Source organism: Phaenicophaeus curvirostris, chromosome 3 (assembly GCF_032191515.1).
Source record: "Phaenicophaeus curvirostris isolate KB17595 chromosome 3, BPBGC_Pcur_1.0, whole genome shotgun sequence".
Classification (NCBI taxonomy): domain Eukaryota; kingdom Metazoa; phylum Chordata; class Aves; order Cuculiformes; family Cuculidae; genus Phaenicophaeus; species Phaenicophaeus curvirostris.
Window position 1 is genome coordinate 89,138,003 of NC_091394.1, and position 121,896 is coordinate 89,259,898.

The 121,896-nt window shown below is 40.9% G+C and overlaps 1 protein-coding gene across 4 annotated transcripts; it reads right to left on the bottom strand.

Annotated features, from left to right (window-relative positions):
- Positions 1 to 42,858: 42,858 nt before the first annotated feature.
- Positions 42,859 to 117,995, bottom strand: CYRIB (CYFIP related Rac1 interactor B). Of its 4 annotated transcripts, XM_069854665.1 has the most exons (14): positions 117,795 to 117,995; positions 83,730 to 83,808; positions 71,872 to 71,908; positions 60,926 to 61,008; positions 59,831 to 59,913; positions 53,830 to 53,951; positions 52,114 to 52,219; positions 50,920 to 51,056; positions 50,199 to 50,276; positions 49,997 to 50,113; positions 48,817 to 48,896; positions 47,640 to 47,766; positions 46,760 to 46,830; positions 42,859 to 43,491 (listed from the first exon to the last, which is right to left on the bottom strand). In XM_069854665.1, the coding sequence occupies exons 5-14, from the start codon at positions 59,901 to 59,903 to the stop codon at positions 43,428 to 43,430; spliced, it is 975 nt and encodes a 324-aa protein (XP_069710766.1). In that variant the 5' UTR covers positions 59,904 to 59,913; positions 60,926 to 61,008; positions 71,872 to 71,908; positions 83,730 to 83,808; positions 117,795 to 117,995; the 3' UTR covers positions 42,859 to 43,427. The 4 variants fall into 4 exon arrangements, with proteins under 4 accessions (XP_069710766.1, XP_069710764.1, XP_069710768.1 ...); XM_069854663.1 differs by lacking the exon at positions 60,926 to 61,008; XM_069854667.1 differs by lacking the exon at positions 59,831 to 59,913.
- Positions 117,996 to 121,896: the final 3,901 nt, after the last annotated feature.

Genomic DNA, 121,896 nt, shown 5'->3' on the forward strand with positions numbered 1-121,896 from the left:
CAGATGCTGACCCATAAACTATCCCATTACCATTGTGAGGCTTATATGGGCATAAATTTAAAGTAGTTCTAAATGAAGTCTTGAGGAATGTAGTCATCTGACTAAATAACTCCTTGATGGGTTCTGTTATTTACAGATGAACCACAACATACTATTAGAAGCATTTTTATTTTAGAACTGCAAATAACTAGTCTTTATCTAACTAATGATCACTGAAAGTACACACTACACAATCTAAATTAAGAAGAAGCAGACACAAAATACGATTATTATTCAAGGCAGGATTTCAACTGGCAATCTCACCTGAATAATTAATAGCACGGTCTCTGTCCCTCAAGTTTTCAATGCACAGTTATATATAGAGAGTACAAATATCAACTTCCATCCCTGTTTGGCAAAATCAATAACTCCATCAAGCAATACACTAAAGGAAATTGAGGACCTCTGCGAAAAATGATGAAACATTGAGTGTGGTGGGTTGACCTCAGCTAGTTGCCTGGTCCCCACCAAACTGCTCTATCACTCCCTTCCTCAGCAGTACGGGGGAGGAGGAATGAAAATAAGACTGTAAACAACCTCATGGGTCAAGATAAGAGCAGCCTAATAAAGAAAAAGCAAAGGCCATGCACGGAAGCAAAGAAAAACAAAAGATTTATTCTCTACTTCCCATCAGTGGGCAATGTCCAGCCACCCTGGGAAGTATGGCTTCAGTATGCACAGTGGTTGTTCTATAAGACAATTGTCATGATCAAATGCCCCTTTTCTTCCTCCTTTTATCTCTCACAAAGCAGCTCACAAATTGTACCACAGATCAAACTCTCAAGTCCTTGCAACCTGTGGTCAGCCTTGGCAGGTAAAGAAGTGCTACATCTTTCAGCTCACCTGTAACTTTCTCCTACAGTGAAATTTTTGGCAGCATTTTGAGAAGTCAGCAAAAGTATTCTGCTTCTTGGCTCTGACATAAAACACAATCAGACTATGCCAGGGAAAGCCCAGGAAAAATAGCTGAGAGGAACCATGACCCAGTGGAGCATGTCTATAAATCCAAATCTATCATCCATGCCGTTTCCCTTGATTTTCATTTTTTCACTTACAGGGGAAAGATTTGTGAGAGAGAAAAGTGACTGGAAGTTTTCCTATAAAATGTGCTTTTGCCACACTTAGGAAAAATAAAAAGACAAAACAGTGTCTGGAGCACAGAGAGTTCAGGTGTGAGAGGAAGAAACTGTCCAACATAAAGAAATCTTTGTTTTAAAGTAATCCTTTCAGCAGAAGATAAACACTAGTATGGCACTGTGTTCTATTTATTATTTGTACAACAACAGGACATAGAGGTTTCCAAGAACAAGGTCCTTTGTGTTAGGTTCCTTACACAGGAGATACTGCCTGTCAGAAGCCCTTTCTAAATGGACATGACAAATATAGGGAGAAATCAAGCAGCATAAATTTCTGCATGAGGAACTGAAGAGAAATTAAAAGCCATGCCCAAAGACATTGCAGAAATCACTAGCAAGGCACTGATATGACCCCAACTCCTTGGTCACAGTCACTAATAGATGACTACAGTAATCACCTGACCTAGCACATTAATCACGTTAACCCTCCCTGACTACAACTTACTCTCCCACTCAGACCTTTAATGCAAGTAAAAATAGAAGGTAAACAAACAAAAGTACATTCCAGGGCACTTAAAAAAATCAGTTTGTGTTGTGTTGTTTTGGGCATTTTTATTATTAACATTGTAAAAATTTATTAAGGAAAGCTGCCACTTAGTTCTAACAAAATCCACATGTTCTCAGATACCTTCATAATTTCTGCTTTTAAGGTCCCTGATTTCCTTTGACTATGTGCTCTTTAGGTGCTCAACAAATATTCCTACTTACTTGTGTTACTCCAGACACTTCTGTCCCTCACCTAAAACTGGAGGGATCTGTCCACCTTTCTCAGTTGACTAGTGCCAGTGCAGTGACTGAACTGGGTGATCTGAAGAAAGCAAGCAGAATTACACCCTTGAAATACACTTTTCAAAAGGCAGTAAGAGATCACAGTGGGGACAGTTAAGTATTGGAACAGGCTGCTCAGAGAGGTTGTGCTCTCTCCATCCTTGGAGGTTTTGAAAAAATCTAAAGGGATAAAGCTCTGAGTAACATGCTTCAGTCTCATAGCTGACCATTCTTTAAGTAGGAGGTTGGACAAGAACCTTCCTGAGGTCCTTTCCAATCTGGATTTATCCCACAATTTTATGATCTTACTGTGTGAGACAGATTATTAGTCCTACAGAAATTGGTTTCTTATTATAAAGTTGCACCAAATTCTGCAATTTTATTCAGTTTAAGCTACATCTCACTAGTAGAGACAAACAAAAGTGACTCTTCTGTCTAGATGAACTCTCTATTACATACTGAAAAGTCATTTGCATTACTGAGACCTATAGTGGTGTTGACATCAGGTGTATAACTCTCATCAGGAAATTTGATAGTGTTGTTGTAAAGGAGTTGTTGAAACATGATGTCCTGGCCAATCCTGGACCTTGCTGTCTACCTGCTGTATTATTTCACACCATCCAGAGTAGCCACCTGAGGCATTTCAAAGGCCTAAAGGCTGTGCACATAGGCATGCATGCAGTTCTCAGACAAAATTTGCTTGTTTTGCTGCACAAACTTGATGAACTATAAAACACATGGGCAGTAGAATATCAGCTGTATCTTACAGGGCTAGGTAAGGGAATAGGCCACAAGTCCATAGCAGAAGACAACACTGCTGTCTTGCCTTACATGTATGAATTCACTCAGGTCAGGCAGTCGTTGCCCTATCTATATGGTTTATAAAACACCTACTACAAAGGGTCTTGAATTTTTACTAGACTTGTTCATTAATATTCAACAAATCCCAAGAACACTTAGTAGTTCCTAATCAGCAAAATTATTTTTCTTGCTTATTACTGGACATTTATGAATTACATTTGATCAGATGCTGAAGTGCTCAATGACTTTTTTGCCTCACTCTTCAGTGGCAAATACTCTAGCCACACCACCTGAGATGCAGAGACTGGGAGAATGAATATTGTCTCCTGCCCACTGCAGGAGACAATATACTTCAAGACCATCTAAGGAATGGCTTCACTAAGGGCAAATCAAGCCTGTCAAATGTGAGAATTCTACAATGGTGTTATCGCATTGGTGGATAAGCTTCCACCCAAACCACGCTATGATTCTGTGATTCTATGCTGTGTATCGTTTGACTGAAAACTTTAAATTAGTGCTGTCTTCCCAAAATGTTACACAGTAGTTGCATGGCACATTTGATTGATGAAGCGGTTGCTGAATGGTGTGCTGTGAGCTGTGCCACAAGAGTTTATTGCATAGACTCTGGTTGGGTTCTTTATTTATGCTGTAGGCTGACAACATCAAAGCTGACTCAAATCCATCCACGCAACTCTGATTTCTGTTTGCTGAAATGTGAAACTATCGTACTTTCCACTGGCACAGTGGATGCTGCTATATAATCATTCTGCAGTACATTAAAAGGGACAACATGGGCTGCCACTATGACAACCTTGACGTTATACCACTTCATAGAAGCCAGTAGCCCTATCGGGTACTAATATCACCAAGGGCTTGGTGCAGACAGCTGAGAAACAGCAGCTTGATTAGTTATCAGTGATCAGCTGAATTATGAAGGTTGTCCATATGATTGCTTATCTCCAGATATGTGGAAATATAATGTAACTTTAATGTTCTTTACCAAAGCTTAAGATAAGAGACCTCAACCTCATTATCAGGTCAAGAACATGTGCTCTAAGGGTTGTGGAGTTACAGGAGCTCACCTTCTACTTTTCGGGAGGTACAATTGCCATATGTCCATCGTATGTTTTAGCCCTATGTATGCTTGATTCAAGCGGCTCGATTTCACAGGGATCTAGCTCTACACAACTTCCAGTGTACCTATAGAAAAATACAAACACCAGCTTTGATTTTATAGGACACCAAAGGAATCTTAAAAATAAAGCTATTGCAGGAAAAACATGGGATGTCCCAAGAAAATTATGTTATGCAACTCTTAAAAGATAATGATAATCTGCAGTCAAGGATCTGCAATTTGTAACAACAATTAAAGCCACCACTCCTTCTGTTCCCCTGAGCATCAGAAAACACATCAGATACGCAGCAACAGTTATTGTAATAGGAAGCAATAATTTCCGGCAATTTCCACATCAACATATTATATTATATAATGAACACACTGATGCAGAACTGACCAACGATCAAGCCACAGAAGGATGTAGCTTTGGTGAGTAGATTTACAACTCTCAATAAAAAAAGAAAGCGGAAGGAAGCAAAAAGGTGGTAGTTCCAGTACGATGCTTCTTCAACTACAAATGCTCCAGGCGCTCTGCAAACATTGTGCAACAAAGTTATAGAAAGCTCCAGACATTTCACATCTGTATATAGTAAGGGGAGAACAGGAAGTTTTAAGGTACAGGAATGAGACCACAGGAATTCTGATTCTTGTGCCAGTCCCACCAGAAACAACCATCGTGACATTAGGAAATCTACTTTAGGCCAAAATTCAAAGGCATTTAAAAAAATGTCGTTATCCAGACAGATCTTCAAATGTTCTATAGCTAGAATTTACTGATTTTAAGGGAAGTTAGTGCCAAATCGTTTCAGGAATCTTTGGGAGAAAGTGTCTGCCTATAATCTATGGATTAAGGAGGTGCCAGAGACTTTTTTTTTTTCTTACCCCCAAAGATTCATATGAAGCTTCATATGTCAGCCTGAGGTCTTGCTAAGTTTGTGCTTAGATTTCTCTTTGTAACCTAGATTTGCTAATATTTTCTGCTTACTCACTTGTCTGTCTAGGAGCTAAGGTTTTTGGAGGGTAAATAACCTACATGTTTATTCCATGTCTAATAATCACAAAGGAATAACAATGTTATAAATAATTAGTAATAATGCAATAACAAGAAACAACATTTAAAGGGCAAGTACTTTTCAATCTCTAAAGGGGCAAATTTGATTTATCTTATGATTATTCTCCAGCTTAGGTCACCACAGTTTTCCAAAAGAGAAAGAAGGCCTAGATTCAAAGAAGAGTTAAGGTTCACATACATCCTTTTATCGCAGGTCGCAGGGAGGACCCAGGAAACTACAGGCCTGTCAGCCTGACCTCAGTGCCAGGGAAAGACATGGAACAGGTGATCTTGAGTGCTATCATGAAGCACATGCAAGAGAACCGGGTGATCAGGCCCAGTCAACATGGGTTCACAAAAGGCAGGTCTTGCCAGACTAACCTGATCGCCTTCTATGACAAAGTGACTTGGCTGCTGGATGAGGGAAAGGCTGTGGATGTATCTTCTTGGACTTCAGTAAAGCCTTTGACACAGTTTCTCACAGCATTCTGCTTCGGAAACTGTCAGCCTCTGGCCTGGACAGGCGCACACTCTCCTGGGTGGAAAACTGGTTGGATGGCCGGGCCCAGAGAGTGGTGGGAAATGGTGTGAAATCCAGCTGGAGGCCAGTGACAAGTGGGGTTCCCCAGGGCTCAGTGCTGGGTCCAGCCCTGTTCAATGTCTTTCTCAATGACCTGGATGAAGGCATCGAGTGCACCCTTAGCAAGTTTGCAGACGACACTAAGCTGGGTGGAAGTGTCGATCTGCTGGAGGGTCGGGAGGCTCTGCAAAGGGATCTGAACAGGCTGGACTGCTGGGCTGAGTCCAATGGCATGAGGTTTAACAAGGCCAAATGCCGGGTCCTGCACTTGGGGCACAACAACCCTATGCAGTGCTACAGACTGGGAGAAGTCTGTCTAGAAAGCTGCCTGGAGGAGAGGGACCTGGGGGTGTTGGTTGACAACCGACTGAACATGAGCCAGCAGTGTGCCCAGGTGGCCAAGAAGGCCAATGGCATCTTGGCTTGTATCAGAAACGGCGTGACCAGCAGGTCCAGCGAGGTTATTCTCCCTCTGTACTCGGCACTGGTGAGACCGCTCCTCGAATCCTGTGTTCAGTTCTGGGCCCCTCACCACAAGAAGGATGTTGAGGCTCTGGAGCGAGTCCAGAGAAGAGCAACAAAGCTGGTGAGGGGGCTGGAGAACAGGCCTTATGAGGAGCAGCTGAGAGAGCTGGGGTTGTTTAGCCTGGAGAAGAGGAGGCTGAGGGGAGACCTCATTGCTCTCTACAACTACCTGAAAGGAGGTTGTAGAGACGAGGGTGCTTGCCCCTTCTCCCAAGTGACAAGGGACGGGACAAGAGGGAATGGCCTCAAGCTCCACCAGGGGAGGTTTAGGCTGGACATTAGGAAAAAATTCTTCACAGAAAGGGTCGTTGGGCACTGGAACAGGCTGCCCAGGGAGGTGGTTGATTCACCTTCCCTGGAGGTGTTTAAGGGATGGGTGGAGGAGGTGCTAGGGGGCATGGTTTAGTGTTTGATAGGAATGGTTGGACTCGATGATCCGGTGGGTCTCTTCCAACCTGGTTATTCTATGATTCTATGATTATCTCTCTAGGATAGGAAGGTTTCCAGGTAAAAAGCGTATGAAGCCACAGTATTTGTAACCTCCACCTTGCATAAGGTACAGTTTACTGCAATTGATAAACACGTGCAAGAATCATGATTCTTCTAGGAAAATCAATGGAAGACTACCCACTAATTTCAGTAGAAACCGCGTGTGGCTAAAGTGAAATATCATTAGTCCTGGGGCTTTTTTTCAGCAGTGGTGTCTACCACCTGGGCATGATGAACAGAAATATCAGCATATTAGCATTTATTCTGGAATGACAGCACTAAGTTTGATAAGTGACAGACTGAACGCAACAAGTCTTTGATTCTGACAGGCAGTTTCTTTCCAGAGTCCTGAAGATTATGCAGACTAGGAAACAATTATTTTTATATTCAGTCTGCAGAGCCAGGACTCTAGGGAAATTGTTTTGTTTTACTTTGAAGTTTTTGGAACATTAAATTTTATAGACATAAATCCACATCTGCTTCCATGCTTCTAAGACATTTACAGGTGATCTGACCTCTTTTCAGCCTCATTAGACTTACCAAAGAATTGCAAGCAAACAATCAGACCTCTCTGAAGGAGAGAAAAACGTCCAATCTGTGCAAGTAGGATGCATTCTTAATTGACACGTCCATGTACCACTGTGAATTGCTTGGTCTCATTGCTGCTATGCGATTTAATGCAGCAGTCTGTACTTCCCCCTGTGTCTGCTACTAATGTGACAAGGGATTTTAAAATGTAGGCGTGGCAGAAACATAATAAAGTAAAAATACTGGGGAGAAAGCAAGGTAGTGGCAGTAGATTTATAGTAGGTTGTGGATAAAGCAGAGTTAAATCACAGTTCTTCCAAAGTCTGAAGCTGGGTTCAATGTATTGCAAAGACTCATGTGGATAAAAGTGCATGGCTAAGCAGTAGCAGAACTTGTGGATGCTTAGACCCACTGAAAATCGCAGAAAGGTTTGGGTTGGAATGGACATATAAGGGTAATCTAATCTAACTCTCCCGCCATGGACAGGGATACCTTTCACTAGATCAGATTGTTCCAAGTCGCATCCAACCTGACCTTGAACACTCCCAGGGAAATCAAACCTAACCATCTCAGAGAACTTGGAGGAAAACAAAACCCAAGATTCCTTAAAGACAAATACAGGTAGTTTGTTGCTTGAGACATGAAAGAGCCACAAGGATTTGCACAGAGCAGTAAAATCCAGGGTGCAGTAAGTGTTCTCAATTTAAACCAGTAATGTTTCTACACTCGTGTTTCACTCCCAGGCCATGCACAACTCAGGACGTGATAGCTAAGGCAGCACTGTGCCAGTTCTTGATTTCTTCTGAAATCCAAAGCATCCATCATATGGAAGGAACAAGGGGCCTGCAGGAGTGGAGACACCTGAGTGATCGAGAAGTATTAAGTAAAAAGAAGTCTTGACGGTGCCTCTCCTCTCACTGTGACTCATGGCCAAGTTGACTAAGGGAAGAATCTACTCAAGTTATTTCAACTCTCTGATAATACTTCTAATTATTCAGGAGATTTGGAGAAGGGTTACTCACATATTTTACTTTCTCTTTTTCAAAGAAAAAGATCCAAATATCACTGAAGTCAAAAGGAGTTTTCAGCCCTTGATGGGATCTGGACAGCAAGCAACAGAAAAAGTCTTTATTTCAGGGGAGACCCAGCAGGCGCTCACTGACAGTGATCAATGGGTCCTGAAACAGAGAAAAAAGAAGATAGGGAACACTGATCTCATTTGGCTTGCAGACAGCATCTCTGATTCCTTGCATACCCAGCTCAGCGTCAGAGCAATGAGTAAAGGTCACCATCGTGACCCCCATCTGGGTAATGTCCCCATATGGTGCACTGATATGCAGACCTGTACAATGAGCTGTCAGAGGAGAAAAGACCGGACACTTCACATTCAAATTGCACTGTCAAATACTTCAGAAAAGAACAGGTATTTTCAGTCTTAAATCACACTGCTCAGCACAGACTGGAAAAAGTTGATGCCTGGAAGGCTTTTGGGGGTCTTTTAGTAAAAAAACAAGGAACTCTACACTAATTCCCCCATAAAAAAAAAATCATAGCCAATACAGTAAGATTAATTGGATGAGATTATGCAGAAGCATAGCATCATTTATAAATATTACTCTTAATAACTACAGAATTACTTCAAGAATGAGATTCTTAATAGAGGTTGCTGAAATCATCCTAGAGAAATCAATAACAATACAAATATCAATATTTCAGTCATATAGCATAGTCAAGAAAACACTTCAGACACTAAAAACCCTTTTCTTGGATCCTGGAGAAGGCTCCAATGAATCCCTCAGTGGAAGCTGTTCACATGATCTTTTGATCTATTAGGCCAGGCTTGAGAGAGACCTTGGAGATTTTACAGCTTGTGTGCAACCAGTCTGAGCACCAGAGAGCAAGGATTTGCACTCCAGACTTTGTATTCCCCATTCAGTACCCTTACACCACAGAACGGACAAACCCCACGGAGCTCAACCTTGACAAACTGGACCAGCTATTGGACCCATTCACTGTACTCTTCCTCCAGTCTCTGTGTCATTTCCACCACCAGATATCCCATTACCCAAGTATCTTTAACACCTGTGAAACACTTCTGCAAAAGGGGAGTTGGGTACATGCATAATCACCCTCTGTTCTCTTTCCTTTCAAAACACTTTTACTGTTACTAGTCGCTGCCACTGAGAAAGGTGGCTGAGTTCAGATGCTGGGAGAAGAAATGCTCTGAGAGCCAGGGAGATGCTTGACACAGTCCTTCTGTACATCATCTTGGCTGGACACAGGGAGGAGCATGTAGCCCTCTGATGGCATTGTTCCTTTCCCATTACTCCAGATACAGAGACGGTCCTTACTGCAGCACCTAACAACATGCTCTGTGTTGAGTCACACTACTCTTTGTAGGATCTCCTGTCCTAGAAGGAATACTCATGGTGGACAGGCCTTTGGGATTTCACAGTGAGACTGTGCTGGCAGGGAGAGGAGCAATAGGGGATCCAGGGAACTTGGAAAACTCATATATCCCTCTGGATGTACCAAAATGACCAAAATCAATCCCCTGGGTAAGCAAGACCTGAAGACATTCGTAGTGCCCATTTCTTCTAGGGATGTTAGGCCATCTTGAAGCCCTGCCTGGCAGACACAGGCATGGCAGAAGCATTGCCTCCACATCTCCGAGGCAGAAGCAGAGCTGCGTGCCTAGTGGTACCTGCCATAATATTTCTGCTGAGGGAAAGAAACACATAGTACATTGCACCTGGGAAAGGTTAAGGATGAGCAGCAGCTACCAGCCTCCCATACACAGCTATATAAAATATCCTCTAAAATGTGGATAACTTGCATCAAATCCAGCTGCTGGCACACAAGGGAGAACAGGGTCCCCTTTTCTGCCTTTCTAAAACCAGCAGCAAAGGCTTTCTGAAAACTGGCCCATGGCACCCTCCTTGGAAGAGCAGGCTGAAGCCACTTGCCCTACATGTTCACCCTTCATTATGATTAACTTCTCCGTCACAGAGAGGGACACAAGCATCCATCTCCACTCGGCCAACTGGAATCACTGGCCAGCACACCCCATGCCATTTATCACTGGCACTTACGTGGGAGAGGATGACAGCAGGTGCCATTTGTGTCACCGCTGCTGTGTGAGTCGACTGATTAATTAAAGCCACATGGCCCGAGGCTGCCAAGAGGGCAAGGAGGAGCAGAAGGGATCGTTTGTTACCTCTTCCTTAGCACTCCTTGTCTCCTTCAAAGGCCCTTTGAGTAGAAGCACACAAATCCCATGGCACCTTTGAGGCATGGAGATGGGAAAGGAATGCTCCCAAGGGAATGGGTCTTGGGGGTCACTGTTGGTGAAGGTCCATATCCAAAGAGGAGGCATGAGGTCTCCATGGACTCACCATCTCCTGCCACATTGTTTTTAAATATGCTGCTTTAAAAGAAGTTCCAAAAGGAAACATAGTCGCAGGAAACTGAGATAATTAAACAATTGCCCTGTCATGCAAGTCCTCAGGCTATTATAGAAGAGTTGTAATGACGGACCCCAAACTGCTTCTTGCCCATTTTCAGCTAGGCTGGGTTTTGTAACTGCATGAACCTCAGTGACATGGAATGCCACCTAAGGTTTGCCAAAGGGAAAGAATTAATTCGGTCTGACTCAAAGCGGGAGGAGGCTACACATTGCACTGGAGTTCCATTTGGAATTGCTATCCATCCCTGGCACAGAGACACTGACCTACTTCCTACAGCACCATCATTGCACATTCACCCACAACCAGTTTTCCTCACTGCTCTGGGATGAAAAGCTCTTCCTAATCCTGATTAATGGCCAAAACCCTTTCCCATACTTTGAGACTGGAAAGTAGAAGATGCATTTCACTGTGGAGAGACATCAGCCAGGACCTTGCTATTTTTCAACACTAGCTTATGTCTTACTGGAGCAAAGGGCACTGGTTTCTCTATTATGTATGTGCAATCAAAGTAAAGAGAATTCCTCAAGTTTAGCACCCTAGAGGTATTGCGTATTTCCCAGACTCAAAATAGCCAGTTGGCACAGTTTAAAGGTGGCTTGCACTCAGATTTTTAGCCTGCCAAGTAAAATTATTTCAGCGAACAGCACTGCAGCACTCACCCCTTAGCAGCTGTACACACCTCCCTCCCTCGTCTTACACCATGCATAGCTGGAAGGTGTCTGAAGGAAAGGAATTCATTAATTTTGCCACCAGCCGAATGTGGAACTTTCGTTAGATTATCCAAGACGAAAATACACGTTTTCATGTTATTAAATACACTTGCTGACCTCTGATCAGTTTTTTAGGGAACTGCAACTGAGGGCTCAGTGAAGAGTTAGGAAAGGAGCAGCTGAATAGTTAAATTTCCTCTGCTTTCCAGCAGCAGTGCCAGAATCACCATGGTCAGGGTCACGATGAATGGCCAACATCTGAGCTCACTGAAGAGCATTTATCTGGGTGTATTCCCCAGTATCTGCATCTCCTAACTTTGTGAGTTTAAATGGTAGTATAGTGCCCAGCTTGATCAGTCAGGAGGGGCACCAGAGTTTATGCCTTAACCAGAATGGGCTTTAGCAATGCTCCCTGAAGCCTTGTGCAGCTTCATGTGCTAGATGTGACACACTGATCATTAATCCCAGCTCAATTAAGATCCTCATCTTTTCTAGGAGCAAATATGAGGGAGCTTGCTCCACAGAAACCTTTCCCACCCATTGACTCTTTGTCCGACTGAGGAGATGAAGATCAAACAGCCACAGGAGTTGAGGCATTGCAGATGCAGATCAAGGGAGACTCCATAATGTGCACCTAAAACCAAAAGCTTAACATCTGCATAACCTGTTGGGCATTGTAATCAAAGCACTCTAATCAAAACAGAGCATAAGGAGAGATGACTTGCTGCACCCCATCCACTCTCCCCTCTTATCCCTGAGGAGTGAAAAGGCCTGTGTTTGCCTGGGGAATAGGCAAAGGCCCCAGGGCCAGTGCATGTAGCATCAGCCTTGTATGTGGGCTGACAGATGGGCCAACAGCAGCAAAATCACAATGGGATTCAAAAAATCTGAACAGGGCAGTGGGCTTTCCAGTCAAAGGCAGGGTTAAACACACACAAACGCAGAGTGCTCTCCTCTTCTGTTACTTCCCTGAAGATACCAGCCTCCACTGCACCTTTCCATCCCACAGCCTTTGCTGCCATCTGCAGCCCCGTGACTCAGGAGATGAGATGGGGGTGAGGAGACGGGATCCTTTGAGATGGATCAGAGAGGTGGTTTAAATGCTGTGGGGTGGTGCAAAGAAGGAAGGACCTCTCTCAAAGGCCATGAATTAATGCTGCTAAGTACTCACTTCTGATCCCATGCATTCATAGGTGGAATGGTTGCTGTTGAGGAACAAGGAGAAACTGCGGCGGTGGGAACTTACACAAGACCTTGTGCAGTCAAGACCAAGTAACCCCTGTAATATTCCAGATTACTTAATGCTGCAGACAGGTGCATCATCTTCCCTTCCCTCGGTACTCAGCCGCATCTTGTCACAGCTCTGCCCCCATATAAAAACAACAACAAATATTAGCTGCTAAGAAAGGACTTTCTCAGGAGGTTTCCATGTGTCCCAGGATGTCAGCAAATATCAGAATGTCTTTAGAGTCTCCCCAGGATTAAACTGGAGGCTGGACTTCAGCTCTGCAGTAGCAGCACCTCTGCAGAGGTACCAATGTACTGGGAGATATGTGGTCCCATCTCTCTTACAATGCATAGTATAAATGAAAACATTAGAAACATAACCTTAATGTAATGCTGATTTTTAAGTAATATGTGATCCTCCTTTTAAAACCAAATTAAAACACTTTAATAGTGCACACTATAAAAGCATCCAGATGAGATTAGCAAAGCTACTTGTATGTTCGGACAGTAGATAAGACATCAGACAATTTTCTGTTTTCAGTGAAAACCATCTCATCTTTTTTAAACATTTTCCCTTTCCTTTCCCCCTCTCCTATTCTTTCTTCTTTCTGTTCCTCATTTTTATCCTTTCCCCTTCCCTTCCATTTATCTAGATGAGCAGCACCTATTTTATTTGGGAATCAAGAAAAATCAGGGGTGAAAGGAACTTACACATCTACATTGCTATGCCCTGAGATTCCCAACACACCCTCCAGCATTTAAACACGGCTTTGGCACATTTCAGCACATGTCTGCACCAACCTGGCCTCTAGACATGGAGTCAGGAAATCTCTTTACATTAAAGTCCTTGCCCACTCAAAGGGGCTTTAGATCCCAAACTCATGAACAAGAACTTATGAAAGCACTGCAAAGATGCCTGGAAAACACATTTAGCAAGCAGATTAAAAAAGGCAGACAGCTGGAGAAACTATATCCACCAGGTATATACAACTACAGCCAACCCAAATTATTGTTGGAGAAATGTAAAATCAAACAGACTTGTGTATGTTAGAGAGTGAGGAGTTTACACATCACTGATACCAACAGCACAAAATGAACCTAAGCTGCACCAATCTCATTGTCTTAAATCCCTACAATGATGAGAGCTTTACCATCTTAACAGAAGCACCAACAGCTTTTGTTTATTTCTGCCACATTTCTAGAACTAAAGTGAGAGCTATGTATCATCATGCAGTATTGGGTTAAGGAAAAGGCCAGTATTTCAAAGGAAAACGAAGTCAACATGAGAAAAGAAAGGATACCTCTGAGGGACAAAGCTCAGCAAAATGTATAAGTCTTGAACTAGGCAGAAAACTCAATACAACTTAGACCAGCAGTGCACTTGGGGATACTGGAATTTGTGCTCAAGCCTCTTCTCCAGCACACAGCAAATGGTCATAGACAGCCAAATCTCTCCTTTCTCAAGAAACTGCCTCATTATTTATGTTACTGATAGAGAATTTGCCAGAGGATCTCACATTTGTATGGTCCTTCCTGCTTGTCTAAACACTATCCCCACATGACTGTATATCCACTGTGTCATGGGAAACATCCACTGCTGTTAAAGTTCTCGATACTGACATACTGCTTTTGCAAAGAGTTCTGTTTAAAAAAAAATGCTGAAGGCAGTAGTAGTAGGGGAGCTACAGCCTCCTCTTGGAAAATCTGCCCCTGAGCCCATTGCTTTTCTAGGAATCTGCGGTGGACATGGGTAAACCAACTGATATAATCTATCTAGACTTCTGTAAAGCCTTTGACACAGTCCCTCACAACATCCTTTTCTCTAAATTGGAGAGCTATGGATTTGATGGGTGGATGGTACGGTGGATAAGAAACTGGTTGGAGGGTTGTATTCAGAGAGTAGTGATCAATAGCTCGAAGTCCAGATGGAGATCCATGACACGTGGTGTCCCTCAGGGATCCGAACTGGGACCAGTGCTGTTGAATATCTTCATCAAAAGAAGCATGGCCAGCAGGTCAAGAGAGGTGATTCTGCCCCTCTATTCCTCTCTTGGAATATGGAGTACTGTCTCCAGTTCTGGAATCCTTAACATAAGAAGGATAAGGAGCTGTTGGAACGGGACCAGAGGACGGTTACAATGATGACCTGAGGGCTGGAGCACCTCCTATGTGAGGACAGGCTGAGAGAGTTAGGCTTGTTCAGCCGGGAGAAGAGGAGGATCTGAGGAGATCTTATAACAACCTTCCAGTATCTGAGAGGGGCCTACAAGAAAGCTGGGGAGGGATTGTTCACCAGGGCTTGTAATGATAGGAGTAGGGGCACTGGATATAAACTGGAGAGGGGCAGATTTAGACTAGACATAACGAGGAATTTCTTCACTATGAGAGTGGTAAGGCACTGAACAGGTTGCCCAGGGAAGTTGTGGATGCCCCATCCCTGGAGGTGTTCAAGACCAGGTTGGATGGGTCCTGGGCAGCCTGATCTAGTGGGATGTCCCTGCCCATGGCAGGGGGGTTGGAACTAGATGATCTTTAAGGTCCCTTCCAACCCTAACTATTCTATGACTCTATGAATCTGTTCTAGAGCAGCTTTTTCTGATAGAAACAAACATTTTCATTGCCAGACTAGCATTTTTCTTGAACTATTTGCACTACTTGTTACTACTACTACATGCTGTTACTTGAATTAAAATGTTCCCTTACCTTACTTTTCAAAACCTGACTACACCTCCAGCAAATGCTTTGTATGCTCTCATTTCAGGAAAGGGCTTGTTTCACCATCATGAAGCTGAATGATCTCAACTATATCACCACTCAAGATTGCAAAAGGCTCATGCAACTGTTGGATCTTGGGAAATATCTACCATTAGCAGCCAAACCCAAGACAGAACAATTTGGATCCAAGTTCAATCTTTGTCCTGATTTGCCCTAAGCTGGGCTCTGGATTCAGGCACTTGCACATGTCTGTATTTCCTCCATTAAGAAATAAAATAGGAGGGGAATTTCTTGCCATGTCCTCCCAGGCTCTCTTGAGGGCAATCAAGAAGGCACTCACACCCATGTGATCCAACAAACTGCATCTTGTTCATTTTGGTCTATCAGGTGCCAGCAAGAGTTTCTCATCTTCTCAAAGGAGCGCCTAGTTTCTTAGTGGTATGGAGAGAGGGCAAGTGGATGTTTTCTGTGGATGCCACTACAAAGTCAGAGAGTTTCAAAGGCCATGGGGTGCTCCGAGTGCTGGTTGTGTGAATTAACTCCAGTGTCCTGCCTCAGAGCCTGACCAACACCAAAACAAACCACTGTCCCACCCCACTGAGCATTACCACCACCGAGGTTGGCTGAGGAGGCCTGTGTGAGCCAAACAAGGCTGAGGCATGACCAAGGAAGCTCGAGAATTCAAGGTAAAGGAAAATAAAGTTTAATTAGTTCTGAGTGAATTCATAGCAGCACAGAATTAAAAATATGGAACACCAGCACGTGGAGAGAACAAGATAGCCTTCAAATGACAGTCCATGCAACTGCAGGTCCTTCACTGAGGAGGATGACTGTGGGATTTGATCTGTGAATCCCTGAGTCCCTTAATCCAAGGATCTGAACCTTGAACCTTCTCTGGAGAAGGGCTGATAATACAACTGCTGTTGTATAACTGCGTATACTGCCTTACCAGTTAGGCGTCTGCTTACCAGTGTTAGATCAAGAATTAAAAACCTTTGTGCATGTCCCCTCCCAAGTTCACAGAGACAAAACGAACTGCAAAACATGAACTCAGAACTACACGTATGCCCAGCACACCTCAAATCAGGAGGCACAAGCCAGGCTTGCCTCAAGGCCAAGGCAAAATTTCTCCAGTCTGCTTTCCCAGATTCAGACCACACCAAAGCCTCTTATTCCAAACTCACTGCTTCAACAGCCACAGCTTCTCTTCCCTGGGACATACAGGGATTCCCCTATAACACCGGGTCATGCAAATGTGCAGATCTCTCTTTATTTCCTCCAAAGGGACAAATCTATGCTCACACCTCTCTTTTGCAAAATCCCAAAATGGTTCTTTGTGACATAACCCTCGTTCCTTGTGTCCCAGTCACAAGAGATCAAGATTCAGCAGTACTGTCTTGAGATAGCATGAGTGAGCTCAATAAATCCATTGTAGGCTTCTCCCAAAAATGTGCCCTCCTTCCAAGGCCTTGATCCACTATTTCAGAATATGACTAGCAACAAGTAGTCTTGAAATCCTATTTGTGTAAGCCGTGCTTACACTTAACATCCAGTCTGCATGGGGCCAGCAGCAGATGTTGATGGATCATTGTTTTCACAGTTTGTCTCCAGCACACTTTTTTTGTTTTTAAGAATGTAACAGTCACTAACAATGCAAAGTGGATGGTACTATTGGCTTGGAAAGATTATGCAATTGCATGTAGTTATCACTGTGCGATGGAAATATCCTGTGCTGACCCCAGGGGGCCAGAAAGACAATTTTTACAATGGGTCATTCATGCTAAGTTCAGACAAAGGTCAGGTCTAGGTGCTAAGAGAACAGACAAGCACCAAAAGGATGTGTCTTTGATCTGAAGTTGGCGGTCAACATGCACTCTTAGAGAACTACTTGCTTTTGTTTCCCATCTACCATGTCTATGGTTTACAGTGGGGGATTTGCACATGCACATAGCAAAAGCCCAGTGTCAGGAGTGTTTCTCCAAGGGAAGTTAATAGCATCTCTTTTGAATAGATATGCAAGTCCTACTTTTGATTGCTCCTAGATAGTTGGGAAGATAAAAAATACACGAGAAAACTATCCCATCTCCTGTTTTCATTTGAAATCATGATGAATAGTGACTTGCCAACAGAGGGTGAGTCTATAAATTCAGGAGCCAAGATGGGGGTTTAGGAAGAGGCATGCAATAAGTAGTATCACCTCCCTATCCATTCCAGTTACCTATTGAAGTAGATGAGACTTTGATAGTACTGAAAAGATCTTTAAGATCATCAAATCCAACCCTTAGCCTGGCACTGTCAAGCCACCGCTAAGCCATACCCCATATTTACATGTCTTAAATACCTCCAGGGATGGTGACTAAACCACTTTTTTGGCCAGCTTCCAACACTTGACAACATTTCTGGTGAAGAAATTTTTCCTAATATCCAGTCTAAACCTCCCTTAGTACAACCTAAGACTATTTTCGCTTATACTATGGATTGTTACTAGAAAGAAGAGTACAACACTCACCTTGTTGTACCAAGCTTGTGACTCAAGTGCTGGATTCAACACTTAGTCTTGTCGAACCCCATACAACCAGATTTGGCCCATAAATCCAGCTGTCTAGATCCCTCTGTAGATCCTTCCTACCCTCAAGCAAATCAACACTCTTGCCCAACTTGATGTCATCTGCAAACTTACTGAGGATGCACTTGATCCCCTCATCTAGATCGTTGATAAAGACATTAAACGTAACTTACCCCAACACCGAGCCCTGGTAGCACTACTTGTGACTGGCTGCCAACTGGATCGTGTCCATTTCGGAGATGGGTCTGATGCAGAGGGGAATGTGCTAGTTTTACATCAAGACAGAGGCTATCTGTTCTTAGTCCCTCTGTCTTTTAAACCACTAACCCAAAACAAGGAGAAAAAGCTCAAATCTTCCAGTTGTTCTGAATACTAAAGGTTTGGTCTTTTTTTGGTATAGCATGTTTGGCTAATCATATCAGCACCCTTCTGGAACCAAGAAATAGTCCATATATGGATCCTGAATGAAGACTTCCCCAGGACACAGAAGTGCATGTCGTAAAATCCAAGTACATTCTTAAGCAAACCCTTGAACATATGCACCAATTCTGAACAACTCTAATGCCCAACAGTTCTGCCTTCTACACAAACCAGTATGCACGGTTAGCAACATGGCACCCATACTGGTAAATGAACCCTGGTCAAGGCAGAGGCTTGAACACTGAACCATGACTACCCTCACCATAGACGTGTTGCTGGGCTCCTTTACATGGCCAGTCATCTTCTTCCCAAGTGACACCTGGGCACAGTTCAGGGAACAGTGTTTTCTCAGAACTGTTTGGATATGCCCTCTCTGCTTTGCAGACAAAAAGAAGAAAAAGTTTAGTCATGACATTTGAGACTTGGCTTTGCTTACTAGTGCAGAAGCACTCCTTGTCTCTTGATCTGGATTATTTAGAGCCTAGGTAGCACCTAGTATTTATCTCCAGCTTCTACTCATTAAAGTGAAATAAAGACTTCAGGGTCAGTGAAGAATAGAAGAGGAGGACTCACTGGTCCATTTGACTGAATGCATATTGGCATTTGACACTTGACTCCTCCAAATAGCAGATGTAAAGATAAAAGAGGAAAGATTTAGGGATATCAGAATATCTTCTTGTTGCATACAATGAAAATCTTCTGCCTAAAAAACCCTAGATTTCTTAGGTCACCAATTCGCATGATCATAATTTTTACTCAAGTAACCATTTCTCTTTACTGGAGCAACAAAATAAGCATATTTTGAACTAAAGGGGAAAAATATCTCAAATTTATGCTTGTTCTCTACTAGCTTAACTATAAAGTGCCTGAATTAAGACTTCAAGTTGGATTATCAGCAATGTTTGGTATTTATGGATCCATTCAATGTCTTTAATTCAGTAGTAAGGCTGTGTGAAAAATACTGTGATAAATCCTTTGCTGATGAAAATTTTCATCACTTCATTAATTCCACATTAAAAATGGATTGGCTGATTTTCACTAAGAAGAATGACTTGCCATATATTTTGCTGCTGGAAAGCTAGTAGGTGAATTGTAGGAAATTTTTCATGCCAGATAATAAGACTGGTGAAGTTAGAAAGGCAGAAAGCTTTCTGTACCTGTAGCAACAATCTAGTCTGATCTGTAATTTAATTAAATTATAATAGCAGAGAATCTATTTTTGTAATGCCCTCTGGGAATCAGACAAAAAATAATAATTGCAAGCGTCAAAGATGAGACTTAAAGAGGAAAAAGGGCAGTATTTTAAAGTTGGGGGGAAATCTGTCAGGCAAAAAAAATATTTACAGTCATTTTACTCATCTTTTCTAACTCACATTAGGGCAAATCAAAGCACACACTGCTCTGGCTCTGTAGAAATCTTCTCTCCCAAATTCAAAAGCAAAGGTGGAGAATATGCTGGCTTTGGCTGGGACAGAGTTAAATTTTTCCATATTAGCTTGTATGGGCTATGTTTGGATTCATGCTGGAAATAGTGTTAATAACACAGGAATGTTTTGGTTCTTGCTGAGCAGTACTTAAACAGAGCCCAAGCCTTTTCTGCTCCCCACACCACCAGCAAGTAGGCTGGGGGTATACAAGCAGTGAGGAAGGGACACAGCCAGAACACAGCTGACCCTAACTGACCAAAGGGATATTGCATATCATATGACATCATACTCAGCATATAAAACTGGGGGAAGAAGAAAAGTGGGGGTGCTTTTGGAGCGATGGTGTGTGTCTTCCCAAGTTACCCTTATGCATGATAGAGCCCTGCTTTCATGGAGGTGCCTGAACACCTGCCTGCCAATAGGAAATAGCGACTGAATTCCTTGTTTTGCTTTGCTTGTGTGTATGGCTTTTGGTTTAAACTGCTATTAAACTGTCTTTATGTCAGCCCACAAGTATTCTCACTTTTAGTCTTCTGATTCTATCCCCCAGATCCCATCAGCAGGGAATAAGCAACTGGCTGTGTGGAGCTTAGTTGCTGATTGGGGTTAAACGACAACAGTTAGAAAAGGTATTTGAGACATAGCCCCATCTACTTGTTCATTGCACAGACCTGCACAGGAGCCCCATAGATGCAGGTGGGAAGGCCAAATATCTCAAATATTTGAACTTAGATGCAGACTTTTGAAGTTGTCCCATGTCTTTCTGAGGATGTCAAGTCAGAACTCCAGTTTCTGTGCAATTGCCTGTATGAAGCATAATAAAATCAATGAAAAATCATTACTATAGTAGCATCTAGAAATTCTCACCACAAACTAGGAATGCTTTGGGCTAGTTTCCATTTCATTAAAAGGTAGGAAAAAAACCTAAAATGTATCAATTTCCTTTGGAAGAACTTATATGTACTAAGCTTTCAATTTCTGCAAAGAAAGGAGGCTTTTTCATTCCAAAACAGGTTTTCTGTACAGACTGTTACTCCCACGTTAGTTTCAACTAGTAACATTCAGTAAGGCAGTAAAATTCAACAATAATGTCCAGTGCTCTCATACATAATCCTGCCCTGGCTTCACGCCTCAAAAATGTACAAACTACAGCAAAACTACAGAAGAGAAAGGATTGTTGCTATTAAATGTGAAAGAGTCTGCTGAGGACTGAGTAATTGTTCTCAACAAGCAAGCAGATAGCTTTAGGTCCTAACACTGTAGGAAGCATTCAATATGAAGAGCTCTCATTTCTCCTTGCAAAGGAGGAGGCAAACTTGATGTCATGCACTCATGAAGCCTGATCTCTGTTTTGACCAGATTGTAAGTGATTGTATTGGAAACCACTGGCAGAAAAGTATTTATCTCCAAATCTATGAAGGTTATCATAGGCTAGATAAGAGTATACTATTTCTTTCCCACATCTGTTACAGATGTCCATGGCAAGTGTTCAGGTCTTGATGGGAAGTTCTTGCTTGCACCTTGTAAAATTTGAGATCCAACCTCTGCTGGCTTCAGTGACATGAGGTGCTACACACCCCATGCTCCTTCCAGATCTTCATCCAGAGATTTCCAGCCTGACAGTGCCTGGTTCAGACCTCCGGCATCCCACAGACAAAACAACCCCACCCAGTCATCTTTGAATCAAGCCTGTCATTTCTGGTTTGCACAAACACGTGTGCATGTACAAGCAGAGAAATGCCAGGGAGGTTAGCATGTCCCTTCACATGCACTCAACCACCAAAAAGGACTGACACAAGTTTGCGTCACTAGAGGAAATAAGCAGTGGCTTGGACCACAACAAACGCTTGCAGTCTGGCATCCCGTTAGAGATCTTGTGACTCTTGTTGTCCCCACGAGGCAAGAACTCCCTCCTTGTATTCATCTGTCCCACACTGTAACAGAGGCCTGAGGCCTTGTTCAAAGGCTTGACATCAATAACACAAGTGCAAAATAAAAGCAAGAGCTGGCTGCTCTCCAAGGATTCATCTTGCTGGTGTGTCTGCTGTGCCAGTTGGAGTTAGTTATTGGGGAAGGGCTGCAGGAACTACCACAAGTGCTGAAGGGTTTGGGAACGTCACGTACGGCGTAAACAGGAACTGCAGAGTTTTGGCAAGGCCTGCTTGATCTTTGAGGTATGGGAGAAGACATACTTCAGCAATCTTCCTCTCCATCTGCTGAGAAGGCAATGCTCGGGGACTGGTAATACAGATAGCACATGGGTAAAAGGGAGCCATTTCTAAAATATCAGCTTGAATTTAAAAATTTTTCACAGAAAGGGTCATTGGACACTGGAACAGGCTGCCCAGGGAAGTGGTCGAGTCACCATCCCTGGAGGTATTTAAAAGACAGGTGGATGAGGTGCTGAGGGGTATGGTTTAATGGTTGATAAGAATGGTTGAACTCAATGATCCTGGGGGTCTTTTCCAACCTAGTGATTCTGTGATTATGTGAATTGCCACCTTCTGAAAAATGAGTAGGCTTCTTTCCATCTATTTCCTCTCTGACCTAGACAATCTCTTCCTGGTTCCAAGGGCAAGGACAGCACCTGACGTCTGCTATTCTCATCAACCTCCACACCTGCTACAGATGCAATAACTAACGTGAAATCACACTAGGGAAAGGAGATCCTGTGACCTATAGGCTCAGTCACAGAGCTGTCTTTGGATATCAGACCCACACTCACTCCATCCTAGAAAGCTGCCTGCACCGAGGTATGCAGGCAGCTTCTTGGTACGTTGCAGATTTCACTGTGGTGGGACAACTCCCTGCCAGGCATCTAGATCTACTGCAAGTTTAGTCTGAGTCTTTTTTAATGGAGCAATTGATATAAGCAGGACAGTATATTCCCTGCATCCCCCCAAGACACATTCACGTGTTTTGCTGGAAATGCTTCTGGCATAGATAAGCAGTTTTATAATTTCCTGCTCACTGCAGCATTAACATACTCCAAGTAAATGACCAGCCCAAAGGGGCAGGCAAGACACAGCTCTTGGACAGCTTTTGCAGCCTCCCTCCATTCTGCCAAACGCATACCCTGCAGGTCCTGGCAGTGCTCGTGTGCACAGAGCATCAGCAGGAATCACAAGACAACATTAAATGGGAACACACTGACCTTCTGGATGCTTTAAAATCTGATCAGCAGCAGAGAGAAAACATGTAAGTAAAAATTATGATCTTCTTGGGAGACCTAAGATGAAAAATAGTAAAATGCACCATTTAAGTCTGACAGTTGTTGCCAAACCTGTGCATCTCTCCTTACCTCCCTGCCACTGATTTATGAATCAGATGCCTCATCCTCTGAACGGGCACACGTTTCACATTGATGCAGGTTTTCTTTCCCACACAATTCTACTGTATCAGGTGACCATTTGAACTCATTTATTCACCATACAAAGCAAGTATGCTCCCCTAGCTGGTGTTCTACAGAGCTAAAGTTAAAGACAGGACACTGAAAAACCCTCCTGGTTTGAAAGAACAGGAGGAGAGAAGAAAGAGCTTGAATAGTTTATACTTCAAATCAGTATTACTTGTTTTCTCTTCATTCACAGCATATGGTGCACATATGCTTTGAATGTAGGAAAATAGCTCACTACTTCATGCAAACCAAGCTGAGTATATTTCTAACTCTGGTGGGTCCTCAAATCAACCTGAGCTTGGAGATGCACAGCTACTCCTTACCAATGATATCAGTGATATTCTGGCTCTCACACAATATTTCACTGCATTGCAAATTCTCAGACAGCAGAAACAGAGGTGGCTCAGATCAACCAGGTGAGAGAGCCTGAAGAAAAACAGATTTCTCTCAGCCTCACTCTCTATGTGATCTCATCTGAGGGCATCTCCAATCCCCATCATCTGCCCAGCCACAGGAGGCATTACATGTGAGACACTGGCAGCTTGTGAGAAGCAAATAAGGCTGCTTTGCTCTTCCCATTAACAGCACATATTTTTGTATGAAAGCAGCAATAACTTGTTGCCGAGGAGAGGTGCAATACAGCAATATAGGTAAAGCACAGCGTCCTGGCATCTGAGCCCCTGTTGCTCCCTGCTTCATACAGAATCACAGAATCACAGAATCACAGAATAACCAGGTTGGAAGAGACCCACCGGATCATCGAGTCCAACCATTCCTATCAAACACTAAACCATATCCCTCAGCACCTCATCCACCCATGCCTTAAACACCTCCAGGGAAGGTGACTCAACCACCTCCCTGGGCAGCCTGTTCCAGTGCCCAATGACCCTTTCTGTGAAGAATTTTTTCCTAATGTCCAGCCTAAATCTCCCCTGGCGGAGCTTGAGGCCATTCCCTCTTGTCCTGTCCCCTGTCACTTGGAAGAAGAGGCCAGCACCCTCCTCTCTACAACCTCCTTTCAGGTAGTTGTAGAGAGCAATGAGGTCTCCCCTCAGCCTCCTCTTCTCCAGGCTAAACAACCCCAGCTCTCTCAGCCGCTCCTCATAAGGCCTGTTCTCCAGCCCCTTCACCAGCTTTGTTGCTCTTCTCTGGACTCGCTCCAGAGCCTCAACATCCTTCTTGTGGTGAGGGGCCCAGAACTGAACACAGGATTCAAGGAGCGGTCTCACCAGTGCCGAGTACAGAGGGAGAATAACCTCCCTGGACCTGCTGGTCACGCCGTTTCTGATACAAGCCAAGATGCCATTGGCCTTCTTGGCCACCTGGGCACACTGCTGGCTCATGTTCAGTCGGTTGTCAACCAACACCCCCAGGTCCCTCTCCTCCAGGCAGCTTTCTGGGCCCGGCCATCCAACCAGTTTTCCACCCACGAGAGTGTGCGCTTGTCCAGGCCAGAGGCTGACAGCTTCTCAAGCAGACGTCTGTGTCTGAACCCCATCTGGGCTCCGTCACTGTGGTGCTCGTGTCCACATAAAGCACTTTCACTCATCCAAGAGGCTAAAAGACACTCACAACTCTCTTCCTTCTCCACAGAGAAATAAATGAAAATCTGGAAAATTTGCAACAACTTCAGATGTACTCTTGGATATCAGTAATATTAGATGTTGGGAATGAATCTGTTTGTGGCAAGCAAAGAATCTGAGGGAGGAAGCAGCAAAAAATAATTGTTGGGTAGATGTCTTTAAGGGAATAAGTACCCAGCTAAAAGTAGTTCCATGGTCAAGAAATAAGTTTTTCCAGGAACTTTTGAGGAAATGATACATGCATGAAAAACCAGATAAAGATGGAAAACAGAAATGAAAAAAAAACCCAAAACCCCAAAACATATAGATATATTTTTTTCATATACACTTCTGAGTTAAAACCCCAAACGTAAGAAGTGTGTCCAAGTCTCCCAGTGAACTTTAGGGTTCTTTGCCATCTATGATGGCAACTAATTACATTCTTTAAGATGGTCAGTGCTCTTAACTCCCACTGAAAGCCCTCTGCAACTGCCTGAAAAGCAGGCCCACAGTTAGCAGCTATACACGATGGATGGAAAAAATCCCTACTGACTATTACTAGAATGCAGTAACATTATTTCCAAGGGATTCTGAGATGCATCCAGGATAAGGAAGACCTGACTCATTTCTTGTCTTCTGCTTTTGGCAGGAAGAATTAGGGAAAAGGTGTCAGACAAAATGCCAAGAAGCAAAAGAAAATTATAAACCTGCCCTGCAGAATCTGGACACATGAGGTCACTCGTTACACTATGGGGCAAGCGGAGAAACCATTTGAGCCCCTTCCTCACCACCTCATAGTGCCAAAATACCTCAGCTGGTAGAAATTACCATTCCCTCTTTAGCTTTAGTGGCATTGTGCCAGCTTGCAGCAGCTGAGGCTACAACACAACAGTTTTCACACCCTATGAATGTCAACAAAGTTATGCAAAAATTCAATAACATGCATTTGAAAATTAACCATTTTTTTAGCTATGTCATATTTGGAGAATTATTTTAAAACTCTGTAGAAGAATTTGAGGTCTAACATCTTTCTGGGATAACGCTGTTGATGGTGCTGCTATTTACATAAGCCTATAGAATGGGCTTTTCCATCTTTTCTTCTCCTGACCTTATGCTTAAGTTATTACAAGGGTGGGTGATAAACAAGCAAATAAACTCTTACAACCAACAAGCAAGGGATCCTCACTGCCGCACTGCTTCTGAGCTTGAGTATTATCTACAGCAATCAAAACTTTAAAGGGAAAAACATCAGCTTCAGCAAAACTACCAGCTGTAGAAGCAGTGCGTGTCCTTGCATCTGTACAGCTGCAGTATGCTGAAAGGGAAATGCCTGCAGTCACTGACACTAGCCCACGATGAGACAACTCTCCCTGAGCAGCACTGAATTAGCAAGAAACAAGTGTGTTCTGCACAGCTCGGTACTGTTACCTCCACAAATGGAAAATCCTTACCTGGAGAGACTTGTTAATCCTGTACAACTTGAGTGGAAGATGCCTTATTAGCACAATGTGGGCTGGAGGAGATACTGTCCCTATCAGGTCCCACAGCTGCTCCTTCTTCTAAAGTGGAGATGTTCTTGCTGTGATGCTTCTAGAGATGGTCTTTTTTCACTGATGCAGGTGCCTTTGTAAACAAGCAGTTGAACCCAGTAAACCTAGCTGAACCCTCCTATTAAATCACATTCTGAAATGCAGTGACAATGACCTTATGCCATTTCTTTAACCACCTGCAAGTGAATGCACTCTCCCAAATACTCACAACGAGGAACACCTCCACTGGAAACAAAGCTAGCAATAAATATAGAAAAAGTCTTTGGCCAGCGACAGGTTAGGAAATGGGTACCAGCCAAACTACACAAATTGTCCTTCTCCTGCTGTCCCCACCAGTCTAGTCTGCTTTCTGCAGCATCACAGCACCAGTGGAATTCCTGTTGTAACAACAAAATTAACTGGAGGTCTGGAGAAGTTTGGTGCAATAGACAAGATAACATTTAATTGTCCGAGAGAAATAAAACCTGGGAGTCCTGCCTTCCTATTGTCAATATAAAAGGCATTTCTGTTGTAAAGACTCTTCATTCAGAGTTCTTCAACATCCTCAAATGCCCAGAAAGCAATCCTAAAGAACCAATCAAAAACAATACACAAAATTCATCATCGGTGATACTTTCATGTGTTAGGAGCATCAGTGGTCTTTTCCTAACCTAGGAAAGGGTGGTAAGCCCCGACTTTCTGTTTGTGCATTAATCTGAAGGAAATGTCTGTATAGATACAAATACACACATGCATACCTCTCTCTCTATATATATATCTCTATATATATAAGTATATATACACACACACTTGCTATGCAGAAGGAAACCTCTTATACTTTATCTTACCAAGCATCCCCAGTGCCTTTTATTACAACACAGCGAGTTTCCCAATGCTTTACGTCCTCAGATCCTAAAGGGCACTATTAAAGAGCTGATATGTGAGCCAGCATCCATTTGTGGATGAAGAATGCTAACAGTCATCCCTGCCATTGAGGGGTGGAGGGGGCGATGGTTGGGGGCAGAAGGTCCTGAACAACCTCCGGACAACCAGAAGGTAGTTAAAACACTGCTGCAGGATGTTAATTCCATCTCTGGCCACAGTAAAAGCTCCCTGTGCCATTTTGCAGTGCTGTAAATCATAGAATTCATAGAATCACTAGGCTGGAAAAGACCTTGAGATCATCAAGCCCAACCATACTTGTCCACTACTAAATCATGTCCCTAAGCACTTCATCTACCCATCTTTTGTATACCTCCAGGGATGGTAACTCAACCACCTCCCTGGGCAGCCTCTTCCAGTGCTTGATAATCCTTTCAGTGAAGAAATTTTTCCTAATGCCTAATCTGAACTTCCATTGGCGCAACTTCAGGTCATTCGCTCTCATCCTATTCCCTCAGCCTCCTGTTCTCTAGGCTAAGTAACCCGCTCCCTCAGCTGCTCCTTATAAGACGTTCTCCAGCCCCTTCACAAGCTTCATTGCTTTTCTCTGGACACACTCCAGGACCTCAATGTCTTTCCCATAATTAGAGGCCCAAAACTGAACACAGTATTTGAGGTGGGGACTTGAAAATGTTGTCCCTCCGTAAAGCAACAGTTGCTCCTCTCTGTTTTCTTGTACTGCATTTAATGTCAGTGCCAAAATCTCACAGACACAGACACAATACTCACCAGATGTCTGGGGGAGCCACAGAATTAATAGTGAAAATGCAGAAAAAGATCTGTCTTTTTAAAACAATATTTAATTTCCTCAGAACTCCTTTCCCCCTACAAGGAAAAACTGTCAGATACATGATATTTCAGCTGGACAAAACCCATACAGCTGGGACAAAACTGCTGGGCATATGAGTTTTCCGTGCAGAACCACAACATCAAGGGGCAGCAAGATGCAGGTCTGAGGGGGCTGCTCAATCTGTGGGTTTTCATTTTGCAGTTATGCATAATTGCCTCCACTCTGGAGTCTGAATCCTCAGCCAGCAGATGCTTATTTAACTCATGGCAAGATCTTGGCAGGCAGTCTGACATTTTCAGAAGATAACTGCAGTTAATAGCATAGATCTACTTAATCACTTCAGTCAGGACAGAATGACCCAGTGTCATCTTCTGATCTGATTTATGAAAAGATGGCATCAAATAGGATAAAGTAACTGGCTGCTTCAGCATTGATGACATGATGTTCCTGCAGTGCTTGAACACAGGGTTTTGAAGAGAGGCAGAAGGAGAGCTAATGAAATTGCAGAGACAGGGAGAGGGTCACATCTTTCTCATAGACCCCAGTATTTGGAACAATTTTTTCCACCGGACAAGTTTTGAGCTTAGAAACTTGTATAATCCCTTTAAGGGAGAGTCTGGAGGCAAAAGTAAGTAAGTAAAATGGGAGATGCAGTCATTATTTCCACTACATCCTTCCTTTTAACTCTCCTTAGCTACTGTCCCCACTTTCCAGAGAGGCCACATCCCCTGTGGGGCTCAGAACATCATCACTCCACTGATAGTTAATAAACAAAGTTGGCTCCTTACTGCAGCTCCTCCATGGCCACCTTCAGTGCTGCTTCTTTAAAGTGTCAAACAGTGACTTCAAGAAGTCACTTCATTGTATTTCCATAGGCTCCTGACCTTTCTGGGGATGGATTCTCCACTATCTCCCTGCGCAACCTGTTCCAGTGTTTCACCGCCTTCAGGGTAAAAATTTCTTCCTGATACCCAGTCTAAATCTACCCTCTCTTAGTGTAAAACCATTACTCCTTGTTGTGTCGCAGCAGGTCTTGCTAAAAAATCTGTCCCCATGTTTCTTATAGGCCCCCTTTAAGTACTGTAAGGCTACTCTGTGTCTCCCACACAGCCTTCTCATCTCCAGGCTGAACAAGCCCAACTATCTCAGCTTGTCCTCACAGAAGAGGTGCTCCAGCCCTCGAATCTGTGAAATGCTGTGAAACAAACTAATGAAGGACTTTTCACTTAGCAACAGGTATTTGACAGTGTCTATGGAGAATGCTTGTGACCGGTCAGTTGTCAAACAAAATTTGTGATTAATTTTTTGTCACTGTTCTCATTTGAGAATTTTGTAATTGTAGCTTTGCACAAGACTACAGTTCTGGTGATAAACCAAGCTGAACTGCAGATGTTTACCAAAACAAGCTCTGTAGTCCCACCACCTAGTACCACTATAATATTGATTTCAGGCTATTCAGTCCCTGCTGCTTCCCAAGAAGGAAAAAAAAAAAAATGGAATATGTTAGGATATATTAGTGCCAGGTGCCTTGATCTTGCAGGCACCTTACAACTCCAGTGTCTGTGCCATGAGTATATACTATATACCTATGCTGGTTCAAGTGTGACCCTTCAGAAAAAGGCAACAATAAAAACCAGGACTGAACTGATACAAGATGAATCAAGTAAGAAATAAACATGGACACCTAAGTTCCCCCTGTACTCACAGGGAGGGAGGGAGAGGGGGAGAGAGAAACACCTTCAGAAAGATATTAATCTTGTCTATCTAACAATGTGAGGAAAGGATAAATCAAGCTGGAGATACTCCTGTGTCTTTTCACTGATGAGAGAGTTTAGATAGGACTCCTGTTTCCGCATTGTTCAAGGTAGGTCTGAATAGCCTGAAACAAAAAAGTCTTGCCAGAAACAAAGGTGTGTGGGAGAGCCCATTACCCTCTAGAACCTTTTATTCTTCATCTCTTCAACAATTAATTCCTTCCATCTTATGCCACAGGGTGCCAACACACATTATTTTGCAAAGCAGTCCCTCACATGTGGCTTAAAAAAAAAACACCAACAAACACACACCCACACACCCTGCCAAAAACCACCTACCATTATAATTCCTAGTGGATTTTTCTGAAAGAATCAACATGTTATTTCTAACTCCACTCATGAATTCAAAGACTACAATGACCAGGAGATTATCTAAATGAAGTTCTGAATAATAAGGGTTATGTCAACCGTCAACTATTAGTGAAACGAAAGACAGAGAGGAAAATGTTTTTCATCCCAGTCAAATAACACCCTAAAAATGGGAATGAACTTTTGTGTTCTTGTTGCTGAATCCTCAGGTTTTGTATCATGAAAAAGTACGTGATAAGGTCCTGCACAAGATGCAAGGCATTTCCAGGCAAATAGTACATAGTATCATTAATTTAACCTTCCATTACTCGACTCTTCTTCCAACTGAAAAAATCAATGCTAGTAAGGAGCTTTAGGAAAATACTGTGTTGATGCCTTATCTTGTACAGACTAATTTTAACCTGCTATCAAATGACTAAGTGGCTTTAAAGAACCTATAAACCCAACAATGAGACTTTTAAATGTCTCTTTCCCAAACGGTGCTCTCTGCTGATGAAGACATCTAAATGCATGAGGACGGGTTTATGTGCCACCTCAGCCTCTCTGTCAGGAATGCTGGGGATGAAGGCCAAAGTCTTATATTTCAACTACATCAGTGCCTCTGCTTGCGTGCAGGGAAGCACTAGGCAATGAACTCGACAAAGAGCAATTTTTAGTAGTCAGAGACACAAATAGGATCTGAATCAGCTGTAGCTGAAGGTAAAGACCATGGTGCTATTTGCTCATTCAGATAAATTGCCTGCTAAAGCAATAACTGAAGCCTGAAGAAACAGCGCGATCTTAAGCAGTGGTTAAGATGGGATAAAACCAACAGTCTGCAAGCCTCAGCTTCACTCTTGAGCATCTCCTCGAGCCCTGACCTGAGGTGTCTGCTTTTACCTTCAAAGCCTTTGAAGCGATAGCCCAGGAGGTCACAAGGTATCTTCACCTGGGGAGCTGTGACACTTGGCTATTCTAAATCACACAGCTTTTTCCTGCTTCTTGGCAAACTTCACGTCAAAATTTGCTACATGGCCATATTACCATGCTTTAAGTCATGCCTATTTCACCTGGGGACTACTAAGTCCAGAAGACAACAGCTAGGTGGAAAAGGATATTTCCTTTCCTGAAAAATTTCATTTTATGACTAGGCAGTTCTTCCAATTCATTTGTCTCTTCCATTCCACGTTGCACCCCAATATGTAACTGCTAATCATGTTGGTCTGACCACCAGAGTAGCAACTCTAGTATTTCTTATTTCTTCCTGCAGCTTCTAGCACTGTGAGGACTCAGTCTTTAAATCAAAGTACCTGAGGTACCTTGATTTATTCTTAAATACAAATAAACACACTGATACCATTAGGAGATATTTAGAAACATTTTTTTCTTTCTGACAATCCACCCATAAACACCATAAAGCACCTATGAGTTTTCCTATCATACGCAAGGTCTCCTCTATAGTGAGTAGATTACTTATTGAATATTGACTGAACTTTCAAAGTCAGATTAAATTTGTTTTCCTTTCTATTCAGCAGCTTTGACCATGTAGGGAGAAATGGGAAAGGATGGATTCAAGGTAAAATATTCACTCAGCCTGAGAAGAAGCTGTCTCCCTCTTGCAAGAGAGCCCTTCAGCTGCCAATTTCACAATTCCCTTCTGAACACAACAATACATTTATAGTAATGCCTGCTATTAAAATAAACGAGGAGAGGGGGGAAAGCCAGGCTGTGAAATACAGCAGAGTATTTATCCCAGCTAAAGCTCACTGTCTTATCACTGCAATAGGGGAGGGAAACCAAGCTCCACTACATCAAAACAGCTCTTAACACTGAGACCCATCCTAATAATATCACAGCAGACAGTTTATCAGCAGGATCTCATCCATCACTAACTCCAAACAGCGAGTCTGTGATGAGGTTATCATCCCACCTGAACCCTGTTTCATTTCCCTAGTCCTTGCTTTCATCCAAGTAACAGCATGCCTGGCAGAGAGACCAGTCCAGACCCCACAAGGCTAATCCCAGAGGGACTCAAGTATCTCAGAAAAGCTCCGTGCTCAAAGGGGTTGCCAGCTACAGTTTCCATCTCGCACATGAACCACCACCATATCATAACTTGACCCTACACCTTCCCTTTAACAAGGCTCCTCTCAGATATCTGTCACATAGCCACAACTTGTGGCTCACAAACAGAACAGACATGGCCATGGGCATTTTTGGTACCATGTACCAGCACAAGCACAATATTTGGCTATTGAGTTACCAGCAAATCAAACCCTGGATGCATGCACGCAGATAAATCCCACACCCTCAGGTGTGCTGGATGTGTCCAGCCCTCCCTGCATCTCCATGAAGCTGAACTCTGTGTCTTATTCTGTTTTGACCCTCTGCCACATGTAGCTAGATCACCCACCAGCACCACAACTGCCTCCCTGTTGGCATGAGTTACCTGCCTCAGACAGCACGAGTTCCACAGCGCACAGCACCCCGGCTATGCAGCACACTTCAGGAATGCCATCAACACAAAATTATCAGGTGGAAAACAATTCCAAAATGTAATGTCAAAATCTGTGGTTATGCTTGTTTGCTCCTGCTGCAATTACACAAACCAGGAAAAAACTATTTATAGGAAAATTTGTTGCTTTCCAGTAATTTCTCAAAAACTTTACCCTTCTTTATTTGGTGATGCTACAAATCACTGCTTTCACCCATCCTTAGCTCAACATATGGAAGGAAAATCTGATGAAGCTGAAAGACTAAAAAAAAAACCAAAAAAACAACTTGGCAAGACTCCAACCATGATTAGACATTTTGATGAGTAACAAGCTTGACTAGAGTTACAGCAGTAAATATTTAAAGTTATTTTTGAAATGAGTCTCAGGAAAGATGTAAACTCTCAAAATTTGAGGCATTAACTAACATTGAATTACAGAGGGAAAGGGAGGAATTGAAACTTTTCTGAAATAAGGGATAACCTAACTGCTTTTTGCAGGTTTTCTTGGAACACCCTTGGTCCACTCCATTCTGGCCATTGTCAAAATTCCAGAGCTAGAGGCTCACAAGTCTGAGTGATCTTAGCAGTTCCTACATTCCTAGAAAAACAATTGTAACTTATACTTTATTTGCTACTAATATTTGATTTTCTACACAAATTACAGTAATATATGATTATATCAAATCAGATGTTTTGTTGCAGGAAAACCATTACCATAGCTACCTTTTTGTTTTTCCCCAGGAGCTGCAATTAATAATTTGTCCATTACAAACATCTGGTTCTTATTTATTTAATATGTAGGTTACAAATATATGCATACACACAAAAATTAGATGCTGCCAACTATTTGTTAGAGTGCTTTTCTAGCATGAGACAGACAGAATAAGAAAACAGTTTCACAGAACAGGAGACTTGAGCTCTAACGCTTTTACAGTTAAACTTTGTAAAGACCATAATAATTACTGAATTACAACATGACCTATTCTATTCACTGAAACTTCCAATTATTATATACAGCCTGCTTTATTTCTCTTTCCTCCATATAGTTTTGGATCCATTTATTGTTTAATTCTCATCTTTTGGGAAAAAAAAATTACAACCCATTTTGTAATGACCAAAGCACTTGCTCACCAACATCAGCTCAAAACATACATAACCACATGTACCCAGGTTACTATGCCTGGAATGCATGGAGTGGTTTGTTGTGGAAGCAGCTTGGTTTAGGCAAGTCTTACACAAATTAGGGTCAAGACATGCTTCTTACAGCTGAGAATGTTGGTGGTGGTCCTCAGATTCACAACCTCAACACAAGGAAGTTTCACCTCCCACCCAAATGTATTCTATTTTGCTGCAGCAGGTTGCCACAGAATTAAATAGTCAACCCCAAACTTCAGTCTCCAATATCTAGTGATCTTTTGGATGTTATGGGATCAGGCCCTCAAATCGCCTGTAGAAGGGACAGGATGAGCAATGCCATAGAAAAGTGACACACAGGGCAGGAGCCAGAACAGGTGTGATTGGTCTGTGACACACAGCAGCATTTTGTACCAGAAAGAGTCACCTCCATGCTGCAGGCTGTGCCAGGTTTACCCTATTGACATAGTCTCACCAAGGGTGAATCTGTTCTTTCTGCAAGGAGGAGATGCTGAAATACCCCAGCCATCTACGTCAGATTGTGTTGATACAGGGAGCAGGTGAACCTTGATAGAAATGCCCAGTCCATGTGCCTGAACCACGGCTGAACTGGAGGAGAGCAGGAGTGAACAGGTTGCCCTGGGCAGTTTAACAAAGCATGGAAATCTTTGATAGCATCCCAAGGCAGACCCTTCAGTGTCATGACTAACAGGCGAGGGGATAGTAAATGTTGATGATGCCACCATGAAGTGGCACTATCTACAAACCAGTGGTGTCAGCCAGTTGGGGCTGTGCACATTCACTCATCAGCTGACATGCTGGGAGCATCTCTGCCTTTGGTACTGACCATGAAATGTGATTTGCAGTCATTGCAAGCACTGGACCCCTAGAACTGAACATGCCTAACGAGTTTCAGTAGTGGTTGCACGCAGACATCAAAAAAAGTAAGTGGGAGAAAGTTGCTTCCTGCAGGACATGGCAAGCTTAGCATCATCAGCCCTGGACAGTCCATTTGCCACTGCTGTTCACTGTGTGAGCCCCAGCACAAAAATTCCAGTTATTTTCATGCATTTCCCTGCACTTTCCCTCAGCAAGACCGCACCAAATGGTCAGCAGTGCGAACAGACACCAGTAGGGTAGGAAACAGCATTTGGTCTGAGTCCTGGTAGACGATGATCCCTAAAGCGTTACCAGCCTTTTCCCCTGGCCCAAATTCAAAGCCTGTGTTTGAAACCAGAGGAGTATTGATGTTGCCTGCCTACTGAGCGCTGGACATTTTTCAGCAGTGAGCTGTTGGTTAGAAGAGGTGACAGGACTGCTAAGTGGCTGAATCACTCCAGAAGAAAAGGAAGATTCTGCCTTCCGGATGCAGTTCAACTAGCATCCCCCAAAAACTTCTGCAATACAAGTTTGGCTGCTTTCCCTACTTACAGCCCACCCAGTCCTCTTCAGCGCACACATTACTGTTGTATAAGAATCAGCTTATAAAGTGTGCCCTACACCTCATCAGTGACTCGTTCACACGGATATCATCTGGGCTCCAGAGCCCAGACATTGCTTGTTTTATCAAAGCACCAGGCTGACCTGACTCAGTGCTCAAAATGCCTGCTACCCACTGCCACTCCTCCAGCATGGCCCCAAAAACCAGCGCAGTGCTCAGCTCCGGGCAGCCCTCCTCCATCTCCAACACCCTCCTGAAGAGGAAACTGAGCAGACTGACCAAATTCCGATCTCCTTACATAACCCCTCAGAGCTGCTCCCCGAGCGGCTCGGCACAGCCCTCAGCTGCTTGCTCAGACCTTAAAATGTAGTGAAGATTCAGAGAGCCAAACTTTTTTTTCTTTTTAATTTTTTTACAAGAGAAAACAAGTGTGGGATATTCCTAACCTTGGGCTAATCAGATCCCAGAAATTTCTCTGCATTGGATACACTCTCAAGCTGCATCTGTTATTATTGACATTTAAAACAAACGAACAAAACCCCCCAAAACCCAACATTTTGGGAAAATAATGCAGCCAAAGCCCCAGCCGGGAGGGGGATATGCAGCAGACTTAAGAAATCACTGCTGCAGTGCCCAAAATCAGCTCCTCCTTTACCTGCAACAGAGGTTTTATAATAAAATTTTAACATTTTTAGAAGTTGTAGTGCAGACTATTTAAGAGATATATGACATCTACACACACAGAGCACTCTTCACTGTAATAGCTGTAAATGCTGATTTTCAGACCACAAATTTCTCATGGTCTGATCTCCAGTCCCCCAGGCTCCAGAATAATTCTATCCCTGGTATGGATGGAGTGGGCTTGGTCTCCCTTCAGATCTGTCTTTTAAGGGTTTCCAGATCCAAGCCACGGAAGAGCCATCTCTGCCTCAGGTTGCTACTTGGGACTGCAGAGACCAGGCTCAGACAGGAAGAGTAAATCAGAGTCCAAAGAGTAGGAAGGGGCTGTGAGACTCCTGAGCACAGAGCAGCCGTTCAGCTGGGTGAGAGCAGCTGATGCCAACCCTGCAAGCAGCATCATATCCAAAGTCTCACTGACGAGAGACAGTTATCTCTGCTAGAGGTGAAGGGGGACAGACACTGAAGATGTTGGAGGCTTCGAGCCTCAAGGTCAGCAAAGCAACTGATTAAAAGCCTGCTGCTCTGCTCTACCTGCTGTGCTCCCAGAGCAAGAGCTTCCCACAACACAAAGACCTAGACAGCACCTTCCATAGCAAACCCACCCTTTAAAAACTAATTAAAACATTTAATTAGCTTTTGATTAACAGCAGATTTCAAAATCCTTTAGAGACTTGAAGATCTGCAGAGGCACAGCGTTGGGGTCTGGGGCCGTTTGTTTTCCCTCCTTGAGAGCAGACATGCAATTACGCCCTGGTATCAATTGCTCCTCATTTGCAAAGCCAGAGCATGAAGCAAGTTGTGTTAATGTGTCGAAACGAGGGGAAAAATAAAGAGAGCAATGGATCACTGAGTCTTTGAAGGGAAAAGTAATATTGCAGTAATTTATAGAAGAGAGAGTTTGTGGGTGGGACAGTTGCTCTCAAAGAACAGTGGCATTCAGCCAATAAATATGGATTGCTTGAGAAGAGCATCACTGCCATCTTCAGGACAGTCGGTCTGGTTCCTCTTAAACTCTCATGCAGCAGCTTTACCAGAAGCATTTTTCAGTTTATGCAATACAAAAGGAAGTGTCTTCTGCAACTACAGCCAAAGTTATATTTTTAGTTATTATTGACACTCTGCGGATGATGTTTTGGTCCAACATCTCCAAGATTGTGAATTTCAACACCTCAAACTGCCTACACGGGAATATTTCATAAGAATAATTTCCAGCACAAACTTCAGTTTAAGATGGAAAAGACCCGTTGATCAGTCCAGCCTATTTCAGTGCAGCAGCATTACCTAAAGTACACCTCTCACCCTTTATTTGGTCCAGCTTAAATGTCTCCATGGAGCCATCCTCTCCCACTTCTCTTGCAAGATGTTTATGTTAGTGTAAGAGATGCGTTAGGAAACTCCTCACAATATCAGCCAACCTTCCTTCCCTTGGCATTAAATCATTGTTCTTCTAGCCAGGACACAATAAATCAGCAGATGAATGCAGAAAGCACCTCTAGCCCAGGTCTCAAAGTGGCATTTCACTCGCAGGCACTACAAGCTATTTCAAAGACACATAGCACTGAAGGTAGATTTTATCACCTTAAAAACAACAGTAAGGATGCTAAAGATGATAAAGCCAATTACTTACAAGCTGCCAAATATCACAATTAAGACTTCCACATTACTTAAGCTCAAGTCTTTCAGCAAATGCACTCCCACACTGCTTTTAACTACACCAATGCTGATCAGGGGCCACAGCTGGCAGCCAATGTCTTTCTCCACCCTGCAATCAGGCACAACTCTCATGTGCCCCTTCACATGATGGGTGTATTTCCAGCATCACGGGATGAGCTGGATGTGCACACACACTCTCTTTCCAAGCCTGGACACCAGCCTGTCACTTCGCCAATGATCCAGCATCACTTTGACACAATGGGCACATGTGAAATCACACAATGCGGGAAGATGGGGATACGCAATAAAATAAGCAGCTCTGTTTCCTCCTTGCCTGTATCCAAGGAAAAGATGGGCCACAGATCAGACCAGACACATACTCTTGTCAAGCCAGCTCTAACTTGGGGATAATCTTAGACTCTATAGACTAAAGAGGCCACCTCTTCTCTGCCTCAGTCAGGTCATGGTTATCAGTTAAGAAACAAAGCCAGAAAGGACATACAGATGACAGCTGCTGCAGAAGCTCTCCATGCTTCTGCAGATGAGGACATCAGCAATACATCCTGGGTGGCAAGGAAGGGGAGAAAGTGCAGAGATACACATCTGGAGACTTTAGAAACAAGAGGGATTTGCCATCCCTAACGAGGAACCTCATGGCAGGAGCCAGGAAAGGACACAGCTCTCCAATATCCCATGTCATCACTGTGATCACTAGGTGTTTGTAACTCCTCATGTCATTTATTGGACACCTGTGGCCCCTGCACCAACATGTTGGCTTCTGGATAGCGCTAAAGGGTGAGCGGAGAACATAGGTCAACAAGGCAGGAGCCTGCAGGAGGTAGCAGATCATCATAGTTCACAGCAGACTGTGACACCTTCTGAATTTCTTCAATTCCTTTTACACAGAGGTCCTAGAAGCCATCTGGGACCTACCCTCAATCATTCACAATCATAGCAGTACATGGAAGATAACACACATCACTAGTGCATTTGCATGTATATCAGATGAATTCTTTTTCAAAAGGGAAATGGATAGTCTTCCACAAAGTTATAACTGCAAAACACAGCCACAACTGAGCGGGGCAGTCAAGGAAAGGCTGTGTGGCCCCAGAAGCTCCAAGATCATTGGCACACAAGGGCAACCTCAAGCAGCATGTTCATAATCACAGAATCACTAGGTCAGAAAAGACCCACTGGATCATTGAGTCCAACCATTCCTATCAATCACTAAACCATGCCATCAGCACCTCATCCACCCGTCTTTTAAACACCTCCAGGAAAGGTGACTCAACCACCACCCTGGGCAGCCTGTTCCAATGAAATAATAATAATAATAATAAGAAAATCCAGCAAGTCCATGTAACTTGCTGCCAGCCTACCATGTGTTTAAGCATTTGCTGGTGAAATAATCACAGCACCTAGAAAGCTTTATTCTACCCCTTGCCCAAGCCTTGTAACATCCCTGCAGTAACTGGATGACTTCACTTCTGCCTCATACAACTCCACAAACACCTACAATGCAGTACTGTAGCTGTGACCAAAAGGCACCTGAACATTGCTGAGATTCAAGAGACAGGGTCTGATTAGACCTGGCTAGATTTGCTTACCAGGTACAGCACCCCTCGTGTTGTAGCTGACAGAAGTGATAAGGCTCTCCAGGCACCCTTTTGTATCATCATGGTAATGGAACCAAATGATGGGTCCAACCTGAAAATGATCATTAGCAATGAAGCATGGGAAGAAAAGCACTGTCCCAGATGCAGGGCACTGGACATAATCATCCAGTTCTTATGTATCCCATGTGATAGCAATTCATTACAAAATTCATATGCAAATAGATACCATGAACTTTATACTGGGATGCCTTTATGCTTGCTTCATTGGTCCCAGATGGAGAGTTGCTGCTATCGATCAGCCAGCAGACATTACACCAGACTTGGGAAAAGGAGTGAAAAACTTGGCATAGGACAAAGGCCGAAATAAAGAGCAAGAGCAAACAGCCTGGTAAGTCAGGGCTAGTTCGCTATTTTGATCAAAGAAGCTGCTTCACAAAGAGGTGATTGCCAAAATTTTGAGAAACGAGTAATCCCATCACCACAGCCAGGAAGGGCATCCTCAAGACATAAGCAGGACTTGTTAGTATCTACGTCTGCAAAGCTGTGTAAATGTCACAGTGAGTTTCCACATAGACCCATTCTTGAAATGCCAGAACCATAAACTCACAGTAACTGCATAAACTGCTCCTTGTTAATTATTTACGTTTAGTTCACAAGTATAAGTCCTTTGAAGGACAGAAAGACAATACTAAGTTTAGAAAACCCAAGAAAAGGATTAGCATCCTTCTAATAAAGCAACAGCCTGAGGAGTGACCACATCCCACAGCAGGAGACACTTTGGCTTTGCAAGCCAGGAGAGCAGCCAGAGGACAGAATGAGATGTTTGCCTGGGAACACTTCCACCTGCTACAAGCCATTTCAGGATCTCCCTCTCCAGATCTGCTCCAGCCATAATAAAAAATAAGAAATAGGCAGTATTCCTAAGTGAATCATAGAATGGTTTAGATAGGAAGGGACCTTAAAGATCACGTAGATGATAGTCCCCCACCAGGGGCAGGGAAACTTTCTACTACATTAGGCTGCTCAAAGCCTCATCCAAACTAGTCTTGAAGACCTCCTGGAATAGAGTATCCATGACTTCTCTGGGTAACCTGTTCCAGTTGCCTGTTGCAGTGAAACTCTCATGTGGTTTATAAGCATAGGGCAGACAGGAAAAGATGCTTTTTTTTAGGGGAAACATTGCTACAGTTTCATGTGTAATTTTAAGAACCAAATCAAAATCATATAAGCAGGCTGGTACCAAAGAACAGCAGAAAAATATTCAGTGTTTGTGGAGGGGCACACACCGTTAACCCTGTGATCACGAGGAAAGCTGTGAAAAGCTGCTTTACCATCTGTCAACATAAGACACATCACAAAAGCCACTGTAGACCTATTTCCCTCAGACCCACCTGTTCCCAGAACCTGAGGCCCATAAGAAAGCAGCAACAGCATTTACACTTGGAGACAGAACACCATGAGGAGAGGATCTTCCACCCACAGCACCTGCAGGGTGGTTACATCACAGCCGAAGGAATTCGAGCAGAGCACTAATTTAAACTATCAACTGCCACTCAGGGCAGTACCCCAAGATGCCAGGCTATCACATACACCAGGGTGGTGCCAAAGGCAGCAGTTTTCCCCAAAAACATTCATAAAAGCTCTTTAGTGGCCAATACTTAGTGCTGAGCCTACCAGCTGATCTTCCATCCACTACCACAGATGACGGAAGAGTTAAAACAGAGAAGGAGAAGATTAAAGGGACATTTTGCGGGGAACGAGCACCAAAGCTTGAAGAGCAAACACACAACAGTTTCAGTTAAAAAATGCAAACAGCTGATGCCCCGCACACTGGAAGGCCTGTGTCCTCCTGGAAAGCTCACAAGTAGGGAAGCTTGTGGATTCGTGGGCCAGCCAGCTCACAGGCACGCCAGCTGTAATCTCCCTTCCCAGCTGTGTACACAGAGAAACTACAGGACACAAATGCCAGAGGGAAAAAAAAGGAAAGCTTCCATTATTCTCAGACCACAAGAACAAAGATGTTTAAAAGCGAAGATATTGGCTGGGCAGCAGAAAGGAAGAGCTGCCCAAAACAGTCGACTGGAGAGATTCTCTGCTGTTCTAGTTAGCAGCCATTGAGGCAAGACAAAGAAGCAGCAAACTGTTGTGCGGCTAGTTCTTCCACAACGGCATCCAGGTTGGATTTACCACTTCAAGTGTTTTCTTACAAGATTGGAAATAAAAACTGTCAAAACACCCTATTTGTGCTTAAACCTGATCCTCTGCAAATCAGGTTTCCTTTATGAAGCTTAACTTCTAAAATGTAACACTAACCAGGAGCATGATTTGCCCCTCCTGTGATCATTATTCTGTATTCACAGCAATGAGGCCAAGAGGAAATTAATTTTTTCCTAGTGGTAACAAATTCCTGAGGACAGTTACCTTTTGGATACCTCTGGAATGGCTGGTTGCGCTCACTTTGTAATAGTCATACAATTCTGGGAGACATTTTTTATTTCTTTTTTTTAAAAAGACAAACAAAACCAAATCAAATTTTGTCCTTTCCCAGCTGGATTTAACTGTGATGCCGCCAAAAAGACCAAAGAGCATGTCAAAGCAGGAGTATTTTATATTGCTGTAGCCAGCACAGCACACCGTTTGCTTTCTCTGTAGCTGGGACTTCTGCTAAGCATCTTCGGTGGGAAAGAAAAGATGTGTTACCCTGCTGAACAGAGAATGTACAGGTACCAACAACAAACACCTAACCCTCCTCCAAACTCTTCCTTGCATGTCACGACTTAAATTTTTGCTGATGTCTTATTTCCAAAACCAAGCAAACAAAAGAAAAAGGAGAACCTTCCCAGACAGTGCAGAGTGGATGTCCACAAGAAATCCAGAACTCTATGTTAAATTCAGAGTGAGCACATCATGTAAAATTACAAAATATTACTTGTCCGGCAAATAAAGCTGAAGGTGTTCAGACTTACCTGGATTTTTCCAATCTCGTTTCCAGAATGTAGACAACTAATTTTAGGCATAATCACAACAGCATCACACACATGAGGTGCACTAACACTTGCCCACCAATGCAAAGTGTGCCATTTCCCAGAGATGTTCTTTCTAGGAATTCTCAATTGTCTTCCCCTTCAATTCTCCCCCTCCTGAAAAAGCTTTATAATCTTCACCAACCCATCAAAGCTTATTATTTGTTCTGTTAAAATCCCAGCCAAACAGGAAACATTTAGTATGCTAAGATTATTGAGATTTTACACACGGTTCATAGAATCACCAGGTTGGAAGAGACCCACCGGATCATCGAGTCCAACCACTCCTATCAAACACTAAACCATGCCCCTTAGCACCCCGTCCACCCACCATAGGTTCAAACTATTCAGATCCATAAGGCACACACAACAGTACACAGAGAGGGAAATTTCTCTCCCCACCATTGCTATGGAAAGAGCCAGACTGGGAGTGTAGCCTGGAACATCATTTCTGATGACCGTACTGAGACATCAACGTCGGTAGCCAAGATGCAGGTTTTTCAGCAACAACCACTAGGATCTATATTGGAGAAAGTTCATGCCCTCAAATCCTATATGAGAAATAAATCTCGGGAGAGCAAACCAGCACAGAGCGGAGAAACAGAACCCTGAAACACGCTAGACTTACATTAGTGGATTAGACTGGTGGTTACTTGGTAATGACACAGCAGAGTTTTCACTATATAAAATTTATAAATTTATTATTTTGTAAAAATTCAAAGAGCACGAAGACATCTCACTCAAAATACTGGTAAATCAAACCACACTTAGAAAAATGAAAGCTGATTTTATTATCTTATCCACAGCCAATCATTTGACATGAACATGCATACGTAATTTTGCTACGCACACACCACAGTTTAACGTTAGTTATTAAAGGTTAAACATACAACATACATCCTTACAAAAATGAGTCAAAATGCAAACGTAACTTTTAAACAAAACAGTTTTTACTCATTTAAAAAAACCTTTGTGTTGGGTACCATTTTGTACAAACACAGTTAATTTAAACAAATCTGCTTTTAGTTTCCTCATGGTTGCACATGAAAATAAGCTGCAATAGAAAATGAAGTCATCAAGGGATTTTTAAATAGCAGAAGTAGGCAGTCTTGCCATGCAGAAGAAGCAATATTAAATATTAGTTTTTCAAAAAAAGAAAAAACCACAAGTTTAAAAATATTTAGTTCAAGTCACAAATCTTTCCCCAGAACAGAGAAATCCAAATGCAACGCATAATTAGCTGCCACTTAGGATGGCTATTCTGAAAAGTAGAAATACTTCCCAGAATTTATAATTTTCATTGATTTGGCACAGAAAAGAAGTCTGAGCTTACTTAAGAACAAGAAAGTGATTAAAAAAAGGGTAAACAGGAAGAGAGAAAATAAAAAGCAAGAATGAACGAGATAGTAGTTGCAATCACTAAAAAAAAAAAATCTGTGCATCTCAGTCATTGCAGAATACTGTCTGTCTACAGCAGGTGCGAATTCCAGGTAATCGTTATTGCAACATGGATTTAATTTGCTTGGAGGTAGTCTCATCATTCAAATGCTTTGTTGTGTACCTAAACACAGAAAAAAAATCAAGTTGAGAAGAACAGAGATGTTATTTCACTTTGGCTTAAGATATACGTAATTTGTTTACCATACCATAATAAAGCTCTCAGCCACTGAATTGCCTCCCACTCCATGGTTACCAAGTACAGAGCCCAAACATTTGGATCAGAAAAAGCTAAAATCAATCAGAATTATAAGCCAACAGCCTTGCACCAAGCGGAGGCAAAAATAAGTCTCAGCTGGATGTTAGCTTTCGTGCTTATAGGTCATTTTATAGTAAACTCACGTTACAATTTGCGACGGGCAATTGTCAATAAGACTAAATCCAAGGTTTCTGCCTATAGGAAACATCTTCAAATAAAACATAGCTTCGGAAACTTTTCTTCAAAACTTCCCATGACCAAACCTTTCTCAGACCCCTCAGTGACAATGGGTTTAATCACTTTTCATCCTACTTTCCTTTTTAGTTAAGTAACCGTGCAGCTAAAACTAAAGAGTATATGTGTATTTATTCCAGCTTCTCCCCCCTTCAAAATCCTCTAGGACATTAGCACATTTTTACATCACTACAAATAACTTAATCATACAAAGAAGGTAGGCAATGTTGAGGATATACAGTACTTTCTTTTAAAATAACAGATGATTAATTTCTCTGATCTTCCTTCCCTCACTGTAATCTAAAAGCAAGTAAAAACTTATTCTGTAATTAAATTTAACACATTAAATTAGCACAGTCATTGTTATCCAGAACTGCAGTGATATTTTAGAATACAGAAGAATACACAATGACTTTTTGTTTTGGAAATTAATATCAATATAAATTTAAGCTCTTTTTGGAAATTCATACTTTCCACAACAAAGTGGCCTATAGTTGTCTAAAATCCTGAAAAGTTACTGCACTTGGTACTCTGTCCACATGAAAAAGCTGAATATGATTACAATATTTATTTGAATTTCAAATTATAAACAGCTGATCTCCCTCCAAAATCCATACTGCCTTCCATTTGCTTTTCAGCCACATTATCTATCACTTGAAGAAACATAAGAACTTCTAATGCTCCTCCAGAACCAAAGACTTAAATTTGGACTTGATTTCTCATGACATCATCTTGAATCTGCTTTCACTGCAAATGAACATAGCAGCTCACCTCTGCATCTCTTCCTCACAATTCCAGAAGTGATTTAAAAAAATACTTTACCCAAATGAGTAATCAAATGTATGAAACCAGGACTATTAAAGGACGTATGCATGAAATGGCTTGGTGTGGTGAAATGTCAGCATAACAACACAGACTGAATTTACAGTACTAACCACAAAATAACACACAACCACATGAGAAATGAAACTATAGTTTCCCATGTGCTTTTACAGTGTCAAACACGATGGGGGAAAAAATGAGTGATCAGTAAAGATAGGTGTTCATTTGCAGCTGCAATCACAATATATTAGTTGGAAAATAAATGCTAAAATTCCATTTTTCTCCCTGGAAGCTTTTGTTTCTATTGATCAACTTGAAGGAAGCTGAGACGAATAACAAAATGATTCTGGCATGGAAATCATAGAATCACCAGGTTGGAAGAGACCCACCGGATCATCGAGTTCAACCATTCCTATCAAACACTAAACCATGCCCCCTAGCACCTCCTCCACCCGTGCCTTAAACACCTCCAGGGAAGGTGACTCAACCACCTCCCTGGGCAGCCTGTTCCAGTGCCCAATGACCCTTTCTGTGAAGAATTTTTTCCTAATGTCCAGCCTAAATCTCCCCTGGCGGAGCTTGAGGCCATTCCCTCTTGTCTTGTCCCCTGTCACTTGGGAGAAAAGGCCAGCACCCTCCTCTCTACAACCTCCTTTCAGGTAGTTGTAGAGAGCAATGAGGTCTCCCCTCAGCCTCCCCTTCTCCAGGCTAAACAACCCCAGCTCTCTCAGCCGCTCCTCATAAGACCTGTTCTCCAGCCCTTTCACCAGCTTTGTTGCTCTTCTCTGGACTCGCTCCAGAGCCTCAACATCCTTCTTGTGGTGAGGGGCCCAGAACTGAACACAGGATTCAAGGAGCGGTCTCACCAGTGCCAAGTACAGAGGGAGAATAACCTCCCTGGACCTGCTGGTCACACCGTTTCTGATACTAGCCAAGATGCCATTGGCCTTCTTGGCCACCTGGGCACACTGCTGGCTCATGTTCAGCTGGCTGTCAACCAACACCCCCAGGTCCCTCTCCTCCAGGCAGCTTTCTAGACAGACTTCTCCCAGTCTGTAGCACTGCATAGGGTTGTTGTGCCCCAAGTGCAGGACCCGGCACTTGGCCTTGTTAAACCTCATGCCATTGGACTCAGCCCAGCGGTCCAGCCTGTTCAGATCCCTTTGCAGAGCCTCCCTACCCTCCAGCAGATCAACACTTCCACCCAGCTTAGTGTCGTCTGCAAACTTGCTAAGGGTGCACTCGATGCCTTCATCCAGGTCATTGATAAAGACATTGAACAGGGCTGGACCCAGCACTGAGCCCTGGGGAACCCCACTTGTAACTCACATGAAGTCTCAAACTAAGCCTAGATTATTTTTTTCCTTTAGCTAATAATCTGAAAAAACTTTGCAAGTGAAGGCACTTATAATACCATGTTATTTCACTTACCACTTCTCATCTATTCTACAGCAAAAACATTGAGACACTTGCCACAAGTACTTCCCTACAAATACTTTGTGAAAGAGGGACAATTCCTAGTTATATACTAAAAACTATCTGCCTTACACATCTGAAGATACTTGCAAAATAAAAATCACCATTCTCATATTCTATGCTACTACTAATAAACACAATCATTAATCCATGGTCAAACCACACAAAGAATGAGTGTATGTCCAGTGCAAATTATCCCAGCCTTTTCTTTTTTCAGTGAGCTGGCACAAGTCACAGTGCGCATGCTGTCACTGCTCATTTGTTTCTTTGGTACTTCAGTCAGTAGATGGGATAACAGTTAACTTCTAGTTAGTTTTTAGTATGTATTATACTTTGTTATCAGTTTTAACTTCAGTACAATGTCTACTCTTACCTCTAAGTTATCCCAGAATGAATAACTGCAATTTCACATCCTAGCTTTAAAAACACAGTAGCTTCTTCATGCATCTCTGTCTCAAGAGATATCAGAGAAAAAAGCCTGCAATACCCACATTTACCTCTTACCAGTCACACTGCCTGAATACTTTGCTGCTGAAGTAAACACCCTGGACAATTTAAGAGAACTCATATAAAAATATTTCAAATAAAAGAATAACAGTACCTGAGAGCATTTAGAAGGCCTTCTACACTGTTAGGAGGCTGGTCTTTAAGAACTTTAATGCATCCTTTCATCTAGGAATTAAAAACAAGAGATACAATTTTTTACCATGCTAATACCTTCTAAGTTTACAGAAGTGTTTTATGTTCAGTTTGTCAGAGAAAAAAGTAGTTTTTAAGAATTGCAACAGAGCAAATACATTTTCTTGATATTAAAAAGGAATTAACCTTTCAGCATTATATTTTCCTATGACAGGAAGGCTTAGCTACTTAAAAAGCTGCACATCTTTAAACATGCAGCTTTGATGTCAAGCTCTGCTTTACTGAACTAAGAAAAATGAACTGTAAACAAAAGTCCTTGCTCATGATAAATCCATTAAGAATGAATATATTCTGCCAGTGAAATAATGACAAACCCTGTAGCAAATACAATGGGATGATAGTCCATTGAACAGCTGTGAAGCAGCATACAAGAGCATGTATTCCATAGACCCCACTGAACAGCAGCAGAAAGTTGCAAGTCTTGAAAGCTGGCAGATAATGAACTTAACTTTTTACCAGATTGTGAGGAACAAGCTAGATGCCGTTCTTATTTCCAGTCATTCTGATTTGGATCTTTCAAAACAACCACTGTTGACAAGTATTTCAAGACATGACCTGAATTCCATCAGAACAGATTTTTCATAACCTAATGATGACCATTTACGTGTCCCAAAGCCTAGTTTGTATTTCTCACTACTTATGAATATGGTTTGCTAGCAGGTACCACTATCAATTTAGCATAAATCCAAAGTGTATACATCTGCTATTAGAACCTGGAGAACACGAGAGAAGCCTATGAAGAATTTAAGTATTCAAAAGATCACTTGTAGCAATAAACTTACATCAATTTTTGAAGTTTTGGCAAAAGCGCCCACCGGATGCACGTGGTCATAGAGTATGATGACACCCACCATTACCCTCAGACAGAATGATACCGTTTCCTCATTTGTAAACCTGCTTCTATATTCACTGCAATTTAAAAAACAATGATTATTACCTATCAGTCACAAGACAATAAGTCCTATTGGTAATGTCTGAAATAAGATTAAAGAGAAAAATTCCACTACAAATCCTCAGAGAAAAAAAAAAACAAACAAAATAACCCCAAACCCCAAACTTTTGAGCATTTTCCTTTTTCCTTTCAACAACATGCCTATAGGTTAGACTGCTGCTTAGAAAGGTGTATATATATATATATTTTTCAGAATAAGACGACCAGAGTGATACACCAACTTTGCTTTCAATGCTTCCTACCCTTTTCTCTTCCACTCTCTAATATACGCAAACCCCACACTTCCAACTCGTGAAAAGACTTCCTTGAATGGGACAGACCACTCCTCAGCAAGGTAAGAGTATAAAGGACAGGAGGTCTTAATGCGCTCCAAAACAAATATACTTCAGTATTTGGACAGACATTTATTTAAATAAGACATACTTCATGCCTGAGTAATCTTACCAATGAGAAAATATTTAGATCCCAGAAGAAACAGATAAACCCCACAAAGTTTAGTTTGACTTCTTGTTCACACTCCCAGTGCCTCCTAGATTAACAGCAGACAACAGGCTGCCTTCATGCCTAAAAGGTGTCTCGTAATTCCCCAGACAGGGGCACTGTAATTTTGTTACAGCCATCAGCCAATCCAGTTTGTAAGGAGGTACCATCGAACACATTGCTCACAACTCATCTTTCAGGAGGCTCCAGGCAATCATGTTCAAATAGTATATTTTCCTGAATTATACATGAGAAAACCATTTATAAAGAGTGCCAAGAGGTTGTCTAGCTTTCATAGCCACTCTATTTTAAAATATTAATATGGTGAGAAAAGTAGACCACATGATTTGCATGGCAAGCAAAATGAGACAAGTGACTTTCATGTAGAGATTAAAAAACAAGTCAGTAAAAAGAAAGCACCGTATCTCCTAATTACCCCAATTATCTCTTTTTAGCCTTTCTTATCACAAGCCATGTCTCAAACACAGAGATGATTCATGCACAGTACAAGCGCTGTTTATACTCACGGGGTTTCAAGCATGACCCTGCACACACTAGCCATGGTACTTAAGCAATCTGTAGTATTCTCTATCGGTAAATTTTTATTCTGCAAAAGAAAATAAACCGTTTCCAACTCAATTAATGTGAAATATAACACTACAAAACCTAAATCAAACCAGTGACTGTTAGCATGACAATGTGGAGGAATTAAAAACATCAGCACCGCTGTGGTAAGTGAAGTATCCTTGCAATGGACCTTAGGAACACTACAATAAAGGTTAGCGACTTAAAACCCAAAGTCTACCACCTGGGTTTTGCTTCCTCACTTGCAGTTGAAGAAATACACCACTGATTACTGACCTTTGGGAAGTTTTAAAGGAATCAACTAACCTGTCCTTTAAATACAGAAATTTCTATAGCCAAATAATTGCACCTGCTGCAACAGTAAGACCTAAAGTTGCTGCAGACAAACACCTCAAAGAAATGTAAAATAAGAAGCCATTTTTCTCAAGGCATTTCAAATATAAAGCTGAACTTACAAAAAATACTGAAAAAACACTGGATCTTTATATTCATTGTGTAATGTACAATTATGTTTTATTAAGAAAGTGAGTATTGTCTACACATGAGACAAAAATCATCACACCTATCAGAAGTCAAGCACAATAGCTGTAGTTATGGATTTAATCATTAAATAGGGATGCGTTTAAAGTGTTGCAATACTTTCCCAGTTCAGGTTATTTGCCTCTTCTGCAATAATTTAAGTATACTGTATACTCAACTTTACACAGCAAAACAGAAGTGTCTTGTGAAGGAAAAAAAAAAAGCTACTTTTCAATTTTGCTTATTTCAAGCACAGATAATCACACTCCATCTCTTTCCATTTTCTTAAGTTTCTGCTCTAAACCATCACCAACATGCAGACAACACACTTCTCCCACCTCCCTGCTTAAGGGAAGTGATCACAGCCTATTGTTGTAGAGCTATCCACTGACTTTTTGCAATGCATCCACAAGGTGGCTAGCTGAACTTAATCTAACCTGTACACCATCTGAGAAAGATACTTGCTGTTTCTTGAGGCTCCAAATACCAAGTTTGATTTCTAGATGCCAGATTAAGCCTGGTAGAAGAGCTATGTTCCAAAATGACATCTGGCCCTGCAGGGCTTTGAAGTAAACTATCTAAGCCATACATTCATACTCTTACCTCTGACACAAACTTTGTTGTAGCATCACTTAAGGTTTTCAACATTGGCGTTGCTTCAGCATAAAATAAAGACATTCTGTTTGCCAACTCATTATTTACTTCATTTTCTCCCTCTGCCTACAAAACCAAAGGAAAAATAGAATGTAGGGATTCTGTACATGAAAAGATGAGTGGTGGTTCATCTCATGCAAGGGTTACCTACCGGGACATTGTTAATCCTCATACGGCTCAGAGTTCTTCTGTAGTAGCTGAAGTCATTCTGTATAGCAGGATTTGTCATCTATACAGATATGGAAGCAAAAGAGTTGCGACAAAATCAAGAAAAATACAAGGACAAGTTTTCATAAAATATAATACTGAGAACAAGAAAACAGTCAACCTTCTGAGGTAAAAAGCCCTTTGACACATTGGGAAGTGATATGCGGAACATAAAACTTGCTGGTTAAATCCACAGATTTTTCAGAACAGGATCTAATGAACAAGAAAAGGAGCAGTCTCCTATACAGAAGCTTGAAATTAGTAGGTTGAAAAACACAGCTTTGCTAGTTAAGACTCCAAAGATCAGACCAGCAAATAAGTATTGTTGCAGATTAGTTCTTTTCACAACAGCAAGAAAATAGCTGGACTCTAGGTGTGCACATATTAAAACCAGCAGTAGCATTATCCAAAAATATGCAAAATTCAGATGAAGAACCATTATTAATATGAAATGAAATGTAAAAACTGCCTACAGCCAAGATGGCATTTCATCTGCTTTCCAGTTTTATCTAACTCTTATGTCATGTGAATAAGCTGACCACAGTAGAGATTTGACTATCTACTGCATGCTCTGTTCTAGAACAGAACACAATCCAGATGTCTTCAGTAAACAGACCCGTTCACCTTTTTCTAGCTTTAGTGCTTACAAAATTACAAGTTCTTACCTTGAGCTCATCAAATCGGAGTGTGAAGTGAAGAATTTCTGCAAACTGCTTAGCAAGAGCCTGCTCTCGCTCCAGGTGTTGCGTTGGTGAATATGGAGTGCTTGTAAGGGCTCCCAACAGACCTCGCAATCCTGCCTCTTAAATAAGAGAAGAGTATTTTATAATATACAACTGCACCTGCTTCTTCTATCTCTATTGACTGATATTCTGCATGCTTGACTTAAAATATACATCTTGCAAAACACGCTGTAGTTAATAGTAATGGGGCTTGATGAACTGCGTCTATATGCCACTGTTACCATATGTACTTACAAGCTGCTATAAAGACTAGGTCTAGTCAGTAGAAAGCCACGAAAAACTTATTGAAAAGTTTTATTCAAGCCTTGTCTACAACCTTTGTGTAAAGCATATTTCAATGGCTGTGTTAACAGACTGCAGCCTTTAAGATAATGCCGAATTCAAGAGGTATATACTTATCAGCAAGAGCCATGTTTTATTTGGTTTTAAGATAAACTTATAATTCAACTTCCTACTCATCATCAAGAGAAAAACACCTCACCTCTTCAACAAAGCAGAACTTGCCTGCAAAAGCTTCCATTTTCTGAGCTCATTTTTTTCATGAGCTACAGTAATAACTGTCTAAAAGCGAAGTAACAGTTTGTGAAGAAACAAATCAAGTCTAATGGGTTTCATCAGCTTAGACACAACATGGTAAAGCTGGCTTTGTAAGAGGCATGAAGTGCAGTACTGCACCTGCATGAAGCAAGATCAGACATTTCTACAGATGAAATTAATTCTGGAACATAAAGGGGAATTAAACAGTCATTTCTTATTACTCTTGGTATCAGAAACATTAACAGAATTAATTCTCAGTGAATTAGTCCACTAATTTTCAAAATAGTCAGCTTGTTGATGCCTTCCAGAGTTAACCAAACAGGAAGAGAAAGAGGAAGAAAAGCATGCTCCCAATTCCCTCTATCCTCTCAGGTATTCACTGAAAGAAATTTGCTTTCACACGCAAGAAGATAGTATGCAGACACAAGTAAGATCCGATGCAGTGTATGGAAGGAATCCATATGGACTTTTATCTACTAGCAAGGAGTTGACCCAGACGTGATCACATCCAAATATGCTAAACATACTACTTAATGAATCCAAATAAAACACCAAGTTAACACCATTCATTCCACTTACCTAGTCTTTGAGAAAATTCATAGAATTTCTTTAGTTTGCCTACTAGTGGAACAACTGCACCCCAAGCCTTCTCTTGCAGCTTCTCATCATTGGGATGCTGTATTGCCTTAAATTAGAGAGGAAAACAAAAAAGAGGAAAAGGTATGCTTAGATTAAGAATAAATTATACACTACTGAAGAAGAAATATCTATGCAGGGCAATTGTTTGAGGAGCTAGCAATTAAAAATACTACCTACTGCGAAGTTTCCAGTTGAGAGACAAGCCTGTACTAACTCATGTCTGCTCCAAAAAGCTCTAAATACTTCTGCTGAAAATAATTATCCTGAATAGAAAACAACTTGGAGATAGTATAAAGAAATCGTTAAAAATAAAGCTGCTCAAATAAGAAAATTTACACGACAGGATTTAGTTAATTAAAATCAACAACCTTATTGGGGTACCTCCAAGCAAAAACATTCATGGATCAAACCCTCATCCTAATGTTGCTATCTTTCTGAATTTATGAAGTAAAAAATCCAAACCAGGTTCACTGTGACATTCAGGCTAAATATTACAGTAGGAACATTTAAGAATAATCAGCAACACCAAGACATGGTGTATACCAGAGCTTTAAGTTACACACACATAGACCTTGCCTTTACAGTAAGCTTCCCAAAGAAATTTAAATTCAGTCTCTCCAGGTTTTTAAGACAGAAACCAGACAACTTTACAACTGAAAAATCCTAAGAAAACAGAAATAAAAATGCTTATAACTTGCCTACTGCAACTTCACAGTCAACTCCTGGGTTCCAAAATCAGTTTCAGTCAACCCTGGGCTGTGAGTTGCAGCACACTCCTCTCTGATCCCTAGGAAGCTTCCTTCCTATGATGTCTACCTCCTCTCATTAGCGTCTCTCTTCCTTCTCCATGGGAGCTGCAGACTTCATTGCCAAGATGCACTTTCTTTCCTCTCCCTAAACACGCCCCTTCCTTGAACAACAAATAAGCTATCTCCCCTTCTAAGGGCTTTGTGTGACACAGTAACCCTCTTTAAACCTACCTTATGAATTCAACAGAGACTGAATTAAAAACTCATGGTACTCTAAAGCTGAATGGCTCCAAGTATCTCAAACTCATCTAGAGTGAGCACAGACTCCTCCTATGTATTCTTAAGAAACCCAAATATGTTACAGTAAAGGAAGGGAATAGAGAATTTATTCAACCCTTTCTTAAAAGTAAAGGGAAAATGGAGTGACACTAAAACAGAAATAAAGTTTCTTCAACATCTACTTTAATAAACAAAAGCCAATTTAAAGGGATTGAAAATTAGTTGTCTTATGCGCTAGGATTACCACACATCAGATCTCCAATCAGCATACAAAAAGATGTCAACACTACTCATTATTGCATTGTAGTTGGGCCACAATTCCCAGATTCACTACAGACTGAAGAAGGGCTTACGTGGGAACATAAATAAAAATCAGTAACAATTTCATAAAATGTTTGAGAAGCATCATTTGCTGTCACATATGTGCATTAATATTATTGAAAAAAGTGACATCTGTTTCACTGTTAAAAAGGAACATTCCAGAGCAGAAATTGAAGACAGCAGTTTTAATAGACAACATGCACTGCCACAACAGCTCCTGCAAGCAAAGTTAAAATCTAGCAGTATTTAGTCAGGGTCAGACAGTGAACAACCACGGGTTGCGCAGAATCATAACGCTCTAGCTCACCTCTCGTATTTCATGGCCAGCTCCTCTATATGACTGCAAGTCTTCCAGTATTCCTTCTGCATCCTTTAACACTACATTCACCTGATTATAAATTTCCTTTTCAGATTCTGTAGGTTGGGCATCTAAACAGCAGAACATATTTTTTATATATATATATATATTAGACAACAATATGGAATTCAATAGGTTCACCATCATCTACGGGACAAATTCATTATGCAGTAACTCATCAAGAATTTTCATTCTCTGAAGAGCTACTAAGATGTATGGGGAACTCCAAGAGAGTAATTGTATTCATTTTAGAAGTCTTTTAGCTTCATTTAGCATCCCAAAAATCCACCTGGAATCTGTCCTTCCTAACCTACTTAAAAATTGAGTTAGGAGAAGAAATTTGAACAATCTCACCTCGGGATGCAGTACAAGCCCAATGGAAGAGGTAAGCGCTCAAAAGACACACTCGTTGCAGATACAACAGGAGATGTTCATGTCTACTGCTATCTAGAAACACCGCATCATGTTATTTGCCATCTTCCCTGCCTACTCTTTTACTGGTTGGGAAAGGAGCCATACCTTTTACTTCTAAACATATTTATTTCTCAAAATATATAATTTATTACACTAACTGCAAAATCAGAGTTGAATACAAAAAGGTCTAGTGAAAAACTGTTCTCTTTTTTTACTTTTCCTTCCCCTTCTTTAAGGATATGCATGGTCTTCATTTTTTTCTATAATTCACTAAAGACTTTCTAAAAGTATATTTCATTATCATTTCAAAATGCTACACATACACATTTAAAGAAATGTAATTCAATAAGTAAGTTTTGAGAAGAATCAACAGAAGGCTTCAACCCTTTATAAGTAATCACCTAGTACAAATATCCCAGACCTGGTTTAGCTGATATGAGATCAATTCTTCTTTTAAAATTCTGATGGAAGCAATAAGATTAGTTCCTTTTACATTGATATAAAAAAAGAATTCTTTAGTCACTGAAGCTGCTACTGAAGCTCTTGAAAACAAACAAAACAAAACACAGAAAAAGCCAAACAACAACAACCAAACAACTTGTCTGTTTACATGGGCAAAATATGTTATGAAATAAATATTATGGTATTTTAAATCGAGGATTTCCAATGCCTGAAGTAAGTGTATTAACATATTCTTTTTTATAGGATTAATTAAAGCTATCTATGGACAATATATCCTGATAATTTTGTGTAGCTTAAGGAGTCTGGAAAATGTCTTCTAAAAAGTGTTTTTTCCATGATCCATATGTATAACTCCCACTAACAGCGATGTCAATACTTACATTAAAAAGACAAAAAATAACCACAGTATCCTAGTGTTACACACTAGAAACAAACTTCAGTAAATGATGTTCGTACTGGGAGAAAATAAGTTTCACATGCATTGTTTGTCTGGATTTTGCTCTTTTTTTTCCACATTCCTTCTTATTTCTATGGTTTAATGCATAGAGCAGGCATTATTAGCAAATATATAGACCTTGCAACAGTTTAACTGGGATATTTTGAAAACCATCAAGAATTAGCACAAGTGGGGAAAAAAAAAAGCTGGTCACTCTTTAAAAAAAAAAAAAAATATGTATAAGAGCACTACATTGATTAGGCATCGAGTAAAAGTGGCCAGTGCTTTTCAGACCATCACAAAGGTAACATTTAGAATTTTGGAAGCTGCTGAAGACTGCTGTAAGAAATGAAGACAAAAAAAATGAGGGAAAAGAGCAGACACAGGTAAGCACCAGCTGACTGGCAGCAGTTCATGCACAAACATGAAATGCTATAGTGAAATACAGACTAAAACGTGAAGCTCTGTAGCATTCCAGATCGTGGTGTTAAATAATGCAATCAAGACTTGCCACTTGGTTTGTCTCACACCAAGAACATCTCTTGCCTATTTATTTTTTCATGCCATTTTTCTTTACTCTCTCTAGTACAGAGAGTTAATTTTTTTAAAGTGGGGGAGAGGTCACAGCAGAAGGGTCCACAATAACGCCTCCTCTTCATTTCAAATCCCACCAACAAGCAGAACAGATGTAGTACTATGAATTTCCAAGTTTAGAAATGACAATCATTTTCCAGATACAAATTAAGCGGTCTTCACTGAAAAGCTGGCTATGGAAGTCAACATCTTCAATAACTCTGTTAGTGTGCTTCACTTAGGATGTCATCAACTAGCTATTGTGTTTCACTCCCCTAAAATGTTCCAGGAAACCAAAACCAATGGTTTATATTTAATTTGGGGTAGCATGGTATTATTTTGTTTTGTTTTGATTATAACAAATTTACAAATACATTTTTTCAAACGCAGCAGGCACTGGATTATTTCTTTTGGTACATATTTGATTTTGGTGCACCTAGTCCTCTCCAATATAAGAAAGCTGTAAACCTGATTATTACTAAGTTCCTTTCCCATCTTTAATTCTTCTGCACCAAGAAAAGAGCTCACATTTAAAAACTAAATTATTTTATGTTCATTGCACAATACATTCAGGATGTATTAGGATAGATTTAAAAGGCACAGTATAGAAAATCTTCAAGCCCTAGTGCCAGCCAGCCCTAAGCAATTGGTTTATTTGCTTCTCAGTGCTGGTTAGGGCACTGAACTCTAAAAGTATATCGTGGATGGAGAAAGAAGGAAAGGTTCCTCTTCCTAAGCACTGCTGTAATCTGGAGAGATGGAGGAGGCATTCCCACACATCAGTATGCACCTGAGGACTCAAGATACATAACTCTCCCTTGAAAATTGCTAATTATGGAACTCATTTTCCTCAATGTGGAGTGCACAGAGTAGGAAAGGGAGTTGGATTTCTGGAGTTAGTCTTGACAACTAAGTCTTGATACCTAACAAGCAATGCCAGGCATCCAAATTGCAGGATGAAGGAGGCATAGAATTTGAAGGATTTCCCCATTTCCCATCCATGAATGCAAGTTCATGCTACAACTTTATGAGAAGGTGGCTTTACCTTTATCTGGCAACATTTTCCACGAAAAGAACAAATACAGTAAGCACAGTACAGCTCACTGAGATGTTCTGAGGTTTGACACTGTTGCCAAGGGAGCCGACCTCTGGTTATTCCAAATAACTTTCCCATTCTTAATTCAATAGTAAAAAAGTAGAGACTTAAGTCCCTCAAGTAATGGGGAAGTTAATCCTTAAATTAATTTTAAATTTAATCAGAACTTTACTGCACGAGATCCAATATACATTTAGAGTTCAGAAAGCTCACACAATAACATATTAAAGACAGAAGAGTAGACTTGAAACATTATACAAATGCTATTATGTGAACTAAACACTATGGAAGTATGACAACATATTGCATGCGGGGAACACACACAGTTAGTGACTATTTTAAAAAGTATTTGGCTAGCCTACAAAACTAGTAGTGAGACAAATTTGGGGTTAAAAGTTTATACTGCACAGCAAATATTATTTAAACTGAGATTTTTCCCAGGGAAAGCACATCAAATCATCTGAAACTGGCTGGGACAAAACTCATGAGCAAGGGAGAGAAAAATCCCAGACTGCTGGAGATGAAATAATTTATTCATCTCTATCATTATTACTAGGGAGAATGCAATCTTTGTGGCTCCTCTGAAACCTAGCCAAGTTCTTTGGAGGTAATGCAGAATATGCTTGCAGTGCTAGCTTGAGATCACCATCTGCAATTCGCAATACTCTGCATTTTAGCTTCTATTCAAATCAGTACATTTGGAAAGGATTTGCACTGTGACAGTAATAACACAAATGTAAAAGTTGAGCTGTAAGTTTCCCACATTTTAGGCGGCTGGGTTATGTTAACAATATTGCCTTCGCAAAGCTGTGCATTTTCCTCTACTCATGTCAAAGTGGCATTGCAAGTACTTTAGTAGAATCAAGACAACTATCTGTTCAAACAGCCAAGGTGAATGACCACAGAAACCAAGATAACCAGTGTTAAGGCAAGGAAAAGCCAACAGCCCATCATATCATTTACTGGAAGATTTTTTTGCACTTATCCTGATAATTGGTCACACAAGTCACTGGAATCTAGATAAATGTTTGAAAAAAATTCTTAGAAACCAGCCTACAAACCTTTCTAAATTTGGAGTTTGTATCCCTATAAATCTTTATGGATATTAGCTTTTTAGCTCTTTATAGTATTGCACAAGAAATGTTTAGCTAGCCTGCTCGCTCCAAAGATACACATGGACTTATGAACAAAAGACTTTAAACTGTATATTACTGGGCCAGTCATAAAAGAATAGGCAAATTTGTTTTTAATACAGAGCTGACTTGCTCTTCCACATGAAAACACAATGTTAAGTATCACAAGATTAAGTGCCAAGTCTTGAAGAAAGATCTTGACTGTGTCAGAGCCAAGATCCCGTCAAGGCAAGCTATCTGAAACAGAGTAGAAAAAAGCATGGATACACAGTGTAGCAGCAAAAACCCAAATGCAGGACAGGGTCCAAAATGAATAAAGAACAGTCTAACAATTCAGCCATAATATAAGTCACTTAATTTAACTGCATATGTAAACATTTCATGTCAGCAACCTGCTTACTCTCATGCCAAATCCTGTTCATGCTCAAAACATGCACTTCAAAAAAAAATATATATAGCTAAAGAATCAGTATTTTTAAAAAATATCAGTGGTTCTTACTGCAATTTAATTTAGATTTATGCCTCTTGTACCTGGCTAACTTGAATTTAAATTAATCCAATTAAACAGCATTTGCAGATTAAGCTGAAGCTTCACAATTCCAACATTCTCCTATATCGCTTCTCCCTACTTCACTAAGACATACCTATTCTGATGATATGTGAGATTTGAAGTGGTTTTAAACAAGTTTTGCTTTCTGATTTTTGAACACAGCCCTTGATTATCTTTCCTTTATGATTAATTTGCACGGCTATCATTTTCCAATAAACAAATATTCAAAGGAGAGAACTGGTAAAATCAACAGCACAGAAAAAGGGTTTAGAGAGGTTATAATTTAAAACATCACTGAAACAAAACCATATTTCTCTAAGCATTCACTTTCATGTTAGAACCAATACAATCAACTGCTACTGTTTCAAACACAATTGAAAAATAATTTAGCAGAAGAGTATATAATTATTTAAATTTTCTATATCACAATAATTCATCTTTTTTTGTTATGCTACGCCATTTTATTCTACCACATTGTCAAAATGCATTTGAACATTAGTTCTCTTATTTTATGCCTGCTGATATACAGCTGGGTAAAGCAATAGCATATCCCAAAAGAAAGTAATTCAACATGCATAGCAGCAGCCAACACCACTTACCTGCCATTCTTAGGTGATTTTATATCGTGCAAGAAAATCTAAAAGCAGAAATACTAACAATATGTGAACCTTCCAGAACACTTGGCATTGATCAGACAAGTTATACATCTCTTTTCAAAAGCAATTTCATCTCTATACTCCGAGTCCTCCTTTTAAGGGGGGATGAAGTTAACTGTCAAATTTCAATGCCAAATCAAATAAGGTTCACATATACACCTTTAACGTGATGATGTTGAAGAGCTATGAATAGCTGTTGTCAGCCAATCTACATATACAGCATTATTCAGTGGCACATTGAAAGTGAAGAAAATAATCAGGTTTTATATTCAGTCCTTCTTTTAAGACGCAAGCACCTCCTTGCAATTTCAGTAAGTCTTCAAACAATTCAAATTGATTAAAGTTTTCGTAAAAAGCAGACAGAATTTTGGTTTAAAACAAGAATCATACCAGATTCCAATGGTAAAATAGAATTTGAAAGCCTTCCTAGAAATAAAGATTTTATATTTTAGAATTAGAGGTTACTTGAAATAAAGTATCACTTTCTACAAGAGTTCACTGAACAGTTATCCATAGCTCAGGCATGCAAAGCTGTCAGAAGCATGGCAAAGTGAAAACATACATTCAGTACATGACAAATGCAGTCTACTGCAGGCAAAGAGTAATAGATATATAAAATCATCTTCTCACTTTCAAAATCAAGGAAAAAATTTGGCCCCTGCTCAAGGTCTGTGCATGTCAAAACTTTTAGAAGGTTCCCCATGTTAAGGTACCTGCCAAGACAAGAATGAGAGAAAAGAAAATTTTCTTTTTATAAGCAGGAACAGCCCAAATATAGTTGATTGAAGCGGAGGGGGAAAGAAGACCAGGGAGTTCCATCAGGCACGAACTTGTCCTTCAGGCTGCCACCCTGATGAGGGGAGGGAGACCCCAACCTTGAGGACGTACAGCTGGTGATCCCAGAGATGCAATGCAGCTTTCCTGTAAGAAGTGACTACGTCACCAACACCTTCACGGTCACCCCTTTGAGAAAAGGGCAGAGCTCCAATCGAAGGCCTTGCCAGTGACTGATTCTGTCCTGATATGCTCTAGCATCAGTGTCCTGAGCAGGAGTACCCCACCAAGGGACAAGCACCATATTTGCAAGCATTGATGTGCTAGCCATGCTACAGACTTCCACTCAATGGGACAACAGAAGGAAAGAGCTTTAATTTTGTCAGAAAGCCATCATAGAAAAATGCATCGAGACATATCATTTCAGTGCACATGAAATGCTAACATAGGTTTGCCACAGACCTTTTACACAAGTTGCCTAAAACACCTGCATAACTGACAATTCCGCTTTGGACTTCTGGATGGAAAAAATGCCCATTAACTGCATCACGAATGACCAAACCATGATCAGTAATGATTTAGTATTCGCTCTTGTATAAGGTAGGATTACAGTGAATAACTGCTCAGCACAGATTACTATGGCATACTGACAGAATTTTTCATTTTATGATTACTTGATTAGCAGGCAGATGGATGGACATCACTGACCACACTGACTCAAAATGACTAAGCACAAGGAAAGAAAATTTACACAGCAACATGATGGTGGCTTGGCTACTACTGAAGGTGGGGGGAAAAAAAGAAGAAAAAAAAAAAAAGAATGGAAAAACCACATGCAACTCTCAAATTGCAGATTTGCAGCTCAGTCCCCTAGCCTTCTCTGCAGCAGGTATAAGCAACCCTACTGTTACCATTTTGAATGCACCAGCTGTGAAGGCCCAAGAGACTTACTTTCAAAATCCAAGAAAAAATGTGCTGCATTGTGGTCTATGTCCCTGGTTAGCACCTTAATGAGATTACCCATGCCAGCAAACCTAAAAATAAAAATGGCAAAATAATTTAGTTCCAATAACCATTTCTTATTTTAAGCACAGGCCTGGAGCTCACTGTAGCAGGGCTCCCATCAGGTTTTGCACACTGAATTCATCACCTTCTGGTGGGAAGTAGAAAACGTGTGCTGTAAAACACATTTCCACTCCCCTTCTTCTCATGGGGGAGTGATTGTTGAAAAACTTAGGAGTTACAGCTCTGACAAAAATAAAGATCCAACTTCTTCATCTTTATTGCATTTAAAGAATATGTTACCTACTATGACTGCAGCAACCCAAAGCAAATGAAGCTGTCACTGCTCAGGATAAAAGTGACCTCAAACGCAACTGGTGGCATCACAAGCCTAGTTTTTTTTACTAAGAACAAATTTCCAAAAGCCTCTTAGTAGTAATCATCTGTGGTCAATGAACAGTTTTTCCCGTCAAATCTTGTAAAGTGATGAGTTAAACGTAAGTTAGACTTTTCCAAACCCAGGAGAAATAATCAAGTTTCAAAAGTTCTTCTCATGCTTGCTGTCACATCCCAGCTAAAAGAAATGAAAACTGGAAGAAAAATTAAATAGTTATTACATTACTCAAGGTCAGATATATTAACAAAACAGTTTCAAATGTTACCTTAAGTTCCAGAAATGAATGCCTTCGGTAGGACTACGAAAATTGCATTTCATAACAAGGCAACCTTTTCAAGGACTCTCCCACATTTTACAGAGGCTGCAAATATACTAAGAACCCTTGCTCTGAAACACCAGGCATTTACTAGAGTAAAAAAAACCACACACACACTACCAAAAAATCAGATTTCAAATTATTTAAGAATAAACCACCAATCCTCTGACATTTGGATTCAAGCATAAGATGTAAAAAAGCAAGTTTCAAGTTATTCTAACTATACCAACCTACCAGTGTTCACCTGGAGGAAGGCAGCATCTTAGGAGTAAGAATCATTGATTTAGGGATTGAAGAAATTGAAACAATGTGAAGTCAAAACAGATTGTTTGCAAAACAAATTTTCAGAACCAGTACTGACAGACTTCTAGCATTCCATAAGAAAAATGCAACTGGTGTGTGAAGGAAAAGCAAACCAAGAACAATGTCTGATTAATTTTTCATGATCCACAAGATTCAGCAATAACTCACACAATCAACAAAAGCCAGAGAAGGAAGGGGGAATTAATCCCAGACTGTTGATAATTCTTCAGGCTTTGCTTCAATAACTACTACAGAATTATCAAACTGTTAGAAATCTAGGTTTTTAGAAAAGCAACTCTGAATGTAGTTCAACTGATCACAGTGGGCTCTGCACACAGAATTTCATCATTAGGCGCATGGTTGCTTTTTTTGGACATTCAACTTTCCACGTGAAACTCAAGAAAATGCCAAGTCCTGCTTCCTAAGTATTTGAATTTAGCTCTCTGGAAAGTCATATCAGATTTCTGAGCCTGTGAGAAACACCCATTATTCAAGGAAATTTTACATTAGGGTGTTCTGTTTAGACAATTCTATTAAAAACTAATCCACCAAAACGTGATTTTTCAAACAAGCAGCTTTTCCAGAGCTTTCTACTCCACAGCTTAGTGAACTCTTCAGGTGCTACAAGTGCACCAGTGCTGTGTAAGCAAGCAACATGAGAAAGCAGAGTATAAGCCACTTAGTTGACTTCCCAACAATGACAACATTCATAGTCTGGAAAAGGCTGAAATATAGAGACATTCCTAAACATTTTCAACAGGGGAAATAAAAAGCCCCAAGCACAAACTGCCTAATGGTGATTGAGTCTATAGAATCAGATTTATAAAACAAACTTCAATCTCAGAACAGCGTATTACATATTTCAGTTCCAACATTAATAACCAAGTAGCAAATACACAGCAGTGAATGGTGTGAACTGCCTAAAGAGAACTCTACACCTACAATTACTGCCATGCTTCAGCCACACCATCCCCTCCTCCATCAAATTATTTTCATTACCTCAAGTAAATTCTTCTATGCAGACTTCGCCTTTGTTTTGATATTAGCCAGTCTCCTGAGAGTGCACAGGGTCATGCATGTGGTTTAAATACTGGATAGCATTACTTCTGAAGGTCAGAGCAGGGGCATGCTTACAGGGTTGCAATATTTTGAAGGTAAGCTTACAGAAGAACATACAGCGACTGCAGAACAGACTGTTTAACTGAATCCTTACCTCTTCCTAAAGAGAGTAAGGGGTTAGGGACTCAATTTTGCAATACAAATACCTTCATTCAGACCTTCAACCCTCAGAAAAGTTTGCCAGTAACTAGCCAGTTATTGAGAGAGAGTTTAACAAATAGAGAAGTACGGTAAAAGTGTAGCACTACAATGAATCAATAGATACGAAAAATTCAAGCAGAAGATGCAACTGACCTAATGGTAACAGTTCAGTGAACAGCCACTGTCACAAAAGGAGAGGAATTGAACATAAGAATGACTTAATTCAACTATGACAGCAACAAGATTACAAGATGTGATATAGGAATACACTTCAATTTACATGAATACTTGTTCACAATAAAGTTCATAATAGACTGCTCGTGCATTCAGCATACAGAAAAAATCCTGATAAACTTTAGTCACATCAGTTTTCCATACAAGATATGCGATTGCATTTTCTCTCTCTGCAGCAAAACATTCATCATCTATCCAGTTTCTATGGAGTGAATGGAAATCTAGCAGAAACTGGACAAATACAAGATTTTCAAAACTTGTATTAAGATGAATTTTAACAGTTACTCAAGATCTCAAGTATTCCTTAACACTATAATATTTGTTGGTTTTTTTTCAAGAACTATGAAAAAGACCATTCCTCCAAGCTGTAATCTAAAAAGTTTTTAAGAAGCTATAAGAACAGCTTAAAACCTCAATGTAGACAAAAGTTGAGAAGATTGATCTAGTGTTTCTTGGTAGGACACTTCCTCTCTCCTTGACTTTCAAGGTAATGAATGCAAGAATCAGACAGGAATTTACTCTTCCAGCGAGGCTAAGCAACAGTCTCAAGCTCCAAAATGGCCACCTAGAAATGAGAGACTGAAATGCCACCACCGTGTAACTTCCCAGGTGCATGGAAGCAGCAGCAGGCCAACAAGCCATGGCTCACAGTAAATGGGTGTATGCTTCTACAGATCATCTTGCTTCAAAGGCAGAGCCAAGCAGCAAGAAGAGGTGACCTGTTACCCTCAGGTGGAACCCTAATTTGAAGAAAATGAAAACTGACCTTTCCGAGAAGCTGCTGTATCAGCAGAATTCATGCATCAATCTAGAGTACAGCAACCTAGCTCAGAGATGCCCAAGGCTCCTGACAGATCCAGATTTACTAGATTCTCCTTTTGTTCAAGGTGGCTTGTCATTTGCATCTGTGCTGGGCCCAATACACATGAAAAAGTGTCCACTACTGGCTCTAATATTAAAGACGATGACAACCCGCTAGTAGTGAAAGAAATAGACTACAAGACTAGGCATTATGGTTATCTTCAGGGACCTCTTCTGCTACTTGATGCCCTGTAAAAGCATCACCTACATGGAAGATTTTGATAGCTCTATTAAGACTTTTCTTAGTGACTAACCACCACAGTATCATACCCAGACAGTACTTAAGTTACCAAGTAGCCTTCTAGTTTTGGCTGCAGCAAGTAGAATTACTGTTCTAGAAAGTCAGAAGTGGTTCCAGTCAACTAGCCCCAACACTGAGCCACTATTTTCTAGTCAAGAACGTTTTTCAGCACTAACTGCATCCTTCTTGGGCACATTAGCACATCAGTCAGCCCCGCCTCAAGAAAGATTTGAGCCTGCATAAAGACCAAAGCTAGCAGCAAGCACCACTACTGACTGAGTTTCTTGCAGCCAGGCTTTATCTCAGAGCCAAACAGCTGATTCAGAACGTTGACTAGAGGTGATTTTTATGGGTGCAAACACACATTTTGACAACTGTATCAGCACAACTGGAACAAAATCCACTCTAAAGCTGTAACCCTTACCAAGAAAAATTTTGACTATTGCAATCACCAATACAAAAAGATTTACATGTCCGGCCTTAAGTACAGTTTAGGTCACTATTTGTTTGCTCCTCAGCTTCCGATTGTCATCCTCTGTCCAATTTTATTTAGTATTCTCATTCCAACATAGTGCAGTTCAGAACTTGTAAACTGTTTTTTTTCTCCCAAGGGTTTGGGAGAAACTACCTTAAAAGGTTTTATAGTAGTATCCACAATAGGTAAACTGACAGTGTAAGATTAAGCAAAAGCACACTTTAGACCACTGAAGTTCTCTCTTGGCATGAAACCAACATCATAAAACCAGAGCAGAAAAAAAAATGACTAGCTTCTGCCCAAAAACTGACTGGCCCAGTGAAGCTGCCCAGAATCCCTCCTGGCACGCTCGGGACTCCAGCATAACACTCGAGCCACGTGGAGCAGGTTATGGGAAATCAGAGCATGAGCCATAAATGTGTTTTAAACTTGACCTACTTGCAGAGGAAGACATACGGAATGCCACATTTGATTACAATGATTTGGCCCATTAGAGCCTTATGGGGTTCTATGATGTTGCGTGCACTGTCATGATCAGACAAGCGGAAAGCAAAGGCATATTTTCAAAACAAGTCTTGCACGCATGCCCTTCATGCTGAAAACATCCCTGACACATTTCTATACAGGTTTTTGGGTTTGTTTGGGTTTTTTTTGAAGCTAAGCCCACGGGAAATTTAATAGAAGTAGATGATGCAACTAAATTCAGTGGAGCACCAAAAAAATTTCCCCCTTTTGCACCTGAAAGAAAAACCATGTATTAACAAGGATTTTGCTTGCAACTGGTAAGCAGCTAGAAAATTTAACTCTTCTTAAAGACAAAATACTACAAAGACATTCAAAAGTGGCATTTTTAATTTTGCTTTGTTCTATTGGAAGAAGAGCATGCTTTCAAACCAGTTTAAAAAAGGAACAACAGTTAAATAAATAGATTAAAAATAATGCGTTTATGACCACTGTAGAATTCCTGGTTCAGGAAAACACCAGCTCACCTTCTGGAAAAGCACATACTATTCCCAAGACTACTTTTAAAGATGCTTAAGACTGAACAGGAACACCCAGAGTAAGAAAACTGTATTCTGAAAACCCCACAACCATGTTCTTGAGCCTGGAGGAAGAAGGTAAGCACAACACTACATGAAAAGCACATCCAATTAAAGAGCAAACATTTTCTTCCAGAGATTGAGTTTTAAATTTTTAATTGGTCATTTGTGTGTGGCATAAGCCTCTAATTCAGAGATATTCTGGTAAAATAGTAAGTGAAAGATACTTACAGCATTAAAAGTCTAATATTATAACAACACAATGTTACCACATAAACAGAAACCTAGCTGAATGTCTCCCTGTATCATTTTTCCAGAATGATGGTCCTACCAGCCTGGAAATTGTTTCAAGGCTTACTGAACAATTTCTGCCCGTGGTATCCAGCCAGGAACAGGGAGGAGAGGGGAAAAAAAAATTAAAAAAAGAGAAAAAAAGGCAGCGATTGGTGGCTGCTCACATCAGCTGAATCAAAGGCAGCCCTTAGCAACACACGGCATCACAGAGCCAACAGCCTATTGGATCAAGTGCCAGCTTCTCTCCCAGTAAAGCAGTTAAGCTTCACATTCAGCGTGTATATAAAACTGTTCTGAATCTTAGAAGCTACAGAGTGCTGCAGAGATGGAAACAGGCTTGTAAACTACCTTGCAGGAATCACTCTTCTCAAAGTCACAACATTTTCGTTGGATTCAAATGTGCTTCTCCTAGTCTACTGCATATTTATTTCTCTTTCAAATATTGCTGCAGAAGCATAGATGCCCTCTGACACATTCCAATTCCTACTACTGATAATTAGTGGTGTTTAAAGCAATAAAAACCTGTGACTAAACAAAATCCCAAAGTAATAAAATGCACTGTTGAGGCAAGAAATAACTACTGAGGCAATAGCGAAAAAATAGTAGTTGTCACTCAGTCTGGAAGAGAGACCAACACATGGAAACTATCACCTTTAAATTTAGGAAGGAGAAGCCTGGTGCTATTAGCTTAACACATGTTAGATTTTAGATAAACTGGTCTCATTTTCAGGACATACCATAGCTATCATCACAGTTCAGATACTGACATTGAACTGCTGAGACAAACACACGTATGAAGTGCCACACCAGTCATCAGTTGCACGTGACTCACAATTTCATTTGTTGCTGGATAATTTGTCCTAGCAAACATAAGATTTCATCAGGTTTTATATACACTTTTATGACCTACTTCATAGTCCGCATAACCTATGCAGAGATCCATGCACAGCTTTCCACTCCTGACACCTAGTGGTTATTCTTCCACAAACAATTAACTGCAAATCAATCAGAAGAGGAAGGATAAAGATATGCACACACTTCCACACCCACCCACCCCAATATATACACCACTGAATTCCTGGGGCTTAAATCTTCAAAATCTTATCTGAACAGTAGAAAAACAATTCATGCAGCCAAATAGGAAATGTTTTTTTAATAGGAAAGTAAATGTTCAGGCTGCTTAAAAATCTGTTTTAAAGCTACCTCTGATGTCAGTCCTTTTTCCTAAACTGACTTTGATATAATGAATCGTTTTAGTTGAAATTGAAGTTACTTTATTGATGATGTGTGATCTCAAAAAAGACTCCTTTCTGAACAAAACCAAATTCAAAATCTGTCATATCAGGAAAATGGAGGACTGCCAGGGAAAACAGTCTAGTGAAAAGGCTTGCATTCCTCAAAACCAAAATTGTAAAGTACGGTCAGGTCAGTGTTTATTCAGTCCATTTTTCCACTTAGAGGAAATGAAGGGAAAGGCACTGAAGAATCCACAGTTCCTTTAGAAGAGGCAGTCTGAAAGCCCTGTTAATTGGGGAATATTTCAGTGGCACAGCTGACACTGAATAACTTGTTTGACAGGAGCTACAATAAAATAACTAAGCATGCCCACACAAGTCTGGAATAAAACCCAATTTGTCTGGAAGGATTACTCATTTTTAAAACAGAAGTTGTATTGAAAAGGGGAGAGACTACACTTTCAAAATCTGCTCTGATTTACCCTTCAGCAAGTGACTGCACAATTCTTCATGAGTGAATCTGGGGCTAATAAATAATTAGAAATGCTTTCCTCTTTCAAAATTATACAAGCTCAACAAGCTTTCTAACTTAATTCTGTATAACACTCCTTTTAATTCAACTACATTGCAACCATGAAATAAAAAAAACAAACTTTTTTTGGTTCAAGGACATTTACATTCTAAGGCAATTTACACATTGCTGTCTTAATCGTCTGAAATGTTAAAAGCCCGTCGCAGTGCTGCAACTCTTCCAACAGAGGTCACTACCTTACAATGTGATCTTCCAGAGAAAAGGAAGCTTGTAACAAATGTGCCTTACAGCTCAGAACCAGCAATTTCCTTCCAGCCCAAATACTGCATGTAGTCCATGACTGCGACATTCTCATGGAAACAGTGGCTGATCCTTAAGTCTGTCTTTTTCAAAGTTGAGGACATCTTTTTTTATCAGGTACATAAAGAAGCAGACAAAAGATGTGTTACACTTCCAGATTGGTCTTTTTATTATTTCACAGAAAAACTTCTTTCTCTACAAAGATGGTGTGCCTATCAAAACTGTGCCATACCACCACACTACGAAAAAGTTTTATATTTCAAAGATGTCAGCCTGTAATTTAACAACTGTCAAGCTCTCCTCTCAAAAAATCCCAACTCTATCAATAACAATAATCTGTGTAAGTTCTCTCAATGAAAAGAAAAAAAATGCACAGCCCCCCTCACCAAACATTCCATAATAATCTAACTGCTAGAAAAAAAATCCCTAACTTTACTATAGTGCTTAGTCCATTGGGCTACCATCTCTTAGCTGGTATTTCACAAGTAAAAACACACTCCACTTCAAGCCTAGCTTTATTTGGAGATATATTTTCTTTCTTAAGAGCTGAAACCCCATCTATAAGGGTCAGTGCCCAGTGACCGTTTCAGTGCCCAGTTTGGATGCGGTTGCACTGGGTTTCTGACAAACAGCTGTGGTAATACTGCCATCTACTGTACCAGGGCAAGGAGCACAATCATCTGCATCACCCTGTAATACTCAAAAAACATGTTTTCTTTTAGTTTGGCTCTGAGCTGTCACACCCTTTCAGGGCCTTGGCTTGCAAATTCTTCACTAACTACACTATAGCAAATCTAGTCACCAAGTTGATAGATAGAAGTATTCATTGGGATATCCTACCTCAAGGGACTTTTTTGGAATGTCATAGCACTTAATCACAAACCTGTGCATGTGAATCTGACACAGACCATCCATCTGCAAATTCAGTTCAGTAACACACCAGCTCTGAGCTACCCAGGAGAAACTACAGCCTTTCAAATCACATAGCTGGAAGTTAGATTTCCATATTTCAGGACAGCTTTCTGATTATTCTGTTCTAGCTATGTTAAACCTGATCATCTTTCATTTCATTTTCCATCCCTCTGAAGACACCTAAAATTTTCTTTTAATCTTACAATCAAACCAAAGGTGGCCAGCAAGCATAAGATATCGTAAGACAACTTATTTTTGTCCAGCTATTGGAAATACAGAGAAACATTTGCTGTTCTCCAGTAATTACACAGCCTGTAATCTGTTAAGATCAGCAGTAAGCATACAGAAATCCATGTAGAGTATTATTTCCTGCATCATGCAATCTGTGAACTCTACAAATCTATGTCATAGAATTTCACAAGGAGTTCACAGCAGTTCTTGGGGAATACCAGGTACATATGCAGAACAGACAGCCACTAATGAACACTGAATACATTTAATAATCACATACAGCTCAGAAAAACACTTGACCTGAAAATACTTACACACTAGAAGAACTACCAATATATGCTTCCCTGTCTGCGCTCTTCCCTAGGCATCTGCTAATGTTTGAAGGTTAAGGTTTTACTGAATAAAGCTTTTCTTCAAGTTTTAACCTTATTCAGAAAGCAACATCCATTTCAGTTTGCCCCATTCTTTGAAGTTTAACTGAAGTTTTCAATAGTCTCCAGATCTTTACCACTGCTACCTTACTGGTGCTTTTCTACTGAAAGCATGGCTTGGGCAAGGCTTCTGCCAGTCCCTTCAAACCCTTCAACACTGGGGATTCCCAGCTGGTTTGAGATGCTGTTTAACATTTAGCAGCTACTTTGTCTCAGCACAGCTGGAACAGGTGAAAGCATCAGCAGTGAGACACCTGAACTTTAGGGCTCCTGAAGCCAACACCACTACTTTGGTTTATAAACAAACATTTTCCCTTTAATATCTAAAACACTGTTGATTCACAGCTTCTTCAAAGAAAACAGAAGTTTCTTGCCACGCACTGCACAGCTGCTCACTGGACAGCCTTCCTCCTTCTGCAGCCAGTACCATTCACAGCCTCTTGAGTTTTACTAGCTTTTCTGGAACGCTTTTACCTTCCTGAGCAGAAGCAGCACTCTTCCAGTAGAGGAATAAGTGGAGTTTGTGAAAATATGAATAAAACCAAGTGCACACGTGCAGAAGGAAGTAAGATGCTTAAGCCTGGAGACTGTACTCAGGAAGCAGGACCCATGGTCTGACGCAGTTCAGCAACTCTTACTGTGTGTGTTTGCGATGGATACACTATGCTGGAAATAAAAGTTTGCACTAGTTCAAACTGCAACTTTGCTAATATACTTATCCAAGACTTCAAAAGTAAAGGCTACCAACTAAAAGCACTACTACCGCTGAATGGCACTGGATGGTTTCCTGTTAGCAAGACAGTAGACTAGAAGGACTCTTGTTCTGACTCAACATTGCCATAAGCTCTTCTAATTACAAATATGTCATATAAATCACATTAAAACTAGTGATTCCATGAATTGGGTATTTAATACATCAATCGTGCACTAAAATAAGGGACAATGACTTATATTCTTAATTTGTGAATGAAGTATTCAAATAATATTGGACATAGAACTTGGAAGTGTTTTCTGCTACTGTCAATAAAATTCATGACAAATCATTTGTCAAAAACAGCTCCCACGAATTCAAAGAGCTTTTTGATGATTAATCAGAAGCAGAAGCAAAATAAATCCTACCTTGTGTTTGGTAGCATTACCTTCTCAATTTGACAGAAGTAGTTTGCTATGCTGGCACAGCACAAGAAACACTGTGCAGTTGCTTACATGACAAGCAGCAAGTTATAAAACTAAAAGCTAAAACCTTCATGTGAGCAGATGCTACCTATTCAGTCTTACAAGCTTGTGCAGGATACTGGTTTCTGGCACGAGGCATCTGGTTCAGAAAGGGTTTGAAGTTACACAGTAACTTTTTAGTAAAGAAACTGAGAAAGAAAAACCACCAAAAACATTACCTCTTCATTCAAAACTTCCAAGAAATTTAAGCACAATCTTCAAGGGTAAGTTCTTAAATGTGGCCAAGCTACTATATTCTGTGCACACTAAAAATGTCTTTATTGAAAGAATGGGACTTCTTCACACCAGTGAACAGTTTTCAAAGCCATTACCATTCTGTGTGACGAGGTACGGTACAAGCAAAAAAATCCAAATACTTGCACGACCTTTTTTCACATCTTTATCTGCAGAGAAGGATAGATCACGTTATACATTAGGACTTCCTAGTGAACACCAGAAATTTCAGAAGCTGTAGAAGCAAATGGGGCAGGGAAAGGAGTTCTTAAGAGAAAATTGCTAACATTCAGCACAGTCCAATTTTATGCCCTTTAATACAGGATAATTATTGCTTCTTACATGTCAGAAGATTTTTCAAGCACGTTAAGTTTCAATTCTTACCTACAGCCAGTGCTGCACTCTGTTCCTGGTCTCCAGTCTGTTTTAAAAGAAAAAGAGGTTATGAAAATTCATTCTTTTGCACCAAAATTCTTCAACGTAATGCTACATGACCTTGTAAAAGCAAACATGCATCTGCTCCAGGCATTGTACTACCTTCCTAGATCTACTTCATAAACATAGTTCTGGATCTACTTCATAGACAGTTATGGATCTGTATGATACTGACATTAGAAAAACATATTTAAAAACAGAATGAAGAAATACATTTTATCTCTAGGTGTATAAATAAATAGTGAACACAAGTCTTTGGCAACAAACATGTTTCTAGGGGAAAAGGCTGCTGTGTTAGATAGCCCATATCAACATAAACCCCGTAATAAACTTAATTACTAGAGTCAAAGCTGCAATAAAATAGCAGTGGCAAATTGTTCCATTTCACTTTGCAGATACAAAAAAAAAAAAGAGACTAACAAGATTAATTCATTTACACAAACTGGCTTTTAAAAAATGCATGCCTTGCATGCTGACCTCCACAGAAGGCATTTTCAAGCCACCACTGAAAATCCTTTGCTAAACAAAGAAAACTAGCATTCTTAAAGAGCCTCAGTCTGCTATTACCATCTTAAGGCTGGTGAAATAACTGTGTTAACAGTGCAGTTTGAAAAAAGAAGATAAGGAATACTGCAGTATCTCATAAAGCTTCACGGGAAATAGTGTAATATCATCTCAGGAAGGCTCTGAAGATCTACAGCACCATAGGCAAGAAACAGAGTGGAGACCCCAGTGAAAATGACTTCACAGCCCACAGAACTGAACATAGCAAAAAGATGACTGACAAACACTTAAAACTGTAGAAATTTATTTCTCCATTCCTTCCAGTGTCGCAACTCTCTCCAAGAGGCTTCCCTTATGACTAGGATTTCTTTAAGTTTAAGTAGCATCTCATTTTTCCTTTTGCCACCCGGCTTCAGCCTCCCTTTACTCTAGCTAGTAAGCAACAGCCACTGCTTCAGAACAACTGCTTCTCAGGACAAAGATGCTTAACAACGCAATCTTCAGAAGAGCTTTTGCAACTTCCCTAAAACTCACATACTCTCACTAGGTTTATTTTATATGTTTTTTAATTTCCTCCTCATGCCCACAGACTGCTCAATTCATGCTTTGCAACAAACCGGCAGAAACAAAACACTGACTGATACTGCAAACAGGGAAACCGAAACCAAATTTAGTCCCAACACGACTTTAAAAAGCTAATTTACCCGCCCCCTTCCAAAAAAAAAAAAAAAATCAAACCAGACGAAACATTTAAGAACATTAAAAAAAATCTACTTAAAAACAGACTCGGGGAGGGGGAGGCTGGAAGGGGGTAGTCAGAAACTCCGTTTAAGATTATTTTGGGTGAGAGTCCAACTTAATTCACTGAAATATAAACAAAAAGATGTCCAAATCCATTAGAATGACCAGGCTATAGAAATAAATACGGAAGTAACAGCAGAAAGAGGAAAAAAACCAGCAAAACAAAAATACATTGTGGCACAAGGCTAGGGACTTTTTAAAAAGTGTTTCCTAACAGCATCAGTTCATTGCAAAATAAATTCCAAACTGAGAAAATTAGGAAAAAAAATAGAATTGCTTGGTTCTTTACAACAGTTTGGACAGAGTACTGCGCTGATAATCACAAGCGCCTATCACCTGCATGAAAAGCCGCTGATACTCAGGCAGCTTGTACTGAAGGCTCCACCGAGCGAATGGCCCAGTAGTGCCATTAGGCAAAAGGGAAGCGATCAGGAAAGCTGAGAACTATTGGTCACAGTTGGACTATCATCGATAACAGGCAAAGAGATGTTAGCACAAATATCCATTAATAGGATTCCTGTCTTTTAGTACCAATGAGCATGCCTCCATGAGGAACAGCTCAAATCATGCCATCAACTCAGTTTATACTGGCAAGCTGACAGATATTTGATTTTTGTTCAGTGCAACTTCATACCACACAGTATTTTAAATGTAGAGGTCATACTGCACTATGCAATATAATAAAGCACTGTTTAAATGGGTAATAAAATGACTTGCAGATCTCTAGCAGGCAGTGAGAAACTATCAGTGAACATCCACTACAAATGGCCATACATGAAATTAATACTGTGATGGATTCTTTACACAATTAATTCTTGCATTTCCGGATGCACCTTCATACAGACACAAGTGTATCTCAATGAACAATTGCCTGTTACCAGGATCAGAGAGTGCACTGACTGGGTTCCCCCAGTTAGAACAGAGGATCTGCAGGTCCAGAAAGAATATCAGTTTTCCTGCAGACCAGAAAGAATACTAAAAGGCACAAGATGAGACATGTATACCACATTAATTTTATAGGTAGTGAAAACTGACTAATATAAATCCAAGCATTTTTTTAATGGCTTGTGATTCTGAGGCAGCCAACTCTCTTTTTTAGAGAGAAGAGCCTCAGGTCAGGGAAATTACCTTTTATTCAATGGGTTAACAGCTTAGCCTTTTTTTATATCATTTTATGAAGTCAAACAGCAGAAAGATTATGCATCCCAACCTAGGAATCTACTACACACATCCCCTCTCCCCTGACCTGCAGCCTAACTTTACCACAGCAGAGAAAGACCAAAGCATACACAAACATCCCAGTCCAACTGAAATGCAGAGAGTAGTCACAACAGTTCTTGAATAAATGGGAAAACAATATCTACAGCCAGTAGAGATGGACAGTGAATCAGGTAAACAGCAGCTATTCATTTTCAGAAGAAAACAAAACCAAGCATCATTCAGACTGAAACGCCTATAGCTGACACAAGTCAAATGATACTCAAATACAAAAGAAGTACTAAGTAAACTTGGCATCACTGAGGATAAGGAAACTTGGCAAAAAAGAATTAATAACTGCTAACCACTGAATAAGCCCTATATTGTGGGTATCCACCTTGTACTGGAACTGATGCCGCTTAACTTGTAAGTATTAAAAGAGATTTCAAATGAGAAAAGCTAACCATTAACTTCCAGTATGAATCCAATGTCTTCTGCCCAACCCTGGCTGAAGTAATAAAGAAGCCTTTATGTCCAAGCACAGGCCTGTCAGCAACTGTCAGTCAAGATTTGCTACAACATCAGAGATTCTGAAGGCTTTCTAACACTCGGGTTCTTCTGCCTATTAAGAACTGAAACTACTGAGTAGCGAAAAGGAATTGATAACTTTGCAATAAGAATCTGAATTATTTTCTGTGTCCTCTGTTGATACTTCGGCTTGTCAAGGAACTTCAGAAAGAATTATTTCATAAAGCTTACAACACTTATCAAAAGGAAGCTTGCACAGGATTCATATACTCCAGGTGAGGTATTAGGCACCCAGGCTTTAATAGCCATCCTCAAAACAAAATCCACCTTGCTGCTTTCACAGAGCAAATATTTAAACTGCTTATTCCAAGTGCAAGTTTGCACCTGGATTTCCCTCCGTAAGCATCACCAACTTGATCTCTGTGCACACCAGAGGTGGACTACAGCACAGATGTTCTCAGCCCATGAATCTTACCTGATTTTTGCACACTGCTGAACAGAACAGGACCTAGCTCAAATACTACACTGCTCTGGCAATTTTTAGACTCTCTGGCTCTCTCGTTCAAGTTACAGACTAAGTTTGAGGAAACCACTCCAAAAACTGCATACTCTTAAGAGGCACACATTAAAACATAAAAAGCAAGCCCAGTTCAAAAGAAAACCACAAGTCAAATACATCCCACATCTTGTGGGTAACAAAAAGAGAATGCTAAGAAATGTTACGCAATAAAACTTGATCTTTATTTTGTAACATTAACAGGTGGCTAAGCTATAAAAAATAAATCACAGCAAAGATCACATTTCGAAGCCAGTTTCAGGACATCTCCAGATGAACCTATGGTTCAATGCTAAACGGACACAAAATCCAATGTTAACATCAGTGATTCTAAAAAGATTATTTTATATCTATATGGCAAAAAACCCCCAACAAACAAATTAGATTAAGTCTATACAAATGTGGTCTATCACTACCGCCAAGGGTTCTTATTCTTTACAATAGTGCAAATCTACTGGTTGCCTGCTATAAAAGCACCTTTTTGACTGCAGCTTAGGAAACTTCAGCTCAAATCTTTCTTCCCCATTCATTTTTATTTATCCCTCTGAAGCTAAATTATACCTTGGAAGTCCACAACGTTTCTAGGTAGCCCATCCCAGTGCTCCATCACCCTCACATTAAAGAAGTTTCTCATGTTCAGGTGCTTCCTGTGCTCCAGTTTGTGCCTGTTGTCCCTTGTTCTGCTGCTGGGCACCCTTCAAATGACTCTGGCCCCATCCTCTTGACACCTGCCCTTCAAATATTTCTACGCATTGATAAGATCCCCTCTCAGACTTCACTTCTCCCAGCTAAACAGACCCACATCTCAGCCTCTCCTCATAAGAGATGCTTTAGATAATCTCCGTGGCCTCTGCTGGACTCTCTCCAGTAGTTCCTTGTCTTTCTTGAACTGGGAAGCCCAGAACTGGACACAATATTCCAGATTGGGCCTCAGTAGGGCAGAGAAGACAGAAAGGATAACTTCCCTCAAGCTGCTTGCCACTCTTTTCTCAATGCATCCCAAGGATTCCATTGGTCTTCTTGGCTGTGAGGGCACACTGCTGGCCTAAGGCTCTTTCCCTATCCTATACAATTTCTCATTTTCCTTGCTACACGCAAACCCATATTAGGTTTATAATTTAATGACAGAAAGGGTGATCTGACACAACAGCTTTCTCAGCTTGTGGTAGAGAACTGCCAAAAGCACACGTTATGCTTTTTACCCCTTATTCACAGATTAAGAGAGATTTATGCTCATATAACTCATTCTATATAGGCCTACAGCTCTTCATACTGTTCAGGCAAACATCTAATGGCACTCAGTTCCATGTGCTAAATCAGGAGCATCATTTATTACTCTGTATAATCCAAGTGAGGTCCACAAAGCACTGTTTCAGTTTCTCTAAAGTGGAGTCAGAAAATACAGCTTCAAAAGGAACGTAGCAAAAAGCCATCAAGTTTGCTTTGAAGAAAATATTTCAGGAAGTTTAGATGCTACACTAAAGAGTAACAAAAAGAGGACAAGGTTAAATACATATAAACTTTCTAACAAAAAAACCCCAAAAACAAAGAGGGGAAAACATACACGAGAAGCTTGCTTGTATGGCATATGGAGTTACTCAGACATATACAAGACTAATACTCAGCATGAAAATTTCTATTTCATTCACTCATAGTTTTTTTTTCCACAACAAGCCATTACTTTGGTTTAGTGCAAACAGCAAAATGAACTACCATCACCCTTATTTTTGCACCCTGTCAAAGCTTAACATAGAAAAAAAAAAGCTGCAAGTGGAAGACCAAGTACAAGGCTACTGCTTTGTAACCCAATCAAAAAAATAATTTAAATATTTCCAATATTTATCACTATATTTTTCACTTCCTGAAGCAATTAAGAATATTAAATATTGGGAAACCAGAAGACAAATAAGGACAGAGATTGGAATTCTTTCAGTTGGTTAATTTCTAATTTGGAGTGAGGATTTTTTTGTGCTAGTTGGTTTTTTGGCAGTGGCGTGAGAGGCAGAACTGTGATATTTCAGTCCTGGGTATATGACCTCCTGTTTTACTGCAAGGAAACAAAAAAAAAACCTGCCAGCATTATTGAAGCATGCCCCGTGTCTAATAGTCAATTATTCAAACAACCGACCTTGCTATTTCTGGCAGCATATTATCTCCTGTGTTTCTTTTGCACCTTCATAAGTTTAAACACTGAAGTGGTTTAGTACTGGCTATATTACATGAGCATAGAGCTGAAGGGCTATATAGCAATCAGGCTTTCACTCCTCAAAGAAGTACTCACATATTACTAAGTTGGGAAGAGACACTAGATACCGTTACATTACATATTGCCGTTTGCCACCTACACCATGTTTGACTTCCCTGTGACTATGCCAGCATTGCTTCTTTTCTGCAGTTGACGCTTTCTTTGATGTTATGCTGTTAACACCCAGTTGTGAAGTGTTCCTGCACACCGGCCGAGTGATTCAACAGCTTTTTTTATCTAAGCAATACAAATGATATAATTTCGTAGGTATACGGCAAAATTTAAGACTTGAATTGAGTTCTGACTCAATATCAGCATCACAGAAGTGAAACCATACCCTGTCCCAGGAAGTTTGCAGCAATACTCATCCTCTTGCATAATAAAAAACAGTAAGACAAGGAAAGGTCAAAAGGGCTTTCCCATTCAACATTATTAGTAGTGCATTATCAGCTCTGAGCAACCCCAGCCCTATTCAGTAATACTTCAAGATAGGAGCCTTTATTTCTTATAATCTAGATTTCGATGCTCAGCGTAAACCCATTACCTCTGGACTACACTAGGTCAGATGAACAGAAAGAAACTTCTAGAAGAAGAAATAGAAATAAACCCAGGAACCACACAACAAGGTCTTAATTCCTGCATCCTAATTTAATGATAATAAGTCTCAACAGCTGCACAGTACTCCTGCTCAATAATTTCTAAAATTAATTCTACAATGAGTTACAAGGAGGCAGGCCGTGGCAGGGCAAGTCCAGACTGGACACTGGGAGAAGGTTCTTTACTGTGAGGGTTCTCACTCACTGGAACAGGCTCCCAAGGGAAGCGGACAGGCTATCAAATCTGTCAGAGTTCAAGGAGCACCAGGACAATACTCTTAGTCATATGGTTCAGTTTTAAGTAGTCCTGTGAGGAGCAGGGAGTTGGACTCAATTATTCTGATGGGTCCCTTCCAACTTGAGATATCTTATGACTCTAAATAAAACTGCTGCTTTGTGGTCAAGCAGTAAACTTACTACTTACCAGATCTGAAGAACTACATGTTAGTAGTTCAAGTCCCTACAGAGTTAAAAAAAAAAAAACAAACCAAATCAAAACAAAACAAAAAAAATCAAAAAACCCAAAACCAAACCCAAATAACCTCACAACCAACTCCCACAAACAGTAGAAATTTACTTTAACAACCATTTACAAGTCCTTCTGTAAGTCAGGAAATGAAGTAAGTAACATCTGACCTTAATCTAATGCAAGAGAACACATGAAAAGCAATACAGAAGTCAACTCGCTGGCCTCAACAAGTGCAGCTTTTCAGGTCAAGCATCCTCCTGACAAAAAAAGTTTACATATTTTGCTGGTCTGTTTAAAGGTGACTTTTCAAATAGTCAAAGCAGCCATTAAATTAATGTCTTTGATTTTAAGGCTCCTTGGACAAACTGGATTAAACAGTTCATGTTGTCCTGCGAGATTATTTACAGGTGGAGAAAAACAGCAGCTTTACCTTCATAAACAAACCAGCAGGGCTGAAGCCTCAAGCTGAACACGGTTTACTAAATAAATCATTAAACCAGATTCAAAACTTGCTTCTTTTTAAACTTATTCCAGTAACTGTTGCAGTAGGACTACTGCACGTTAAGGAAGGATATTTTGAAGGAGACTGAATTCTTACAGTAAAAAAACCTGTCGGTGATCATTTAAAGATTACTACCATCTTCAGTCAAGGTTTTAATTAATTTTCTGTCTACTGTGAGAGAAAAGATACCGCATTACATTGCGTCAACACTGGCAGATTATTTACATTCTCTGCTAATACGCACTTTTAAAGTCTAAAAACCACAGGATTGCACAAAAGCTTTCAGCCCCTCAATCTATTCCCATGCTATCGCAGCCAGCCATACTAAACAAGCCCCAAGCCAAAATACAGCAAATAAATAGGGAATAGCTCTCTTTGGCCTAAAAAACTGTCGGCTCTTCCTTGCCTTAGATACCAGCACTAATACAAAATAAGTGCATGCCGGTAGAGCATCAGTAACATGATCAGAATTTCTACCAAAATATTTTACAGCGTGTCAAAACCACAAAAGTACTTAACCTTCTTATACTAAGAACCATTTCAACAAACCTGCCATCACATGGATGACAAATCAACTCAAGAAGCTCTGCTGAATTGCAAATAGAATTTGTAGGCAAACCTACAGCAATGCATTTAGAGCAACACTACCAAAGGAGATTGCTTTCAACTTGTGGCACAAACGGGAAGCAAAAGTGGTTTCAGTTGTCAGAAAGACATTCATTTTTCTTCATGTATTTACAGTGCTGTGATGGATTATTCATCCATCCCTGATGGTTCCCATATTACCCAACTTGGTATCCGGTAGGCTCTGCAGTGAAAGCTTCCAAGTTGCTCAGAAGCATTTGTAACTTCAACACTTTCTATGGTTACGTAGGTTTCTCCAAACAAAAAAAAATCCTTCTCAAAGCACATACTAAAAGCTGCACATTTTTGACATCTACTTCCTTGTTTAATAGAGGAAACATTTAGCACTGTGCAGAACACAACAAAACTTTTATATTTCTTCCAGCACATTTGACTTTACATAAACTTCCCAGGCAAAGCCATACAGAAGTCCATAACAAGTGCAACCTGGCCTCACTCAGTATCTCTGCTGAATGAGATCCTTCACTTCTAACCTTCTGTAGACACGCAGGTATGGGGTCAACTAGAAACAAACGTCTCTGTTCTTAAATTTAACACATTAAGGGATTTGCACTGGAAGACCAAAAGCCTTACCAAAGAGATTTAAGAGATTTTCCCCACAAGGAAGCAGAACATTTAAAGACATGTCAGACAGACAAATGCTACTCTTAAGAGCTATACAAGCCACAACAAAGCATTCTCAAAATTAATAGGGAAATTACAGGTACGTATTTGCAAATGCAACACTGAAGGTGTTTTCATATCCATTAAAATTAGCACAAAATGCAAAACCTGTTAATCCACAAACACTGCAATATCAGCACTAGAACAGGGACTCCACAACTACCTGAAAGGAGGCTGTAGAGAGGAGGGTGATGGCCTCTTCTCCCAAGTGACAGGGGACAGGACAAGAGGGAATGGCCTCAAGCTCCGCCAGGGGAGATTTAGGCTGGACATTAGGAAAGAATTCTTCACAGAAAGGGTCATTGGGCACTGGAACAGGCTGGCCAGGGAGGTGGTTGAGTCACCTTCCCTGGAGGTGTTTAAGGCACGGGTGGACGAGGTGCTAAGGGGCATGGTTTAGTGTTTGATAGGAATGGTTGGACTCGATGATCTGGTTGATCGATGAACCAACCTGGTTATTCTATGATTCTATGTTAATCTATTTGCTCGAAGCATCTCCCCATCATCATTACAGGGCAGCAATTCTAAGTTGCATGGAAAGTTTTAAATCTTCAAGCATGCAGGCAAGTTCAAGCCGCATATGAGAGATAAAGCTATGAAATAAGAATGAATAATTATCAGATACTATACAGAAAAGCAAGAGATAATTATCAAGGTCTTTTCTGAATGACTGATACTCTCAAAGTCAACGTAATGAAAAAGAAAAGTTAATGCAAGAAAAAGCCAATACAAGAACAATAGGGAAAACACTAATAAGTTACACGTCCTTCAGTCTGTGCTAATGGACAGCCAAAACATCAAGACAAAAAGGAGTACACCTGGATAAAATAGGCAGGCACATTTTATACCACTATTTGCGTTAACCTGCACCACACTAATGTCCGGCCGGCTTGACATTTCTATCTTGGCACTAGTCATTGAAGACCCAGACACACTTTGCCAAGGGATGCAGGTTCACATGTTGCATTCCCTCTTCAGCATATTCCCAGAGCTGGGCACCTGGGTCAGGTCTGAAGTGTGGTTGAACTCAGCAGTCTTTCAGGTGACATCTTCCCAGACTGCAGTTAACAGTAAAAACAGTGAAATTAGGTTTGTGCAGCACTATCTTTGAGCTGAAAAGCACTCTATCCCAAAGGAAACGATGAATTAAGACAAATACTTTACCACAGATGCAGACAAAGAGCTACCTTGTAGAATTGCCCGGTTTCAATAAGGTGATCCTGTTAAACCTCTGTTTCGGAAACGGATGGGGGGGATGATGGGGTGGGAAAGGAAGGAGGTATCCAAGGAAAGGGCATCCAAGCTGAAGGAGGGAAGTAGACAGAGGATCCCTCATTGCTAGGGTAAAGAGCTTTCCAGACTTCTGTATGGGGCAAGCCATGCACTCAAATTTAGTGACAGACATACATTATTTATTCACATCATATGTCATAAGAATATATATGTCATAAGTTTTTGGGGTTTTTTTAGTATTAACCTAAAAATTACCACCATACAATTACAATATGGTTCAAAACCCGTGTTTATAATACAGTGCTTGGGTACCTCAAACTGGGACATACTACGTGCCAGTGGTTCCTTCTCCTGTAAGCTGAGGGACATACATTTTCAAATAGCATTTGAAAAGGAGTCTCACACACTTCAGTGTCAGGAATTGCTATTTTATAGAGCCAGGCAACAAAGCTCTTGAAATTATCGCTCACAAATAGCTGTACTATCCAAGTCACCTTTACATATAAAAAGACTATGTGAAGATGAACATTGTTTTCACTACATCATTTCTGTCAGATGTACATTATTGACCCCTAAAAGCCTTCAAAACTTCTTTATCATTAATCGAGGTTTGATAAAGTAGCAAAGTAACAGGACAAAGTATTCTAATATGCTCCGTGAACTCTGGTTATAAGCAACAGCTACACAACACAATCTTATAAAGTTACCCTTGATTACTTATAAAATGTAGGCAAATTAACTGGCATGTGAAGATTAATAAAACACCTGTAAATATTTGGGTCATAGAAGCTTATTGTTTCCTTACTGACCACTCCTTTCCACATTCATCCTTGGTCCCAGCTGTGTCACCCCATTCCAGGCCAAGAACCCTTTCCTGATACAAGTTTACTTCACCCTGTAGCTCGACTGCTAGTAGTAAACAGAAGGGTAGGAGTCAAGCTTTACAGAAGGTACACAGAGGAAAACTGAATGCATTTAGTTGACAAGTTTGTGGATGTTGTCCCCCATACCAAAGACTGCTATCTACCTCACTTGTTTGTATTCTCATGTATTTGAGAAGTGAGCTGTAAATTCAGTACCTATTACATGATTTAGCTATGTCAAGACATATTCAGGTGTCCTAAATTCCCATGTTTCCTTTTGATTGCTTTGTAACAGTATAGGTGACATCTTAGCTTATAGGCTGGTAAAGTGCTACTGAGCGGTCACAGCTCTTTCACTGATGAGCCTTGTACCATTTTCAACCTGGAAGTCAACCTACAGATCAATTTAAATGCCTGTGAATTATGACAGATCCTTTGGTTTTTTATCATAAATACATGATATGAATATGATCATAATTTTCATCAAAAATTATGCCAAACATCCATAGAATAATTAAAACCACATTAAGAGCATGTTCCAAAGCACCTGGATACTTAAATTAACATGCTTAGCCATGTTCAACTTCTAAACTACACTTCAACATTTCCTTTTTTCTTTCCCTGCAGGCTCTGAAGCATGAAATATGAAGAGTCAGTGTTTCCACTATCACACTTCTAATAGGCTTTCTAGAGTAAAAGACACTGACACGTATTCCTCTCAGTGGAAAAGGCAAATAGATAATGTTTTAACATCCCACTACAGAAAAAAGGATAGCCTTTTCTCTCCTGATGCAAGAACAGGAATGCAGTCACTTTGTATTACAATTTAAACACCCACATTATACACTGCTATTGAGCCTTTTGTCTGGTAAGCTAAGTTAAACAACAATGCATGAACTACCTCTTATTTTCAATAGATCAAAATACTTTGTACTCCTTGGCCTAAAATGTTATGGAAAAACAATGAAATACTCTACAAGCAAAGGCACCTAAGGAAGTGTTTACCAGTTGGTAGTATCTTCTCGCAGCCTTAACAGAGAACTCCCTTCTTCAGATTGCCGATGCAGCAGCTTGTCTTCAGAATCTGAACAGATAGAAGAATCCCATTAAATATAAACAATACACAGTACTTCAATTACATAAACCAGTGCCAGGGGTAAGACAAAGCTAATCCCACAGTGCCAAGGAACCTGCATAATTCTTTTGGAATGCAAATAAAACATGACGATTTCAAAAACACTTGAGATTTTATGGAAATGACATTACAAGCAAATGGAAAGGCATCCCTGCAAACTCTTCTGTGAGTCAGTAAAGCAATTAGCTATCTACGATCACAAGCAACAGAAATAGAGCACTGCATCTCAGCACTACTGAGTTACATTACACATAGTTACAGCACAAAATAGAGCATAGAGTTAATCTCTGCACTACTGAGCCAAGTTACACATAGCTGCGGCAGAAAAAAGTAGATCTTGCTTCAAGTTTTATTTACTGTGCAATATATATTGCACACAGGGAAAAATGTTTCACTGCTACCGTCATCGTAAGTTAAAGACAAATTTGGCCAATGGCAGCTTTCATCTTTATGAACTTACTCTAGGATTACTGATTTCCTGCTTCAAAACTAAGTTTCTGGTTTAGAAAATTAGTATTTGCCTAGTCAGACAGAATAGCATTTCCTACGGAAATGCGGCACTGAGATCTATTGCAAGCCTTCTAAGGGTCTTTGAGTTCAGCTGGAGTAGATTTATGCAGCGAACAGTCTACCCTTTTTTGTACAGTAACAGGATGATGAGCTGGCCCAAATCAGCACCTTCCTGTAGTGGTGAAAGGTTCATAAGTCTTCTTCATCTGGGGTTTTGTAGGCTGCTTCTGCCTCAGGGATTTCTGCTAATTTACATACTTGAGTGTCATCAATTAACCCGTCTCCAGTAAAACCACTGTTGTTCTACTTCAGATATTGTTCCTGGCATCAGAATCCACCCTGTCAATATGTCATATCTCAAGGTTTCTTATAAAGCGATCTTTCTGTTTCGTATTACAGTTCTCTTTCTGCTTCTACAGCAAAGTCAACCACATTCTGCAAAGCATCTGTTTTTAGCATAAACTTGTTTTAGAAATACAAAATCCCTGTCATGTCATTGCAAATCCAGCTGAAGAGGCATGAAATATTCAGCATTAATTTGTATTTAATCAGCTATCAGCAGCTTCTCTTACAGCACATAATCCTGATTAACAAGCATTTAACAAAAAATATGCTGCTTTGCAGTGAAATTTCAAATCACAAAGGCCATAGTATTTCTGGTTTGTCCCAGCTTGGGAAGAGTGGAGGGAAGAGCTATGCAGTACTGAGGCTGGGGGATAATTTTAGTCACAGTGAAAACTATCATCAAAAGATACCATCCATTCCCTCCTCCTGGTTCTGCAAAAGAAAACCTCATGACCTGAACACCACAGCTAGGAGAAGAGGAGAAGGCAAGGACTCTGCACCACCGTGCAAAATTTAGTTAAATAAAATCACGGAATCCTCTTTGCAGCTACACTGAAGCAAACAGTTGCAACACAGCATTCAAAAATAAAACCCAAAATAGAGTAAAGTTAGTCAATGATAACCTTTGCCAATTTGTGCCAAGGCAGCATCTAAGATAAGCAGGTGCCTGGAAAATTGATGCGTCTGTTTTTTCCGGCAAGTGCTGCTGTATGAAGCACTAGTTCTCTTTCTTGCAGAAAGGGAAATCTAAAAACATCCAAGATGCCTTATTTACGTTATCACAGCACAGGCTTTGTTTTCAGAGTTGTTCTACTACTCTATTTTAGTTCCTTCCATTCATGGTCCTCTTGCCAAGCAACTCAGTAAGGTTAACATTAAAGACTTCTGAATGGAAACCATAAGGTCTTATACTCAAATTGCTTGATGAGTCGCTGAGCAGAGCAGCACTGTCACTGCCTACAGCCTGGTAATAAGATTTGAAAGTTCTGCTGGCTGAGCAACCATTTGTGCAATTGCAACATGTGCAATTTCCTTCCACACTCACAACAAAAATACTTCCTTCTACCCTGCTGCACTACACTATGAAAAGCTTCTCAGTATCAAGAGAATGGATTTTTTTGAAGCATGACTGTTCATTTCATTAAATGGAGAACTCGTTACACCAGACCAACTCCTGTATCATCACACTGCCAAATTGGAATGTTTAAACCTCCTCATAACCACCTGATGTAGCACACAGGATTCTGTTTTACTGAGAGCAGCCTGCTGGAGACCCTTCCGTCCCTGCAGTCCCACACAACTCCACACTGCTCCCTCTTCGGGCTGTTCAGCATCTCTCATGACAACCCACTCCTGCAGACTTGGAGGGAAGCAAGTGCCAGCAGCCACAGCTGCACAGCAATTCTAGATGAGAAGAGTCAATCTGGCAGAACAGCAATAGGTATAGTGGGCTGGAGGGACCATGGAAACACCCTCATGCCAAGGAACACTGGAATCTGCCAGTGCTGGGCAGCAAGCAACAACTGGTGTGACAGGAGGAACTAGAAAGAGGCTGCTACACAGGTGAGCTGGACAGGAGCAAGGGGCAGCACTGGACATCAAAAGGTCCAGGGTGCTAAAGTGGTGTCACGCATGGAAAGCTGCAGAGAAGCGGTCCCTGTGGAAGACATCCCTAGCTTTCAAGGCAACAGTCCCTTATATATGTTCTAGATTAATTTGGTTCAGTTGATAAAATCTGTCAAGAGAGGTTTTTTTTCTTCTTAGATAACGGATTCCCAAACTGTAACCTACAGTATAAATAAAACAGCTGAGAAAAATAAGCTGCCATTTTAGTTTTCAGTCAATATTTGTTCAAAAATTGATTTCTTTTTTTTTACTTCAATAGAATGCTGTGGAGCAAATTAACATTATTTCTTTGACAGGCTAATGAGAATAGCGGGTAAACAACAGAACAGCAAGTCCATTCTCAGAAGACACCCTTGCTTGCCTTCCACACACTGTGCTGGTACAGCTTTTAAGGAAGATGAACACAAAGAAGGAAGAAGACAATAAACTTACTTGTTCCTGATAAATCAGGGAGACTTCATCTATTCAGTTAAGTGACCAACCCTTACTTCCTTAGTTTTGTCACTTAAGGGGAAGGTGGAATTAAACTTTGAAGTACAGCACTTGATTAAATCTTGTTCTCCATACACAATTTATGCTCAAGAAAACTATTAACCATAAAGACACAAAGAGTTTTCTGTAAATCACTGTTTTGATTTTCTGTGGCATATGTTTCAACACGCAGAATCACAGCCACTCCTTCTCAGGCCTCTAAGTTCTGCACTCAATTGAGCTACAGGGAAAAACACTTTTGAGAAATTAATTGATGGCTACATAATCAGCAGAGAATGGTAAAGTCAGTAACACAGGGATTATAGTTGTTACTGAAAGATTCAGTGTAATTCCATGTGAGAGAGTTTGCTGAAAAATACTGTGGCAAAACAGCCAGTTGTTGCCGGACACAGCAGTTTCGAGGTAGGGGCTTCAGGTTATCTTAAATAATTTTCCAGCCCTTCACCACCAGGAAAGCAAGGCTGCCATTCAAAGCCCAGGTAAGCTCTGTGTCAGAACTGGCTCTAAGTCTTCACCATCAGTTAACAGGGATAACTCAGGGCTGAGATGTAGAGGAAAACTGAAGTCAAGATATCCCTTGAAATTCCGTACAGACTCTCGACTGCCAACACAATAATCTGCACTCCACTTCTCTGCCCTGTTCCAGGCAGATACTTCCCTCCCAATGACACTACTGAGGTGATTATCTGGGGTGGCCCGAGATGCCATTTTACTTCCTCTCTGACTGGTAACTTGTGCAGCATCTTCAAAAGCAGAGAGAGAAGCTTAGATTTCACAACTTAATACTTATGAATTACATTTAAAATCATGTTCCACACAATCTTTGCTGTGCTTGACTTCACTTGGCCCAAAACACAGAAAGCACTGAAGAAACAGCAACGGGGATTTAAGGTGATGTATCCTCCCCAACAGAGATCACAACAGACTGATAGTGACAATAGCCCATCAACAGGTTAAGACATACCTGACAAGCATACAAAAGAAGTTAAAAAAATAATGAAGATCCATAGAGTTAACCAAGCGTCAGAAGACTAATGGCAGCTTATAGAGAATTCTGATGCCAGACATAAGGCAGCACACAAACTAACCACTCAAAATAATCCTTGCAGAGCTTCTGATAGACTACTCTTCATTACCATGCAGCCATGAAAACAAGAGGTAGGAAGCAACAACATCCAGTGTCCCACAAAAATGGGCAAATCTATAAATACTAGGATGCACAAAGATAGATCTATGGTAAATAAAAGTTTGAGATTTTATCTTACACTAAAATGGCGCAGACTACTTTTTCCCTCACCAATATATACTACCAAAACTTTAATTTCCAGTTGAAAAAGGAATTCTCCTCTAATTTGAGGAACTGATGGTCAGTGAGCTATTAAAAAGTACCCAGCAGTTTACTTCTACAGAATTGAAAAGGTGAGTTCTTATACCTTTATTTTCAGGACAACATTGAAGCTGAGAGTTTAAGATCAAAGTGGTACTAAAACTCCATAGTTTGAGCTTCAACTCTACATCACAGAGTTCATAACAATGCTGTAACGCCTTACAACCTTGTAACTATTTGCTTCCAGAAGACTGCCCAGCTCTGCTCCCATGTAACACCATTGAATCTGTCAGATAAGTAATTTCATGTTGAAAATAGAGTATTTTCATCATTCACCAGAACATCAGTTAGAGGACTTCAATGCGACCTTCTACACTGGTTTGAGATGGAAAGCATCAAAACACATTAATGCACTAGAAGTTAATTTTGTGTGTAAATGAAGATTGTCCAGTTTAGAGTTGCAAGGACAGAGACGGAAAAGACTCACACACAACCTTCTGTTATCCTTACAGAAAACTTTTGGCACAGGTTGTATTATCAGTCCAACACAACACATCCATTTAAGTGTAACTTACCAAACAGAACACTGCCCAGTTTTTCTTCTGTTAATTACTCCAAAGTCACAGAAGTATTTCCAACTCTGAACACTTTTTCTCCTGTCAGTGACTTATCTCAGCTTTTGAACACCAGACTTGATATTTCGAGCTCAGTGGTGTTGCATAGTTTAACAACTTCCCATGAAAATACAGGTTTTCAAAACAACTTTAAGCATTAGAGGGACTGAATCTTAGGAGCTTTTTTGAAGTATTATTAATTACAGTTGGGAACAGTGTGTGCTGCAGATCCAGGGAAGTTTGCTCACACTTCTAACTGACAGGAGATCATTTGTTACTGTCAAGCCTCCATTCACCCAGCTTTTTAGAGCTCAGGAGACTATGCCTGTATTTACTGTAAATGCAGCAGTAGGAACAATGCAGCTCTTACGTAAAAGAGAGAACCAGAACTGCTAAATACCTATTCCATTAAACCATACTGTCAACCATACATACCCCTCTGTTTCAAACACAGATGTGCAAGCGCAAGCAAAACTGTACTGACTGCAATCATTTGAATACCCTAATATAAAAGACTGACTGTTCGACAATGGGAAGTCAAGAATGTATTTGATGCAGGGTGTAAATCTTAACCAATGTTTCCTTCAGTTCCTCTTTAAAGCAGAGCAACTCCTTTGAGAGTGACTCAAGTCCTTAGAGTGACTCAACTCGAACATGAAGAGGCAAGTCTTGAATGACGTTCTCCAGATTAGTTATGGAACATGTTTCCATAGCAGGGTGAAAAGGGCAAGTACACACAGTTACACACTGACTAGATGTGACTTGGATGTTGGGATCAAGAGCACCCTGATGAAGTTCGCAGACAACACCAAGTTCGGCAAAGAGGTTGACACTCTAGAGGGAAAACCGACCCTCCAGAAAGACCTGGACAGGCTGGAAGAGTGAGATAACAGGAACCTTATGAAGTTCAACACACAATCTTTGCAAAAGCTCTGATAATTCTGGCAATCAGACATCAGAAGCAAGTTGTTGATATGTATGCTTTGAGTCGTAAACTTTTAGCCATATAGAGAAACAGGCACAACTTGGAAGATTCCTTCATTAATGAAGTACAGATGCCACGTATCTTTTGACCTCAGATCTCAGTTAAAATGCTTGCTCCTTGAATATGCTACGCCTGACCAAGGGACTGAATTACACTGCAGAAACACTGTAGAAAAGTCCTAATTTTTCTGCTCTCTAGAGGCACAAGTAAAAGAAGGTCTCTGTGCAACCAGAACCAGCAGATCAGTAGGACTGCTTTTGAAGAGTCTACTTTAATGGTCAAAGTTATGAGCAATCTACATAGTTTTCAATAAGTTAAGGCTTGTAACGAGACGAGAGAAGCTGCATAACCCTACTCCAAGAACAGTTTGAAATTTCCATTGGACTAAGAGTTATTGTAAGCAAAGAAAACCTGAAGACTTACCTACTCTATAAAAATTTTCTCACCATGTTCTGCTGTTTTTAGTCTTTCCTTGATCCACCCCTTAAAACCCTATTCATAAAGTGTCCCAGCTGCAGCTGAACGAGGCACCAGCCTGGCTCACAAGCAGATGTTGAGTTCAAGGCTCTTCAAAGGGAGATTAGAATTCGGTTTCCCTTATGGTACACTTGGTAGTTTATTATGCCAAAGAGTCTGCCATTTAAAAACTCTGAAGGGGGAGGAGGATGCTATGAAGCCACGGATCTGGATAGATGGTCAACAGATCCCTTTTTTCTTGTTTCCTAATCAGCTGGATTTAGACAAGCTTGTTATCTAAGTCCACAGAGAGGCAGGCATTACTTCCAGTTCTGAGACATGTTTACAGTATCTGACTTTCTCTATCTGATCCATAAATAGTTTAAGCTCTCAGCTTAAACAGTCTGAATGATCCTTTTAGGATCCAATATTTACTTAAAAAAAAAAAAGCTGCTGCAGAGCTTATGTTTGAGACCTTGAGTAGGAATTCTCACCATTAGAAGGTCATCTGCAGACTATGTCAGCTTTTATGTCCGCTTCTCACTCGCGAGATATTAAAGGCAACTGGACTCCTCTTTCTGCACAGGAAATCTGATGATCTCCAAGCCATTCTCACACTCCCACACCCTCCCATTTAGGTCTGTACCAAAAGAGCACAAGATCTTTTTCAAAGTGTGCCTGCAGATGCCATCATCTCCAGAGGCATTTTTCCTACACTTAATGTGCATGTTACAACCTCAGTCAAAAATAGGAACACAATTTTTCTACATACCCAGCATTTGGAGTAACAAAGGAAGCATTTGAAAGCGAGTCTTATGTTTTTCTGCTGAAATGAGCTAACAAACCAACATTCAAATAGTCACATACATGTTCTAGAGACTGCAACAAGGGAGTCACTTATCCTTTTCAAATCAAACCTTACCTTGGAACAGCAGTCAAGAAGAAGAAATAGCCCTACTTTTATTTAGGGACCTGTCACACTGCAAAGCTTTTATTGCTACTTTAAGAAAGTAGCAATAGAAAGTCTTACTTGAAGACTAACAGATCCTGAAGTATTCCTTCCCATGACAAAATACAGCCACAAAACGAAACTATATACATACATGAAACAAAGGTGCTGTACCACGTAAAATCCGCATAATCACATAAAATTCACACAGTAGAGCCATGCCTAGCATAACTCCCGTAAACACAAAGTTGCTGTACATAAGTAAAACTCCAACAGACATGCATACACAGCAGCATCCCTTCATCCACTTGCCATCAAGTCTGCAAGTGGATGCAAACACATACAGGAGTATCATCAGTACAAGCACGGCACATACTTGCAGGCAATGAGACAAAGTCCTAGGACGACTTCAAGAGTAATAGAATAACAGGCATAAATAGCACTAATAAGAGAAACCGCACTTGAAATCAAGCTACCTAGCTTCTGCAATCTGATCTAAAAAAGATTTAGATCAGAGACTCCATCTGCGAAGGGTTTTCAAATCATGTGGCGAGAGTTGTTCTACAGGTGGAACGTGCTTTAGGCTGCTCCTCCACGAGAAAACCACAGGGCCTTACCACATCGTGCAGCCAGATACGAGGTTTACCTTCAACAACATGAACGACAGACTCCCAAGCTCTTCAGAAACACATTATTCAGAAAAGCTTTACATGAATTGCACACCAAAGTCCAGAAGCAAACTCCAGCTTGGCAACAGGTATAAACGAAAGTGCGTCCACATACACCATAGATACATGCCTTCTAGGAAGAAAGTGGATCTGTCACGTGGTGCTACGGTACTTGGCTGTTTGAGGGCTATGATTCAGTGCCTATAGGGTGTACTGGATTTAGTACAGATGCACAAATTAATTGTTCACCACATACCTGTCTGGCTGCTGACGTACACAATTAAAAGCACTCAAAGAAGTTAAACTATTTGCTATAAGAGGATGGATTAAAGCCTTCCTGGCCTTGGGTTCACTCAGCACAACTGCAGAAATCTGTATCATCTCTGTTGTAAGGAGTCTCAGAATAAGTGAAGCTAGTCAACTTGCACGACAGACAGGGTTTAGTTCAAGGCTCATCATGCATAGCATGAGCTAAAACAAACATTACCTACTATGGAATTATTTGCATTGCCATTCATGAACTTCTGCAATTTATCAGGCACATCTCATGTGGCAAAGACACTGCCAAAGAACTGGATGATTTATGGCTGTTCCTACAGCAGAACCTCCTATAGCAGGAATTTTCCAACATACCAGACATTTGCCAGCAATCTCTGTATACTGGAATATGACAAAAAACAAGACAGAGGAAGCAAGAAGACTTACATAATGATAAAGCTCATTAATAAAGACACATTTGTCACTGTGGCTAAACTAGAAAATTACTTTGCTGTACGGTACCGTCATGAGCATCATAAAGTATACTAAAACCAGGCAAAGCACCTTCATAAAGAACAGCGCAAAACCCCTTAGGCTGATCAAGAGGTTTTCAGTAGCTTGTCTTTCACTAAAAATTAATCTGGCTTATAAAGACTTAATAGCAAAACAAATATTAACTTATTCAATGTCTTATCACCCAAATCTAGAAACGGATGTTGGCCTTCTGGGCCTCTTATCTCTCAGGTTTTTGTGGAAATTCAGTTATTTGAATAAAAATACAATTATCAGCAAAAACAGTACAAAAAACCCAGCAACAACTGCAATCTACCAGATCTGAAAGAAAGGTTTTCACTTGGATTTACTTTCAATGTACAACTGCAGAGAAACGAAAGGAGTTTCACAAGGAATGACTAACCTTGCTTTTATCTTAAAAACACGTTTTATTAGGAGTTATTCAATTACAGAAACTCAGTCTAATGTTGCAGTAACTACAGAAACCGTCATTTGATCCCTGCTTTTAACAACTGACTTCCTATTTGCTTTCAGGCAATAAACATTGCTGTAGCTCAATTTCTTATCTGTACCAAGGCAAAACATGCAACACTAAGCACAGCAGGACTTCAGCCAGGTATGCAGTCTTTGAATTCTGCTGCAGCAAGAGCAGGTAAGGGTAGCCTTGGATATATCTTGAAGAGGATAAGTATAGAAGAGGCTGTTTAGTGGCCCTCAAGGCAGTCAGTGAGAATACACTGGATGAAGCACACAGGCAGAGTACCTCTGAAATCTCTGTGCTACTTCAAACTATCAAGAGGAGCTGCTGAATCAGTGCAGACCAAAAATCAGATATGACATTCCTATCTGGCTAATATTTGTGTTAATCTCTCATACACCAACCTGAAAAATAATGGAAGTTACTGTTTTACTGTTGAAAACATGAACTTCTTCAGCCTTCCAAACAGCAAGGAGTTAACTACTCATTGAGATTGTCCAGTATAATTCTGGATGTAAAAAACAATAACTTCACTATGTTAAATACGGTTCTGCTGTGAAATCTTGTATTGGATATTTTGAATCAAAAAAACATCATGTAGGTGTTCCAAATTGCTGATCAGGTTATCCTTTCAGAGAGATTACATATAAACATAAGTAAAAAAAGGAAAAGATGCACACGTTAAACACAACTTGCTTCAGGAAAACTGACATCCAAGTCAACCGACTGCAACACAGGTCATTGTGGGATTACTACAGAGGAGTGTTATGAGATGTCCTGTAGTTAAAATGTACTCATTAAAAAGCAACACTGAACTTGCAGTAGGGTAAATTTCTACGATAAAAAATGAGGGTACAAGTACAATTTAAATTCTACCAGGTGTACTTAAACAGAACTTAAAGAAAAAACTGCTGCCATGCCTCAGATTCTAAGATAAATTTGTGGTCTTGATGATGCAGAGCTAGACTCAAACCACTAACAGGATCTACCAAATTATCAAGAGTCTGAAGAATAAACCACGCCTGGAAAAGTACAATCAGTTTCTTGGTTAGTTGGTCAGCCAGAGTATCCTCCAAGATCACGAAAACCACACTTATGACACAACTGATAACACATACAGACACCAAAAAGTTAGAGGAGTTCATGAGAATGTGGAAGAGGAGTGTTCTCAAAGACCCTAGGTAGGGAAACAAGGCTAGTTCAGAAAGGCGGTACCTCTCTAACTCTGGGTTCAATGTCACATTCCTAAGTGATAGCAGAGTATTAGCAGCTACATTGTCATTGTCAACTTTGAAAGCCGCAAATAAAATGTACTGTTTCCACAAGAACTGGCTTCAAAAAAACATCACTTAGAGCATACAGGATTTTCCCTAGATGGTATCACATCCTACTGGTACTGGAAAACAGCACCAAACAGAAAGGACATTGAGGAGAACTAATTCATGCTTGTTGCAAGAAATCCCATATTTTTAAGGCAGTTTCTTGAGCCTCATTCACTGCCTTTGCACACAAATGCAGCACTACAAAAGCAAGTTACAGTAGGAAATTAAACTATGCGGAAGCAATTTTTTCATTATCGTAACCCCCTGTACACACATTATCAATGTTTTGATTATCATAAAGAATTATCAAACAGTATTTTACAGACATTTAGCTTCTGCCATTGAGCACTCTGTCCATAATAGGAAAGAGCTGCTTCAGCACTCACTTATGTCAAGGATCACTGTTCCAAAAAGGTACGCTGGGGTTGTGCCAAGCCACTGAAACAGATTTATTTCAGAAAATACAGCTAAAACCTTTCTGTGAGCCAATAAAAGCTACAACCTAAATGCAGTCAGTCTCAACCTCTTTCCAACTGCAGCTCTTTCTACTTTTTGTCATAAGCCCTTACTCCACGAGGCCAAAGATAGAGAACTCCACTTCCTTTGAGACATTTGGTAAGAGCAGGCAAATGGCAAAGGGGATCATTCCCTGGCACCTAAACTCAAGGAGAACTCATGCTACCTCAGAATGACACAGAAGTTCAAAAGCACAAAAGGTGAAAAGTAGAAGTACACTTAAGTCCAGAGAGGGACAAAAAAACCCTCCAAACAGACCAACCCACTGATGGATTCACCTGACCTATTCGACCCCTCTGAAAGGTTCTGTTGATGGTAAGGTTTTCCATCCAGAGTCACAGTATTCTAGAGTACACTGGGTTGCCATGAAGCTGCTGTCTCACACACACACAAAAGAAAAGCTCTAAAATTCCTCGTTTACACTCAGCCAAGATGTCATACTATAAAATCTATGTGTATCAAAGTTCAGTTGTGTGTCCTAGTAAGTAAACAAAATGCTTAAATACGGGACACACATTTCACATCATATACCATTTCAGCTATTTCCACTGGGGGGGGGACAGGGAGGGAAGTAAAGCGAAGAACCTTGAACAACTCTACACCTCTTTACTCTAAATTTACTCTAAAATTACTCTAAATTTCACTCTGCCACATCAGTACACTTCATGAGTTGACAGTCAGAAATGTGTTCTACAAGACAACATAATAATTTCCTGTCTTAATCTGAATTTATTGCTGCATTTAATCAGAAATCAGAGCTCTCCAAAAGTTTTTAAAACCATAAAATGTTTTGAAAGCTTAAGAACTACCAACGTTTCTAATAAGCTATACCATCTGTGTCACTGTTTATGATTTTGAATCTGTCAATAGCAAATTTCAGCAGCCATCAAGCAGCATGCTTACTCACCCTCAACAGGCTCCTCTGATGGGGAAGCACTGTTATCAGAAATATTCAAACCAATAAAGCCCTCAAAAGCACTGCAACACACTTAAGTGTCACTATAATAAACACCAATCCCTGTGCAGAAGAGCAAAAACTTATTTCTGGCCTGTTTATCCTTTAAAAACACATAGTTGGATATTTTGAGGAAAAATGAGCACTTCTCAAGTGACTGACCTTTAAGACTTGGTTTCCGCTTTCAAAAATTCTAAGCAAGGCTGATTTTCCCTCTTTACAAAATAGATACTCAGAGACTAAAATAGACGCTATTTTAAGTTAAGAGAAATTAAAACCTGTCCATATGCATAGATTTTTTTTTTTTGCATTTCTGAAGGCAAAGAGCAAGCAGTTCCAGATGCTCAGTTTAGTTAGTGAAGACAAAAAACTGTCCTACAATTATTTGAGGAGAAGAGACCAGGCCAAAATAATACAAGTCTGGCATAAAACTGTATGTGAAAGCAAGTCCTCACCCAAAGTTTCATGGGCAAATTATTCAAATATGAAGTCAACTTTAAATTTACCTAAGGTGCTAGGGAGAATGAAGAATTATCTGTAGCTACCAGCCCTGTTCTTATAAATCTGAACTCAGAACTATTCAAAACATTAATTCATACAGCTGTACTTTATTAAGGTTAAGTGCAGGCAAGCTTTCAGCCTACCACTGTTACTTGACTAAAAGGGGAAGTTAAGCAAGACCTAATACCTATTCTGTCAGTCTAAAATAATGTACTTCTGGGTTTTAAAGCGTTCTTTAATTTACACTGCCTTTATATAGCCATACTCAAAAAGAAATGCAGAAAACTATTCTTTATTGGCAAAGTAGTCTTGGCAGTTTGTGCCTTTCCATGGTAGAAAGGAGATAAAAATCAAGGAATGACATTTCTGGATGCTTTCAATGTTGAGATAGCATAACAAATTGTAAAAGCTATCCTCCTGTACACATATGAACAAGCATCTACAAAGTAAAATGAGTGAATTAAATACCTCCTTGTAGGTGAGAGCAGTATTATATCCTAACCTACATACAAAATTAATATTAAATAAACTGGCACAAATGCACAGAATTCAAAGGCAGGCATCAAGGCAAGCAATCCCATGATACTTCTTAATTCACACTGACAGTACAGATTGCTTGTAACAAAGATAACAGGATTATATTTATCTCCAAGTTTTTATTTAAAGTATTTGCCTTCAAAACTTTGATGGGAGGACATCCTTTAATAGGTATTTTCAAGACAGAAAGTCGTTCCTAGCTTAAAGATCTGTTCTGTTATCAGACCTGAAAATGCCCATTTCACCTCCCCACAAAAGAAAGATCAGTTAGCCTGAAAGGCCAGTTTTTCTTTTCCTTAGGTGCTATCTAAAAGCAGGAAGGTTGCTGGAATTTTGTAAGACAGCTACAGACATAACCCCTTCAGGTTCCCCATGAGTAACCTGTCAGTGACAACAGTTTATTGAAGTTGGATTAGTAAGAATTATTGCCACTTCTCTACCAGCCGGATACTGTCAGAAGAAAAGCCTTGAGATACTTAGACTTTAAAACCTAAAATTGAAAACGAACATCATGAACTATAAACACTGACAAAGATTGCTACAAATTTATTTAAGCTTAGAGGGAGATACTAGACAGAGGCAGTAGTCAGAGGTAATATTAACCACTTGATCATCTGTCCCCATTATCTCCCAGGGAAGACAGGAGTATACAGCTTCTATTGCTGTACAACACAAAAAGGTTAGCTGCGAGAAAAAGCAGGAAATTAAAACCAACAACATTATAAAAACCGGAGGGGAGGAAGGCTGTTGTGCCAGGAACACAGTTAGAGCCATGCTAAAAATGAGAAGAGAATTGTAAGTGGTTACAATAGAGCAGCTGTAGTCATGGGTTAGGTAGCAGTCTGTCTTTTTACTGGAGTCAAACTTCCATCAACTTCTGTGTTATGACAGAGGGGTCCTGCCTGTCAGGCATTTGCAGGATTTAATCTCTGTATACATTCACAGCTTTCCTCTGATCAAGCACTAAAAACCATCTCAACTGTTGTTGGTAGGTTAGAGTCAGAACTGCAACTTTTCATCAACTTTCTTTTACTCTACAAGCTTTACCATTCATACAAACAACCGCACTTCAGAGTCATTCTGGCCCCAAGAACACACAGTCCTTAAACTCAAATGCATGATAGTCAGACGACACATCTGTATATAATAGTATTCAGCAGTTTTACTACGCAGGCTTATTAAACACAATTACTCCCAAGAATAAGCAAAGATTTCTATCCCATTTGCCTTGCTCTTTAAAGACTGCAACAGTACCAAGACTTAAGTACTCGGAAGTTCCCTAGAAAAATCAGTTCTACCACCATGACTACTGCACTTATGCAGCAAGACTGTATTATTTTCTGAATTTACAGACCAGAGATTTATTATCAGTGAGCTTTGGTTTAGCTACTTTTTTTTTTTTTTTAACAATCCACCCTATCCTTCATACAGCTGAGCCTGGTCTTAACATAGCTTCCAGCTATACATTGGGAAGAGAAATACTGTCCGCTCTCATGAGATAGTTCCAAACGCAGCCATCTAAAGTCAGATCTAACCAAATGGTGCTTAATCAACACTGAGATATAAAAGAATGAAACACTGTCAGTGTACAACAGAGATGACAGCAAAAAGAATTTGCTGGAATACGTAAATTTTTTTTCATTTCCCCAGACACCATTTACAGTAACACGCCAGTTATTTTAACAGTAGCTAGCACAATAATTCACCATACAGCTGAACAGCAATCATTTCCTGCTCATCATTATACACAGGCACAAAAAACTGCCACTCAGCAAACAAAAGCTCTTTAAGTTGCAAAAAAAGTCATTAGCAAATACTGCTTTTGCAAAGTTACTGGTTTGGTCACATACAAAATTTATGCCAGATTTACACCAACATGTAGTTTAGCATTCTGGGTGGGTTTCTTTGCAAGTATGAAGCCACTACAAAGCTAAACCCCACAACTACCTTTAAATAAAACAGCTTGTTAGAACCATCTGAGGAGGCTACTAATCATCTCCAGAAAAATTTCTTCACCAAAAGGGTTATCAGACTCTGGCACAGGCTGCCCAGGGAGGTGGTTGAGTCACCATCCCTGGATGTATTTAAAAGACAGGTAGATGAGGTGCTCAGGGATATGGTTTAGTAGTGGACAAGTACATCTGGACTTGATGATCTCAAAGGTCCTTCCCAATCAAACAATTCTATGATCTGAAGTTCGCTTTGAGACAGCAAGTCAGTAAAACAAGGTCTTAAATAACAACTGCAGTGCAGAGGAAAGTCACATTTGGAACAGACTTCTGAAAAGATCAGAAATACAAGATTGTTTTGAAAGACATGCGAACCTGAAAATGTTCTGCTCAACTTCTTGGTAGGACTTATTTGATCTTTGGGACATTCAATGTAACTGCCAGCAATAGGTATCCCTGCATTTTTCCAGGCTACTTTCACTAGCAGCACAGTGTCACAATAAAATAACAAGCATAACCAGTATCTAAGGGCAAGTGAAATTCCACCTTTCCTCAGGAGCATCTTATTGACTGCCTTTTGATGACCTTCAGATTAGGGCAAACTGTTCACGGTTTTTAGCTAGAAAAAAAGTCACTTCAATTTTACTATCTGAGCAAGTTCAACTACATGTTTGTGAAACCACTCCTCCTTCACCAATGCTTAAGGAGACTGAAAGCTGCATAAGTGATTAAAAAATTCTCAAGTCCAAAAATTAACCTGTACCACATTGCTCTAAATTGGTCATCTGATTCAGATGAACTATTAATCCTTAACAAAACGAGATGGAAACATGCAATTCAGTCCATGAATGCATAACGCAAAGCCAACACAAAACACCAGATGAGAGAAACATTGAGAAACAGGTTTCTCCAATTCATCTCCTACTGCTGAGAATCACAGAATAGCTTAGGTTGGAAAGGGCCTTCAAAGCAACTAGATCAACCTGGACTAATTGAAGGCATCCCTGTTTATTGCAGGCAGGTTGGACCTTTAAAAGCCTCTTCCAACACAAATCATTCTACAATTCTAGGTTGCTCAGAGCCCTGTCCGACCTGACCTTAAAGGTTTCCAGGGACACGGCACCTATAACCTCTCTGGGCAACCTGTTCCAGTATTTCACCACTCTCAGAGTAAAAAAATTCTTCCTTGTATATAGCTTCAATCTACCCTCTTAAGTTTAAAACCATTACCCCTTTTCCTATTACTACAGGCCCTGCTGAAAAGTCTGTCCCCATCTTTCTTGTAGCCCTCCTTTATGTACTGGAAGGCTCCTATAAAATCTATCTAAAGCCTTTTCCAGGATGAACAACCTCAACTCTCTCAACCAGTCCTCATAAGAGAGCTGTTCATCCCTCAATTTTTGTGGCCATCCTCTAGACCCACTATATAATCATATATTTCCTGTCCTGAGTGCTCCAGAGCCAACCATTGTACTCCAGGTAAGGTCTCACCAGAGGGGAGTAGAGGTGCAGTATCACCTTCCTCGACCTGATGGCCACGCTTCTTTTGATGCACCCCAGGATACAGTTGGCTCTCTGGGCGGCAAGCACACACTGTTAGCTGTATTCTGCACCAGTATCCCCTCTGAGTCATCCTCGGCACGGCTATCTCAATCCCTTCATCCCTCAGCCTGTATTGACAACAGGGGTTGCCCTGACCCAGTGCAGGACCTTGCACTTGGCATTGTTAAACGTCATGAAGTTCTCACAGGCCCACTTCTCAAGCCTGTCCAGATCCCTCTGGAAGACATCACCCCCTCAAGTGTCTCAATCACATGACTCAGCTTGGTGCTGCCTCAAAACTTGCTGAGGATGCACTCGATCCCATAGTTATAGATGAAGATATTAACAATACTTATCCCAATACATACACCAAGTGTCACCACTCCTCACTGATGTCTATTTGGACACTGAGACCGCTACTCTCTCAATGCAACCATCCAACCATCCAATCCTCACCCACCAAACAGTCTACCCATCAAATCTCTCTCTCTTCAGATTAGAGAAGGGTGTTGTGGGGGACCATAGAGGCCTCTTCTCCCCATAAGTAGCAAGTACAGGAGGACATCTTTCCTCATTGGCTCACTGGGTATTCATGACAAGAAGTTATCTTTCACAAACTTCAAGAATTTCCAACTTGCTTGTCACAGTATCCACAGCTGATGGCTGGGAAGCTGAAATCTCCCATGAGGGCAAGGACTACCCATCCAGATTTCTCCTAATTGCCTACAGTATAACTTCTTTGTGTTCACACACTGGCTGGGTGATCACTAGTAGACACCCAATGCAATATCATCTTTGCTTTCCACCCCCCCGATCCTCACCCAGATGCTCTCAACTACACCAACACTAACGGTAAGGGCTATACAATCAAATGTCTCCCTTATATACAGTGCGACACTCCACCTCACCTGCCCTGCCTATCTCTCCCTGGACAGCCTGTAGCCCTCCATCCCAATACTCCAGTCACCGGACTCACTCCATCATGTCTCACTAATGCCAGTTATACCACAGCTCCGGGAACTGATGAAGGCTTCCAGCCAAAGGCAACCGCAGCCTATGGGTGCAACCACAGCAAACCAGAGTTGCCTGTAAGGGCAGGGGTCCCCCAACTCCACTTATCCCTTTCCCTCCCCATGAGGACCCGAGGAGGCTGTTAGGGGCGGGGCACAACACAAGGAACCCCAACACGCTCTCCTAGGAAACCCCCAAACATAAGGCCAGAGCCGGCAACGCCAGAGTCCTTAGAAACCAACAGGCAGAACAACCCATGGCATCACCAGCGCAGCAGCTCCCATCACACAGCCCCCATGTCCCCTCAACACCCCAGCTCCTTCAGCCTTCTGTCCATCCTCAAGCCTCCTATACCCAAGGTAAACACTGACCCTGGCACCCAGCACCTGGGGATGCTCTTGAGAGCAAGATGACGACTGTCAGTGATCACTCCCAGTGATCACTCCCGTCTCTCTCTCTCAGACTCAGCCAACCCGTGTCGACAGCCCAGGCAGGAGCAGCCCTTCCCCGCAGCCCGGGCACCTGTGGCAGGGGTGGCATCCCCAGCACCCACAGCAGGTATGGCATCCCCATCTGCTCCAGCACCTTCAGCATCCCCAACACCCCTGTCCTCCTGGCAGGTTTTTTTTTTCAGCATGAGGGTTCAGCAGTCCTGTGCGAGCATCCCTGCCCTCACCCCTACCCAGTAAACACAATGTATAGGTTTCCCAAATACTTACAGCCACCTTTCCCATTTCACCACCTATAAATAAGTCTGCAACCCTGTCCCATTCACACAGCAGTTCACCCTGCAGGGAACGCCCAAATCACCAGCTCCCCGCATGCCTGGCCCAGAGTTGGAGGGTGCTCCTGGAGAGTCTCCCCCAGCCCAGCACAGCTTCCTCTCATTTGTGCAGGTCTGCAGATGGCTCTGCGTGGTTGCCTCTTTGATCCGCGTGTCTTCTCTATGCAATGGATGAACACCGACCTTCCTTCACCAGCCACCTCCATGCTGGGCTACGGCACTGCGTGTCTGCCAACTGCTGTCCTGTGGGGTCCTCGGGGCTGCAAGACCCCCCTGGTCAGGGCAGCCCCTGGGATCCTCTACCAGGGCCAACCTCAACACCTTCAGGGGAAAGTGAGCACCCCAGCTCCTCCAGTGCTGCCGACGGGATTTGCCAAGCACCAGGACACTGAGAGGCAATTTGCACAGTTCAGTGTCTCCAACGTGGCAGCCCCTTGGATCCTCTACCAGGGCCAACCTCAACACCTTCAGGGGAGAGTGAGCACCCCAGCTCCTCCAGTGCTGCCGACAGGATTTGCCAAGCACCAGGACACTGAGAGGCAATTTGCACAGTTCAGTGTCTCCAACGTGGCCATCCGCAATGCCCACAGCCACTGCGCTGCCCCTCACATCCAAGCCATTGGGCATTCACCTAGCAACCTTCCACTCTCTGAGGAGATGCTGCTGGATTGCCAGGACAGAGCCAGCAGCATCCCCATGCCTGGGGAGCCTGGTAGCCCCAGCAGAGCCATCTCTCACCCCGACATCAGCTCACTCTCACTACCCACGGAGCTCCTCACTCCTGACTACAGCACTCCTGAGACTACCAGCACTGTCCTGAGCCTTGAGCATTTAAATATCATCGGGATGGGACCCGAGGAGCAGTGGTGGGAGGTGGGGACAGACCTGCCTGATTTCTGAAGTCCATACAGATTCAGTGACTGCAAACGTCAGAAAAAGGCAGTGATGGTATAGTGGGTTTTTGGTTGGCTGGTTTTAACTCTCCATCCTTCATTACAGTAATGCTGTTCTTCAGAACCTTTGTGATTTTTCTTTTATCTCTTGATAATGTTTAGTGCCCCGGGTGACAGTACACTTGAGAGTGATAGCTGAACAAACTATTAATCCAATATCAAGCCAATAATACTGCAACTTTAACAAAGTCCATCTTCTGCTACCTTTTCTCCTCCCATCTCTGCTTTCCAGAAGGTCTCCCCTTCCTCACTCAACCCTATCTCTGAAACTGTAGATTTATCAAGCAGCACAACAGATGAAGAGTATACATGTAGTGCAGAAGTTCTGATCAGCCATCCATCACATGACTCAAGCACACCACAATCTTTTGCTCCAACCCCCAACACACTGGGGATTTCCACTCTCCTCAGCAGCAATGAATGCCAGGAGAACTGTTTGTACAGTTATGCAAACCTCTCCCCTGGCTTAGAGGGACCACTGGTTGTGCTTTGTGGGGTTGGTTGTTTTGTATGGTTTGGGGTTTATTTGGGGTGCTGTTGTTGTTTGCTTATTATAAAACTGTACTTCAGTACACTGTACATACTCAAGTCTAGGGCAAAAATACCACCCTCACAGTATTACTATGAAGATATTACTCCTGTGACTACAGGAAGTCCATTCAACACTAACAGTATAGCAAATGAAATAGAAGACAAAACTTTGGCTTATGCATCTTCTCTTCCTTAGCCAGCACACTACTTCTAGACAGAAAAAGTCTACCATAAGACACAAAGATTAATTATTCGTGCTTTCGACTTTGTGTCCTGAGCACAAATTCTTCTGGATTTTTCATTTTAGAAAGGCATTACCACAGGCAGGCCTAAAACCGACAAAACAATTCAAGTATTAGCAAAAATGGAGATCTAGCATTCCTGCTGTCCACACCTCACTTGTTTGCATACAGTGCCAGCAGACCAGAACCCATCATCTCCAACTCCCATCTTATACAAGGATAAACAGCATTTTCCAACCATATCCTAGGAAAGGGGGAAGGGAAGAATGGACTTCACACTCCTTTCAATTTAAATTATTTAAATTAGAGGGCAGGTTGCTTTTTTTTTTGACATACATGCAAGATGTCATTAACAACAATGTCATTTTCATAAAGCCAAGAACACACACAGAGCTACGTTTTCCCTATTTTCCATGCACAGTACAGTGGTTCTACATTTATTTAGCAACAATACTTAGCCCTCTGCAAAGGTTTGATGTAAGTTCAGACTAGAAGAACAGCCTACATTTCATGTTTCCTTCCTTCTGCAAGGTTGAGTCACATCCTTAAGTCTCCTTTTAGAAAGGTAACAAACCGTGTTAAAAGAAATAAAAAGTCTTCAGTGCAGAAGCCTTGCATTCAAGATAACATACGGCACTGACACAGAACCCAGCTCAACTCTTTGGCTCATCTTCTGTAGCGACCCAGACCACAGAACTGCACAGCTTTTTTCCCCATCAGAAACAAAATTTGGTGTTCCTTACAGCCAGAGAACTTTGCTAAAGGATTCCAGAGATAAATGAAGGCCTTTAACATTGAGGGCTGAATTCGTGCAAATAAATTCCTTTAAATTACTGCATTAAAAAAACCTGGCATACAAGAGAAAGCAGAAAGTTCAACTACCTTTAAAGACAACAGAACCCCTAAAGAGCAAGGTCAGTATAAAACTAAGGTCTGTATTTGTTTCCTTCAGCTTCTCTAGAACTTCAAATAAAATATAATAGGATAAAAGCTTAAAGTTGTGACTGCTAGAAGAAACAGTTCTTGCCTTATTTCTTCTGTTGTACCAACACAAACACGACTGGCTTAACGTGGGTGAGTTCCTTGGTTAAAACTAGTGTAAGCCCACAAGATATTTGTTTGACATGTGGCTTCCCAAGTCTGTTTTGCACAGCTTAACCAGTACACAGGCCAGGGCAAGAAAAACTTAAAATAAGTAAATTCAAGTGTTTGCTATCTACTTCTATTTATGCAGTGTACTACTACAGTTCATGCAGTCACACAGAAATGCACGGACCTCTTCAAGTCATCTCTGTTACACACTTGCATCATCTGAACAACTAGACAACTGGTATTAGAGCATCTCAGTCAACAAAGACACTGAAATAACACCCCAGATGTGCTGAAACAGTTTTTGCCAGTACAACTTTCAATTGCATACACTGCTTCTTAGACTGTGAAACAAACACTAACTCACATATCACATATTATTTAATAATGTTAGTTTAAATATATTTTTATATTAATATATTTTAAATAGTATGTTTATGTTAACTCATCTATGACTCTATGTATTACACATTATATTACGCATTACTATCCACGCCTTCCAGTGAGTCAGAAGCTGGGCAATGAGACAAATGTAATAATTATCTTACAAATACGATAAGCAGACAGAACTGATTCCCTGTCGCCAGGCAAACAGACAGACAATACATTTCCATCCTTTCTGCTCAGACAGGCAAAAGGCCCTCATATAATGTTTCAATCTCAATACAAACTAATTTTCTATAAACACAGGTTTATATAAAACTAATACATGCAAGTCAATTGTAAAAGGTGCAAGTCTCATTAAGAGTGGGACAGCTCTGTGTCTGAAGTCTTGCTAGCTATTAAAACAGTAACACAGCTTATTTAAAGCCCATATCACTTTTATTTAAAGATTAAATCAGTGCCATTTTGCAAGGTACATAGTCAATAAGTTCATGCAGGTGCAACAGCAAAACAGAATCTAATCCCTACATTTCCAGGTTGAGGATAAAGCTACTGTGTCAGCGACAAACCTGCTCAAAAGGTTTTCTTTCCATAACGAAAGCACAAAACTCGGTGGAGGCAGACCCACCTGTATAAGAAAAGATCACCTTTTTCAAACTCACTGAAGACAAACTACAAAAGCCCAGCCAGATTTTCTGAATTGCTCCCATAGAACTACAAAACGTATATCACTATGAAGTCTCAGGCAATATCAGGCAATGATTAAGAAGAGTTGCATCTTTTCAACAAGTATTATCTGCAGCCTGTGATAAACACTACTGATCCTAGTTAATGAAAAAAAACTTAGCAGATGCTGAATTTACTACTACTGCTCAAAAGATACTAGAGCAGCTTGAAACATTGACTTTGAATATCAGTTTCACGGCAGAAGTGAATTTTATCCTTTTCTTCTGGAAGCACTGTTTTGAAAAGGTTGACAGTAGTGCTCATGGCTCTGCACAAAGAATAAAGGTCTGTTTCTGCATCGTAAACTTTACTCAGACCCAAAAGGAGTATTTGTCAGAAAAACAGGCTACTATAGGCACACAGCCTGCCCCAGTTACAAGTACTGAGAAACCCTGAGAATCACAGAATAAAGAGGAAACAAGCCATCCCCAATTCCAAAGCACTGTTCAAATGAAACCTGTCTGGACTCCTGGCCCGACTGCCCCCTCGTTCAGACTGCTGAAAACCAGCCCCCTAAGGAGCACACTTCCAGGGTTCGCGAATCTGCTCAGACAGAAAGGGGGCAGGGGGCTGTCGGTTCAAAGATAAAACTCAAACAATTTACTTTTCAGGCAGTTCTAGCCTGAGCTTTGTAGAGATGATTAGAAGTATTAATGATGCCAAATGAAAGAAGCAGTAGGTTAACAAAAAGAGCTACTGTACTATGGAACTAGATGCTGCTAGTAGCAGTTACTCTAAATATTCTGTTCTTACGAGTATTCAGGGGAGAATAAAGCAGAGAAATACAGTTAGTCAAAACAAAAAAAAAGCACAAAGAATGTTACCTACGTCAGTTATTTCCTTAAGTACAAGCAAGAAGGGTTTTCTACTTAAGTGCCAAATAAAAAAAGGATTAGAAGAGACAGAGGAGTAAGACTGAAACTATCTGATCAGACGTAAAACAAAAGCATAAACCCTACCTTCCAGTTACTTCTATTACGCTGCTCACAGGCAGGACGCAGTCTTCACATTTACATTACCAGCCCAGCCTGTAACAGCAGGCTCAGCAATTTGTGAAGCAGAGCACACCCAAGAGCGGTGAGGGAGAGATGATGTTACACAGAATAACAGGTTGGTAAGAGAAAAAATACTTGCCTGAGGTGCCCTCCTTCAGTGAAGGACAGCAGATGAAGTGTAAAAATCTGTACTCCAGGACTCACTAGGACAAGAGGGAAAAAGAATATCTTAACTAAACCATCCTTAAATCAAACAAAAAACACTACGCAAAGAGTTCAAAGAATTAGTGTATTTATAATACACTAAGATGACTACTTAAACTTATCTAACAAGGCTTTCTCTCACTGTCTTCCTTTTTTTTCTTTCTCTGAAGTTACAAAGATGAGTTGTAACACCAGCTCAAATTAAGATTGAACACTGTCCTTGAAAAAAAAGCTACTCTAAAGTATAAACATAAAATAGCTGATTTTTCTTTTGATGATGTTACTAAGAAATATCTGTAACTGTTACATCTATGCTCATTTACAAACATGATAAAAAAAAACAAACCAATCCTTTTGCCGAGAACAGCATTTTACCAGGACTAAAGTAAATACATTCAGCTGGTTTTTTCTAACACTGAATCAGAATCAGGAAACAGACCAATTCTAAGCACAACAATTGTGCTTTTCATTTTAAAGAAAGCATTTGGCTTTCAATTTTTTTAACATGCAAAAATACTGAGACCAAAGACAACATGTTCTCTGAGAAAGTCAAAGCTATGTAACAGTGGAAGCTAAACATAAATTACTTGAAGTTAGTAAGCAATTTTTAGTTCTTTTTCTGAAGCTAATGCATATACATCAACAACAAAATTAAGTGGCATTGAATCATTCTGGCAGTGCTGTAAAGCCACCACACTGTGAAAATTGAACTACATTGTACTCGGTATGTTTTATTTCCTGACAACTGTCAGCAGCACATAGTGTGCCCTGATGAGTGAGTGCATGCGTGCTTGTCCCCTGGCAGAGGGGATCTGCCCTCAACAGATGGAACAAGAGCATAAGCAAAGCCTATATCACTAGCGTATACCAAAATAGAGGCTGAAAAACCACGTAAGTATTCTGGACAGCAATTAAAATATTAGTTTCCTCAAACTACATGTGGCTTCTACAACAGCTCATATTTGCTGGGATACAAACTGCCCTACTTGAGTACTGTACTGAGTTATAATATAGCTATGCATACTGACAAGGGTGCTGATACACAACGGAAGTACATTGGTAAGCATGTGTTTTTATAGATATATATACACACACATATAAAAATCTATATGCACAGAGAGTAATCATAAGATACAAACTGTATCAACTAATTCCATCCCCACCCTCTGGGGACAGATGGTTGTTTGTTTATTTAAAAAGGAAAAAGAAAAAAAGAAAACAACCCCCCAAGTTTTATCATGACTGTACTTCCTTTTCTGTTTTAGTGCTGCTACTCCCAGCTCTCTCCTGACTCACCCACACGCAGCCGTGCTTCAGCGTGTTGCACTTCTATAAAGTGTCACTACAATTCTTACTTGAACTGAAGGTACTTAAATTACATAAATCCATCCACAGAAGGTGGGCAGCACTGACAGATTACAGAACTAAACACACAAAAAGCCTACATAAGGCCAGAAAACAGCACCAGAGGCTCTCATTGTTTAAAATCTTTATGTGTCCGTTTCCACATGAAAGTTCCTCAAGTTTGAACAGTAATGTTCGTCACGTACCCAACATCACATCAGGAGCCAGCTGTGCTTCTAAGAAACCCAGAGTATTGACTGAGTTTTCAGATCAAATACACTCCTGTGACCACTCCCCTCCATAACAGGAGAGGAAAATCTCCACCTTAATACCCCAAAAGAGATTCGCTACCAACGAATGCAAAGCTTTCAACTGAAAGTAAGTTTGCACTAAATTCAACCTACAGTAAAAACATTCCTAGTCCTGCTAGCTACAAAGCTGATCAGCCAAATATTAACCGAACATAAGCCAACACAGTAGACCTGGCAAGAAAAAGCGAAAAACCACAGCTCCATCAGCAGAGGCTGCTGTTCTTTTCTTTACCCAGGAGTAAACACTTTCTTCTTTTTATAAATACTACACTGTTTTCTAACCACCACAGGCTTCATTCGTAGTATTTACGTTAAAAAAGAAGCTCCCAAGAAAAACTTCGAGTGATGAGCTAGTAGGAGGGTAGGAGGAACCAAAAAAAAAAAAAAAAACAAACAACCAAAAAACCAATCCCATCCTCAGAGAGCAGAAAAGGATAGCAAAGGCGTTTTACCCTTTCTTCTAATGACAGAAGAAACAGCAGCTTTATGTTTCTTACACTGGTTGATACTGTTCCTCTTCTAAAGAGAAACTTAAGAAGCCACAAGGCTCTACAAACCAGAAAGACCTTCCAGTAGCTAGAGAAGGACAGAACTATCTGTCAAACAGTCAGTCAGAGCAATGTGCACAACAGAGAGGCCCAACTGAAAAATAAAAATCAGCTCATTCCTCCTTCCTTCACAATAATGGAGAAAAAGGAATTCATTGCCCACTAATCTGTTAATAAAGCTGCACCACCACTTTGACTTTTCCAAAACATTTATACACTAGAAATAGGCGTCTTTTTACAACACACAGCAGTTTGGCCCTAAGGCTGTGTGAATACAGTACAACTAAGGAATGCAGGGAACACCACCACTGGCATCAACACCAACAGTTTGCGGAAGTCCCTAACAAAGTATGAGCTCTTGAGAGTCACACAATGCCACATTTTTGCTTATTTCTCTGAGCAACAAACACATTTACTCTAGAAGAAACTAGAAATAACTTTGCCTTTTTGACAACATGAAATGGCCATTCTCTGCTGCTGCTGCGATAAACAGAGGGACCTCAAGCACTGCCGTGTTCTCCAATTTCGCTGTGGTAGCTACAGGAGAGAACCAACACAAGAAACAACTGTGATATTACAATATTAAAATCGAATCACAGCAGAAGAAAAGCAGTGCCTTTGATGGGGATGTGGTTGCAATATGTAAACTAGTCTAAAAAGATGCAGGTTCCAGTCATTTCTAACCAAGCAAAACTAGCTGAACTTCTCTTCTTTGTGCCCCTCATGTGAAATAGGAAGCAAACCACTTCCTCATCTCACTAGACCATTCTGGTAACTATACAGAAAGCAGCACCAGACTATCCAAGAGAAAATTAATTCCATCTCTGAAGCACTCTAGCAAGAGCAAGCAGGTATTAAGGTATTAAGCAACAAAAATTAAACTATTGAGCACTTGTTCACTTGTAGCACCAGCCACTTCACCTTAGGATAAAGTAAAAGTCCTAATGGAAGAAATGGCACACAGTTATATATTCAAGGATGCTTTCCTTCTCCGGCTTCTTTACTTTTGAGCACTGTTTTGCAGCCTAACAGAAAAGGCCAAGTATAAAATCTTAACTAGGAGATGAGCCTGGACAACTAACCCTTGTAGCTACATGGCACGTGAACAGAATCAGAACCATTTGCTCACAATACTGGTTTCCACCACTTGGACATACAGATTAAACTGAAGTTGTGAAGACATGATGGCTACTAATGGTAGTGGACAAAACTCAGTACGTTTTATTTCACTGTAGTCCTTTCCTTACAGTTTTTCTAACTCTTACCGTCTTGAGTTCCTCATCTAAAAGACCTATCTGCCTTCCTTACAAAATCCCAACTGCTACTCTTAGTTCTCCTGTCCAGCGCTCTCCCCATTAGCTCTTCTGCCTATTTTCTTCATCCAGCAAGTCTCCATTTCCTTTGACATCCCCAAGATGCTGGGTGAGAGGCAGCACTATTCCCACGCACTTCCTTAGTACCTGATCAAAACCCTCCATGAGAGCTCTCAACCTAAGTACTTCACTAGTTTTTAAATAACTTGTCCCCAGCTCAGTCCCACATTCTAATTAATATTCTTCCCTGCTTTCAGCTCAAAGTAAGCTGCTCCTCCTCCTAGTTAACTGCCATCACTCCTCACTTCAGCTGTCCTCTCCATCCAAACCCATTTTCTTCTCCCATGCTGCCCAGCTGGATACATGTTTATTAGAGCATGAGTTTTCATAGGACTGTAACGGGGGCAATCTGAGGCCCATTCTGGACTAGGGACAGGGAGAGAAGCAAAGCAAGAGCCATAAGCCCTGCAAAAACACTCTGCTGTAAAGCTGAGACACACCACAGCTATTTGAAGAGCTGTCAAAAAAATTTAAGACTACAATTAGAACATCTGTTCCTAAGCCTCACTTTTGGCAGCTACTTAAGTAGTTTGACTGGAATTCCTTTGAAAACCTGACACAATATTATGATCAATACTATATAACATTATTTGCTCAAAGAATTAGGTCTTAATTGATAGTCTCTTACACTTCTATTTCCTAGATTTCACTGGCACTCCCACCTACACAGATTTCCCTTCCAGGACACAATTCCACCCCGTATTTATTAAGAAGCCATAGTTACAGAACAATGGAGAGTTTCTCCATAACAAGTTCAAACACTGCTAAACTCAGAAACTTCAGAAAAGGTAAGAAAACAACTTGGATTTCATTAGGCTGGTTGAAAGCTATTCCAAGATCATCCCCCAAACTTAAAGCTAGGAGACACCAAGTAGGTCCTGTTGTTCTGTTACTACTGCTAAGTAATTTGGCTCTGAACTCAGATGCAAACAGTTAAAGCATTTAAGGTACTACTTCAGTGTTTGGGAGGCTGTAACTTCTGCCAGTTGCACGTGGGAACAAATATCAAGTTATCTTCTACAAGAAGCACCCAGACGAACAAACAAAACAAAACAAAAAAAAATCTCAAAGCTATCGTTACAATTCAACTGCCTGTTCAGCTGACAAATCCACTTCTCCCCACATAAGACTGATAGACACAAGCAGGAAATATAAACTCTAAATCAATTAACTATTATCCATAAGAAATCCTGACATAACTCTGCCTTGTCTGTATGATCTGTATTTATACAAGGTCAGCAATTTTATCTTTAACATGAAGGCTCATGAAGTCTACCAGTTACATATTTCACTTCCACATTAAGAAGGAACAGTTTCAAATAACTGTATGTCTCAGCACATAAAAGGTGCAAATATAACAAGAAGAAAAGAACTGGATTTTCATGCCCAGAATGCACTTAGCCTGAGAAGCTTCACTTTCAGGAACACTAAATGGGTAGGTGGTTGTTTTCTTTTTTTAGAAGAAGAGCTATGAATATATGTCTTCTTACTCCTTACAGTTCTTTTTTTCCAAACTAGCAATGCTAGAATTCAAAAGCACTACTATTTTCTTTTTCAGCAGAAGCAAACTGATTTGTACATCAGAAGCCAAAACAAATACCTTTCTTGTCCAACACAAAAAGACAAGAATTCCCTTTCCCTATGAGGATATGACTCTGAAGACTGCCATAATAAAAAAGGAGAACCAGCCATCATCCAGTGCCACACCTGACTGGAAGCATACACAATTAGATCTAACTTTTGAAGTTAACTGGTAGAACCACTAGTCACAGAAACAGGGCTTTCCAGTCAGCTAATTTACAAGTGGGGCTCCTAGGAACTCATCTATTCCCTCATACAGTACACCAGAAAAACTTACTCACGCTAACGCTCCATTTAATTTAATCATCTAGTACTGAAGGAGAACCAGAATTGCCTCATGGCTGAATATAAGAGTCTTTTGAACTATGCCAGTCAAACAGAACGCGCTCACAGAACAGCCTCCTGCTATTGGGAACAGTTAAGCCTTGCAGTCTGAAGTAAAAAGTGCTCTGAAAAATGTATCTAGGACAGTGTTCTGCTGCATCTTCTTATTATATAAAGTGATTAGCCATACAAAACTTTTTTTTGCCTGGTGGTCACTGATTCAGGTAGAGCATTTGCAGATGGGTATCAGCCTTCCAGACAAGCGTATTAACTGCCTACAGGATCAAGCTTTAGGTTTTGGTGTGGGTGGCAGACAGAAGGCCTGTTTTGCAAGGCATGCTATTTTTGCAGCTACTGCCACACCAAACTGAATGCATTCAATCTCACAAGCTAAGCTGTCCCAGACCCAATTATACTATTTGCACATGGACCACCTGGGAATCCCAAGTGCTGTTGACATAAGCCAAAGAAGCAGCCAAACACTTAGTAAACAAAACCACAAACCATGAAGCATTTCCACTGAACAGGAGTAAAAGGATAAAAATAAACCAGCCCATATAAATATTATTAGGAAAAAAACCAAACTAGTTTCAATACTTGAAGATGGTACGTAAGTATAGAACCATAGAATGGTTTTGGTTGGAAGGGACCTTAAAGATGATCCAGTTCCAACCCCCCCACTACAGGCAAGGACACCTCCCACTAGATCATGCTCCTCAACGCCCCATCCAACCTGGCCTTGAACACTTCCACAGAGGAAGCACCCACAACTTCTCTGGGCAACCTGTTCCCGTGTCTCACCACTCTCACCAAAAAAAATATCTTCCTAATATCTAGCCTAATTTCCCCTCTTTCAGGTTAATATCATTCCCCCCCCAATCTTATCACTACACTCGCTGATAAAGAGCCCCTCACCAGCAATTTGTTTCAGAGATCTTTAGTCTCCAGTTTTTCCTAGCCCCACAACAATTTTGTATATTGGACAGCCATCCATCATTCCTCCAGAGCAATACTGAAACATTAGGTTAGTGTAAATAAGGTAAACAACAAGCTTTCCTGGTAGACACACATTAGGCAGTAATTGTGTGGTTACTAGAAACGCAAAAACTCTTTTTCTAAGTGCTGAGAAAGTAGTGTAAAAAGAATGCTCAAAAATAATAAAGTCTGGTACCAAAAGTCCTCTTACAGTTTCATGGCCGGTATTAACATTTCCAGAGTCAACCAGAAATAAATTACTAAGCACTTCACCAAGACCATGTGATTCAGTAGCAACAGTAAATGAAGACTGTGCCATAACCAGATGACAAAGGCTGTAATGACAGATGTGAGGTAAAGGCTGGCAGTGTCCTGTTTAGCGTGTGTGTATGTGGCTTACGAACTCACATCTACAACTGTCTTACAACCACCCTGAAATTCAAATTACTATATCAGGAGCAAAAGACAAAAATAATGCACCATTTCACTTGCATTTAAATATGCTGTCAGTGATCAGTTTCACCATTTCCACAGTGAAGGTATTCTCCATGCATCAGGCTTTCACGTGACAGAAGAGAAAACATGCCATTTCTAAAAAGGAGAATGCAATTAAAACCACAGGGGATAGAGGATACAGGAAAAGCTACTGTAACTAAAAATACTTTCAGCTTTACCTAGTCAACTGTAAAACTGATCATTGTATGTTCTTGGTTTCTGTTAAGCTCTGCTGTTTATATAATTGCGATGCACATAACTCCAGTGTGCACTGGAATTGCAAATGTGTAACAGCGACTATATAAGAGAGCCTGTTACTTTCAGCAAATGTTAGACAGTTTGAAAAACTCTGCCAGCTGCAGCAGCCAACTTGTTGCACTGGAGAGAACATTCCTGAATAACAGAAGGGAGGAAATTGAGGTGAATTTATAAGAAAACCTGAAATTAAAAGCAAACAAATAAGCTGCTGTCTTCATACACATGAAAAGAAAGGCAGAATTCTCTGCCCAGGGCAGTCAGAGGTTTTAAATTTTCCACAATAACTAGGAAGAAAATTTTAATGCTTTTAGGGTTATGTATCCATAGATCAATATTAAACAAAGATTTATTAAGTATGCAAAAGGACTATCTATTTATTTATAAGTGCTCTTGATACACACAAATTAAAGGATATCAAAAAGTGCATACAAATGGCCATCATTTACAGCTGGAAAATACCTTGAAATAAATCTTACTCTGCCCAACTGATGCACATATTTCAGGTGCCACAGCCAGCAAGTAGTGCCAATGCTTCCCCTTCCCTGCCACTTAATTCTTTCCAATTCAAGCAGAGCTTCTTTCTTATCCTCCAGTCCCCTTGCTCTCATCACCTCTGAAGCAGTTCTCATAGACTGGGAGGGATTCAGCGTGACCAAAATGACTGCCAGGCTGACTCTCTGCATCCTGGTACTAAGCACACAGGATTGTGGCACTGACATTCACACCTTGACTGGATTCAGCACTTACATTCACTCGGGCTGCATACCCTGCCTGTGGCACATTTGCTCAACAGCTGATAATCCATGAGATGCAATCCGACAACACTCAAAATATTTCAGCTTTGAAGATGTATTTTTAAACATTTTTAAGATTAATAACTCTCATAAAATTGATTTATAACATACTTCAGGGTAGTTAACATTACCTTAAGAGACAGGAGTCATTCTTCACAACTTAAGCCCCTCTACATCAATGACTAAAACTGTAGGTGCAATTATAAATGACCAAGTTTATAGGAAAGAAAACCTGACTGCTTAAATCACATCTGACTTCTTGCATGTAAGCTCTAATTTTGTCTGCCTCTACTGCAGGGGACATGTTAGCTCCAGCTAGCAGGGAACAACAACAAAAAAAGGGTACTGCAGGCTGTTTGCAGATCTGTATTCTATATACACAGGGAGAGGAAAAAGACCTGAATTTGTGTACCATGCTTAAGTGGCTACAGAAATCCAAAGTGGCCCCTACATATGCTTTTCAAAATGACAGTCTGTTTCTGTTACCGTATTACTCAGTAATTCAGCAGTTTGCAATACAACTGTTCCCCCCTCTTCTATCTCCACAGCATTAATTCCAGGTATCTAGTAAGCTCCATTAGAAGGCCAATGACAGACACCTTGAAGAAAGTTCCTCATATAACTATTCCTAAAATATTTTAGCCATTGCATTCAGTTAATTTCAAAATAAATTATTCTGCTAAGATATATAACTACCGAAAGATACAGAAAAAAAAAAAAAGGAGAACAGTTTACTTTCTCTCTTTATCCAGACATTAAGATTCCCTGGAAACCCAGAGAAAGGGACAGGATAGCTATGTATGCAAGAACAGAACCAGCTAACATCACCTTTCCACAGTCAGTGAGGTTCCCGCAGGAACGGTTTCCCATGAAGAGGTAGAGAATTTCAAAAGACAATCTCTTCAGTAATCCGTCACCCCAGGTGGCACCAGTTCAACTGCAAACAGTGAAGAAAATCTAGAGCACCTGATGACAAACAGAAGTTGTATAACAGATGGGATCAAATTCATTCCTTACTTTCATGCATCCGTGGCGGTTCTTGACAGGGATATTTTAAAGCAGATTCTGGGATTCCTTCTTTCTATGGTGCTACTCTCTGATAGCTTATATAGGCAAAAAGAAATCTGACCATGAGACTTGGGTAAAAAGCTATCTATTCTTCTACCAAAAGGTTCTGTCTCAGCAATGGGATACTCTGCACACCAGACAAAAAAGCATTTCTACTTCAAAGAACAGTATTATTCAATGGTTTAGGATTTTACCTTCAAACTGGCCACAAAGAACTGAAGATATGTTCTGCCAAGCAACACGCCTTGCTAAACAAAGACATTTGTCAGGTGGAACCTTCCAAGTTTGGATTCAAGTTCCAACCTTAACAGTCACCTCGGTGTCATTACTGAAAGTCTCCTGTCCAACACTCCTTTCTGCCACAGCCCGCTACAGAAATCACTCAGCAACGTAAAGCTATATTTAAAGTCCAAGCAGTCAGAGCACAAAGAAAGAAAACTGTTTGCGTCTATGGTGGGGGAAATTTGAGCACAACAGACTTCACAGATTTTAGCAACGGAAACAGTAATAAAGAAGAACACAAGAGTATTAGATCAATCTAGAAATTGTTTTACTGATACACATGCTAATCAACACTTGTATTTCCATACTACGTTATCAGAAATTCAGAATGGCAGATTTTAAGTGTTGGTAAGACTCCACTATCACAGCAGAAAGACACTGTCATAGCCCCACTGACATGTGGATCCAAGACGCTGATGCACTGGAACAGAAAGAAAGAAGAAAAAGCCTTCAAGAACCTTCACAGCACAATCTCTGGATTTCTTTAATACCTCAAGTATTTCTGTGAAGAAACTTCTTGTGTGTTATTACCTCGTAAAATACAATAGATTAAGAAGTAACAAGACAGAACGAAGTCGCACGTGTCCTTATTCTTGAATCACACCGAAGAAAGAAAATCCAATTAAAATTAGATGTTATCAGCTATTTAATGAATAGGTTAGAAACAACACCCTGCTGCTACAGCTTCCGAATTCACCTTAACCCTACCTGGAGCCGCAGTGCCAGCATCACCGCCGCGGCGCACAAAGCTGCAGGATACACCCTGTATCAGCCAAACCCGCCCGGGCTTCTCCCTCCCGCCGAGCCTCCCGCCCGCTCCGGCTCCCGCAGGGCCCCCCCGTTAACCACTAACGCTGCCTCCGCAGCACCGAGAGCGGCGACACCGCCCCGAGGGTCCCCGAGGCGCGGGGAGCAGCGAGGCTCGGCCGCTCGCTCCCACCCAGCCCCTCCTCGCCCTGCCCGGCGCCCCGCGGGGCGAAGCGAGGACGGGACGGGACCGGGCGGGCGGAGAAGTTGCGGAGGGCGACGGGGAGGCGGGTGCAACAGATGGGAGCGGGGACGGAGCCGGCGGGGATGGGAGCAGCGAGCGAGGCGCCCCGCCCGCGCCCCCGACACTCACCCGGCCGCCCCGCCGAGGGCGATGCGCGCGGGAGCCGGAGCCGGAGCCGCCGCCTCCCCCCGCTCGGCAGCGACAGCAGCGGCGTGGCCGGAGCCCCGCGCAGGGGAGGGGGAGGAGGGGCGGAGGGGGCAGGCAGCTGCGCGGCGCCGCGGGGGGGACCGGCCGGGCGGGCGGGCGCGCAGTGACCCGGATGTGGCGGCGGGGCGGCCGGCAGGTGACTGCGCAGGCGCGCCGGGCTGCCAGGGCACTGCGCATGCACCTGCTGCGACTCCCCGAGTCTCGGGCAGGGGTGGGGGGCGAGACGGGGGCGGGCGGGCGGCGAGCGGGTCGACCTCCTTAAAGGGGCCGCCATCTTCCCCCCGGCTCCCAGAGAGGGTTCACACCCCGGCCGCCTCTCTAGCGCCCAGCAGCAGCTCCTTAAAGCCACCGACTTAGCGTTATGGATCGTCGCTTAAGCCAGCGGTGTGGCTGTAATATTTTTTAAAGGCCTAAGCCAGGGGTTTTAAATGTTTGCTGTTGCCAAAGCCGTGATGGGAAGGAAAATACGGTTCCTTCTTGGCAAAACACAGGGTTGCTGAACGAAAGCTGTGCATAAATTTCTTACCCCGCGGGTCTTGTTGTAAGACCTAAGCAAAAAAGATGGGAAGTTAATCCCTCGGCGAGCTCTAGGCTGCCCAAGTCGCTGTCCCTTGGCCAATACTGCACCCCTCTCCTCGAACCCCAAATGTTAAAGATCTGCAAAATGGGTTAAGGAACACAAAAATATATCCTAGGGTCACTTTGCAGACTTAATGATGTACGTTCTTCTCCATAGACACGTCTTATTGATGAAGATTTCACCTTTTCTTTGCCTGTATTGTGATTTGGATTTTGGTGCTGTCACATTAGGAGATCACATGCCCTGAACTACTTCTGCTTTTGGCAAATGTGCCAACACAAAACAACAGCAAAAAAAATCTGTCCTGGGGCTTGATTCTTCGGTAAAAATACACATAGACATGCAGAGAAAGAAAAAATAAAAATTTCTGCTTGTTTTTTCCTTAAAGGAATCTGGAATCTAGGCAACGTTTGTCCATGTTTTGGCATGAAGTCTCATCTGGCCTTCATGTTGTCTCTTTGGAAGCAGAGGGGCAGCTCACACCATGTTCAGTGAGGCTCTGGAGCCGGTTCCCACCAGAACCCCCCAGAGGAACTCTTGTGTGTGTAACTGTGGCACAGCTGCATGCCATGCATTGAGGAGCAGCTTAGAAACTGAGTAGGACAGCCGGCAATAGCATAGGGATAGAGCCAAGACAAAACTCCTTGCAGCTTCAAACAGTAGAACATTGTAATTGGGAAAGGTGATTATTCAATCTGAAAGAGGCAAACCAACCACCTGAAAGTCTAACCACTTTTGCTACTTTCTCTTCAGAAGCCAAATACCAGTTTGATAAGTGCCAGATATTAGTGAATACCAATTCCTCCAAACCCACTTTGAGAAAGAACGAAAATGGGACAGACCTTAAGAGTTTTCTTTATATGTCAACATATTTCTCTTCTTTTTATTGTCATGCCCGTATATGCTGACCTAAACTGCTAAACTTAGTTCCTCTCATAATATGGTAGGATTCAAGATACCTGGATTCACTACACTAATGCTCTATATAAGAGCATATAAACAAAGCCATTTGTGAGTATTGTTCAACTTCAGAACCTGCTGGATGAACTCAAAGGAAATTGCTGCAGTTTAGTTTTGGTCCTCAGCTGACATCCAGGCAACAGCAGGGCTGGAGCACCACATACCCACTGCCTGCTGCCTTCATGTACACGGGGAGAAGGGAGAGCTCGGGCAAGCCCGGGGGGCTCCTGGAAGTTTGTGTAGATTGGAGTAAACAGAGGACATGTCCAAGAAGACAGGAAAAAAGATTTTCACAGAAGCAGCTTGTGGGCAGAATGACAGAAGAGAAGTCCCAGTTCTGCTTGTGCTTGGTTTGTCTAAGTGCTTGACCTGACTTTTCACTTCTGCTACAGAAAAGGACTTTTTGCAGCTAGCAGATACAAATCTGGAGCTATAGATTGATGAACACTCCTTCCTGAGATGATGGCTGGTCACTACCATATCTCCTTCTCCTCTGAAGTGTGCAGACCGTTGGAAGTGTCCCAGGCAGGAAGCAATCCAGATCTCATGGAACTGAATTCAAGGGAATCCGAATCATACTTTGAGTTTACATTGGATTCATTACCATTGGGGCTTAATACAAACCTGGGGCTCTCACCTCTCATATGAAAGAACTTTGTCCTGTTACACAGAGCTGAGGAAACCATCCAACCAGCCTCAGGGATGAACAATTTTTGATGTTCATAGCATTGTAAACCTCTTAGGGATTAGGGGGATTGGGTGAGGCAAGAAAAATTTCCTACTGAAACCATAAGCAGGTTTATAATAATATTTACTCCTTAGGTCTCTCAAAAATTTTAAGGTATCCTTGATTTGTATCTCTCATCTTTCAGTACTACAAGCAAGAATGCCCAGACCCTGAACATCACTAATGCTTTAAAAGCATCTGTGTACTAAGGCATCCACATCCCAGGTAATAATTGAAGCATAAAAAGATACTGAACACTCTGGAAAAAGTTGCATGACTAAAAACCCCCACTAATTTTCTATTAGTTCTGCCTGCATTTTTAATTTCTTAATTGCTCCTTCTGAACAGAAAATTATTTTACCGGGATATTATTATGATACATTAAAAAAAACCCTTAAAATTATAGATTATCTTTGCCAGCCAGTATCATAAAATAAAGGAGTAGTAACAGAACATAACTGGTCTTCTGTGGCTAAATGCCCGCAGATGGTTTTGTTAGTAGGTGTATTGCTGCCAGGAAGGTATAACTGACACCTAGGAGAGAAAGCAGGTCAGAGTATTTTCACAGAGCAAAGATTATTAAGCTCCAAATGTACTCCGGGATGTATATGTACTGAATACACGTGCATATTACCAGTGACAAAAGATGACTTTATATAGACAGCCAGAGATGTAAATAAAAACAGAAGCAAACCTGCCCTTTGGTGCTATGCACAGTTACAATACTCCAGCTACTTGAAGGCTTAATGGTAGCCTTGGGGAGAAAGGCAAAAGGAGAAAAGGAAGCTATCCTCTCCCACTTGTGCTCAGCAGGGACTACAGTCTTGTTTGTCTAGGAGGGGAGGACATAACTATCTTCGCCATTGTGTGGTTGAAAACAGAAAACAAGCATCCTGTATATAAAGATTTAATTTTTAAAGTGAGGAGATCTCTTCCAGCAAAAACTCAAGAATGGAAAAGAGAGGCAACTTTGCAGAGATCCCCTGTTACACTCTTGTGGTTGATAGCTCTTTTCAGTTCAGATAAAGCTAACATCAGGTTTTGCCCTCCCCCTTCCAGATTCTTCCACCTTCTTGAGTGCACAGCTAGTGAATGAGGGATTGCAGACGCAGTCACATTCACAGTACAGTGTCCTTTAGGGCTTTCGCTTCGGATAGTACAAACCCCAAGATATAAATGTAGCTCTTCAGGAATATAAACAGTTGCAACAAAATATGAATGCTCAACAAAAATTTTGAAAAGCACAGACAAAACAAAAAGCCAAGGGCAAATCACTGAATGCGTACATGGATGCCTGAAGTGCTTTCAGATACTGTAATAACAAACAATTACTATGTTTTATACTCGCATGGAGACAGGAACTCACAATCTCAAAATGCATTTTCCCCCTAAAAAAAGGGTCATGCTGATATTTAGATGGCAAGTGGGGAAACCAAGTTACTTCAGAAATTCATTTGTTTTACTCTGAGAGACCTGATGAAAGTCTGTCTTCTCCTGGAGCTGCACCCTGCTCACTTCACGTGACTCATTACATTAGTCAGCTCCTCTCCTGCCACTACAAACTCTGAGATTATTTTCAAGTTCGCTCATCTGTTGGTGCAATTGTTCCCTGCAATCAGCACAGCCTCTTCATATGGTTTGCCTCAGCTAATATATGCAGCACACTCCCAATTAATGAACATTTCTTTAAGTCAAATGACGCAAGAGAGTTCAGTGTTGGACTGTGATTAAGGGTAATGGTAATTTTACAGTATTAA

Bases quoted from the DNA above. Each gene is read 5' to 3' on its own strand.
- CYRIB (XM_069854663.1), bottom strand. From the start codon at position 59,903: ATGGGGAACCTTCTAAAAGTTTTGACATGCACAGACCTTGAGCAGGGG. The intron at 52,220-53,829 runs GTGAGCTAGAGC...CTCTAATTTAAG, and splicing joins CTGGCCATGAAATACGAGAG to GCAATACAGCATCCCAATGA. The intron at 50,114-50,198 runs GTAGGTAACCCT...TTGGTTTTGTAG, and splicing joins TGAGGATTAACAATGTCCCG to GCAGAGGGAGAAAATGAAGT.